This window comes from Haliotis rubra, unplaced genomic scaffold, assembly GCF_003918875.1.
Source record: "Haliotis rubra isolate DU_JTF1 unplaced genomic scaffold, ASM391887v1 Scf122, whole genome shotgun sequence".
Classification (NCBI taxonomy): Eukaryota; Metazoa; Mollusca; class Gastropoda; order Lepetellida; family Haliotidae; genus Haliotis; species Haliotis rubra.
In genome coordinates, this window is record NW_025765137.1 from 794,922 (window position 1) to 909,597 (window position 114,676).

The 114,676-nt window shown below is 40.7% G+C and overlaps 1 protein-coding gene and 1 long non-coding RNA gene across 5 annotated transcripts; one reads left to right on the plus strand and one right to left on the minus strand.

Annotated features, from left to right (window-relative positions):
* The first annotated feature begins 21,207 nt into the window (after positions 1–21,207).
* On the plus strand, positions 21,208–68,528 carry LOC124265872 (ER membrane protein complex subunit 1-like). 4 transcript variants are annotated; one of them, XR_006895568.1, is made up of 26 exons: positions 21,217–21,322; positions 28,523–28,647; positions 29,541–29,606; positions 30,382–30,484; positions 30,636–30,667; positions 31,926–32,016; positions 33,023–33,181; positions 33,603–33,711; positions 34,414–34,578; positions 35,413–35,484; positions 36,345–36,440; positions 36,985–37,078; positions 37,327–37,443; positions 38,541–38,596; positions 38,951–39,121; positions 39,571–39,735; positions 46,576–46,746; positions 47,986–48,111; positions 55,382–55,466; positions 55,975–56,100; positions 56,769–56,890; positions 57,766–57,976; positions 64,995–65,079; positions 65,205–65,353; positions 66,149–66,697; positions 66,795–68,528. XR_006895568.1 is itself a non-coding variant. In XM_046700724.1 (25 exons), the coding sequence occupies exons 1-25, from the start codon at positions 21,228–21,230 to the stop codon at positions 66,208–66,210; spliced, it is 2,853 nt and encodes a 950-aa protein (XP_046556680.1). In that variant the 5' UTR covers positions 21,208–21,227; the 3' UTR covers positions 66,211–68,528. The 4 variants fall into 4 exon arrangements, 2 of the variants coding, with proteins under 2 accessions (XP_046556680.1, XP_046556681.1); XR_006895569.1 differs by having other exon boundaries at positions 66,820–68,528; XM_046700724.1 differs by having other exon boundaries at positions 21,208–21,322; positions 66,149–68,528.
* An 8,481-nt stretch (positions 68,529–77,009) lies between these two features.
* On the minus strand, positions 77,010–92,770 carry LOC124265873. The gene is made up of 3 exons (XR_006895570.1): positions 92,760–92,770; positions 82,735–82,740; positions 77,010–77,093 (listed from the first exon to the last, which is right to left on the minus strand). It is a non-coding gene; the product is annotated as an uncharacterized LOC124265873 (long non-coding RNA).
* Between the last annotated feature and the right edge of the window lie 21,906 nt (positions 92,771–114,676).

The window sequence follows — 114,676 nt, forward strand, 5'->3', positions numbered from 1 at the left end:
AACATGACTGAGTTCTGTCTAGAAGAAACGTTTGCGCATCGCGCAGGGGAAGAGGTTTAGTTTTCTCGAAGCATACGGAAATTACCGAGGCCTTGCGAATGATCACTTTTGAAACAACGTCGCTGATTGCACAACTAAATCTGATTGCCTCCAATCACGAGTCTTGAACCTCACACCATGAAAGGGCCGTATTAGAACAGAGGTTACGTAGGAAGATATGACAGAGTAACCTCTGTGGGAAGAGAATGGTAAAATGGTTCCTTGCAGTGTCTCTGACAGTCGCAGCTGTATACTGTAAGTTGTAATGGGAAATTTGAAATGTTTGACAATACACTGTATATTATGAAATTTTCACCTGATGAAAGTTTATGAATATACTCAAAAACTTTGTTTAAATAATTAAAACAAACCTTTTATGTGTATCACTTCTAAATGCTATTCAAAGTGTTCTTTACATCCTTGTTAGCCATACAACCAGTATTTGAAGTTTAAATGTACTTATGTAGCCATTTGAAGCTCTGTAGAAAATTGAAGTTTTTTAGCCATTTGAAGCAATGAGGAAATCTGAAGGTTTATAGCCATCACACTTCAGTGGCTATATGAAATTCAAGCATTTTGAAAGTCTAGAGCCATTTGAATCGATGCATCCTCAATAATCTCCAGGGTATATGTTCCGATAAATCTCCACTATACCCTGGATGCATGTACGGTTCAAGTCGATGATTTTATTACCTCCCTTGGTTGGCTTTTTATCCAATCAGGTGTCTATGCTGGGAAGTTGAGCGTACCAATTACAACTCACTTTCACTTTTTAAATTATCTAACCGATTAAACTTGGCAACACAATAATATATTGTTGCAGAGGTACTCTGAAAGAGGTAGAGGAGTTCTTGCATATATTTTTTTAAGATTTCAGACCTGTCAAATTGTCTGTATGTTTTCCCCCAAAATCTGAGTCACACTGTAAACAAACTTTAGCGGCTGCGACCGCTATTTTTGTTGACACTGGCAAGCTTGGTTGTAACGGTGGCTTACCTGATTGGCTACTGTGAGAATGCGGAACCAGCAAAGGGAGGTAATAAAATCATCGACTCGAACCGTAGATGCATGATTATCGAGGATGGAATCGATGTAGCAATTATGAACCAACACTCACTTGCTGTTCTGTTTTTCAAGTCCTAGAGCCACTTGAAGCTCTGTAGCAAGTTGAAACTCTGTTGAAATGTCAAGCTCTCAGTAAGTCTTTAACGCTCTAGAGAAATTTGAAGCCCAAACTCCATTTGAAGCTATGTAGCCATTTGAAGCATTGTTGCATTTCGAAGGTCTATAGCTGGACATAACCTCAGCAGAAGGAACATTATGTGTCACAATCAAATTATCAGTAGGACCACATCAGAAAAGTGATTTCAGCTACAGTGGTAATAAATGTGAGGTACCATTTCATCATCATTTCAGCAACAGTCATTAACATCTAAAGCAATATTTCAACAACACTCAGAATATGAAAAACAACATTTCAACATGTTTGTCCATAGTGACAATCAACACCTTTAAAAAAACCCTTATAAAAAGAATTGGAAAGAATCGGTACAATACCTAAAGCAACATTCCAGAATATGGAAAACAACATTTCAGCATGTTTGTCCGTAGTAACAATCAACACCCTTTAAAAATCCTTCGGAAATTTGTTTGTGTGTAGATCGATGCCCAAGCCGTTGATCACTGGATTGTCTGGTCCAGACCGATTATTTACATACCGCTGCCATATAGCTGGAATATTGCTGAGTGTGGCATAAAACTAAATTAAACTCACTCACTCACTCATAATATCTGAAGCAACATTTCAGAATATGTAAAACAACATTTCAGCATGAGTGTCCATAGCAGCAATCAACACCCTTTACACACCCTTCTGATAGAATATCCACATGCCAATAACGTCACAGAGGCTGGACAGAAGTTCAAAGCTGAAAGTGGTTCTCTTAACACATCTGACCAGCAAACAATATTCAAACACAAGTGTCACAACAGCCTGGCCCTACCTTGCGACAGAGTGACTCCCTGGGTATAACTCCTGGCACAAGCTCCATCACACCAGACTGTATACAATACCAGCCCAAGTGGCTCAGTATGTAGTGTCCTGCAGGGGAAAGTGTTGCCAGTCTTCCGGAACACAATACACTATTGTGTCTATACAGTCATTTAATGACAGATTGTCTTAACTCTTGCGCTACCATGAATTCCCAGAGGAATAGGCGAGAAAAAAATCTATAAATGTATGACTTAAATCTGAAATTATACTTGATCTTAAGACTGATTGAAGGAAAACTTTATTGTCAGATCTTACATATGGATTATATTTTTGTGACTTATAAAACCAACATTGAGATTGTGACCCTAACAACATCATAAGTCAACCAATCTGATGTGATATCTGATATTGTTTTGACTATTTCACATCTTTAAAGGGGAGGGGCGGTGGGGTAGCCTAATGGTTAAAGCGTTGGCTCGTCACACAGAAGACTCGGGTTTGAATCGCCACATGGGCACAATGTGTGAAGCCCATTTATGGTGTCCCCCGCCGTGATCATTGTTGGAATATTGCTATAAGCTGCATAAAGCCCAACTCACTCACTCTTTTAAGGGTAGTATACTTTACTGAAATAGCATCTTGGAGGAGGATATGCATGCAGGATTTTATAACAATCATTTGTCCTGGCTAAAAAATCAGAAAATGTAAGTATTATCATCAGATTCCAGTGTTAATACCTGGGATTTGATATAGGAATGTTTTACAACAACAACAACAACAACAACAACAAAAACAACAAGGACAGTAAAAAAATGACTAATAATATCAACATCAACAATAATTACTACAATTAATAATCTCTTACAGTGAGTTGATGATTATTATCATGATTATCATTAACAAGTATCTCTGTCATATCCATGATAGTAATGTTTACATCCCATTCCCAGGGCACTGACATGTCACACTCTGTTTCAACCCACAAAGGGTTAATCTGGCTGAATGACACATGACGGTGTCTATTTCATTGGAGAAGATTGATGTTATGTTAAACACATTGTTACACTGACTGAGTTTGGTTTTACGCCGCTTTTAGCAATATTCCAGCAATATCACGGCGGGGGACACCAGAAATTGGATTCACTCATTATACCTATGTGGGGATTCGAACCCGGGTCTTCGGCGTGACGATCCAACGCTTTAACCACTAGACTACCCCACTGCCCCCACATTGTTACAAGGTGTGTCAAGTAATCATCTTTAGTGACAGTGTCAGCCTTATCTTATAAACATATCTACATGGCATGCAGATAACAATGCAGATTCCCTTTTTAATTCACACAAGTAGGAGGCAGTAGTTGCATATAAGCTGTTACTTGATGACAGCTATCAGCTACAAATTGTCTTGTAAACCTATGTGAAGATCCCAGTTAGAATTGGTCTTCAGCAACCGATGCCTGTCATCACAGGTAACAAATGGGGATCTGGTGGTCAGGCTTGGTTGACACGTCATATGACAATTACGTAAAGGAGGCTCATGACGTTGATCACTGGATTGTCTGGTCCAGACTTATTATTTACATACCGCCATATAGCTGGAATATTGCTGAGTGTGGCATAAAACTAAATTAAACTCACTCACTCACTCATAATATCTGAAGCAACATTTCAGAATATGTAAAACAACATTTCAGCATGAGTGTCCATAGCAGCAATCAACACCCTTTACACACCCTTCTGATAGAATATCCACATGCCAATAACGTCACAGAGGCTGGACAGAAGTTCAAAGCTGAAAGTGGTTCTCTTAACACATCTGACCAGCAAACAATATTCAAACACAAGTGTCACAACAGCCTGGCCCTACCTTGCGACAGAGTGACTCCCTGGGTATAACTCCTGGCACAAGCTCCATCACACCAGACTGTATACAATACCAGCCCAAGTGGCTCAGTATGTAGTGTCCTGCAGGGGAAAGTGTTGCCAGTCTTCCGGAACACAATACACTATTGTGTCTACACAGTCATTTAATGACAGATTGTCTTAACTCTTGCACTACCATGAATTCCCAGAGGAATAGGCGAGAAAAAAATCTATAAATGTATGACTTAAATCCGAAATTATACTTGATCTTAAGACTGATTGAAGGAAAACTTTATTGTCAGATCTTACATATGGATTATATTTTTGTGACTTATAAAACCAACATTGGGATTGTGACCCTAACAACATCATAAGTCAACCAATCTGATGTGATATCTGATATTGTTTTGACTATTTCACATCTTTAAAGGGAAGGGGCGGTGGGGTAGCCTAATGGTTAAAGCGTTGGCTCGTCACACAGAAGACCCGGGTTTGAATCGCCACATGGGCACAATGTGTGAAGCCCATTTATGGTGTCCCCCGCCGTGATCATTGTTGGAATATTGCTATAAGCTGCATAAAGCCCAACTCACTCACTCTTTTAAGGGTAGTATACTTTACTGAAATAGCATCTTGGAGGAGGATATGCATGCAGGATTTTATAACAATCATTTGTCCTGGCTAAAAAATCAGAAAATGTAAGTATTATCATCAGATTCCAGTGTTAATACCTGGGATTTGATATAGGAATGTTTTACAACAACAACAACAACAACAACAACAAAACAACAAGGACAGTAAAAATGACTAATAATATCAACATCAACAATAATTACTACAATTAATAATCTCTTACAGTGAGTTGATGATTATTATCATGATTATCATTAACAAGTATCTCTGTCATATCCATGATAGTAATGTTTACATCCCATTCCCAGGGCACTGACATGTCACACTCTGTTTCAACCCACAAAGGGTTAATCTGGCTGAATGACACATGACGGTGTCTATTTCATTGGAGAAGATTGATGTTATGTTAAACACATTGTTACACTGACTGAGTTTGGTTTTCACGCTTTAGCAATATTCCAGCAATATCACGGCAGGGGACACCAGAAATTGGATTCACTCATTATACCTATGTGGGGATTCGAACCCGGGTCTTCGGCGTGACGAGCCAACGCTTTAACCACTAGACTACCCCACTGCCCCCACATTGTTACAAGGTGTGTCAAGTAATCATCTTTAGTGACAGTGTCAGCCTTATCTTATAAACATATCTACATGGCATGCAGATAACAATGCAGATTCCCTTTTTAATTCACACAAGTAGGAGGCAGTGGTTGTATATAAGCTGTTACTTGATGACAGCTATCTGCTACAAATTGTCTTGTAAACCTATGTGAAGATCCCAGTTAGAATTGGTCTTCAGCAACCGATGCCTGTCATCACAGGTAACAAATGGGGATCTGGTGGTCAGGCTTGGTTGACACGTCATATGACAATTACGTAAAGGAGGCTCATGACGTTGATCACTGGATTGTCTGGTACAGATCTTATTATCTACAGACTGCTGTCCCATAGATGAGACACTGTTGGGTGCGGCATTATATGACAAACAAGGAAAGAAATGTGTTGTAAAATGACCGAATGAACATGAATATATACCATTTCACTGCCTCAACCTATAACAGCTTTCTGTTATTGTATCAAAACATTTGTTCAGTTTCTGTGGACCCGTGAAGGTCTGGGTTAGAATATTGGCCTTTAGTAACCCATGCTTGTCGTAAGAGGCGACTAACGGAATCGGGTGGTCAGGCTCGCTGACTTGGTTGACACGTCATCGGTTCCCAATTGCGCAGATCGATGCTCATGCTGTTGATCACGTCTGGTCCAGACTCGATTATTTACAGATCGCTGCCATATAGCTGGAATATTGCTGAGTGTGAAACTAAACTCACTCACTCACTCACTCAGTTTCATGGCTTGGCCCTGTCATGATTCAGGGTTATGGTGGTCATCTAATTGAAGCAAGTGGCAAAACCTTGTGACTGGTTCATGGCCAGTCAACAGTCCCCAACTGAACAGCTTTGCTTACAATATCAATCACTGGACCCAGGCTTGATGACTAACAGACCACCTTATTATAACCTGAAATACTGCTGTGTATGTGGCTATCAGCAGCAAACACAACTCTGTAAAGTTTAAGACATTGTTTGGTTTGTTACTTTTAATTCAAGGCTGACTGTAAATAATCATGACTCAGGGATTTACAGGAAGCGAATTCCTGCGTCCTCTACACATAAAAATTGACAATTGATGCAACAAAATTTATTAGCACGTCCACAGGGACTCAGAAAATGTCCAAATACTTTTTGTAAAAATTCCAATCAAGTAACAATAAGTTATCACTGAGTTTGCTACTAGCTGGGTTATGGTATCATTTGCAATTTAATTACTGTAACAATGTGATGATCATGATACACAATACAATAACAGTACTACTAATAATATTGAAGTGTCTGGGACCCCCATTTTGTTGTCCAGGACCCCTGAAAATTAAGAGTATGAGTCCCAGGGACCCTCAAATACAGAACTCAAGGTAAATCCCTGATGACTTGACCAGCAAAAATCGTGATTGATATTGTAAGCAAAGTTGTAATGCTGTTGGGTTCTAACACATAATTAACCAAGTCAACAAGCCTGACCACCCAAACCATCTAAGCTAACAGCTTAGTATCAGTTTCAATGAATCATATTCACAACCAGGAAGTATCACAATGTTTAGCGTGAGTTACTGGTAAACATGTGCTCTATTACAACCCCATGTTGGGACTCTGATTACTTCAACATGAATCAATGAATCATTTCAGGCCTCAGTTCTTTCACCCTTAGTTATTGCATGATCCATAGTGCTAACATCATTTCAATATTGCTGCACTGTTGATCATATGTGCTTAGTTCCCTGTAAACACAGTGTGTAATTTCACTCATGCTTGTATGAATTTTGCACAGTAATTATCAGAGCTGTTTATAGGCAAATAAATTGTATTGCAATATTCTGTGATTCAAGTACCCATATTGCGATAGGTATTGGGATTCTTTAGAGGCATTTAGAGGTTGGTGAATATGTAAGAAGGGGCAAGAAGTAGCCCAGAAACATTGTGTTATACAATAAAGAAGACGTTGCCATCCATATACTCGTCTTATAGGTACTGGGAGCTAATAAAAGTGTTTGACAGTGAATGACACAGATTGTTCATGCAGATCCTATTTTCAACTAAAACCCTAAAATTCTATGCTGTTGTTCTGATTACAGCAATCTCAAAATTAAGTTGGATACTTCTGAGTGCTATTTTCTTTTTTTATACAATTTACAGCATGTATATAGTAATTTTGTCAATTAAATATAAAAGGAAACATTATTTGTGAATGAAAGTCTGTGTAGATTATAATTTAACCATATAAATATCACACAACTTAACATACCATATGTTTTCCCCAATATACCGGTTCTCAGTAAAAAAACTGCAATACATATCATTAGAAAAACGAATTGCGGTTTACCGGTAATACAACTAATAGGTGTGCCTGGCACAGCATAATGACAGCAACCTTTCTGTATTTGTTAGTCCCAGTACCGGTAAATCATGATGGATATAAAAGTATGTACCTTTGAAATGCAAGGGAGATGCTGATTGGAAATTCTAGCACCAATTTATTGACTCAAAAGTATCACAATATCAATATATCAATCAATAATAAATTTATTCTCTGTGCATGTATTGAGTGAGTGAGTGAGTTGAGTTTTACGCCGCATAGCTGCAAAATATTCCAGCTATATGGCGGCGGTCTGCAAATAATCGAGTCTGGACCAAACAATCTAGCGATCAACAGCATGGGCATTAATCTGCGCAATTGGGATACAATGACGTGTCAACCAAGTCAGCGAGCCTCACTCAGACCACCCGATCCCGTTAGTCGCCTCTTATTACGACAAACAGGGTTACTACTGATATTGGACCTTCACAGGTTGTGCATGTATTGACTTAAACTACCCATAGACTTGAGGTTAATTAATTTACTGTAAATAAGAACAATCTTCTGATTCCTAAATATCTGCAATTGTGTTTTCATCAGGTTCAAGTTCATCATGTAAATATTAGTAAACATAAACAATTCATGGCAGCGGATTATTCATTTCCTAAATTTATTATCAATATTCAATAAAAAAGATAGTCAGATCAAAATCTTGATATACAATGACATCCACAAGAAAACATTAAATAAATCCAATGAAGTCCAGAAAAAATCCTAAAAATTGAATTTAGCATAAAGATTCTGTATTATATTTTTGAAAATATCTGCTTTTGTCTTTGTATATGATACCCACACAAAATGAAACTGACAACAGGAATCATCTCTTTCGGACATTGTGTATCACTTCACGTCACTGGCTTGGGCCAATCACTAGATACAAATCATACAAATACTTTACTTATTTACAAATTAATCTGGAACTGTGTTGCGTTAGTTCTATGTGATCAAAATGACTTGTTGAAGTACACATCTATTAAACAAACAATACAAGATTTTAATCAAGACATGAAAACAAACAGTGCAGTGGTAGACATACTTCCGTATCAATTAACTGAATATGGTTCTAGAGAAAGTAAAAAAGCAAGGAAATAGAAATAAACTTCTTACATCAGTTCACAGAAATCGGCAACCTCCATTTTGTATCAAGACTTTTAATCAAACTGTTGAGAGGAATCCATCAGTGTGAAGCAAAGGGCCTAAATCACAGCTTGACTGTGAAATACACAAGCTTAAGTGAAATGCACATCATCTGCAAGTAAATTGACACTTGCACTCAGCTGATGATCAAACTGGACAGGAACATGATTACATACCTTCCTCATTATAACACTTTAATTAATCTATATTCAAAAATCAATACAACCATTCACAATTATTTTTATATTAAATTATCCTTTACTTTAAAGTATCATGGTGAAATTAACAAGTTTGATATTGAAATATGACATATTTCCATAAGTGTTTCCCATTTTTATCTTATAACGAGGAGGCACCTGCTGACTGAACTGAGCTTGATGTATGTATCTATATAGAGGCATGCTGATTTCACTGACCCCTAGAGTGACCATTAATGGTCTCCTGTCATCTGATGACTGGCCACTTAATAAAAAGTTAATTAACATGCTTGCACACCAGGATGTCCGGTTGTGACATGTGTTTCACATTTCCAGTCATGGGTGGTCTCTTCATGAATTTCCTTATTTTTTAACTCCAGTGGTCATCATGGTCAGGCACTTTTAAAAACAAAAATACTGTACAGACTTTCAGTTTAAATGCAATTTTTCAATTTCACATCCAATGAAAAGATCAATTCTTTGCTAGAAATATTATATTCTTAATGTTCAGTAATGTTCATATTATTTACAAAGCTGAGACATGAAACACAAATGCGTATTTGCTATAATGTGAAACTTCAGTGTTCAAGAAATTGACAAAGTGATGTGCTAATTAAAACCACACAAGGAAATGAATCGTTCTTCTGGGTTTCATAGATAACACAGTGGACAAACTCTCTGTCAGACAGTTCAAAGGTCAATGAAACTAAGCCTTTTTGGAAATTAGTTTCCAGGCCATTATTTATTGCTTCTGTGCTGCTGTTTTGTGTTTGAAAGTTATCTGTCTTGATTGGGGATTTCATAAAGATTACTTACAGATTTGTTTTGAAGTTGCTTTATATAATGGGGCACTTATAGTAACAGGGTTATGTTAGACAAAGCGATCTTAGTGCTAAGGTGGTCAAAACTCCCATACTATAACATTGGTTCACAATAGTCGTAATCCTAAGATCACTTTGTTGAAAGGGGGCTAGGACATGGCAATATGGTAATTACAATACAGTAAACTACATCATAATGAACTCAAAAGGACCACTAAGCTTTCTTCAATGTGACAGTAGTTCATTACACAAATTTCAACTAAAATAATCAAGTTGTCCGGACCAAAGAAATAGTTAGCTAATATCCGTCACTTCATTATAAGTGTTTACTGTATTTGTGCTCTCTCAGTCACCAGATTTATATATTCAACAACTCACTTGCATTCCAGACACCTTTGTTCCATCAGGAACCCAGAACTAAGGGCATACTATTTTAGTTGTTTCAATGATTTTTTTCCCCAATAGAACTATTTTTAGGAAAAACAAACATTTAAAAAAAATAATCAGACATTACAAGGCAATGACAATGTGGCTGGAATTACTACCCTTTTCTCAACACTGCATTGTCATACAAAATTGCAGACACTGATTACTAAAGCGTGAGTGAGTGAGTGAGTGAGTGAGCTTGGTGTTACGCCGCTTTTAGCAATATTCCTACAACATCATGGCGGGGGACACCAGAAAAGGGCTTCAAACATTGTGGGGAATCGAACTCGGGTCTTCAGTGTGATGAGCGAACGCTTTATCCACTTAAAGGCTACCTCGCCGCCTCTCTAAACCATAGAAGTTGTGATCGTAAAGCTGTCTGATTACTGTGTTCTAAAATTCGATAATATCATTTTTTCATTACAGAACAAAGATTTTCAGGTAGGCAGTGAAAATATATACTCCATTTCCTCCATATTTTGAGCTGAGGATCTGTAAACATGTTAAAAAAAGGAAAAATATCACCAAAACAACATTAATGGTTTATCTACCTACTGAAATGGTCATTAGCGTAGCAATTGGAGTATTCCTGAAATATACCTTTTTCATAGACATTTACCCAGAATTGAATTGTAATACAGAAATTTGCACAATGCACAAAATCAGTTTTGTTTGTTACATAAAATACTCAATGATGTGGGAATAGATATATGTCAGACAAGTTCGAATGAAGAGACAAATTAGTGTCGTCAATCAAAGGCTCAGTAGAACATTCCGTTTATCCAGTTCCCAACAGTATATGGTCATGATTAATCCTACCACAGTCCATCACAACAGAATAGCTGGAATATTGTTGAGTGTGGCATAAAACTAAACTCACTCACTCACTCAATCATCACAACAGAAGTTTGAAAAAGAAACAGTTTCACTGGACAGACTACCAGCTTGGGTACATTTCTACATGTCCATTTCAGTCATGGTACATTTCTAAGACAATACCCTTCTGTTCGACTTACACATACAGCAGTTTACTGGGGCTGGGGGTTAGAGACTCAGGCTTGTTGTAGTTGGTGCTTACATAAATAACAGTTATGTGTTTCAAATACATCTGGATAGATAAGAGTCATATTTTGAGGGCTTGTATAAATTCCAAGGCCTGGTGACCTGTGTAAAGTCAATTCACATGTGAAAATACAGTTTAACAGAATCAGACTGTCAAAGTCCTCTACAAATACATGTACTGTGTGCATAACTTTTAAAGAACTTTGTCTGACCTATATCTTTGCAACTGTGACCACATATGCAACAATTTGTATGGACTTTCTTGATTCCTTAACTATACTGAACAGCAAAAGAAACGCAAGTTTCGAAACAGTGAATCTCATAAAAGTAAGCGTTTATGTTGATGGAACCTTCATGGTAAAGTGACAAAAAGCCAGACTTGCGTTTCTTTTGCTGTTCAGTATATAACTGTCTGAATGGGATTATTGATTATGAAAAATGTCTTTCGGACATCGGGCCAGTTTTTCCATCACAAGGTTTACAGCTTTTATTGTGAAACATCCTTGTCTGTAGGTGCAATTTCTTTCTGATTAGAACAAACAATCTTGATAAAGAGATTTGCTGGACACAACATTGTTTGACCATGATATCAGTTTGATTTATACCCCAAGACTTGCTTACTTCTCCAATGTTAAAAACAACAAGAAAAAATTGTGTCCAGGGACACGGATGCCCCCGCTGCTGTAGGAAGAGTTCACACATTCAGGGTCCCACTGAAGTACTTCAAAACACTAAAAACAATGTGTTGAGGGCTTAGATAACACAACCTATTATCATATAAAGATCAATAATTGAACAAAATTCACGAACAAGTTCAATAAACATCTATGCAACTATGAGATGCACACCTTTCGAGTCCCAATGAAACACACATATAAGCTTAATCAATTCTGTTGAGCAGTTTTTGTGGAGAAGTGGATAGACCTAATCCCCTATTTCACTATCATCAGAGAGAAATTCAACAAAATTTATCTAAGTTCAAATGTCTCTAAACATACAAAAAAATATAAAATACAAAAACGAAATATGAGATGCACACCTTTAGAGTCTCTATAAAAGACATATGTAAGCTTAATGAGTTTTGTGCAGTGGTTTTTGAGGAGAAGTGGATAAAGTACACCCCCTGTTGTATGGGACGAACAGGATGAATAGAACAAAATTCAACTAAGTTCAAACATCTGTAGAAGTGACAAAATTAAGAAATTGGATGAACAAGGTATGAGATGCACACCTTTAGAGTTCCAATGAAACACACGTAGAAGCTCAATCAATTCTGTTGAGCAGCTTTTGTGGAGAAGTGGATAGACTTCATCCCCTACAACACTATATTCAGAGAGAAATTCAACAAAATTTATCTAAGTTCAAACGGCATTAAAATTGGAAAAATAAATAAAATACAAAATCAAAATATGAGATGCACGCCTTTAGAGTCCCTATAAAGCACATGTGTAATCTAAATGAATTCCATAAAGTAGTTTTTGAGGAGAAGTGGATAACGTACACCCCCTGTTGGATGGAACGAACAGGCTGAATAGAACAAAATTCAACTAAGTTCAAACATCTGTAAAAGTGACAAAATTAAGAAATTGCATAAACAAGGTATGAGATGCACACCTTTAGAGTTCCAATGAAACACACGTGGAAGCTCAATCAATTCTGTTGAGCAGCTTTTGTGGAGAAGTGGATAGACTTCATCCCCTATAACACTATATTCAGAGAGAAATTCAACAAAATTTATCTAAGTTCAAACGGCATTAAAATTGGAAAAATAAATAAAATACAAAATCAAAATATGAGATGCACGCCTTTAGAGTCCCTATAAAGCACATGTGTAATCTAAATGAATTCCATAAAGTAGTTTTTGAGAAGAAGTGGATAACGTACACCCCCTGTTGGATGGAACGAACACTGGCTGAATAGAACAAAATTCAACTAAGTTCAAACATCTGTAAAAGTGACAAAATTAAGAAATTGCATAAAAAATAATGAAATGCACACCTTTAGAGTCCCTACAAAGGACATGTAGAAGTTTATTCAATTCTGTTGAGCAGTTTTTGTGGAGAAGTGGATAGACTTCATCCCCTATTACACTATCATCATAGAGAAATTCAGCAAAATGTACCTAAGTTCAAATGTCTCTAAACTTACAAAATAAACCAATAAAATAAAAAAAACAAAATATGAGATGCACACCATTAGAGTCCCAAGAAAGCCCATGTATAAGTTCCTTTAATTCCACAGAGCGGTTATGGTGGAGAAGTGGATAGAATACATTCCCTGTTTCGTACGGACGGACGGACGGACACCGAGGGTAACCCTATATGCCCCTGCCATATATGGCGGGGGCATAAAAATCTGATTCAGATTTGCCTTCTACTAAAACTGGTAGTCTACAAGGAAATGACATTAGTCCTTTACTTTCACTATTCTCAAACAAGCAGACTTAACTTCGAACCAGCACAAGAAAAGATATTTTCTGAAATATAAAAACAACAACCATGGCATAATTGCACAAGGATGTTTATCACATACGACTAACTTGACGAAATCAGATGCTCACGGACATCTGTTTCCTGACATTAGGACTACTGATCATTAACATGACTTTCAATTGTATCTATTCTCATACAGTGCATCATAGACTAAGGCTTAGTCTCTGAATATATATAATTTTGATAGTAACAAACAAGCCCATTTATATTGAAAAGGAACCCTAGGGAGACCAGAGATTCAGAACCTGAGGAAATCTAGACTTGCTTTATTTAGGGCTTTAGCACTGCAGAGAGGGCTTGGCAGTAGGGAAATTAATGTGGTTCAGGGACTGTGAGACAGACTAAGTGCATCACCTCATCCCATAACAGAAAAACGACCCATGAAGATCTGGGTTAGAATTGATCTTCAGTACCCATGCTTGTCGTAAGACTAAGAGGCGACAAACGGGATCGGGTGGTCAGGCTTGCTGACTTGGTTGGCACATGTCGTAGGTTCCCTATTACGTAGATCGATACTCATGCTGTTGATCACTGGATTGCCTGGTCCAGACTCGATTATTTACAGACCGCCGCCATATAGCCGGAATATTGCTGAGTGCAGTGTAAAACTAAACTCACTCACTCACTCATAACAGAAAAACACAATGTACAGGCAACAGTCATTAATTACTAAATAAATTCCAGATTTATGAATTCCTGTTTTCACAAAATGCTTGGGGATAAACAGAACTTAACGATTTAAACTGGCTCATTTGTTGTGAAAAAACCCATTGGTTTCCAGATTTGCTGAAGGTGTCGAAAACATTAAACACACTAATGTTAAGTATATGGGGAAATTAATTTCAAAACTAAATATCTAAGCATACATACACAAAGAATACATTATTCATTTTTCTCTACCCAGTCCTGTTTGGCTATTTCATATTTGAAACTTGAAAAAAGAAAGATGATCTTAATGTCCAATTCAATGTCCTTATTAACCATTTCAACAAAAAAGCAGTTGTCTTGAAAAAACAGAAGCCATAATTTTCTAATTGTTCCATAAGTACAAACGGACAATTTTAAATAAAAAGTCTGATTCAATCAAACCTACTTTTAGCTTCCTTCCTTGTTTAACATGTGTGTGAACCATGATTAAAGTTTGATGCTATCTCATCCAAGATATACAAATTTAGTGGTGGTAAAACGGTTGGAATCTCCACATGGCCCCCCAGAATCATCACTGTTAACACAACTGGCCATATGGTGGCTGACTAAGTCAAATAAACTCATCGACAGTAATGTGTCATGCTTTCTTCTAAAAAGTATGCTTTCTTCTAAAATGAGTTCCCACAAACAGGACCTTAAATGACCATTTGCTTATAATGTAGAGTGAATTCAATCTCTATTTTGTTTAACTCATGATATAAGGCTAACACTAATAAGAGATTGTTTTAAGTTTGTCTTCACAGTCCTCCTTGTTGTTTAAATCTGCGCTCAGCAATAATCCAGATATACGCGAGAGAGAGAGAGAGAGAGAGAGAGAGAGAGAGAGAGAGAGAGAGAGAGAGAGAGAGAGAGAGAGAGGGTGGGTGGTGGTTGGGTGGTAACAGGTTGAATGTACCTTAGCATTCTGCATAACAACTGAAACATTTAACCAATGATGTGTCACATGCCTAATTTGACATTTTATCCAGACTAGGCTGATAGTCCAAAATTGTTAAATAGATTAGATGAAAAAAGTAATAACATGTAAATACATGTAGGTGTTGGCAGATCAGTTACACAGATAACAAAGACAACAGAAACTATTATATCAAATGATGATGTGATGGCTCCTGTAAGTGTTCCACTCAATGCTTAACACACTGACCCAGTCTGTAATGAACACAACAAAATGTACAGGCTTCAAGTGGAAACATCTACACTGTAAAAAGGCCTGGACTTTGCAACCAATTACATGCTCCAAGAGGGTAAACTATTCTAAGCGGCCTCATTATATCCCAAGTGTTGACAATTCACTGCTAATTGTGCATCTGATAGGAACAAATGAGTCTCATGACAAATTTCTTTTTGCATGTCAGCAAAACTCTGTAAACACTGCTAATGACAAAATACATGTGTGCCCAAGCTGGTGGGGGCCATGGTTGTGTTTGTCATCCATCAAAGCTTCCTGTTCACAGTCAAACTTTGTTTTTCAGTTGCTGAGATCAGCTGGTCTCAGATTCAACTCACCATGATCCTTGATCCATCAGCAACATATCATACTTGTGGTGAATTCACCATTGTGGTTAACCACAAATTTATCAAGGACTTGAGTCAGACAACTGGAGAAAAAACACCATTATTCGCTAAAATTGGTCAGATATACAATGACCTAAGCCAAGTCATGACATCAGTTAAAACATTATAACATAACTTGGTAAAGAGCTCATAATTCCAATTCATAACTTATTTCTGTCCCATTTGCTGCAATCTTGGGTCCAACTTGAGTGTTGGGAATCGAAAAACCAAATCCACTATTGATTATCGGAGGATTGTGGTGAACGATTATCGTTTATAATCGAAATATATACATTTTTAATGTAATCACCAATTTTAAGGGTTTTTCCCCAGGTTTTTTCTAATTAATGTTTTTTTATAACTAATACTGTCATGCAATGAAATGCATGCATGCAAGAAAGACACTGGAATTAATTAAACAATAAAAGTGGTTGAAATTTTACAATGCGCATAGCTCTACGTTGTTGAGCAGGTTTGTTCGTGAATATTCATCTATGGTTCTGAGTTCACTTCATTCAAGTGTGTTATACTAAAACAACAAAATTCTGACTAATCGAAAATATGTTTTTTACAACTGATAATCATTTTTAATCTTTCTTTCAGTCGATTATCGGAAACCCACTAGTCCAAATATCAGCCTCAAAGCAGGTCTAGAAACATTTCTGTCAACAGCATGACCTGCAACACTTGACTTTACTCACATGTGAGGCCAACATGCTGTGATATGACTAAAACATTCTTCAAAGGTGCCTTTAGAAAACCTTTTCACTTCTGGAAAACAATGAAGTTAAAGTGATTATCTGGCCCTTCATCTCAAGTCAAAGAAGTAGTTTACACAATCAGTCATAATATTTTTTTATGTTTTTTCTCGATTCAAACCTATCTCCATATTAACTTAACAAGCAATTACTGCTGACTCAACAAGAAATAACTTGGCTTTCCTGTAGCATGGAAGTATTGCTGACACATGTCTGTGTCAGAACACAGGGTTTCCATGGAAACCTGTTTCTCATTATGACTCATTTGCTTTGTTTTAATATCAAATACCTTTAATAAAGGCCACACACTGCAGAATGCTGTAGTGTAAATGAGACAAAGAACTATTCTTTCACATTTACCCGCGAAAAATATATTTTTCATGTGTGCATTATCTGCTGTTATTTTAAACAACTTATAATTAAGTATGAAGAACTGTCACCACCTGTAGCAAGAAATATCTTATTTTATAATATGATTTAGATATTTCTGGACAGGATAAATGGCTGATGGATAAAGTTTTTGTTTTGTTTGTTTTTTAAAGTCGCACACAGCAATATTTCCAGCAATTGTCTGTAAATAATCAAGTCAGGACCACAGAATAAAGTAAAACAACATCATGAGCATCAATCTACGCAATTGGGATGCTATGACATGTGGTCAGTCAACCAAGTCAGCAAGCCTGACCATCCAATGGACAAAGAAAATATCCATCAAGGTTGGGCAAGAATTGACCATCAGGGACAATTGTTGCTATTGTCAAAATATTTGCCGAAGACAGCAAAAATCAGTGTTTATGAAAGGTGTAAAGAAGGCCTTAAAACAGGTGAAGGCAACCTTAGCAATGTTCTAAGTTGGACAAACATGAATACATGACACATATTTATGGGCAAAAACTTCATTTTATTCTTTATACAACATTTCAAACTTTTTACTATTTCTTGCTCATTCATCAGGTGAAAAACTTGCATTCAACTTTAGATACATTAATTGGAAAGCTATTTAGCCATGAATGCCAGATTCCATATATGTGCTGATAGAGGCAGCTTTCAGTAGTTTGGTGTATTTTCTCCAATATATAACAGTTTAGAGTGTCATTACATGTCTAAAAGCTTATTGTGTCTCATTCTCTCCTGTGAGGGACATCAGACTCCATTTTCAAAAATTACTTGACAGACGCTAAATGCATGTGACTTTTCACAGACTATTTCACTTTGGCCAAATGCAAGTACAAGGTGAACATTAAGGCATACTTAAAAACTATGTGTAGGCATTTGTCATTTTACCTGATAACTTTTATTCATCACACAAGCAGGTAATTTTGAATAAATGGACACAAAAATCTATTGGAAAAGACCTGAATATTCCGCTTACATTGCCTACATGTTGTACATGGGTACCAGACAGGACAAGTTGGTCATGTGACTGATGAGTGCTTCAACCATAACTAAGAACAGGACCAGCCATTTATATATCAACACTTAATAAAATACTTATACTTATTAATATATCTTAACATTTATGTTCAAAATTAAAACAGGGATCTGGCCTTGATCCAGTTTAAATGGATCTGTCTAGTGGACCAGCATATTTGCCAAATTTTGGATAAGGATGTCTGAATTGCCGCTCACTGCAATGGCACAGGGATGTCAAACTGACAATCACAGCCATAGCATCGGGCTAGATAATGACACCATTTACCTTACAAAATTCCTGAATTGGAAAATCAAACAGTGGCCGGGTAAGATTCGTGTCCAAATAAAAGAAATAAACAAATTGGGAGTGTAAACAAACAACTATCACAACAAAGTCAGGGTTCTCTCTCCACAACAAGCACTTGTACATAAACAAATAAACACCTAAATTCACACATTCTTTAACTGGTTTGCCTTGTGGGTCGATCAGTAGTTGTAGCACACATCAACGACATGATGAGTAAGGAAATACATTTTTCTGATTTTAAATTTTTGTCCAATTCATTTGGACAGGTTAAAATAAAACCAAAGGTACAGTAGTTCACCTTCATCAAATAACAACTTGAGTGATCATGAAGTGATGAACCATATCTCTTAAGACAATATTATCCAATACTATATCATACATTATGTTTTCACTGATTTTGAGATTTTGTTGGATATCTTGTGATAATTACAAAGAGGGGTTGGACAGTGCACGTATAACAGGTGAGGTCATTGTCTTTAGGTAATGTTAAAGTGTGACAGGTGAAATATTTCGCAATTTTTATACAATACAATATTATAGAAATAGAAGCACAACTGATGGAAAATGGATAGGTTTCTGATACTTCAACCTTATTAAATATCTATAATTCAAGAAAATTCCAATGTTCCTGCAGGTCTTGGCATATGATTGTATCATATAACCATAGCAATACAGACCTGGTACCTATAACATGCATGAGACAAACTAAGTTTGCATTACAAACATTAAGCATTCCCTGTATGATCCACGGTCTGATCAAAACTGACCTGCTGTCTAACTGACTGTAACCACAGTCTGTAAACAAAACAGAGGTGTGATGGGAGAGCTAATATAGAGAGTGTTATATTACTTATATTAATAGCTTTCTGCAAACAGTGGTGTATACTAAGCATTCTCCAGGTCTGTCTAACAGTCCCTGAACCACATCATTTTCCAACAAGCAGTTTCTGCAAATTGCAATGCAAAAGCCCTAAAATCATTAAATGAAGCAATTCTAAATTTTCCTCAACTTCAAGTAACTGGGGCTTCTTTTCAATTCAAATTGTGTTAGTTGTGTTTTTTTCAAAACTAGATATATTCATAGACTAATCATTGGTTTAACTAGTCATTAGGAGATCTTGAAAGAAAACAAGAACACATAGTCCCAGATTTTCACATCTCTTCAGACCAACCAAACTACTGCTCATAATCAAAACTTCACATTCTTCAAATTTGACATAGAGAGCAGTCTCCTATTACTTCTTTCATGCAGCTCTTAGAAATTTCTTTGTTTTCATATAAATGATGAAAGCAGCCTTTAACTAATAGAATCTGGACTACAGTCCGGTGATCAATATTATGAGCAATGATCCACACCATCGATATCGAGCTAAATAAGAAGACATGCTATCAACCAAGTTAACAAAATACATGTATATTAACTGGGCACAGATTCTAACCCAGAATCCCTATGAGAAAGTTTTTTATAAGCAGGAGTGAATGAATATGTTTATACAACAATAACCATAATGATACTTGAACTAAATGAAACATTGAATGCTCATACTATATTTCTGAGCTTGTGAAAGATGCCAGGAATGTTACAGGCAGTGACATCTCAACATCTAAATGTCAATCTGAATACCATGAAGTCACTTTGTAGTCTCTGAAGAGTTATCTCCCTTCAAAGTCCATAAACAAGGCTGACATAAGAGCTATGACCTGTCAGCAGACATGATTTATCTGCTCATTAGCCTAACCATCCCCCAGCAAAAGTGTATGAATAATATTCTTCAGAAATAAGGCAACAAGTTTCAGAGTTTGTATTTGATACATTGTAATCTTGCAACACAACAGCACAAAACGAAAAAGCCTTGAAAGAATAAACTCTTAATGAAAGGCTACTTTTTAATTAATATTCCAACTTTCCATGATTTATTCTTACATCAACAAACACAAATCAATATGATCAACTTACCCATCATGAGCATGACTTTATTCATGATGTTATGACCACCACCGTAATTCATTTTTGTGGTTATTAACAATAAATCATGATAATTCTCAGGATATGCAAACCTCCATGTAGATGGTTCAGAATAACCCATAAGATTATGTACTTGATGAAGGGACAAAATCAATTATAGTTAATGCAACATTTTTAATTCTCTGTGATTAAAAAGCCTAATTAAGTCTGAGAAGTGGTAGGGGAGGGTCAGAAAAGGATAAATATCTATTGGAAGTACTTTACTCTAGCTGTAGTCTGCTGTTGTTGATATACACTTCTGGCAAATACTTTCAAATATTAATTCAAAACTGAGAAACAGTGTGTGGAAGAATGTAACTGTTTCTCCAAAGAACTTAATAGACAGACACAATGAAACAAGCATGATAAACTTATACAGGATGAACGCTCAGCTAAATTGAGTCTTTTGACAGTAAAATCATCTGTAATTCAAACAGATTTTCCTCATTAAGTGTAGGAATCACGATTCAAATCGACGATATGTGGTGTCTTGTCATGGGTTTATTTGGGGGGCAAGAGACAGGTTATACATACCATTACAGGTGAACTGACATTTGCTTTTTAAATGTGAAGATGCAGTTTATTCAACTGTTGAATGTGAAAACTGAACCACAATCTCGACCGTTCGCAATCATTTCTCACACTTACCTTTCGGTGAACGGGTGCTTCAGTGATCTGATTTGGGAAGACTGTGATTACGAGGCATAGTGCATTCACGCGTGTTCATGTAACGTAAACTTTAGCCTATCCCAGATTACACATAACTGGGCACCGCCATATCAAATACACAGGAAGTCAACCTTTTTTTATAACATATGACAGAGTTGCCTCCCTTAGTTATTTGCTAACATGGCGGCTGCATGTGCTAAGAAGCTTTGCCAACTTCTGTTGCTGATTGCACCGGCATTTGGTCTCTATGAAGATCAAGTTGGAAAATTTGATTGGTATGAATGAGAGTGTTGTTATTTTACACAAATATTTCAACTGTGACCTAATTTAGCTGTGATCCAAAATGTTGCCGGTTGGATGATGATGCTGTTTTGCACGAATCTACCTGGGATAAATCTGATTAATGCAATGTCGTTAACAGTACTAGATGCAGTAGGAGTGCTGCGTGTTTTTAAAAATTGTAGTCGATGATGCAGAGGTTGGCTTCCCAGAGCTAGATCGTGAAGGATGATCGACACAGGTTGCTGATGTTACCTTTTCCGACATCCGCTGCTTGATTCGTGTTTCCATGCCTGTTCTGGGGGCTATTAATTTAATGTATTATAGTCAGATGGGAGAAGTTAAAAACCGTTCAGGGTAAGAGTTCCTCCCGTTCCCCCATCCCAAATGTTTATAAATTAACATATACTAAAATTATTAACAAAACTTAAGAGAACAATTACTAGAGAACTAACAAAAATACTAAAAGTCCAAACTTTAAGTTAGGGTTAGGTGTAGAGTTAGGTTTAGGGTTGGGGAATGGAAGGAACTCTTTCCACCATTCAGTTTACTGAGTGCAGCGTACTAAAGAATCCATTGGTGTTCCAACCTCTTGTCCTCACTTCAATCTTGCCTGCCTCTTCTTGCCTGAGAGAGTGTGTTAGGGTTATGTTAGGCTACCCCCAACTCTGTCCTTAGCCTTTGGATCTTCTTTCTGATCAGACACCCCAATACAATCATAAGGGTAGGGCACCACTTGTCGATAAACACACTGACACACTGTTTGGAGGATAAAAATCATTACTACGCATTCACAGAAAAGTAAAAATTAAGTGCTGATGACTTGGTAAACGATCACCAGTTATTTGTGATTGGGCCTGTGGTACCATGGAAAGGTGTTGGCTAATTAGATTATATCAGTAGGTTAGCTTCAAGCTGGCAAAGAGAGGTTGATTGTTGCTAATAGAAATCTAAGAAAAGTGCATGTTGCAAAGTGCACTATTCCTTATGAATCTTAACTTACTTGCGTTCGCTCGTCATGCCGAAGATCTGGGTTCGGTACTTCAAACTATATAATATGTGTTGAAACAATTATTTCATAAAATGTCTTAGGATGGATGCAGAACCTTCAATAACAAACAATTTGTTCCAATTGCTTACTAATCACCCATTTCAATATCATCACGTCTTACATTGTGTTAAACCCTTTAATATTCATTGTCAATATTTAATGGTTTGTATAAATGGCATTTCTCCATCATTGTTTAACAGCGACAATAACCCATCAGATAAGCAGTATTAGTACTTGTGCAATGTGCCATCTATTCTGTACACTGCTTCAGTATCAGGTATTCATGCACAGAGTAAGGTTCTCATGGCCACTTTGCTCATTTTATTAGCTTACTGAAAACATGTCTCACAATAACCACAAAATGTTCTACATATCAGTCATAGATCTTGGTGGTGGGAGATACAATGTTTACAACATGCCCATGAGTACTGGCCAATGTTTATATTTTGACTGAAACATTGATGCATTCATATTTTACAAGATTTAAACCCAGAATAAAAATTTAGGATGATGTTTTATTGTTTAGCATAATTAATATGGCTCATATTTCAGGGCTCGATTTAGTGCTGGTACAACCCAATATTACAAAGTGCAACCTAGTTATTAGTCTAACTTGCACCAGGTGCAAGTCAAGTTTTGAGAATTATATCAACAATAAATCTAACATTATAAGCATAACATGGTGGGAAGTTTAGCGTGCCCACGTGGTTGTCATATTGCGCTCTTAACCAAGTATTTCTTCCCCGTGGTCGCATTCACGTAATTTTCAATGTTTTGTGCGTGTATATTTATGCTGCTGGCTCCACTGTTAGCTACATGCTTGCGTGTTTGTTTTCAGGCGCTTACTGGATGTTCTGTCTGTGGGCAGAGCATCCCCGAGCTGACCAGCACGACAAGTGCTTATGTTGTCTTTAAAAAGTCGGCCACAATCCCGACGCTTGCGAAGCTGTGCTTGGCTTCTCCCCGACACCTCCTCCATCACACAGTGGGTTTGACATGTCGTTAATCACGCAACTTTTTCAGCAGCACATGGACTCGTGAAGTCCCTTGTTCATGAGTCGGTTGGAGGTCTCCGTCCAGGAGTTCCTCGCCCACTCTGAGCAGGGGATGGAGAGTCCGAGGGTGGGATCGCCGAGCCTGGCTCGATCCCTTAGCCTGGAGGCGCCTGTCGATCCGGTGCCTCTGGCTTCGGGTCCAGACGCTGCCGGCTATCCCGGGAGGGGAGGGTTCACTCCCAGTCCCCTCTCGGTGTTGGCGCAGGATCTGCTGAGGATTCCCGGGTTCCGCTCCCGCGCCTCGGCCTCGCCCCATGAGAGAGAAGGAACCAGTTCTGCCCGGTCTTCCTCCCGTGTCTCAGGACTGGGGTTTGAGTGTGGTGTCGGGTGCCGGAGCTGGGAGTTCCTTCGCCTCTTCCCTTCCCTCTGTGTCTAGTGCTAGGCCTCCCACCGGGTCGGGCTTCGGGTCCTCTTCGCGGAGACCCAGCTTCTGACTCGGGCTTGGGTGCCGAGTCTATGGACGCTGGGAAGGTCGAGGAGCCGGAGGGCACTTTCCGCTTCTCGGCGGCTCTCCTTGCGGGAGGTGGGGCAACGTATTGCGAAGTTTATTCCCCAAGCCGCTGTACCCACCAGTCACTCGGACTCATCTGAGTTCCGCCTGCCGGGCGCAGGCGCTTGCCCTAGGCAACCCCCGCGCAACACTGCTCCGCATCTTGCCATCCTTGGTGCAGGACGTGATGGATCCCCTCTGGTTGGGACATGCCTCCGGTTCGCCTTGCCCGAACTCGTCCAAGAGGTACCAGCTGGGGGCGATCCACTGTTCTTTGTACCGTGGTCGACGAGTGTCTATCGGAATGCCATGCAGCAGGTGCGGGTGGTGATCCACGAGGCCTACCTTTCCTCTATTCAGAGGTCGGCCCTGGAGGCTGAAGGGAACACTGGGGACGTGTCCCCGCATGTTGTTCTGCTTCGCCAGTTATCCGAAGTACAGGCCCACCTATCGTCGCGACTCCTTGCGGTCCGCGGCGCCTACGGTGATGTGCGCAGTCATGGGGATGCACAAGCTGTGGCTGTCGACGTCTCGCCACGACCTTGCTGGCCCTTCCATTCCGTCTGGAGTGCGACATTGTTTCCTGGGGCTCAGCAGGTCATTCCGTGAGGCTGCTGCTGCAGCTACCTCCTTCAAGGATTCTATGGCCTTGTTGGAGCACCCGCTGGGCTTCTCGCCCCGAGCTCCTGTCACGGCTTCCTCCTCTGGGGTGCAGCCTACACCTGAGTCTGCCGGCTGGCCGGCCGCTGAGCAGGGTGGGCGGATGAGCCGCCCTCGCCAAGGGTAAGGGCAAGGAACAGTCCTCTTACGCCTGGCTCCCAGCCTTTTCACTGCCCGACCTCCGTTAACCCAACAGGCTGTCGCCGTGGTCCGTCCCAGTCGGTTCGGCTCACCGGGACCACTCCAGCTCTTACCAGGCGATCCCAGTGGGGGGCCGGCTCTTTCTATTCCTACCGGTGGGAGAAGGCTACCAGCAACACTTGGGTGCTTTCCACCGTCAGTGTTGGCCATCTACCACTGTGGAAGCGGTGGCCCGCCAGAATTCACCGCATACATCGCACACCGGTGCCGCCATGTCAGGTCAGGGCGGGTATACTGGCGCGACGAGGTTCAGGCTCTGCTGGACAAGTCCGCAATAGAGCGCATACCACCGGGCGAGGAACAGGCGGGATTTTATTCCCGCGTACTTCCTCGTTCCGAAGAAAGATGACGGGTTCAGTCATTCTCAACCTCAAGGGGTTAAATTGCATGCTAGTGGTTCCATCCTTCAAGATGGAGACACTTCGCTTAGTGATCTCCTCTGTTCAGCCCGGCGATTGGCTAACGCCGATCGATCTAAAGGATGCGTGATCTACATGTGCCCATTCATCCATCGTTCAAGCAGTACACTCAGGTTCTCTTACGCACGGGATGAATTACCACCACGCAGCTCCCCGCCCGAGCATATCCACTGCCCCAGGGTGTTCCACCAAGCTCATGTAAGTGCCAGCTACCCCGCCGATTGCAAGGAAGGCGTTGTTACCCTTACTTCGACGACTGGTTGCTCAGCGCTAACTCAAGCCAGCGAGCCTAGATTCTACTCACCACGATGATAGACATTCTGGTTCGACTGGGAGTGCATCATAAACCTCAAAAATCCGACCTGGTACCCACCCAGGACTTGTTTTTCTCGGGCCGGTTCGAACTCACAAGGATCTTGTCTCCTTGTAAGCCCGAATCGGGTCACCAGAGTACGGAGATGGTGTCTTCCGTTCCTCTCTCCAGCCCCAGGCACCAGCGGACTTGGCTCCGTCTACTGGGCCATATGGCGTGCGACTATCTCTGTAGTGTGGTGGCAGGCGGCGGTTGAGGATCGCCCTATACAGCAAGCTTTGGCGAGTCTGTGGGCTCACTTCGAGGAGGATCTGGAGCAGAGTCTCACAGTCCCGGGTGGTTGTCTCCTCACTTTCAGTGGTGCCGAACCAATGTCAGGAATCTCTCCAAGGGGATCCCTTTGGAAAAACCTGGCGCCAGCTCTTACAGTTCAAACCCGATCTCGTCCCTCACGGGCTGGGGGTGTTCTGGAGCGGTCTGTCCGTGTCCAGACTCTGGTCCGAAGCCGGGCCCGCCTTCACATTAGCGTCTTGGAACTGAGAAGCTGTGCGGTTGGTTTCGAAGCGCTTCCGGGAGCATGTTCAGGGCCAGGTGGTTCGATCTTCAGTTGGACAACCCGTGGCCATGGCGTACATCCTGAAGCAAGCGTACACGGTGTCCTCAGCGCTCTTCGGGAGACGAGGGAGTTTCTCCTCTGGTGCGACCAGTGCGCCTGTCAGGTGCTTCCTGTTTATCTCCCGGGCTGGAGAACGTCGGCGAGCAGGCGTTCTCGCCCGATCTTGGCCCCACACGAGTGGATGCTCGACCGGCAGATATTCGGAGTTATATCCCAGTTGTAATGGAGCGTTCCAGGTGGATCTGTTTGTCGCCCGGGCGGGACGAATCAGATACGGCGTGTTCTGCTCTCGAATACGGACCAAAGGGCGCTTGGCTTCCGGACGCCTTCTGGCTGGATTTCGATGGGCAAAGTGTTTCATTCCTCGCTACCACTCATTCCCCGGTCCTCTCCCCAGCTGTCCACCCATCCGCTCGGCTACTTGTGCTACTGGCACCGCTGGCGGTCATTACAGAGCTGGTTTCGGTAATTCTCAGGTTTCTGGCTCAGCCTCCTGTTCTATTACCTTGGCGTAATCGGACATTCTTTCACTCAGAGGTAGCGCCATACCCCAATCCAAGGATTCAGTGGGTGGCTTGGCCTCTGCCAGGTCTAGCCTCGTGAGCACGCGGAATACCTGCAGCAGTTGCAGACACAATTCCTGGCTTCGAGGCGGGGATTCGACAAACGTTCAGTATGAGGATAGGTGGTCCCGCTTATGCGCCGCTTGGTGTTCAGATAAGGAGATTGCAGATCCCTTTTCTGCGGATTTAGTCCGTGGTATTGGAGTTTTGCAAGCTTCGTTTGGAAGAAGGGTTGGCGGCTTCGACCATCGCGTGGGCTACTCCACAGCTATTTCCTCTTTTCACACCCATGTCGATGGTGCTCTTCTGGGGCAGCACCCTCTCATGCAGCTTTTAGCTGGCGTGGATCGGGTTCGACCTGCTGTCAGACGAACCAGCCCACCTTGGGATTTGTCAATCGAGGCTAGATTGGCTGTCGGACCTATGTTCTCATGTCTATCGGCTATTTCCATTCAGTTGTTAACATGGAAGGCTGTATTTCTGGTGGCGTAACGTCTGGGCGAGGGTCGGCGACTTACATGCTATGTCGGCAGACCCGGGCGCCGCGACTGTTCCATCCAGATCGTGTCAGTACTTCGCCTCCTGGTTACTTGCATCGCCCGAGGTCGACCACGCTTTCCATATGACAGCTCCTTTCAACTTCCTACTCTTACCCAGCCTTCCACATGGGGACCTCTCCTCGACAGCACTCACCCGTTGATGTCCGCAAGACTCTCAAGGTCTATATCAAAGCGAACACAAGGGATCCGTGCGGGTACCCATCTGTTCTGTTTATTCACGGTGGCGGGAAGGCTGGGGTGCCGGGCGAGCAAACAGACCCTGTCTCAAGCTGGCTTGTTTCGGTCATTTGTGCTGAAGTCTCCCCTGAGGGGTTGAAGGCTCACTCGGTCAGGGCAGTAGCCACGCCAAAAGCTTTTGCATCAGCACTACCCATTGAAGAGATATGCTCTGCCGCTATTTGGAGCAGCCTACCACTTTTATCAGGCACTATCAGCTCGATACATTCACGTGATCGATGCGCGTTTTAGCCATTCTGTTCTCTCCAGTGGACAGTGTCCTGCCACCCTGACCGAGTGAGTCTTGGTTATCTGGTTAGTTGGCGCTGCTTTCAATTGTGTTTATTGATATGTCCGCTGTTGTGTGATCTAACTCCTTTCGATTCTCTCCGGAGATTATGGTCGGTTATGAGTTGGTTTTTCCCCTACTCTGCTCTCTAATAGACCATGATGTGGGTGGGTTTGTCTATTTTCGCGACTGTGTGCAAACTTGCTATGCTTAACCTCATGAGGTTGGTTCTAAGTACCTATCCTCCTGTCGGTTACCCTCCCATAATGCCTCTCATGAAGATTTTATTTATTGTACAATATTATTATTAAAACATTGATACAACTGTAACAGGACATTTTCAGCTGCAGAAAATGCATATATATACCCCAAGGACTGACTCTCTTCAAAGAATTGAAAACCTCTACAGGTTTGTTTAAATATGTCAGCTCATATTTCTTCTAAACTTTGAATAGCTATGGCATCAAAACATTGCTATTTATAGACACCTCTTGGCTATGACAGCTTGAGTAAACAGGAACCAGCTGTGTCTCTGTGTTGCTATGGATTCGTGGGTATAACATCCCGGATATATGTTTATGTGCACTGAAACCTCTGACGTTTTAGCACACTACGTTGCAACTGGACTTTAGCTGGTGCAACTAGGTTTTTATCTTAGGTTGCACCTGGTGCAAGTAGGTTAACATCTCTTAAATCGAGCCCTGCATTATTTGCTCTTAGTGTTATCTCACTTTCATAAATAAGAGCTCATTGTTTCTTTCAGGAAGCAGTCGTATGTGGGGAAGCCAGTGTACATGTTCTGGGACCAGTCATCTAGTGGGAAGAAGCTCCTTGTTTCTACAGAGAAGAATGTACTCGCCTCCATACATGCCAACAATGGAAGCATAGGTGACTGATTTATGCTCAGCATGCTTGAGTGGTCATTGGTGCTTTAATACAGGAACTTTGATGCCTGTTATGATATTATGAAACAGCTCTGCACTACTGCAAATTTAATCACCAGATTACTGTAACCAAGTTAATTTTGAGCTGCTTGCGTACCAGTTCATATGAAGTAATGTCATAACCCAACAGTATACTAACACTATGTAATTATGCACTCTATCATTTTCAGCTTGTGTACATGTATGCAGTTACAGGTATTTCCTTATTGACGGAATACAATAATCATGCATATATTAAAATTCAGTGAAAAATGCACAAATTATATGGAGGATACTAAACGATCTTCTGTATAATACCATTTTTATAAAATGAGTTAATGAATTGGTATCAAACGAGTGAAAGCGAGTTTGATACTAAATCATTCGCAAGTTTAATAAAACTGGTACTTCACGGAAGGGAGTTTAGTATTCTGTTTATTACACTCCAACATAAATTGATCAAAACTGCTTTCCTTGTGATGACTCGAGACCATTATTACAGAGGTATTAGCATTATGACGTCATAACTCTAAATTTTTATGATGTCATACGTCCGACATCACGCAATATTATTACACAATGTGTAATAACATTGTCGATATATTAAACAGTGATATCTTCAACGGGTGAGTAATTAATAGACATACAACATCCCGCTTGTAACTTATACACGTATCACTATTTATGATGTTATGTGTGTCACCTGGAGCATCATTACACATGCTGATATTGGAAGTTGTGTGAAACAACACATAAGTAGAATTAGTTTCAAATGTTCAAAACCCAATAGTGTAAAAGTATATTTAATACCCTCAAAATAACGAAACAGCAGTTAGTATCCTCTTTGTGACGTTTCAGTGTGGCGACGTATGTTTGAAGAGGACGAGAGAGGTCAAATGGACACTGTGCTTCACCAGGGGAGCTGTGAGTTTACTGTCAATGTTTACTTTGTTGTGAATTCCTAATATTGTGACACCATATCACAGTGAAACTACCACTGTCTGTAATTTATATCTATAACTCACTTGTCTATGGCGCTACAATTCACTGTTCAGAGTTGTGTCCCTTAGATGTGTTGGGATATGCTGAGCTCGAATCATAGTTTCAGTCATAGTGTATTGTCGATAGAATACCTTCAAACTTGTGCTTGTGTGTTTTATGAAAGACTTATTAATATTAGTATAAACGCCCAGATGCCATTCTATGAATAAACATACTGGAAGATCCTAAACTCAAACCATTCAATTTCTTGTTATAGAAGAAGACATGGCCAAATCTGGTTGCTTCGTTATTTCAGATTATCTCAACCAAGGGCCTGATTATTTATAGCCTGCAATGATATATAACAAACATTCTATTAGGGATAACACATATTAAAGCACAAATTCCAGTACTATTTTTAGGTGATGTCCCATCTGGGATTGGAATTTACAATCACAGACTTAGGCATCTATAATTGCCAGCACACAAATTCAGCAGCATAATCTATTCAGCCTCAAGGCTTCCTCTAAACTTGAAATCCAACAACTGTTAGTCTGGATCCCATACTTTTTTAGGCCATATGATATGAGTAAATTGCCCAATGGCTGATAGCTATACACACTGACTGGCTTTTAGGAAGGTATGAAAATCCTGGAATGTTGCTGAGTGTGTCTTTAAGAAAGACACAAGAAGCTAGTGATGTGTGCCTCTGTTGCAGCCCTAGTAACGGTGTCTGGAGGGGGCAAGATGGTGCGGGGTTGGCACCCATCTACTGGCTCTCTCTCATGGGAGTCAGTGCTGAAGGCTGAACCAAACATGAGGTATGTTATGTCATTACTTAGTAATTACGCCTTCAACTGTGTGTATGTGTGTTTACTTGTTTGCTGGTGGTTATGTTTCACCTTGCTTGATATAACTGATATATTGTATCTCTCACATTCACTTGAACTCTTCCTGAAATGTCTATTACAGGGCTTCTGGTGTTTTCACAGGACGTTCTAAAGGTGAGTAATCTTTGTGGGATCTAATTTTTAGCTCTTCTGTTTCTGTTAACGTGGAACGGGTGACTATGTATTCACCAGCGTCAGTAAGTCCTTATGTACATAAGTCGCGATTCTTGTTAACACGATATGTCCTGAACTGTTCTACCCAATGTCTTCAAATGTGGCGACAGCCTACATTGGGGGATTACGCAGACACCAGTCCATTTGGGTGACCTTGACCTTATTTTCAAGTTCACCACGACACTTTGATCACTTTTCAAATTCGTCTTAAGACAATATCTCATGCATTGTTGTACCCAATGTCTTCAAATTTGGTGACAGCCTACATTGGGGGATTACGCAGACACCAGTGGATTTGGGTGACCTTGACCTTATCTTTAAGGTCACCATGACACTTTGCCACTTTTCAACCTTATGTAAATGTGACATTGCACCCAATGTCTTCAATTATGTGGACAGCCTACATTGGGTGATTATGCAGACACCAGTCATTTCAGGCACCTTGTATGTGACCAAAAAATAAAAAGTAGTAAATATGTTATAAATATTTCATTCTTCTTTAGCGGCAGGGAACATTGGCATATTAGTGGCAAACACTTGTTCTTCTTTAGCGACGGGGGACATTGCCATGTTAGTGACACTTGTTGTTTCTTTTTGTTGATTGGTTGGGGAGGGGTGAGGGTGGGGCACGAGAAGGATGAGATGGAGTGTGTGTGTGTGTGCTTTCATGCTTAAAATAAATCAATTTGTTCTTATCCTGGAAGAACATGGTTTGATGCACGAAGGGTATTGGGGGTGAGGATCCTGCAAACACTGCATGATTTCATGAAATGTAAACAAGTTACATAACAATGAAAATATGACACAAATGCAAATAATTTGTACACATTTTTTACATATCATTATAATACAAAGTAATTATAGCCAAATCCATACACAGCGTAATTTTGAAGAATACGATCTAAATAAAAAGGATATTATGCCGTATACGGGACTCCAGTGCTCACCCAACCATCCGCTTGGGCGAAAAGGGAGAGAGTGACAAGTAAGGTTGGTCACATGACTGTTTACGCGGGAAAGGGAGGTAACTCGTGGGTGAGTGTATTTTTACGTCCGCTTAATGAACTTAAAGGGATTCAAGTGTTCCACTGACATTCGCATAGGAAAGGGAGATAAGCATGAGTCAGGATAAGTATAAAATATCAATTTTACTTGAAAAATTACATTTTCATTGACACCATTACCCTGCATGTTTCAGCTGAGAATGTAGTGGTGGCAACAGCCCATGGTCTGTATGCTCTGCGTGTTTCGGACGGTGTCAAGGACTGGGAACTGGATCTCCCCAACAGGTAACACCCTTGAGATAGTTGACACCATTGGGAAAAATCAAGGTCACCACAACCGTTTTCTGACTAGGAGATATTATCATGTGTCATCCCACCCCGATGACATGGGACCGATTTGATGATTTACAAGCTTTTGTCATACGCTGTGATATTGCAGTGTGTATCAACAAGCTCAAGCATTAATTAATTAATAATGCAGAGTTTTACGCCATAATCATGAGCATATCAAGTCCATGGCAAGTCTGACTATTTACTATATTGAATCAGGTTACTAACAATAAGGAAGGATAAAAATATATTGATGAACAACTTCTTTATTGCCGTGAGAGCGACGTTTCGGTGTAGGTTCTAACACTGTTATCAAGCAAGTGATCATCACTTTCACCAGAACGTGGAACAGGGGACTATGTACTCAGCATACGTACATCCCGATTATTGTTAATGTGGTATCTCATGAACTGTTCTACCCAATGTCTTCAAATCTGGTGACAGCCTACACTGGGTATCACTCAGACACCGGTTGATTTGGGTGACCTTGACTTGCATGCACAATATCTCAAAAACCATTGCACCCAATTTTAGCCTCCGAGCTGAAGAATATATTGCAATTTCTTACAAATTTGATGTCAGGAATTAACGTAGCTGGTATCATGGCAGGGTAGGGTAATAGGGGAAGGGGTACCTGGGTAGAAAATCTGTATCTATACATTCAAATCTACTATATTCCTGTAATATCTTCAGAGTTAGGAGAAGATTCTGAAGAGTGACCATGTTAGTGGCAAACACTTGTTTTTTGTTGAAACATCCCAGATTCTGTTGTCAAAACTGTTACACAGATCATTATCTAGTCCCCTACAGCACAAACTTCCAGACATTTCAGAAAGGCAGGTTACATCATGGATGCCATCATAATCTAATAAAGAAGTTGTCATCCATATAGTATCCTGCTTTTGTTATTTCTCATCAACTTCTACAATGCCAGTCAAACAGATCATTCCTGATATTTCAGTGAAACCGTAGACTACTGGTACATGGCCAGTCGAGATCACGACATTATCCTGGTGGGCGTGACCCCTAAAGCTAAGGTTACCATAGTAACAGTGGGACAGGGAGGGAAGCTGAAATCTCACCGAGCTGTTCCTTCTCTGTGGATCACAGTCGAGACAAGGTATGTGAAGATGTAGCATATGATTGATGGGGGTGAATAGATACATCAGTTCATTGACGCAGTTTTCATGTGATGATGTGATACACATTATGTCTTTTTTCTTTGTCTATGATCATGTTTCTGCACCTGCTTGAGCGTTGCAGTAGCTTAGTGGTTAAAGCATTCTCTTGTCATGCTGAAGACCTGGGTTAGATTCCTCACATGGGTACAATGCGTGAATCCCATTTCTGGTGTCCCCCGCTGTTATATTACTGCAATATTGAGGTGTAAAACCAAACTCACTCAGTCATTCTACACCTGCTACAGCTAGCTTGAACATTTTCTGCTTTGAAATATTTACAGTCAAAGCATTTTCACATGATTTCAACGTATGCTTATTATGTGTCATATGACAATGTTAATTTGTTATGTTTCCTTCCAGCTGCACTATATCAGGAGAAGAGTACTTTGTGTGTTACCGACCAGAAACCCAGTCTCTCCAGACCCTACCTCTGACAGTCGGCCAGGCATTCACCCCCCATTCTCTACAGGTAGGTGTCACTACTGGTGTGTGGACTGTTGTTCACAGAAGTTTTCCTTGAGTTAGAGCAGCATGATGTGCCATTTCACTTTGCATTGTTGTCTCTGGGGCAGTGGGGTAGCCTAATGGTTAAAGGGTTTGCTCATTATGCTGAAGACCCGGGTTAGATCCCCACATGGCCCATTTCTTGTGCCCCCCGCCGTGATTTTGCTGGAATATTGCTAAAAGTGGCATAAAACCATCCTCATTCACTCACTCACTCACAGTTGTCTCCCTTGGAGAGTGAGATCATCTGCTGACAGATTTGACTACCAGTTCACCCTGACTGTGATCCATGGTTTGTACCGCACCCATGCTCCTGGGTTTCACCAAAGTGGTTCATGTGTACATGTGTGAATTGGGTCTTGCTTTTTATGTAAGCCTGCCTTGACATAACTGAAATATTGTTGAAGGCGACACTATTAAACCCACTTTAGACACATATTGCAGTATTATTTCAGCTTGACATATTATAAGTCCAATCTGGGACGTTTTGCTGACTTTTGTTTTGGACTTAGGGAACAATATCTACCTGTGAGCAGATCCAGACAAATTGCTTCATTTCTCCCACCACTTCTGTTAAAGTAAGTGATGTCATGGCATGTATTTGATATGACATCAGTCACTTGATGTGAAAGATATTCTTAGTCATCTGCACTCCTCAACTTTTCAGGATCTGAATCTTCAAGCCAGCATCTTCACCCAAGTCCAATCAAGTCCGGTCAACCCTAGTGCAGATGACCCGAGGTCAGAGGTCATTCTACGAGTGTCTAAAGACCACATGGCAGTACTCACAGTTTCCAAGTCTGGAGTTAAAGTTGTGAAAGATTTACCAAAGGTTGGTCTGGTATTTCAAGATTAGGGAAAAGTAGCTTTTTTTATTTGTTGAGTTGTTTTCACTGTCAGCTTGATAACAGTGTAAGAATCTACATCAAAATGTTGCTCTATACGATCAATAAAAATTTGTTATCCTTCAAGTTGAATGCTTCATGATTATGTTGTTGAGGTTACCATGATGGCAGTAAAGGTTATCATGTTGATATAGATATGATGTTAAATACGAGTAAGAAAATGGAGAAGTTGATGTCAGATGTTGTTACAGGATGATGATGATGATGAGTTCTGTGGTTCAATCTGTGAATGATGATGATGATGATGAGTTCTGTGGTTCAATCTGTGAATGATGATGATGATGAAGAGTTCTGTGGTTCAATCTGTGAATGATGATGATGATGAGTTCTGTGGTTCAATCTGTGAATGATGATGATGATGATGATGAGTTCTGTGGTTCAATCTGTGAATGATGATGATGATGATGAGTTCTGTGGTTCAATCTGTGAATGATGATGATGATGAAGAGTTCTGTGGTTCAATCTTCTGTGAATGATGATGATGATGTGATGATGATGATGATGATGATGAGTTCTGTGGTTCAATCAATCTGTGGTTCAATGAATGATGATGATGATGAGATGATGATGATGATGATGATGTGGTTCAATCTGTGAATGATGATGATGATGAGTTCTGTGGTTCAATCTGTGAATGATGAATGATGATGATGATGATGATGAGTTCTGTGGTTCAATCTTCTGTGAATGATGATGATGATGAGTTCTGTGGTTCAATCTGTGAATGATGGTGATGATGATGATGATGATATCTATTCCAGACGTCATCAGCCCAGATTACATACCACGGAGACCGAGACTTCCTCCTTACTCTGCATAGGTCAGGCCTGGAGGTAAAATGCTGCTACTTTGGGGAGCCAACATGGCACACCATGCCAACTCCTATCCATGGTCAGCAAGATAACACTTTTATCTTGATACTTGCCCTGTATATGCTGTGTCATTTAGAATCACTTGAAACTTATGATAGGTCCCTTAAAAATTCTTGTCGCTGGGAAATGAAGCCTATATGGTTTCTGTATCATAAAAATGGATTCAGTAGGGATAGAATATTTTGTGTACTGCATGTCTTCTTGTGACTGAAATTTCAAAGACAGGAGAATGGTGATGAAGAAATTAAAAAAGTAATCCTGAACTGACATGTGGTGTGGGCAAGATAAAGATGTAGTGAGCTGAATCAGGATAGAACAGGCATCTGATTGGTTCCATCTGTCAATTGGCTGAATGGTTGATATTTTCTCACCTTGTGTAACCTGTGGTGGGTTTGTCAGATCAAGACAAATATGTAGAGAATCACAAACAGATGTAGGCGGTGGGGTAGCCTAGTGGTTAAAGCGTTCACTCGTCACGCCGAAGACCTGGGTTCGATTCCCCACATGGGTACAATGTGTGAAGCCTATTTCTGGCGTCCCCCGCTGTGACATTGCTGGAATGTTGCTAAAAGCAGCGTAAAACTATACTCACTCACTCACAATCAGATGTGGACTCTGTGTCACAAAGCCATTGTAAGGCTGTGGTTATCTTGACTCCCATACTTCAACATGCACTTATGGCAGTAACCTCATATACAGGCTGATCTGATTTGAAAGTGATTCCAGCAGTGCTATCTACTGCATACTGTGGAATAAACAAGAAACGTTCTGAAACATTGGTTCAGTTGTAGCTTGAACATGTTTTGTTGTGTTTGTTGCAGTTGTCCCTGAGTGCGTACGACATGAAAAGCTGGGGAGAGATTGCCGACCTTGCCCAGACCATGGCCTTCACCAACACTCATGGACATCCAAATATGGTGAGATAGTGCCAGACTTTTCAGGCTTAAATTTTGTCAACCTAATGTTTCTGTACCATGGATTATGTTTCTGTAACATGGTCTATGTTCTGTTGTTCAACCAGTCATCAAATATGAACAACTGAGGCATAAATAATCAGACTTGTACACTTTTTCACAAAATGCTTCTAACAGAACTGGTCAAAATTATCAAACTATATTTGAAAAAATCTTCCAATAATTATCCACTAATTCTATCAAAGTAGAAGATTGTACAATTTTTTTGTGACGTGAATAAGTATGACCGGTCATGCATAAAACATTATTGTGTTACCCCCAAAGTAAAAGTTGTTTGAAATGATCGTTTTTATGTTCCTTGTTTGGTCATAAGCCCCGAGCAAAATATACTTGTCGAAAGATGTTACTCGATGGATTCGGTCAACCTTACATCTGGAATATTACTGAGCGCAGCATTGCACACCAATCAATTGGTCAATGAGAACTCTCTGTATGTAAAACACGGAATTATCCCGCACAAGTCCTGATTTCAGCTCTTGTTCCACAGTTACATGGGCTGCTGTTTACCCGCAAGAAGGATGGGAGAATGTCCTGTAAAGTAGCCTTCACGTCGGAAGATTACACCATTCATTTCAGATCAGGTAGGTGATTGACTGTGCATGCTGCATTGATGTGTTCAATGTGTGAAGCCCATTACTAGTGTCCCCCTCCATGAAATCGCTGGAGAATCACAAAAAGCGGTGTAAAATGTCACTCATTACATCAGCTTATCACTGTGAAAGGAGTGACCAAAATATGTCCCCTTCTGTCAATTTTCTGTTTTATTACGTCATATATGTAAGTTAACATCTCCTCAACACAGTCTGAATTGTTGTGTATGTTTGTCCAGGGAAAACCACATGGCGAAGAGAAGAATCGCTGGCTTATATTCTCAGTGTGGAAATGGTAGATCTACCATTGTCTGAGAACCAGGCCAAGTTTGAGGATGAATTTGGTTCCATTGAAGGTAAGTATTAGAGAATGAACAAAGGAAAAGTATCTGACGGGTTCTCTGTCATTACCCGGACATATTATGTTCCTGTTTCCCTGACAGCAGCATCCATTCTTCACACTTGTTAGCTGCAGGATATGATGCCTCAAGTCTCTGAAAATGCAAGACACATTAATACAGTTACCATACTTTCTTGTGTACAGTGCACACAAATATAATGCTTATCACCCATTCTTAAGTTCAAAACTTTGGGGAATATCCTTCTTCTAATATTGTGTTTATTCAAAATCTACATTGTATTGTCACATTTGAACAAAAAGATAACAAACTTGGTCAATGATTTTGTGACTGTTTGTAATGTAACACTACTCATTATAATGTTTTATGGTTTCAGTTGAATTTCATGTGAGTGATTATTTTAGATGCACAGGAAAAGATTACCAAGTGTAATTGTCTCAAAACAGCAATCAGTTGTTTACAATATACAGCAACAATCCTTGTGTTGGGAAATATACTCTAAGCTCATTGTATGTGTACATTTTGAGCATAACTCTTAGAATAAAATGCAGCAAGCACAGGAATCTATCATTCATAGGATATAGGATATTTTCATTCCATAACAAGACTGGAAGCTTACAGGCAGATCCCCATCTGTGTAGGTATTAGTCAGTCAGTTAAAATAGTAATGTTATCCAGGTTCTATTTCCCATCAATACATGACCGCCTCCGTGGTGTAGTGGTTAGAGCGTCCGCCCGGAGAGCAGAAGGTCGCGGGTTTGATCTCCGACCGCGTCATACCAAAAGACGTTAAAATGTGGTACTTTTTGGTCCCTGCCTGGTATAATGTGTCTGAGTGGGGTATTCATGCTTCACTGCGGCATGGTATCTCAGTGGGCTAGCACTATAAAACCAGCTTAAGTCTGGGCTAGTGCAAGCAGCCGCACATACACATACACACGCATGCACGTCGTCATATGAGCGAAATATTCTCAAGCACGACGTTAAACCCAATTTCACCTCACCTCACCTCCCATCAATACATGACATCAAGATACGATCATACTGCATTGAAACGTGTGTGTGGAAGTAGTAATGATCGGTGGTTGTTTCAGATGATATTGCTGCCATGTTTGTGAAGCGGTTGCTGGCACAGCTGTCACAGATACAGGTACTGCATTTCAGTCAGTCTGGTTGGAAGAGATAATAGTCTCAGAGTTCCAATAAATTTCATCACCAATTTAGGGTAACATGAACTGGGGTAGTGTTGAATTCCAGAAAACTTTACCAACAACTGAGAGAGTGATAGTTAAGATTGTTTTAATATTTTGTTGTCTTGATGAAACTAGATGGAACTGGCATATTGTAAGGAGAGGGCACTTGATATGTTGTTTACATGAGCTGATTATACTGATCTGACAAAATTTAATATTCGAATTGGACAGGCAAGTCTGTCTTTGGATTATTGTTTGAAGTTTACCTGTATACTCTGCTAGTCTCAGGTAGATGTGTGTGTTTTCAACAGTCTTTTGCTGAAGGCCTGATCAGCAAGCTTCAGGGCCACAGACATCACTCCCCGATGGTTGCCCATGACAACGAGGACCTGGAGGAAGAGGAGGATGACATGGAGGAAGACCTGACCCGTGATGAGTTTAACCTGAAGAAGATCATCATCGCTGTAACAGCATCAGGGAAGGTGAGGAGAACAACATGAAACATGGATTGAAATGGAATTTCCTGCATGGTGGATTGTTTTAAACCTCTGTCCGGAGAGACCCATGAAGAACCGCCAACCTATGCTTGTCGTAAGAGGTGACTGACGGCATTGGGTGGTCAGGTTCGCTGACTTGGTTGACTCATGTTATCTTATCCCAGTTGTGGAGATCGATGCTCATGATGTTGATCACTGGATTGTCTGGTCCAGTTTCAATTATTTACAGACGACTGCTGTTGGAATATTGCTGAGTGCTGCGTTAAACACATATTTAGGACCTTTGGTGTGAGACATTTAGACATGATGCAAAATACATGAACTATATGGCTGTCTCCATCATGTTTCTATTTACTGGCTAAGTTAAACATGTCCTAGTACTTTGTTTCTTCAAGGAAAGAGTAAATGTATGAAATCATTCATTTCTGTTGCAGATATTTGGTTTGCGAAGTCACACAGGCAAGTTAGTGTGGCAGCAGTTCCTGCCAGAGTTGTCTCCCTTTGACCGCTACTCCAAACAGAGGCTGGTGTTGTACACACAGAGGACCACAGCACACTTCCCTCTGCTGCCCCAGTGTGTCGTGGTCGGCAAGAGTCGGGTCAGTCTCAGACAATTGTTAGAAACAGACAGAGACATAAGATATTGTTGCTTCTTATTCCTTGTCATCCGAATCTGGACATTAAACATCTTGCATGTTGATACATGACGAAAAGGAGACATTCTCACTTTAATTTACAAATGGCATGTCTGAAGATCAATACTACATATTTTTCCTTATCCTGACTCATGCTCTTTTGCTTGTCTTCTTCTTCTTGCGAACATAGTGGAACACTTGTATCTCCTTATTTGAAGCTCCCTTCAAAATAAAATCACTAATTGGTACTCACCACGAGTTGCTCCCCTTTGCTTCCCCTGGCGGGAAAGGTGTCGCCACCCTCTGGCCATGTGCTTCACTCTCTCCTTCTTCGCCCAGTGAGCAGGATGTGAGAGCGCCTTGTGTCTCCTTACACACCATATCCTTTGATAATCTCTTAGTTTTTACCTCTCATAGGTTACTATAGAGGTATAGCTAGTATCCTTTACTATTTGTATTGATTAATTATCATTATTTCTACTGTTTATTCACGTGTATTCGTGATTGTTCAGCTAACTTTACGTTGATGAAAATCTGTACGATTTGTAGATTACGTTTTCTGCCTCCGATCCACATGTAATATGCCCTAGTTGTTCTCACGCGTGTAGCGTTTAATTCACGTTGCAGTTACTGCATTAATTTATCTCATTCTGCATTTAATAAATATCATCTTTGCGTCTTAAGGCGTGCTGCAGATAGATCGCGCAAACAAGGGCAAAACATGGCAGAGAGTCCAGATATTCCATCCAGTCAGCTGCTAGCGATCGACCCTCTCCGTCTGGTGTTCTGCTAGAGACCCCTGCGGCAGAGGAACGTGGACGCATGATCCGTTACCTCGAAGAAAGCGACCGGCCTCCCCAGACATCCCGTCATTGCAGACCAAGTCTAAGAGGGCCTCATCGCCGTCTCAGCAGATTGAGGACACCCAGGGCAGCGCCAGACTTCCAAAGGGAAATCTACGAAGACAGCAAGAACTTTCTCAGCGAGATGGTTCCAGCAGCAGAATTGGGCCTCTACGATGATCAGCCGATAATCATCCCGACTTACGGCAGAAGAAGCTTACCCGGTGTCAGCGACTGTGACTTCTGCAGAGATCACCATGCAGCCTGATGCCTCTACACACCGGCGTCAGGGCGTCATTGATGTGAACCCCCATCGCAGAAAAGGCGCCCGGCGACTTCGCCACAGATCATCCCAGAAGACATGATCGCGGCAGATTATGAACATCATGGAGGACCACTACAAACTGCGCAAAGCAGGGTCGAACAACCGGCGAAGGCTCCAACGTAGACAGCACCCCAGAGGCACCCCGTCAAGCGTAGCAGCCAAGGCGATGTCACCTTCGCGAAGGAAGTCCCGCACCACCTTGACGAAGGACCTAGATGTACAGCCAGCGAAGGCTCTTGGCGGCGGGAGAGATCATCACCATCTTCGATTTCATCTCTAGATATGGACTCAGACCATCAGACATCACGGAGGCCTTCGCGAAGGTCATATCATCGATCCCCCGGACCGGACGCAAATGAAGCTTCGCGAAGGCATTCGCGAAGGACATATGATTCCAGATCCTCATCATCTAGAAGAACATCGAGGGACTGCCGAAGAGCTTCGCGAAGCTATCAACATTCACCTCACAAGTCTCCGAGAAGATCATCCCATAGACGATCTCCACTTCGTTCATCACCAGGTCGATCACCCGTCAGATCTCCACATAGAGCGGCGCACAAGTCAACTAGATCGCCACAAACCTCATCAGATATACAGACAGCTACGCGCAGTCGAAGAGCATCTACAATTTGTTAATGATGATGGTTTTGAGGATGATGGAGGAATCATATTTTCTGATGCAGAGATCACGGTATTGGATGGTCAATAACCTAGATCTCACATCACCATCTAAAAGTGGCAATACAAGCGCAGGCGTATTTGATGAAGGAAGATGATCCAGATGCAATCACTCTACCCCGATCGACCCGATTGCGGCAGTGCCACAGAATCTAGATGCAGCTTTCCAGAAAGCTCACGAGAAAGTTCAGATACCACATCTGCCCAACTTTCAAGCCAAGAAGTTCTCCACGCATAACATGGACTCCTTCTACAAGGCCCAGGACATCGATGAGAACTATAAGATCATCAGCGATGTAAAGAACAAGATTTACAAGATGGATGATCGCAAGTTGGCTCATATAGAAACCATGACGTGAGGCGTATGTTCTTTGGGTTAAATAGATCTAGGACCGATCAATGAGACTAGATTCGGGATTCCACGACGGAAGATGATAGAATGATTTATTCTGCCTTACTTATGCAAAGAAAGATCAGCAGTTTTTAACGGATCATCTTACATCTGTTTCAGCAGCACTGACCTTAGCTCGCGTCGTCAAGGCCTCCTCGCCTCCTGTAATTGGGGAGAACTTTACAGCCCACTTTTTATACAGCCCGTGGTCGACAACATCCATCTTTGGCGGAGAAATCGACAAAGTCGCCAAGGAAGTCTCTAAGGATTCCAGGAAGTCCTTATGATTAGATCGATGGACACACTAGCCAGCGTCATTCGTCAGACTTCACAAAGATACTCAGGCAGATCTAAGTTCACGGGCCTACAAAGAGCAAGAGACAGGAAGATAGCCAGCTCTAGAGGTAAAGATTCTTTAGAGTAAGCCCATATGGCAACTATAGAGGAGGATCAGGAAGAGGCAGGACACCCAGAGGTTCCCGCAATTATAGACGCTGAAACACAGGTTGGGCGACTGGAGTCTTCCACCCCAGCCGTTCCAGTACAGCCAGCTCAAGTGGGTGGGCGCCTCCAACTACACTGGGAAAACTGGGGAATATTGCAAGACCCTTACGTCTCCAACATTCTTCAACACGGATTTCGTATCCCTCTACAGGCCAAGCCTCGCTGACAATCAAACCCCCAAGTTCGATTTACAAAGCAACAACTACCAAAGATAAGAGAGGCTGTTTCATCACTCCTATCCAAACAGGCCATAGAAGTAATAGATCAAGCAAGCGTCGAACCAGGTTTCTACTCCCCAGTTTTCCTAGTTCCCAAGAAAAACTCCACGGAGAAATACAGACTCATCTACAACATGAGCTTTTCAACAAGAACTATCTCACATTAAAACCACCGAAGTTTTCGCATGATACATTTACCTCAGTTACGCCAGATGATTCGTCCTATGGACTACATGGGCAGCATAGATCTACAGGATGCCTACCTGCACATCCCCATTCATCCCGATTCCAGGAAATACCTACGATTTACTCTAGAAGGGCTACATTACCAGTGGAAAGTACTCCCCATTGAATATCATCAGCCCCTGGCTATTCACGAGGATAACGAAACCGATTATCAAATTTCTACATCGTCAAAGGGCTACGAGCAGTCGTTTTACCTCGACGACGGGATACAAGTAGATCAAGATCCACCGCGTCTCAAACTACAGTTAAATTACATCATAAAGCTACTAACACAACTAGGTTGGTTAGTAAACTTACGCTAAGTCGGACCTAGTACCATCGCCAAGACCTGCAGTTCCTAGGTATTCGATTCATCACAAATCGCAACCGTATTTTGGTACCAGAAGACCGTTGGCTCAAGATACAGCAGACCATTCCACCAGCTCTACTCTCTCCGTTACCACTCGCGACAATGGCAGAGCCTACTAGGTCTTCTCACATCAGCCCAAGACATGACTGTCACAGGCAGATTACGATTACGTCCCCTACAGGTCCTCATCAACGCACATCTCAACGATGTACAACCATTCAGTCTACCGAAACATCTCAGACCGCATCTACTATGGTGGACCAAGAAATCGAATGTCTGCGAAGGGATTTGTTTAGCAGAGCAGGAAACAAAACCCATCTGTATGTAGACGCGTCACTCCAAGGTTGGGGAGCTCATCTCACCAACCACACGATATCAGGGTTATGGAATCAGCAAGTATGCAAACTCCATATAAACAGTCTAGAAATGAAAGCTGTAATCAACGCCATTCTACATTGGAGCACATTTCTACAAAATGCGCCCTAATGATCCATACAGACAATTCGACAGTGGCGTTCTACATAAACAAGCAAGGCTCAACGAGATCGATGAACCTTTTGAACCTAAGCTTTCAACTGTTCGATTTAATACAAGATCTAAATCTACATGTCAGAACAGTGCACATTCCCGAGCCAGAAATATACTAGCAGGCAGCTCTCTCTCGGCCTCATCTACCATCACCGACAGAGTGGATGATCAACAGGAAAATTTTGCACAGATAATCAAGCAATTAGGGCGCCGCTAATAGACCTATTAAGCCCGCGATTCAACAATCAGCTACCGACATTCGTGTCACCAGTCCCAGACCCCAAGCTTGGGCAACGGACGCTCTAAGTCTATCATGGGAAGGCCTCAATGCGTGCGGCGTTTCCGCCGCCAGCAATAATACCTCAAGTATTACAGAAAATCAGACAAACACAGAGCCTACAACTCACTTTGGTGCAGCCCTACTGGCCGGCCAGAGCGTGGTTTCCCATACTAATTCAAGAAATCGGTCAACCAACACTGGAGCTACCCAGCGGCAAACCTGTTAATTCATCCTCACACCAAACAAGTGCGGAAACCCAGCAATGTTCCAACTACTGCGTATGGACTGTATACAAATGTGTTTAAACAAGAGAGGATATTCTGCCAGGCGGCAAAAGCAGTCACGCTTACGTTACTCAACTCGTGGCAATGCGACGACAAGTGGCACAGTTTCGAAAATTATGCAACAAAGAAAGGGTTTACAGCAAGAGAGGCTTCACAACCTCAAGTGGCAGACTATTTGTGTTACCTACGCCAAAACAAACATTTAAAAGGTTCAACGATATCAACATATCTTGCCGCGCTTAGTTCTGTAATCACCATGAGAGCGGGTGTCAAATTGACAAGATCTCCAGAGTTACTGGCCTTACTACGAGCTTTTCGATTGGAGGACCAAAAGCGGAAGTTCCACGCCAACTTGGGATCTGAATGTAGTGTTACAACACCTCACGAAGTGAGGTCTATGAACCTTTGGAATCGACAAACTTTGAATTTCTCTCACAGAAAACACTGTTTCTGCTATCGCTAGCCACAGCAGCAAGAATGTCTGAAATTCACGCTCTGGATTACGAGAGGATACAGTTTGATGACAATCATAACACAGCACACCTCGGATTAAGATGGGATTTCATCGCCAAAAATCAACTGCCAGGTCAACCAGACAGATTATTCCACATCCGGCTATCCTCTATTCTCGGATCAGAAGATACACAAGACCTATCACTGTGTCGGTAAGAGCTCAAAGTTTATTCTGACGATCCAAAACAAGGAGAAGATTTCTCAAAGCGTTTATTCATCCCCTTATCGCCTCTGAATCAAACAGAAGTGTCACGGACCACAATATCTATTTGGATAAGGACTGTCATTCTCCGTGCCTACAAGGCAGCAGGCTTGGACCCACCAACAGCATCAAATCCACATGAGATCAGGGCACTGGCCTCTACCCTCGCCTACTACGGTAACTGTTCCTTGAACACGATTATGGAAGGATGCTATTGGAAATCTAACATGGTATTTGCTAATCACTACCTGAGAGACATCACTACAGAAGATGTCTCTGGCATTCACCATTCGGACCACTGGTCCTCGCTCAGCAACTGACAGTCCCTCGTGGCGTTAAAATATTATCCTCACAAGATTAATATGTATTTTATACATACTCATCTAGCTTATAACTCTCACGGAGTTTTAGGGCTATGTATATATGTTCAGCTTAAAAGTATTCAACCTTAAGCATATACTTTAGTATAGTCAATTTCAGTGCCTCTATCAGAGTCACCTATATATATATATATAATTTATATGTATTGTTCAATATATTCATAATGTAATTCCCCTTTAATGGCTTTATATAACCTATGGTTTTCTTTATACAGGAAACATCCTAAATCTAAGCCTTCATGAAAGTTCCCGTAGGGGATATTACAGTATATCTATACAAAATCACTAATTATAAATCCAAAGTATTCTGTTACCCACCTCCGTTCCGTAGGATGCTACAAAACAAAGAGCATGAGTCAGGATAAGGAAAATATGTAATTTTTAGAGTAAAATTGATATTTTATACTTATCCTGACTCATGAGGTTAGTCCCTCCCATCCTCCCCACATAACACTTTGGATTTCCCTGTAAATTCAAGTGTTGGGCTCAAACTAAATCAGGAGAGAGTGGAGCACATGGCCAGAGGGTGGCGACACCTTTCCCGCCAGGGGAAGCAAAGGGGAGCAACTCGTGGTGAGTACCAATTAGTGATTTTATTTTGAAGGGAGCTTCAAATAAGGAGATACAAGTGTTCCACTATGTTCGCAAGAAGAAGAAGACAAGCAAAAGAGCATGAGTCAGGATAAGTATAAAATATCAATTTTACTCTAAAAATTACATTTTCTTTTGAGATTAGCTGATTTTTTTTTTTAATATTTTACTAAAGTTAAATACAGTGTTTAACTGAACAGGATTGCTTTGAACATTTGTTTTTATTTCTGATTCACATTTATGTTTCAATATATAAATATATGAATCATGATAACTTGTGAAAATGTATCTCTGAGGTTATTAACAGTTTCACACAAATATTATAATAGGAATGTTCTTTTTTAATTCCAAGATGTGTCTAACCCTAACTCAATGGCAGTTTATTTTTGAATTAGTGAACACAATGTGAAATCAATTCCTGGTTCAGAATATATAAATGCTGACTTCAGAAGATGAATGTTTGTCTTTTATAGAAAACTGGAAACGGCTTCCTTTATGCCTTTGACCCAGTTACTGGGTCTCCTGTGGAAGGATTGCCCACTCAAGGCCTTGACCTTGGCTATGATGTCATCCAGGCTGCACTTCTGTCCGAGATGAGTGAGGACTTTGTGAGAGGCCTGGTTCTACTCGGCTCCGACTACAGGGTGAGTGATATCAAACAACGTTCACACATGGTATCAGGTTAGAATACAGGGATTTACATGGAGTCCTGTATTTGAGCGTCCCTGGGACTCATACTCTTAATTTTCAGGGGTCATGGACAACAAAATGTTACACATTGTTACACATTGTTACAGTAATTTAATTGCAAATAATACCACAAACCAGCTAGTAGCAAACTCAGTGATAACTTATTGTCACTTGATTGGAAATTTTACGAAAAGTATTTAGACTTTTTCTGCGTCCCTGTGGATGCGCTAATAAATTTTGTTGCACCCATTATCAATTTTTATGAGTATAGGACGCAGGAATGTGCATCCTGTAAATCCCTGGAATAGATCCCTAGCAACCTATTATGGTAATGAGAGACTGCCAAACGGATTTGGTGGTCAGGCTGGGCTACTTGTTTCATAATCTGGGACAGTGCTCACAACTTCGATCATTGGCAATCTTCTTAGAGGCAGTTATTTACAGACCATCATGGTCATTTAGCTAGAATCTTGTACAGTTAGGCATTAAACAACAAACAAGGACACAAGGCCTTGACATTGGTCATCCAGCCAATCTGGATCTGGATCTGTCTTGAAAACGATTTAAAATTTGATAAAATGTATTGAAAAGGATTTGAATTTGGCACTTTTAAGTTTACTTACTCGAATATATTATGTGATGGCATGAAGCAAAAGATTCATCTTTGCCCATTTAGTCAGATTGAAGGAAGATCCTGATATGGCCGGAACAATGTTTATGAATATTGACTTTTGCATTACAGTATCACATGGCTGACAGTACATTAAACAGTGAAACTAAATACTGAAATAGTACATGGAAAAATTACTGTCCAATCCAATCTAAACAAATTCTGTGTATTATTTATGATATTTGCATCAATTGTAACTGGTTCACCCATGAAGCTCTGGGTTAAAATTGGTCTTCAGCAGCCTTGTCGTAAAAGGCAGCTAACGGGATCGGGTGGTAAGATTTGATGACTTAGTTGACACATGTCATCATATCCCAGTTGCGTAGATCGATGCTCATGCCTTTGATCACTGGATTGTCTGGTCCAGACTGTTATTTATATTCTGCCACCATAGCTGGAATATTGCTGAGTTCGGCGTAAACAACAAACAAATATGAATTCTTCACAGGCCACTTTAGTAGGGCTGCAAACTTGCCCCCTCATGTGAGAATGTCACTGAGTTCTCTGTCCTTGTCCTACAAAGGCCCGCTTCTACCCCGAGGCTGTGAAGTCAGTTGCTGAAGAACGTCTGTCGTCTATGTTCATGTATGTGTCGGAGATCGACACAGGCTACATGAATGGTTACCGGGTCCTGGCAAGAAGCAATGGGGTAAGTGTCATCACTGTCACCGTCATTGTTTGGACCATTTCTGTGTGTCTTGTTTTCATTTATTGTTACTTAGGTGTAAGCATTACTCTATGGTAGGTCTGACTTTAGCCTGTACAAATCATTGTTTTGATGAAAGTAGTGGCCTTTACTGGACGCAATTTTTCGCATTTCATTTAGCGTTGCATGGAGATTCTAAGTTCAAGTTAAACCTGATGCTTAGCTTGGGTATGGCTGGTGGCTATGACATAGGTGGCAAGTTTAAGTTCAAATCATTGTTTTGAAAATTTCTGGCATTACTCATTATTAAATATTACTTAGTGAACATGCTTTGGGTCTCATTGTCAGGATAAGTATAAAATATCAATTTTACTCTAAAAATTACATATTTTTCTTTATCCTGACTCATGCTCTTTTGCTTGTCTTCTTCTTGCGAACATAGTGGAAACACTTGTATCTCCTTAATTGAAGCTCCCTTCAATGTAAAATCACTAATTAGTACTCACCACGAGTTGCTCCCCTTTAATCCCTTTTGGCGGGAAAGGTGTCGCCACCTTACACCTCGTGCTTCACTCTCTCCTTCTTCGCCCAGTGAGCAGGATGTGAGAGCGCCTGTGTCTCCTTACACAACATATCCTTTGATTTTTCTTAGTTTATTACCTCTTATAGTGTACTATAGAGGTATAGCTAGTATCCTTCAGTAATTTGTATTGATTATTAATCATTATTTCTACTGTTTATTCAACGTGAGTTCGTGATTGTTCAGCTAGTATTACGTTGATGAAAATCTGTACTATTTGTAGATTACGTTTTTCTGCCTCAGATCCGCATGTAATATGCCCTAGTTGTTCTACGCCATGCGTTTGATTCCGTTGCAGTTATTGCATTGATTTATCTAATTCTGCATTTAATAAATACTATCTTTGCGTCTTAAGGCGTGCTGCAGATAGGTCACGCAAACAAAGGGCTAAATATGGCTGATACTCCAGATACTCCATCTAGTCAGCTGCTGGCGATTGATCCCCTACCGTCTGGTGTTCTGCTAGAGACCCCATCGGAAGAGGCGTGGGGCGCGAGTCCGTCACCTCTAAGAAGCGACCGGCCTCCCCAGACATCCCGTCATCGCTAGACAAAGTCCAAGAGGGCCTCGGCGTCTTCTCAACGCCAGACTTCGTACCCCAGGGCAGCGTCACATCCAAAGGAAAGTCACGAAGACAGCGAGAACTTTCTCAGCGAGATCGTTCCAGCCGAAGAAATGGGCCTCTACGATGACCAGCCGATTATCATCCCCGACATACGGCACAAGAAGACTTCAGCAGAGATCTTCATGCAGCCTGATGCCTCTACACTGATGTCAGACGTTATTGCTGTGGACCCCATCATTAACTCCGCAGAGAAGGCACAGACAACATCATGCGCAGACCATCCCCTGATGACCTGATGCAGCAAATTATGACGATGATGGAAGACCGATATAGACTGCAGAAGCAGGACCCGAGCCTTGCGAAGGCTCCAACGTGAGACAGCACCCCAGAGGCACCCCCCGTCAACGTAGCAGCCAAGACGATGTCACCTTCGCGAAGGAAGGCACGGACCACCTCCACGAAGGACCTAGATGTACAGCCTTCGCGAAGGCGGGATAGATCATCACCCTCGTCACCTTCATCCCAAGATGTGGACTTGGACCATCAGACATCACGAAAAGCCTTCGCGAAGGTCTTATCGTAATTCCCCCGGACCGGACGCAGACGAAGCTTTGCGAAGGCATTCGGCGAAGGGCAGCTGAATCCAGATCTTCATCATCTAGAAGGACATCGAGGGACTACACAAGAGCTTCAGCGAAGCTATCAACGTTCTCCTCACAGGTCACCAAGAAGATCAACCCATAGATATAGATCACCTAGACGATCTCCTCCTCGTTCATCACCACGATCACCTTACAGGTCATCACCACAGAGCTGCACAAGCATCCACAGACTCAAGAGACAGAAGCACGCAGTCCAGAACAGCACCAACCTCTCATCAATGATGATGGTATAGAGGATGATGGAGGAGTTATTTTCTCCGATGCTGAGATACAGATATTGGATGGTCAATAACCTAGATCTCTCATCACCATCTAAAAATGGCAATGTGAGCGCAGACATATCTGATGAAAGAAGACGATGCAGATGCTATCACACTACCACCGATCGACCCGATTGCAGCAGTTCCACAGAATCTAGATGCAGCATTCCACAAAGCCACGAAAGTTCAGACACCACATCTACCAACTTTCATGCCAAGAAGTTCTCCACGCATAACATGGACCCTTCTTCAAAGCTCAAGACATCGATGAGAACTATAAGTTGATCAACGATGTCAAGAACAAGAATTACAAGATTGATGATCGAAGTTGGTCCAGATAGAAACCATGACGAGGCGTATGTTTTTGGTTTAAATAGATCTAGAACGATCAATGAGACTCTTATCACCAGATTTCGTGAACACGACTTCTGAGGATGATAGAATGATTTATTCTGCCTTACTTATGCAAAAGAAAGACCAGCAGTTCCTAACAGATCATCTTACATCTATTTCAGGAGCACTGACCTTAGCTCGTCGTCAAGGCCTCCTCGCTTCCTGCAACTGGGGTGAGAACTTTACAGCCCCACTATATACAGCCCCGTGGTCTTCAACATCCATCTTTAATGGAGAAATAGACAAAGTTTCCAAGGAAGTCACTAAGGATTCCAGAGAAGTCCTGATGATTAAATTGATGGACACACTAGCCAGCGTCATCCGACAGACCTCTCAAAGATACTCAGGAAGATCTAAATTCACGGGCCTACAGAGAGCACGAGACAGGAAGATAGCCAGCTCTAGAGGAAAAGATTCTTTTAAATTAAGCCCATATGGCAACTATAGAGGAGGATCAGGAAGAGGCAGGACACCCAGAGGTTCCCGCAACTATAAACGCTGAAAGACAGGTTCGAACGACTGGAGTCTTCCACCCCAGCCGTTCCAGTACAACCATCTCAAGTGGGTGGACGCCTCCAACTACACTGGGAAAACTGGGGAATGTTACAAGACCCTTATGTCTCCAACATTCTTCAACGCGGATTTCGTATCCCACTAAAGGCCAAGCCTCCACTGACAGTCAACCCTCACAAGTTAGAACTTACAGGCACAACAACTACCTAAAGTTAAGAGAGGCTGTTACATCACTCTTAATAAAAGCAGGCCATAGAAGTACTAGACCAAGACAACATAGAACCAGGTTTCTACTCCCCAGTTTTCCTAGTTCCCAAGAAAAACTCCAAGGAGAAATACAGACTCATTTACAACATGAGCTTTTCAACAAGAACTATCTCAGCAAACCCCAAGTTCAAGCATGATACATTTACCTCAGTTCACGACAGTTGATTAAGCCCCATGGACTACATGGGCAGTATCGATCTACAGGGATGCTTACCTGCACATCCCGATACACTCCAAAGCCAGGAAATACCTCACGGTTTACTTTAGGCGGGCAACATTACCAGTGGAAAGTGCTCCCATTTGAATATCATCAGCCCCCTGGCTTTTCACGAGGATAACGAAACCGATTATCACCTATCTTCATCATCAAGGGCTACGCAGTGCGTTTTACCTCGACGACGGGATACAAGTAGATCAAGATCCACAGCATCTCAAACTACAGTTAAACTACATCATAAAGCTACTAACACAGCTAGGATGGTTAGTAAACTTACTCAAGTCGGACCTAGTACTGTCACAAGACCTACAGTTCCTAGGCATTCGATTTATCACAAATCTCAACCGTATCGTCGTACCAGAAGACCGTTGGATCAAGATCCAACAGACCATTCCACCAGCTCTACGCTCTCCGTTACCACTTCGACAATGGCAGAGCCTCCTAGGTCTCCTCACATCAGCCCAAGACATGACAGTCAGAGGCAGGTTACAGTTACGTCCCTTACAGGTCTTCATCAATGCACATCTCGACGATTTACAGCCATTCAGTCTACCGAAACATCTCAGACCTCATCTACTATGGTGGACAAAGAAATTGAATGTCTGCGAAGGGATTTGTTTAGCAGAGCAGGAATTCAAAACCCATCTATATGTGGACGCGTCACTTCAAGGTTGGGGAGCTCATCTCGCCAACCAGACGACATCGGGATTATGGAACCAACAAGAAAGCAAACTGCATATAAACATCCTAGAGATGAAAGCTGTAATCAACGCCATTCTACATTGGAGCACATTTCTACAAAATGCGCACCTTATGATTCATACCGACAATTCCACAGTGGCGTTCTACGTAAACAAGCAAGGCTGAACGAGATCACTGAACCTTTTGAACTTAAGCTTTCAACTATTCGATCTAACCCATGATCTAAATCTACAGATCAGAGCAGTTCACATTCCCGAGCCAAAATGTACTAGCAGGCGGCTCTCTCGGCCTCATCTACCATCACCCGACAGAGTGGATGCTCAATACGGAAATATTTGCACAGATAATCAAGCAAATAGCAGCGCGCTAATAGATCTATTCGCCACAAGATTCAACAATCAGCTACCGACATTCGTGTCACAAATCCCAGATCCACAAGCTTGGGAAACGGACGCTCTAAGTATATCATGGGAAGGCCTCAACGCGTACGCGTTTCCGCCGCCAGCAATAATACCTCAAGTATTACAGAAAATCAAACAAACACAGAATCTACAACTCACTTTGGTCGCGCCCTACTGGCCAGCCAGAGTATGGTTCCCATGCTAATTCAAGAAATCGGTCAACCAGTATTAGAGCTACCCAAGCGCGCAAACCTGTTAATACATCCACACACAAAACAAGTGCACGGAAACCCAGAAGTTTACCAACTTCACGTATGGACTGTATACAAATGTGTTTAAACAAGAGAGGATATTCTGCCAGGGCGGCAAAAGCGGTCACGCTTGCCTTACGACACTCGCAGCGTGGCTTATGCGATGACAAGTGGCACAGTTTGAAAATTATGCAGCTAATAAAGGATTTACAGCGAGAGATGCTTCGCATCCTCAAGTGGCAGACTATTTGTGTTACCTGCGGCCAAAACAAACATTTAAGAGGTTCGACGATATCAACATATCTTGCCGCTTAGCTCTGTGATCACTATGAGAGCGGGTGTCAAGCTGACAAAATCTCCAGAGTTACTGGCCTTACTACGTGCTTTCGATTGGAGGATCAAAGCGGAAGTTCCACGCCCAGCTTGGGATCTGAATGTAGTGTTACAACACCTCACTAGTGAGGCCTATGAACCTTTGGAATCGACAAACTTTGAATTTCTCTCACAGAAAACACTATTTCTGCTATCTCTAGCCACGGCAGCAAGAATATCTGAAATTCACGCTCTGGATTATGAGAGGATACAGTTTGATGACAATCAAAACACAGCGCACCTGGGATTAAGATGGGATTTCATTGCAAAAATCAACTACCAGGTCAACCAGACAGGTTATTCCATGTACCAGCTATCTTCGATTCTCGGATCACAAGATACACAAGACTTATCACTGTGTCCAGTCAGAGCTCTCAAAGTTTACTTACGACGATCCAAAACAAGGCGAAGATTTCTCAAAAGATTATTCATCCCCTTATCGCCAACAAATCAAACAGAAGTCTCGCGTACTACCATATCTATTTGGATAAGGACTGTCATGCCCAGCCTACAAGGCAGCAGGCTTGGACCCACCAACAGCATCAAATCCGCATGAGATTAGGGCACTGGCTTCCACCCTCGCCCTGCACGGTAACTGTTCATTGAACACAATTATGGAAGGATGCTTTTGGAAATCGAACATGGTGTTTGCGAATCACTACCTGAGAGACATCACCACAGAAGATGTCTCTGGCATTCACCATTTCGGCCCTTTGGTCCTCGCTCAACAGCTGACAGTCCTGTGAGGCGTTAAAATATTACCATCACAAGTTTAATATGTATTATATACATAATTTAGCTAGCTTATAACTCCTAAGGAGTTCTAGAGCTATGTATATATATATTTAGCTTAGGTCATTCACCCCTAAGTATATATGGATATTATCTTTAGTTGTACAGCGACTCTATCAGAGTCACTTATATATATATATAATATATGTAATGGTTTTTCAATATATATCAATGTAATACCCAATTATGGCATTATATAACCTATGGTTTATATACAGGAAATATCCTAAGTCAATGCCTTCATGAAGTTCCCATACCAGTTATTACAGTTATATTTATACAAAATCACTAATTATAAATCCAAAGTATTCTATTACTCCCTCCCTCTGTTCAGTAGGATTCTACAAGCAAAAGCATGAGTCAGGATAAGGAAAATATGTAATTTTTTAGAGTAAAATTGATATTTTATACTTATCCTGACTCATGAGGTCAGCCCTCCCATCCTCCCACATAACACTTTGGATTTCCTGTAAATTCAAGTGTTGGGCTCATAAAATCAGGAGAGAGTGAAGCATGAGGTGAGGTGGTGACACCTTTTCCGCCAAAAGGGATTAAAGGGAGCAACTGCGTGGTGAGTACTAATTAGTGATTTTACATTGAAGGGAGCTTCAATTAAGGAGATACAAGTGTTTCCACTATGTTGTAGAAGAAGAAAGACAAGCAAAAGAGCATGAGTCAGGATAAGTATAAAATATCAATTTTTTCCTTATCCTGACTCATGCTCTTTTGCTTGTCTTCTTCTTGCAACATAGTGGAACACTTGTATCTCCCTTATTTGAAGCTCCCTTCAAAATAAAATCACTAATTGGTACTCACCACGAGTTGCTCCCCTTTGTCTCCCCTGGCGGGAAAGGTGTCGCCACCCTCTGGCCATGTGCTTCACTCTCTCCTTCTTCGACCAGTGAGCAGGATGTGAGAGCGCCTTGTGTCTCCTTACACACCATATCCTTTGATAATCTCTTAGTTATACTCTAAAAATTACATATTTGTAAAGGACTGAACATAATGACTGGCTGATCTGAGCCTGTTTAATTTCATGTCATTTTCACAATTTCTGGCAGTATTGGATGTCTTTTGGCTAACATTTCCAATATGCTGCAATGTTTTTGTAAGTACCAACTTATAAGCCCACTTGATGTACACTATGGCTATATTTGCATACCTTTACTTGAATTTGACTTGATACCTTGAAACCAAAGCCTGACACCTTGTGAAGCATTGTAAGCAAGTTGGTCTTCCCAGATGACTGTAGAGTGAATGTTCATATTGTAATAGATGCACCTGGTTTGTGTGTACAGGAGGTTGAGGCTGACCCAGTGTGGAACATTGACCTGCAGAAAAAACAGCAGAGGATTGTTGATGTTATCTCCAAAAGGGTTAATGGTGAGTTGAGTGTGTTATAGTTGAACAACGAAACCAGTGACATCCAAATACCACTCAAACAAGTGTGTTATAATTGGAAATGCTGATAGGACTTTTGGGGAATAACATGGTGTTTTCTGTTACCCTGCCTGGCTATTGACATAATGGGCTGAAACAAGTAGTGGCTTGTGTCTGTGTAAGGGTCCTGTGTGGAGTGTCCATGTTAGACTGTGGAGGGGTATCTCTGTGGGGTGGCACTATAAATCTGTGATTAGACTGGACTAGCAGAAGCAGACAGACACGCACGAACACACGAACACACACACACACAGATAAAATTACCTGTTTCATTAATCAGCATAATGACTGAATTCCTTGTGTCTGAACATATTCTGTAGGCATGGATCATTACTGATAATATAAATCTCTGGTTCAAACTTAGGGCCCCGTCACATGAATATTGATGAAGGGACTGTTAATTAATAAACACTCCATGTATCCATGGTAATATCCTGTTGTTCCTTTGTAGAACATGTGCACTCACAAGGTCGAGTGTTGGGAGACAGAAGTGTGTTGTACAAGTACCTTAACCCCAACTTGGTTGCCGTGGTAACTGAGGGAGAGGAACCAGCTGTTACATCAGCAACTCATAAAGGTGAGTTCGTCAACTCGTTTTCATATATTTTACTTTTATTTGTATTTAGAAGAAGTTCAAGCATGACATTACTGATCATAGGACATGGCAATACTGAATCAGATGACCTGGTTTTGTGACTAAGCTGATTAAATGTCATTGTGACCTGTAAATGTCATTGTGACCTGATGGTTTGGGATGTTGCTCATGGCTTTAGTCACTGGTGTACCAGGACCAGATTAGCATATTACCTTGCATTGTAAAGTGGAAGTAATGCTGAAAGGGGCATTGAAAATTCTTTGTCTCACTTCATATGGTCAGGGTAACTGATCAGTCAGTGAGAGTGTCATCATATTATTTTACTTACTATCTGGTCTGGTCCAGACTTGATTATTTACAGACTGCCACCATATAGTTGGAATATTGCTGCATGTGAGGCATAAACTATACTCACTCACTACTAAACAAACTGATGATGTCTAGTAGGGCCGGGTAGCCTTGTGGTGAAAGTGTTCACCTGTCCCGCCAAAGACCTATAGGTTCGATTCCCCACATGGTCAGTGTGCTCCATTTCTGGTGTCCCCTACCATGATACAGCTGCAATATTGCTATTAGCACCATAAAACCTGATCCACTCACTATCTTCAGCTATTTTTGTTGTTTATATCAGATGTTGTCATGTTTTAAAGGTCCATCCAGTTTCTTCAACATTTACCTCATCGATGGAGTGACAGGTCACATAGTGTTCCATGTGAACCACAAGAGAGCAAAGGGTCCGGTCAACATTGTCCACTCTGAGAACTGGGTGGTGGTGAGTTAACTTAAACACAGTGTCCACCTTACATTCCAACATTGCAAACATATAGCTTAAAACCCCTCCAACAGTAAAAGTCTAGAGTTCGAGGGGCAGAGGGCCTGCCTAATGGTTGAAGCGTTTGCTTGTCATGCCAAAGATCCAGGTTCAATTCCCCACATGAGTACAATGTCTGAAGCCCATTTCTGGTGTCCCCTGCCATGATTTTGCTGAAATACTGCTAAAACTGTGTAAAAACTAAACTCACTCACTCTAGAGTCTGACAGATTTCCTGCAGTAACTCTCTCAGATTACTTAGTTTCCAGTGACGATCCGGGTTAGAATTGGTCTTCAGCAACCCATGCAGGTGGTCAGGTTCACTGACATGATTGACACTTGTCAACGTATCCCAATAGCGTAAATCGATGTTCATTATGTTGATCATTTTTATACTGTCTGTTTTTTTTGTGTTCGTAATAATAACACTTGCAGCCTCATGAAACCTGACCTTTTCATGTTTGAATGTTCATAAATTTCACTGAATATTTAAGTGAAATATTTGGTGTACATGTAGGTATGTAAACTTCATTATCAGTATTGAGCTCTTTGGTGGAGCTTGTGAATACCCGTACAAAATCAGTGTCTGACTAAGAAGGTTACTGTAGGATGGATTTGTATCTTCATATTTGAACCATTTCTGGTGTCCCCCGCCGTGATGTTGCTGGAATATTGCTAAAAGCGGCGTAAAACCAAACTCAGTCAGTCATATTTGAACCAGTACGATCAGCCTTTTCATACCTCTTTTGCCCATATATATAGAATTGTGGATGTTTCCAATATACTACTCTCTTATTCTCTGTCTCTATCGTTCATGTGTGTTTTTTGTTCTGCAGTACTCCTATTTCAACGAGCGTCACCGCCGACCCGAGATGTCGGTGATGGAGATGTTTGAGGGGAAGGAGCAGAGTAACTCCACAGCCTTCTCCTCCTTCAACCCCCCTCCCCAGCCCCTGGTGCTGCGCCAGTCCTACATCTTCCCACTCTCCATCAGCACCATGGCAACCACCGTCACCGAGAAAGGCATCACCAGCAAGAACCTCATCAGTGAGTAGACATTCACCTCAAGGATATAAGTGAAATACCTTTCAGAGCAGTGTTAAATCGGAGAGTCATCCGCATGCCTGTGCTAAACGGGACTCACTTTGATCATTTTACTCTCATCAAGATACACATACTCATGTGTTAACCTCTTTGTCATTGTGGGGCGGTGGGGTAGTCTAATGGTTAAAGCGTCCAGGGATTTATGGTACGCAAATTCCTGCGCCCTATACGCATAAAAATTGACAGTGGATGCAGCAAGTTCAATTGCGCCCCCATAGTGAAGCAGAAAAACTCCATATATACTGCATTTTTCCTTATCCTGACTCATGCTAATTATGCTTGTCTCCTTCCTCTTGTGAATGATAGTGGAACACTTGTAATCGAAGTTCCCTTTAAAAAAGCAGACGTAAAATCACTCACCCAGAGTAGCGTCCCTTCCTCCATTTGGCGACATCGACATTTGTATTAGCGCAGACATCGGGCACCAGAGATAGCAGCAGCATCAACTCTTCACGAGTGCAGCGAGCCTTAGATGATGTCTCTTTAGTATCAGATGCATCATCCCTGCAGCAGTCTCTTCAACCATGACCGCCTCCGTGGTGTAGTAGTTAGAGCGTCCGCCCGGAGAGCGGAAGGTCGCGGGGTTCGATCCCCGACCGCGTCATACCAAAAGACGTTAAAATATGGTACTTGTTGGTCCCTGCCTGGCGCTCGGCATTAATGGGTACAACAAGGACTGGTCGGCTCGGAGTCAGTATAATGTGTCTGAGTGGGGTATTCATGCTTCACTGCGGTATGGTATCTCAGTGGGCTAGCACTATAAAACCAGCTTAAGTCTGGGCTAGTACAAGCAGCCGCACATACACATACACACGCATGCACGTCGTCATATGAGCGAAATATTCTCAGGTACGACGTTAAACCCAATTTCCCTCACCTCACCTCTTCAACCATGGACTGTTCATGCAACAGTTTACAGACCAGATGATGTCGATGATGGAACGTCACTTCGCTCAAGAGAAGGCTGCTATGAAGACCACTACAATGTCTACTAGCCTACGTGAAGGCTCTACAGTCTCCCCACCTCATCTGGATGAAGAGGGAAGCCTGTGCGAAGGCTCGAGGACACGACGATCTTCCCCATCTGAAGTAGACGCCCCAGAGAGTGTGGCTAAGAAGTCTTCACGCAGGAAGGAATCAAGGCGTTCTCCCGAACCCTACAGACGTCGCAGATATGAATCGTCATCTCCATCGGACTCCGATGCCCATCAAGAGCCCAAGGGGAAGCTACGTCCAGGAATCCACCTTCGCAAAGGTCTAGAGAATTATCTCAAACCTCCAGGAAGGATTCAAGATCACATCGGGATCGATCGCCTGCACGAAACTCATCTTCTAGATCATCTTATAGAGACTCAAGTCGTCGTGCATCCTTAGAGCGAGAGACGTCTAAATCAGAGGAGGAAGGTGAAGGCGTCTTCTCCGATACGGAAATTAACTCCTGGATCGCCCATGGCGTCGACTTATCATCACCTTCTAAGGACACAGATGAGGTGTTTACCTACAAGATGTCCAAAGATGATTTCGACACGCTCACTTTTCCACCGACCAACCCGATCTCTCAAGTACCAGACAACTTCAATGCAGCTTTTGATAAAGCCACCAAGTCGCAGAGTCAACGCATCCCGACATTCAACGCCAGGAAATTTCCTCTACATAGGATGGAACCCTTCCTGAAGGCTCCAGAGGTTGATGATGACTATAAGATTATCACCGATTCCCCGTCAAGGAACTTACAAGATTGAGGATAAGAAGTTAGCGCAGCTGGATACAACCACCAGACGTACTTTCTTCGGATTAGCCAGATCGAGGGCTATCAACAAAGGGTTATTGTCAGCAGGGTTATTGTCAGCATGCACTTTGAGTGAACGCTTCACCAAGTCTCTATACAGAGCCCCATGGTCATCATCTTACATCTTCGGAGGAGGAATTGAAGAGTCTCTCACGACTCTAGGGAAGTTATGATGATTACTAAGTTTGCAGGAGTCCAGAGAGCCAGAGAAAAGAAGTATTCCAGGAAGAGGAAGCTCGTTTCGTCGCCCAACCGGAGCACCTAGAAGTAACCCCGGAAGAGGCCGAGCACCCAGGGGTGCAAAAGGAAGCAAGCATTGAAGGCCAGGTTCGGAACGACTGGAGTCTTCCACCCCCAGCCGTTCCCGTACAACCTTCAACAGTGGGTGGACGTCTTCAATGGTACTGGGAGAATTGGGGGATACTACAGGACGACTACGTATCCCAGATACTGCGCAAAGGGTACAAGATACAGTTGGAAGCCACTCCGCCGCTTCACAAGCAACCCGATGGCCTTCAACTATGCAGCCGACCAGATAGGAAGACTGGACGTTGCTATCAAGACCCTACTCAACAAAGAGGCAGTAGAAGAGATAGATCAAGATCTCATCACGGCCGGGATCTACTCCGCAATTTTCCTGGTACCAAAGAAGAATTCCAAGGAGAAATTTCGGCTCATCTACAACATGAGAAAGTTCAATTGGGAGTATCTACGCAGACCAGCAAAATTCAAGATGATACATCTTCCTCAGCTCCGACATCTCGTTCGTCCACAAGACTACCTCGCCGGCATAGATCTGTAAGATGCGTACCTCCACATCCAGATACATCCAGACTCAAGGAAATACCTACGTTTCCTGTTCAACGGACAGCACTTCCAGTGGAAGGTGCTACTGTTTGGAATATCGTCGGCCCCCTGGTTGTTTACTCGAGTGACCAAGCCCATCGTCACGTATCTACATCGTCGAGGTCTATGCAGTGCTTTCTACCTGGATGACGGGATTCAAGCTCATCAAGATCCCAGTCAACTCAGACTGCAACTAGACTTCACCATCAGGCTACTCACTCAACTAGGATGGCTAGTAAATCTCCTCAAGTCAGAACTAGAACCCACACAGGATCTTCAATTCCTAGGAATACGGTTCATCACATCGCTCACTCAAGTAGGATGGCTAGTGAATCTGGAGCCGAAACAAGATCTGCAATTCCTAGGAATTCGACTCATCACACCAGTGAATTGATAGTCGTTCCAGAGGATCGTTGGGTCAAAATACAACAAATGATATCTCAAGCATTGCGCTCTCCGTTGACACTACGTGCTTGGCAAAGCATGCTCGGTCTACTCACCTCAGCTCAAGACATCACTTGCAGAGGGAGATTACAGTTGCGCCCACTACAAGTATGTGTGAACGCCCACCTAGACAGCCTAGATCCGTTAATTCTACCGGACAGCCTGAAACCATATCTCCTATGGTGGACTCGGAGGGACCTTTTTGTCAGAGCCGGTTTGCAACAGGCATCTCTACATGGATGCCTCCCTACAAGGATGGGGTGCGCACTTCAACAACGAAGTGGCAGCAGGGAAGTGGTCGAGTCATGATCAGAAGTCACATATCAATCTGTTGGAGATGAAAGCAGTAATCAACGCTTTACAACATTGGTCCAGTGTACTAAAGAACGCCCTATCTCGTCCACTACAACCATCCCCGACGGAATGGATGTTGCATCCAGAAGCATTCCAGTTCATCATACAGGCTATAGGATCCCCACTAATAGACCTGTTTGCAACAAAGTTCAACAAACAGCTACCAACATTCGTCTCACCGACTCCAGATCCTCAGGCATGGGCAACAGATGCTCTAAGCATCTCATGGGAAGGACTAAACGCTTACGCGTTTCCACCTCCTGCACTGCTACCACAAGTACTACAGAAAATCAAGCAGACAACTACGTTGCAACTGATTTTGGTCGCGCCCTATAGGCCATCCAGGGTATGGTTTCCCATCTTCATACAAGAACTACTCGTCCATCCACACACCAAGCAAGCTCAAGGGAACCCGACACTGTTCAAGCTACACTCTTGGAGCGTATTAAAGCTTGCCTGAAGACCAGAGGGTACTCCGCCAGAGTAACTAAAGCAGTTACACTAGCTCTACGCAGATCAACTCGCAACTTGTACGACGACAAGTGGCAGAAATTTGAACAGTATGCAAAGAGGAAAGTCTTTACAGTGGTGAAAGCAACACATCTTCAAGTGGCGGAATACTTATGTCATCTTCGACAGACGAGACACTTAAAAGGTTCAACACTCTCAACTTACTTGGCGGCCGGTCTCATTACAGTTATCACCATGAAAATGGGTATCAAGCTGACCAAAGTACCAGAGATTCTGGCACTACTACGCTCATTCAAGTTGGAAAACCAACAAAAGAAATTTAAGGTTCCTGCCTGGGATCTCAACATAGTTCTACAACATCTCACCAGTGATGCCTACGAGCCTCTAGAACGGACATCCTTTGAGCTACTAACTCAGAAAACGCTGTTCCTGATCGCCCAAGCAACAGCTGCACGGATGTCAGAAATACATGCTCTGGATTTTGAACGACGCGATTTGAAACAAGACACCGTGACATCTTACATCTTGGACTGAGATGTGATTTTATCGCCAAGAACCAACTGCCTGGTCAGCCTGACAGACAGTTCCACATCCCAGCACTATCTACAGTCCTTGGGTCACAGGATACGCAGGATCTATCCTTATGCCCAGTCAGAGCACTTAAAGTCTACCTACAGACAACTAAAACAAGGAGACGAAAATTCAAGCACCTATTCATCCCCTTATCCACTGAGACGCCAACGGAAGTCTCACGGACAATGATATCGATCTGGATGAGAGCCATTATACTAAGGGCCTAATAAGCAGCAGGAATTGAGCCTCCACTAGCCTCCAACCCACAGGAAGTCAGAGCCCTGCTGTCAACACTTGCTCTGCATGGAAACTGCTTGATTACAACTATAATGGAGGGCTGCTTTTGGAGATCGAACACGGTGTTTGCAAACCACTACCTCAGAGACATTGCCACAGAAGATGTCTCAGGCATTCACCAGTTTGGGCCACTTGTTGTAACACAACAACTAATGGTTCCACAAAGGCGTTGAGTAAATCTCACCCCTTTTATCATGTGACTTGTGAAAACCAACGCTCTGGAGAGCAATGGCTATAAGTCCATGCACACGTCTAGAACAGACTAGCATGAGTGATAGACCCTGTACTTGTATAGGACATACTGGTACATGAAGAAGGGTCGCATCTCCACTTGTATTAGTACATCTATATCAACATGAAAATGTCAGAAGTTTCGGAAGAAATCTGACAAGTTGTGGTTCCCCCCAGGCACATCAGAGAGAAGTTGAATAACAGAATCTTCAACAGTGCCGTGATAAGCACCCATGGGGGGTAATACAGGATGTAAATCTACAACTAGTGAATCCAGAACGTGGCCTGACCCACCACCGTTTCCTACGGATTCTGCAAGCATAATTAGCATGAGTCAGGATAAGGAAAAATATGTAATTTTCTGACTAAAATTGATATTTTATACTTATCCTGACTCATGAGGTTAGCTTTCCCAACCTTCCCTCTTATGGCACTCTGGATTTCCCTGTAAATCCGGGTGTCGGGCATTCATATGACGAGAGTGACAAGGCATGGTCGGTCAGGTGACCAAAAGGGCGCTAATGGGAAGAAGGGACGCTAAGCTGGGTGAGTGATTTTACGTCCGCTTTTTTAAAGGGAACTTCAAGGGATTTGTGTTGCACTATCATTTGCAAGCATAATTAGCATGAGTCAGGATAAGTATAAAATAAAATATCAATTTTAGTCAGAAAATTACATAAGTGTCTGGGACCCCATTTTGTAGTCCAGGACCCCAGAAAATTAAGAGTATGAGTCCCAGGGACCCTCAAATACAGGACTCAAGGAAAATCTCTGGTGTCCGTTTGTCACACTGAAGACACGGGTTCGAGTCCTGACATGGGTACACATGTCATCGTATCCCAATTGCATGGATCGATGCTCATGCTGTTGATCACTGGATTGTGTGGTCCAGACTTGATTATTTACAGACTGCTGTCATATAGCAGGAATATTGCTGAGTGCAGCGTGTAACTAAACTCACTCACTCAATCACTCACTCATCACACCTGTGCTTGTAGGTGATAAATGTCACCATACTGTGTCAGGGCTTGCCCCCACATCAAGCTGGTTTGCCATGATACAACTGAAATACTGTTTAACATTGTGCTAATCCATTTTACTCAGTTGATAGATCTTTAAATAAATAGTGACACTAGGAAATTCAGGAAATATTTTCCATCAAATTAATGGAAAATAAAGAAATTGTATGTGGTAGTGAGGCTTGACGGCATGCAACATAGCAAAAATGTCACATACAGTCAAATCCCGATGAGTCGAATGCCGGTGTCTCGAATATTATGCATAACTCGAAGTACCTGTCGGTCCCGACCATTCCCTGTTATAGTTGTCATCATTTGATTTCCGGTTACACGAATTCGACTCATAAATACACACGATGACTCGAGAAGAAAAGGTGGTCCCATCAGCAATCTTGTATACATAAGCCGAAGTCAGTCAATGAGAAGTTGATTGGTGCAGCAAACTGATCCAATTAACAAACTAGTGCGGCTCACACCTTTCCGCCATTGAAGGGTGAGTTCAAAAGGCAGATTAGTGATTTTACGGAAATCACTGTCTGTGCTAATCAGACTGGAACTGATAAGGTGCCCCTATTAGTGATATGGAAATCATTAGATAAACAAATGCTTAGGCGGAGCAATTAGGACTGGATCATCCTTTTCTCCACCCTCATAGACATACCTATGTCTCGAATACATGGATAAGTCGAATTTATTACTTGGTCCCCAGCGATTCGACTCATCGGGATTTGACTGTATTTGAATCAGATAGTCAGAGTTTGAATCCTCATTCAAGCCTCCAGCCATTTTGCTACTCAAGAGTGAAAATCCATTGTGCGATTTTCAACGTGTTATAATATTCAAAATTTTAAAAACAGTTATGTCAGGTAGGCTGTTAAGTGGACATCAGGTCTGGACAACACAACATGTTTAATCCATGCATATATTGTTGTTTCAGTTGCTCTCAGGAATGGAGGACTTCTTTCAATTCCAAAGGCCTTGCTGGATCCAAGACGACCCATCATCCCATCACAAGAAACTATGTGAGTCTCAGATTATTGTATCCTGCAGCCAACAGATTACAGATGGAAGGAGATGTAATATATCTGACTTCAAAAAATAAATATTTTAATCATTTTCCTAATGTTGAGTGACATTTGTATTTCAGGGAAGAGGGCACTATTCCTTACATTCCCGAGATCCAGGTGTTCACAGAGGCCACCCTCAACTACAACCAGAGTGTGGTGAAAATCAGGGGAATTCACACCACACCAGCAGGACTGGAGTCTACATCGCTTGTCCTAGCCTATGGTCTCGGTAGGTAATACCCTGCATGTCACATGTTCAACAAACCATGGTTTTCATAAGAGGTGACTAACGGGATCAGGTTGTCGGGCTTGCTGACTTGGTTGACATATGTCATCATATCCCAATTGTGTAGATCAGGACTCATGCTGTTGATCATTGAATTGATCACTGTATACACACCAGCCAGAACTCTTTGATCTCAGAACCAGCTCCTACTTACTGTACCAACTTTGCAGACTTTTCTCATTTGGTAAACGGTCGTTCTTTCATGCAGCCCCAACACTATGGCTGACTGACTGAGTATGGTTTTACGCCGTTTTTAGCAATATTCCAGCAATATCATGGCAGGGGACACCAGAAATGGGCTCCACACATTGTACCCATGTGGGGAATCGAACCCGGGCCTTCGACGTGAGGAGCAGACGCTTTGACGAAAAGGCTACCCCACCGCACCCCAAGACTATGGAATTCACTGCCAGTCCACATCAAAGACTCTTTACTCTCTGACAGCTTCAAATCACAACTGAAGACTTATCTTTTCTCCTCTGTATATAACTGACTCTCTCCCTCTTTCCCCTGTGTTTTGAGCATGCACTAGTGTGTGGATTGTAGCGCATAACAAATGGCCATTGTTATTATTATGAATTGTCTGGTCCAGACTTGATTACTATGTACAGTTAGAATATTACTGAGTGCAGCGTTAAACAGTAAACGAACCAACAAAAATGCAAGAATTGTATGAGGACATGGAAATGGGTCAATATATAGATGTCAACTTCTTAATGAGAACTTATTCTGTTTCAGATCTTTTTTTACACACGTGTAAATCCATCCAAGATGTTCGATGTTCTGAAAGAAGATTTTGATTATCTTTTCATCGGTACCGTGTTGCTGATAATGATTGCCGTGTCCGTTATATCACAGAAACTGGCGTCAAGAAAAGCTTTAAACAGAGCCTGGAAGTGATGCAGACAACTGTTTTAGAATAATTTTGTTTATTTATTCAGAATCGTATGTCATAATGATGTGCTCAATCACATTTTGTAGCATTTATAAGTTTTTCTGACATTTAGACTATCGTTACATTAAAAAAAGCCCCTATATTTCTAATAGGCCAGTATAGTGAAGATCACTTTTAGGAGGGTGATTTCATATAAGTTTTAGTGTAATCTTTGTAAAGTGAAAGGTAGATACCATGGGGGAAAATCTAAGAAAAATTAATAAGTAAAAGTCAGTGGCCAATTTTCAAAATTTAAATCAGCCATAACTCTTTTTGTTATGGCTGGTTCCACCCTCAAGATTACTTTGTCCAAGTGTTTCATATGTCCTTCTTAATCCAGAATGTGGATATAAGTCTTACTCCAAAATGTAGATGTAGGTCTTAATCCAGGATGTGGATGTGAAGTTATTCCAGGATCTGAATGTGGGTCAATCCAGGATGTGGATGTAGGTCTTACTCCAGGATGTGGATGTAGGTCTTACTCCAGGATGTGGATGTAGGTCTTACTCCAGGATGTGGATGTAGGTCTTACTCCAGGATCTGGAGGTGGGTCTTATTCCCATCCTGGATGTGGGTCTTAATCCAGCATGTGGATGTGGATCAAAATCTACCAAACTAAAATGTAAGGTATTTACTTGAGTAGATATCGGTAAGAACAGTACAAGCATGATAAAACGTTTTCTTGGGTCACAGACTTACACTTTGATGTTGATTAATCAAGAAGTTAGAAACATCATCATTTTCTTTCTTTTGTACTTCATCATATTTGATTGTGTGATAGAAATAAGAAGAAATACAAGTTGTCATTAGACTGCATGTTAATATCATTTCAGTGTCATTTTTCCTTTGCTTTTTTCATTTCCTGTACTTGAATTATCAGAAATAGACCTTTTGGATTCAAAACTCAGCGCTAATGTTTATATTAAATAACTTTCAGAAATATGTTTGTGTTGCTATATATAAAGATAACTTAGTGTAACTGATGTATTATTTCTTCAGGTTTTGATACTTTTTCATACATTTAATTTCGTAGATTGTAAGATATTTATAAGGGTGTTGAAAGCGATGCATTGTTTGTGACCATGCATCAATCTGTGAACTTAATGATAATCCATGTATAATGCTGTCTGTGTTTCTAGATGAATGCCATAATCAGATTTCATTGCAACAATTATCATTAATTTTTGTATTTCTTTAACCACATGTTCACCTTGGGTCATTTTGAGTTTGCGTTTAGAAGCTGTACATATTGGGAATTTAAGAATGAGTGATCTAGCCTTATTTGGAATATTCATTTGTCTTATATAATCTGTTTTGTCTGACACCGACCCTACCATTACCAAGTGTAGTGATGGTAGTAATGATCTTCAATACAAACAAGATCATGCAGGAAGATCGCTGTACTTTTGTTTTCATTTTACCAAACTGCCGCACTGGTATATTTCCTTTGTTTCATAAGAAAGAATAGTTTCAGAACAATTTAGAGTTAAATGTCATTTTATGAAAGAAATTAACATAACGAACATTAAGGTTGAAAGCCATAAAAAAATATTAGGTCAACCGTGCATGATTTTTTCACCACCTGGGGGCAGTGTGGTAGGCTAGTGGTTAAAGCGTTCGCTTAGACAAAGACCCGGGTTTGATTCCCCACTTGGGTACAATGTGTGAATCCCATGTCTGGTGTCCCTAGCCGTTGTGTTGCTGGAATATTGCTAAAAGCGACGTAAAACCAAACTCACTCACTCACTCTCCCCCTGCCCCCTCTCCCCTCATATGATGTATTCTTTTTCCATGACTCCCTCTCCCTAAACATTTACAGTAACTTGAACCAATGGAACTGGCATTTCTAATGAAATGCAGTGCTGAAGTTACTAATGGATAGATGAAGAACGGTAAACATACTTTCTTTGACAATATGATCCAGGGTTTTCAGAATGCTGATGCGCTAGAACCTAATGCATTGTGTTTCCTACTGAACCCCTTTAGTGAGTGACTTCAAATCCTTTGTTGATCCATTCCATTTCTGTATTGTATTGTCTGGCTGTGTGTGACTGATTGCAAGAAACTGAAGTTTGGATCATACGTGAATATGCTGCAAAATGCTTCAAGTGATGCAGATGTGAACAGATCGTGAAACTGAGAGTGTGTGAATTGTATCACCTGAAAATAAATCTCATGAATGTTGAATTTTTTATGTGTTATTTGAGATATGGAGACACTTGTACAGAGCTGCTTCACTTGGCTGCCAGGGTCTGCTTGTAAGATGAGCTTTTGTCAATGCGTTCACCCAAGTGTAAAGGATAGACCTATCACCACACCTGTTTCCTGAAGAGCCAAGCCAGCATCGAAACCAACTTCACCAGCTCTACACCACTGAAACCAACTTCACCATTGAAACCAACTTCTCCAGCTTTACATCACTGCACAAACCTTTTTGCGCCACAGGTTGAGATCTGTAAAAGAGTATGATACCCAGAGGAAAGCATAAATAAGCCATCGTATTAAATGTCTCGAAATAAATAGGTTGCATGACCACTCGAAGATAGACAGGACTGGATATTATTTGTAAATTGTTATGACATGCTGTTTACTTCCTTTACTTGCTTTCAACCACATTTTTGTACAGCAAGAAGCCACCCTTTCAACCACATCTGCTCAACAGTTGGACACTGCCTTTATGTTATACAGTATCGTGAGATGGACGTAGATTCTGGTGTGTTAGATCTGACCTATGGTCAAGCTCTGGTCTGGCTGGGGTCCACTTCTGTCCATTCCTGGCACTTCTTACCCTCTTAGAACTACTTCCAATATGTCATTGCCCACATGTGGTGTGTGGTGCCAAGAAAGATGTTCCGAGTCTCAACATGTTTATTCTACTTTTCAACCTCTACTTATCTCTTTTCCCCCTGGGATACCTTATAGAGTACGTTTAGAAACTTACCATTTAGTGTTCTTGAGTGAGTGAGTATTTAGCAATATTCCAGCAATATCGGGCGGGGGACACCAGAAATGGGCTTCACACATTGTACCCATTTGGGGAATCAAACCCGGTCTTCAGTGTGACGAGCTGAATGCCTTAAGACAACATTTATGGACCTACCATTTAATGACTTTGTGTCCTTTGAAGTCATTGAGTACTTTAGGGATCATGTAATATACTTTTAAGCTCTAGGATTATCAGCCAAAAGCCTCACCGACTTGGAACACATTCAAACCTTGAATCACATTTAGGGGCAAATCAGGATTCGAACCCATGATTACTGGCTACTGGCTCACCTGAAGGGATTCAAACAGTGGGAAATTTCGTCTGAGATGACTGGGAAAGGTTTATGCTGGATGAAAACGAAAACATAATGTACCTGCAAATATACATTGTGCATTTTCTGGTGTTCAGAAATAGATTGGATCGACTCGATATTCTGTTCAGAAGCGGAGGACATTGAATTAGACAGATGCAAACACAACTCACCAGTTGAATTAGAAATACATACCTTTATCCATAATAATTTGAATAATTGCAAACATGACATACTACCTCTACATTTGCAACCATCGCTTGGCGAAATGGTAAGTGCAAGCAGATATATATGATGGCTTTTTCACGTGGTGGACTAGTTGGACACCAAGTATAGAGAAATATTTCAAGTCACAATGTTTGAAGTGTGAATATTACCAGAGTAAGCGCGAATACATATTTTCAAAATAGATGACGTCATAGCATTTTTTTTTCCTCACCAAAAAATCACAGGCCGTGTATTAGCATTTTGCTTTAAACCACGTTCTCTGAACCTTGAACTTCTGAAATGGGCAACACAACTGCCCTTAAGATCGGATCCATCGGTCAGACAGGCGCGGATTCAACATCAATCGGATCCAGCTTCTTTCAGGATGTCAAAACCTTTACCTTCGGATCCGAGCTATTGGTGTTGGGAACGCTTGCTCAATATTTCGGAAATTTCGAATATCACTGGAAATCCGAAATTAACCTGATCTGTGGCATTGAAAGACAACCATATTGAACGAAGCCCACGTTAACGCGGATCCGAAGTTATTGTCAACTTTTGCCACGCATAATAGAGATAACACGCGTGCATGAATTTTCACATAATGTAAGAACTCAACGTTTGAACTTAATGATACGTAAAAAATGTTGCGGGGAATTGTGTATGCACTTCAAATCCAGTTCGCCACAAGTTGCGCGACCTCTTGGTTTCTAAAAGCGGTAAACGTCTTAGACCTGCCAACTTCGGGGCTTCCCTTTCACACAAAGCACACACACCGTGAAATTATTTGAAAACTGTTCAAGGCGGCGTCAAACCAAAAACCTCACTCACTCACTTTTCAGATTTCAAATGACTGCGGTCCGTTTCAGCTGGTGCGGCATGTTCTTGACGTCATTGCCTCACGTGTGGGAAACCTCCCTGATTGGCTACAAGGCGCTCTGGATTACATTGCAACACCTCTGTCATTATCGCCGTCATTATACTCCTGCTGTGAGTTATATTCTCATACTATTGATTATGATAACAGCCAAACCATAATCCGAATTAGAACTGGTTGACGTTGTTTAAAGCATTTTCAACTCTAACTTTGAATTACGATACTCGTCGCGCTAAGGTTGCTTTTACGACTGACGGCACCCAGGTCTTTCAGCATCCCATGCTTGACTAAAGATGTGATCAGAGGACATTTTTTCCAAGGCAAATTTAGGACTTTTTTCCGGTACTGTTTTAACGTGGACATTTGTTCCGCACACCATATGGCTCACTGACTTTGTTGATACATGTAATCGTATTTTTGTTGCGTGGATCGATCCTGATCAATCACTGGATTTTTGTGGTCCAGACCTGGTTATTTACAGACCGCCATCACTACTGGAATATCATGGCGTGTGAGGCAAAGCAACAACAAAAAAAAAAAAAAAAACCTTGGCGAATTTAATTTGAAATGTATGGCTTTTCACCCCCGTGTGTGCATGCGATATATGCTTGAAGCTTCACGTCTAGTATTGTTTTTTTATGATCATATAGAAGTCTGGATATAAAGATGACTCTATAAAGCTATAGTGACGTCATCCTAGTGTTGGGCGATGGGGTAGCCAAGGGGTTAAAGCGTTCGCCCGTCACTCTGAAGTCCCGGGTTGGATTCCCCACATGATGTGTACAATGTGTGAAGCCATTTTCTGGCGTTACCCAGCAGTGATGTTGCTGGAATACTGCTAAAAGCGGCGTAACGTTAAATTCACTCATTCACCAAAGTAAACTTAAGGATCAGGGCGGTGGTTTCTGAAAGCGTTCGTTTGTCACGTCGATGACCCAAAGACACCGGTTCGTTTCCCCACACGAGTACAATGTTCAATGCCCATGTTTGGTATCCCTTGCCGTAACATTGCGAAAAAAGCGGCGTAAAACCACAGTCATTCGTATGCTTCCTTAAATGGTAGAAAGCTCGCTAACACAGTTTCTGGTATAAAGGATCAAGTCTTTCCAGGCATTCCTTAAGTGAAATCAGTTGCAGGTATTGAATCTCCGAAAAACATAACTAGTGTCACGTGTTCGATGTTCATGATGTCAGTCATTCGATTGTCTGATCTGATTCACATATCACTGACTTCCGTTGTCTCCATGCAGTCCGTGGTCCTTGTCTCACCCCATCATCGATTTTGTTATCACTGGAAGGTAAACCGACGTAGTCTCTTATTCATTCTGATATTTCTTGCACGTGGGACCCGTGAAGATCCGCATTAGACTTGATCTTCAGCAACCCATGCTTGTCGTAAGCGGCGACTATAACGGGATCGGGTGGTCAGGCTCGCTGGCTTGGTTCACACATGTCATCGCATCCCGACTGCGTAGATCGATGTTCATGCTGTTGATCACTGGATTGTCTGGTCCAGACTCGATTATTTACACACCGCATCTAGTTGGAACATAGCTGAGTGCGGCGTAAAACTATTCTCACTCGCTCACTCACTTACTCTTGCACGTGGACGGCTGACAATTTACAGGACAATCAGCCCTTTTGAGAAAAAAAGACAACATATACATCACTGTTCCCGAACGTTTAATACTCAACATGTAAACATAAATAAAATATATACACAACCAACAGAATTATCCGATCAGACAACGCTGAGTGGAATCCCCGGCTCGGACATGACGCGAGCACCGAGTAGTGCCGAGGAGGACATCCTGCTCGCGTGATGGGCGTGATTACCGACGCAGCCCAGGGCATAATCGATCATGGTCATATATGCCATTATATGAATAACAGTAATTAATGAGATTAAGAATGAGAATTTCACATAATGGAGAATACTCAGCTGTTGGTCGAGAAATATTCATGTGATAGATGGATCTTTTTTATTTCCTTCAAAAATATAAAGATTATTACATATTACAACAATATCACAAGTTGAATATACATTGAATTAGTCCACAATTAATTTGAGAATAATTTAGAGCGACAGACAGTCATAAAATCAGACACTAGTAATATAACTTTCTCCTATTCTGTCATATTTAAAATGCTAAATGTTGTACAAGATCCACCAAGCAAATCAGCAATTATGACATCGTCATCATTTCCCCAGAATTCAACAAAATCAGAAAAATCACATATCCTTTCAAACATTTCATTTCTCAGATCATTGAGAACTTTCCAAGACATAATAAGATATTTGACAATGTCAGAAGCTACTATTCCACATATGCATTCTCTGGATTCAATCTTTTTATAGCCAACGTGAATAATATGAGAGATTTTGTAATATGCTTATGCTTATCAATCAAAGCTAGTTCCCACAGTCTGCTTGGTTAAACGGCTCTCGAATAAGTCAATATCTAGAGAGTTCCTCTCTCACTGCTTTCTGATGGCACAATAAACTATCAAAGAATCAGAGATTTTGGATTTAACAATATAATTCCATTTTGCTTTAGAGCACATAGCACCTGTTGATATATATGCATTAACAACATCAAGCAATCTAGCAATCCTAACCTGGATCTTCACCCAGGCTGATATGGTTAACACGTCATTGTATCTCAACTGCGTAGGTCGATGCTCATGCTGTTGGTCACTCATGGATTGCCTGGTCCAGACTTGATCATTTACACACAGAATGCCATATAGCTGGGATATTGCCTAGTGTGGCGTTATACAACAACCAAGCCAAGTTATTTGTGCCTGGCTACGACGCTGAGATGTGTCGTGATTCAAATGAAGACTGTTCAAGGCGTAAAACGCATTCTGTTCTCTCAATGCCAGATTGACGCTTATTATATAGCAAACTACACATCTACCACACAAAAGCGGATCCTTCTTTCACGTAAAATCAAGCCAGCAGCAACGCCAATGGTAGACACACACACCATACTGAATTTGTAAAGTTCTCTTAAAGGGCGTGTTATAAAACTTACACAGAAATGTGAAATGGGTTAGTCCCACCTACCCAGTAGACTGAGGATTGGCTTGATCAACGCCCAAACCAACAAAATCTTTGACTTTTGAAATTACCCCATTTGTATATAAAGAACTTAACAAAACAAACAAAGCAACTGTAATTGTTGTATACCATCTCCTAGCACTCTAGAAGAGTGAGTGAGTGAGTTTGGTTTTACGCCGCACTCAGCAATATTCCAGCTATATGACGGCGGTCTGTAAATAATCGAGTCTGGACCAGACAGTTTGAGCATGGATCTACGCAATTGGGGTACGATGACGTATCAACCCAGTCAGCAAGCCTGACTACCCGACCACGTTAGTAGCCTACTCATGAAGAACGAAATTGAAAAGGCACAGCATCTCGGAATTAAATATACTGAGTCAAAAAAGAAACTTCACAAAATGTAATTTGAAAAAAAAGAATAATTTTTCTCTGATGATACAGCTATGTATCGGAAATGGGATCCCTATCTTTCGACTATAGACAAACATTAGCAAACCCCACTCTTACCCATCCATTCGTCGTGCAAATGACTTTAGTGCCAAATCAGGTTTCGCACGTGCAGTCGATCACGTGATCTTCGAGTCGAAGTTTTCTTCATATGCACGTGTTTGCATTGGCCCCAAGAATTGAAAAAAAACCCTTTTAAACCAGTTCTAACGGTACTTGAAATGCCACGATTGTCAAATGTGCAACGTGAACGTGCCGTTGGCATGTTGCAAGCGGGAAGATCAGTTATTGACGTCGCGAGAGCAATGGGATGCAGCCGTTGCACTGTGTATGACTTGCGAGGTCGTTTACAACAAACTGGCACCACTTCTGATCGCCCAAGGTCGGGTCGTCCACGTGTGACGTCACGAGCAGAAGACCGTCAAATCGTCTTACGTCACCTACGTGACAGATTTCTGCCGGCTATACGAACCAGGGCTGAGATGTTTAGGGGTCGACTGTCCTCACAGACCATTCGAAATCGGTTGCGGGCTGCCAATCTCCATTCTCGACATCCATATCGTGGGCCAGTATTGACGCCGTTTCATCAACGTCAACGTCACCTCCGATGGACCCAGAGAGACTGTAATCGAGTCGTCTTTAGCGATGAATCCAGGTTTACCCTCCATTTCGCGGACGGCAGGCAAAGAGTCTGGAGACGACGTCGTGAACGGTATGCCTAATGTTGTGTACAGGAAGTCGACAGATTCGGGGGCGGAAGTTGCATGGTGTTGGTTGCTTTCTGTGGGAACAACCGTTTCCGGCTTTGGTCATCCGTGGAAACCTCACAGCTGCTGCTTACCGCGACCAGATGCTCACCCCTGAACTCGTTCCTTTTATGGCGGCTCATGGCCCAGGTCTACAGTTCCAGCATGATAACGCTCGGCCGCATACCGCGATGTTGACACGAAATTTCCTTCAAAACGCTGGAATCAACGTCATGGACTGGCCATCGAGGTCCCCTGACCTTAATCCAATAGAGCACGTTTGGGATGCACTTGGGAGAAAGCTTCGTGGTCTTAGGAACCAACCTCAGAAATTGCAGGAACTTGGCGCTGCCTTGCAGGAGCAATGGCGCAGAATCCCCAACCACGTGTTCACAAGTATCAGGCAGTCGATGAGGAGACGGTGTTTGGCAGTGGTGAATGCGCGGGACCGCCATACACGATATTGAACTGAGAAATTTCGCATTTTTATTCTGGTGACTTGACATTCTGTATACCCATGTTTTGGAACGGCGGTGTAGCCTATTGAAACTGATTATGGCACTGTCAGTGTATCGAGTACATCACACAGATCTCAGCAATGAAATAATAACAATTTACCCATCTTACCATCTCTTGTTCTTTTATAGTGCCCTGAAGAAAGAATGTGAAGTTTCTTTTTTGACTCAGTATATGTTTACCTTCGAAATTTTGATTAAGGCATGCAATGTGAAATCTGGTGAGGTTGATCTAGTTTCTAGAAATACCGAGAACATCTTCAATCATAAGACAGATGCTGGTGTTTTCACTTCCATTGAACTGAATTAATTATATTCTTAATTAATATGTTTGATAATTAAAAATAAGCTTGTGTTTGTTTCGTACAAAATACACCTGTATCCAATTAGACTACTGTATATATTCAGACTGAGCTGTTCCCTGGCTGCTTAGTTTTGACCGTAACAGGATTCAGAAATAAAATTTAAATTGCAAGAAAGGAGTTTATCAATATCCTCTTCACATATTATACAAATTCACATATTAAACAAAAGGAAATTTTTGAATTTGGAGACAAGTTCAAACTCCTTCATAATTTTGTTGTTGTTCCAGATAGATCCTTGGCCATATAGTCTCCAAGTGACTGTGGGCTGCAAGTTTCCAAACTGTAAACTGTTATAGGAAGTCTGGTGCTTGACTGGCCCACATGAGGTTATGTCAACATGGAGATAGGAGAAGGGCCAATATATATGCCTGTAACTTATACTGTTTTCTGATGGTTGTACGATGTCATTTCTAATTGGTGATGCCCTAAGCACGTGTAGCCCCAATGCAGATGTTCTCAGTGTCTGAATCTCCGGTCTCCATGGGGCTCCTTTTCAATTTAAATGGGTGTGTTTGTTAGATTCAAAATAATATATTCAGAGACTAAGCGTTAGTCTAAGCCAACCCCTACTCCAAAGATTTGGATGTCCCCGTGGATCGGCGACGTGTAAATTCAAACATCAAAGACAGGCAAAACGTATATCATTTTTTTTTATATACGCACGTGCATCGGCACAATATCACGATATCAAACATTTGGATGTGCCCGTTTGGATCGGCTACGTCTAACCCCAAACATCAAAGACAGGCACACAGTCATTCAAACAATGATGTATTTCGGTCTCACCGTATGTACAACATTTTGAAGAAACATTTTGATAAAACCAATAATATGTGTACACAAGCCATTCCACAGGGGATTACAAGAGACCATAATAACAACACAAACATGAATCTATTTTTAAGTTATATTGCTAGAAATATAGATAAATAAGTACATGGGTAAAAACCTAATCAACGGTGTTTTAATTGGATACGTCCGTTTACAGTGTAAAAACAGCGAGGGTACTTTTTCAACGAGGGTATGTTTTCAATACGTGACCCGGGTTAATTTTCCATGGCAGCAGGGTGATTATTCAATGTTGAAGAAAGACCCCTGGCGTTGAAAAGTGAGTCCGGATAATAATTCAACGTTGAAAAAGTACCCGCCTTCGCACATCAATCCTTAGTTTGGCATCCACCGTAAAAAGGTGGTCAAGGGTTCATGTGAGTGAGTTATTCGTATTTAGCCTGCTGCTTCCTACGATACCGCTCAGCGAGCTTAGAAGGAAGCAACCCAATAGACCGATCCAGTCTGTCAATCAAAACTGACGCATGCGTCAGTTTTGGCCAATCAGCAGGCCGGGCGCGCTTTGTGGATTTGTCAGACTTATTTCCGGGGTCAAACGATGCCTCCAAAGCCATGTGCTTCGAATTATGCCATTCACACTTGCTATATCTATTACATATTGCTGCGATTTCATGTGTACCTTTAACACAACCATTACGATCAAGATAAAAAATTTGAGGCGGATCAAGTAGTGCGATAGGTCTCGCGATCTGTTAAATGTCGGCATATATCGTTCACGAAACCTACGTCTGCTCGAAGGTGAGAATTTGCACGAATTTCCACACTTTCGCACACGTGCAGAATCATTACCAATGAATGACAACAAATAGCAGTTTAAGTCTTTGCAAGTGTTATAAACACGGACAATTTTGGTAACTACAAAAATGTTTTTGCTTAACGTTTTTAGTCAATACGGGCATTGAGTTGGTACGCCATAAAGCTGAAATGAGACAGGCGAGAAAGCCGTGACACAATGTAAACAAATCTGACAGCGATCTGATTTCGGTTAGGGTCGACCGAAATAGCAAAATTTGTTACATTAAAGGACAATGTGGTGGATATTGTTGTCTTAGCTCTTAGATATTCTTAAATTTGTCACACATTTTGGGATGTTTTATAGTTTCACAAGCACAATTTGAAGGCCTACTGACAATATCTGTTAATAGTGCAAAATATTCGAGGAGTAATATTTTTTTATTCAAACGGAAATATAGTCAGTGTCAGCAGTTGCCTATCCAAATATCAAAATTAATTCAAATGAGCGTCTATAAAACCATGCCTTAAATATTTTAGAATTTCTTTAAAGAGATGGGACCTTGAATTGAATTATTACCTTACTCCGTGTGGATCGGAGACGAAAACTATGTGAGAAGAATAGTGACTTTCTGGAATATTAAACGGAGTGAAATAAAAGTATATTTCTTAACCATGAGAACATTATTTGTTTTGAATTTTTGTTACAACATAATTTTTTTACATGTAGGGGAGGTATATTGGTACATTTTAGGAGTAATAACAGAACTGTCAATTTAATTAATTCACTGGACATGATAGCAGATATGTTTTAAGAATCTTGCGTCCTTTAGTAAACGTGGAAAGGTAATAAAATAAATAATAATCTAATCAATTATAAATAATTACTTAATTGACTGACATATCAGATTCATGTGATTTTAAGGCAGAACTAGGCAAACAAATTAAACACTATATACATATCATGGCAGAACAATCACTTGGTACTAACTAACTTGTTGACTCTTGCTTTAAGATATCTTTGGTTTTTTTTAATAATATATTTACTAATAAAATTATTCTGAAAGTGATTACTAGTATCATAACTCGTAATAAAGTTATTTCAACATCCTACGTTTTGGTCACACCCTGATCAGGCATTATTCAGTCTTGAAACAGAATAAGTTACAAAATTCTCAGTTGACTATTCATGTAAGTGGAATGATTATTGAAACATATATTTAACCCAGATTTGATGTAATACTTCTTAGAAATCATCAGATTTTGAGGAGGTTATCAATATTTGAAGACTGAGCCAAAGTAGTGTTTATTAAGATGTTGATTTTGGACAAATTGTTCAAGGTTTGTTGATGGTTATTTGGAAAATGAGCTTCATATTAAATTGCACACTGGTTTGAAGGAGGTGAAAGCTTCTGGACATTTTCATGTCTGTTTTCCTAAACATTTCTTATGACTTTTATCAAATTTTGAAACAACTTTAATATATTTTTTTGACACTGTTAAGTATCCCAGAAAAGGAAATAGATCAAAATCAGTGTTATGTCCCTTAGGGATATGGTCTCAGATGTATTAAAACAAATATTATCATTGTTTAAGAAACAATAATGTCAATATGTAATTTTATTGACAAAAAGCTTTGAACATAGGATATATTCTTTGTGCCTTATTTACATTAGTAGTTAGCAGTTAAATATCTCTGAAGAAAAGGCAGTATATTTGTATTTTGTGTAACATTCTATTTCAATCCTAGTTAATTGTTTGGATAACTGTGGATCCTCTGTTCAAAGATTTTGCATCACAGGTTTCCTATTTCTGGAAGATGGGTCAGTGTACAGGTGAAAGACTGTATCCTGGATCTTCTTTGTGTTCTGGTGCTGTAACGTACCTGTACATAAATTTTATGCTGGCAGTTCATGAAGTCCAGTATTATGGAAGTTTGTAAATTAAGTTTCTACAACAAAGTACACATAGAAAAAACATTGGAAAGGATTTCCTTATATTCAGTGTCATTCCAGGATGGTGTACAGATTTTGAAGAGGGAAATTTTACTGAGAATTGCTGCAGATTAGCTGCTGAATATTTGCGTCTTGGTACGTCAGATACATCCATGGAAACATAATGTTTACAAGCCCAATCACCTTTCCAGATTCCCGAAAAGATCAAATACCGGTATAGGTTATGCTGTGATTGATTTGTTTACATTAATATATACAGACAAATAAGGTGCACGAAGTAGTAGACGGGAAATATTTTCTGCTTTGTTCTTTAAAAGGTAGAAACCCATGTTTTCACATTATTGATATAACTAAATTTGAACAACGGATAAATGAATACACGCGCACTGTTGACACCCATTTATAGATACCGAAACAATCTGCAACTTGAACATGTGGCGCTGTGTTCAAGAATTTTCTAAAATAACGATGGGAATGTTTGAGAAAAACAAACAAATAACATAATTCAGTTACTCCTCCCTTGCTAATATCTTATATTTAGACGGACGTGAATTGCCAGATAGAGTATTTGGTTCGAAAGAAAATACGCTTCGGGGCAGGAGCAGCAGCTGGCCGAGACGATTTTTCATCGGGAATGTAACTCATTTTCACTCGCCAATTGCAATCTGTCAACTAAAATCTATTAAAAATAAAATACGTATAACTTTCCTCTTTAAATATCATACCACAAGAGAATTCATCAACAACGTTCGCAGTCACGTACGTTTCGCCGGCGGTGACGCCATTGTGATTAGTCAGTGGTTGTCCCCCCTAACGTCAAAAACGAAGTGGGCGGGGCTTATCGGCCGGGACTGGATCGGTCTATACACAGTCATCGGACAGTATAGGCGCAACCCCTAAGCTTGGCACTTCAAGAGACGGCAGCCACCACGTACTTCGCGCGAAGGCAACCTAACCGCACGTCACACGTTCGGACCACCCGTTACATTGTAACAGTGTTGCGATGAAATACCCCAGTACAAATGGTACTAACAGACAGTGGGTGTGACATAACAAATTATTATAATAAAATCAACAGAATCAAACTTGTAAACAGTTTCTCATGAAACACACTTGTTTAAACTGGAATTATAATGTGGTGATATTTGTATGTCGCATGTGGTCGATGTTTTCTCTGAAATGTATTTTAAGTCCACGCTATCGTAACAATAAGAACATGTGGCCACGTGATCTGCGGAAAGGATTCGTAATACGTCTTGAAAACACAAACCCGGAAGTAAGGCATGTACCGAAGAAGCGCGAGTCATATCCATGCTTCACAATTACCGATAGCATATAAAAATCATTCTTTGAAGTAACGATTGGTCAAATAGAAGTGCTGAATTGTGTTGTGATATATCAGCCTGGTTCCCGGGGTCGCACCTGCGCTAACGCTCCGAGTGGGTCAATATTGAATAATCACCCGGCTGCCATTGACAAATAACCCAGGTCACGTATTGAAAACATACCCTCGTTGAATAAGTACCCTCGCTGTACACTGTAAACGGACGTAGCCAATTAAAACACCATTGATTAGGTTTTTACCTATGTACTTATTTATCATTATTTATGTTTCTATATTGTGCCTATGTTCATAGTAATATAACACTTTATGTAATGAGGCACATTATGTTTTCATAGGCTGATTTGCACGTATAATCAGTGATGAACGTATGTCATAAAACCACAGGCTGAAATTACTATATCGCGTAAATGTATGGAAGATGTAATATCAACTACATTTCATTGCTAGTACTTCATCTTTAATATAGCATCTTCCTCGGTGAATGGATTAAACTGCCGATGGTATCGCTGATAAAACAATTATATTGGCAACTACGAAGTGGGTTATTTGTCTAGTTGCACTAAGACTCACATTATGTATGTGTTTAGATTTTGTCAAACATCAATCAATAGAAGTTTTGTTTACATTGTACCAATTGCTTTTATTTACGTTATGACTATCTACGTTTGCACGTGTAACACACGTCAGTGTTATTGTTTTGCTGTTTTACCCAACTGACATAAACAAACAAAGCAACCGTTCTTGTCCTTGTATAATTGGTTATAATAACATGACTATTTACCCCCTCGTGTGTTAAAGGTCACATGCAACCAAAAAATCAAACATAATTAAAACACAATTATCATTGACCGATACACCGACGATGTGGAAATGCTACGGTACGTATCGGCAATCACTGAATCAGGGAACAAAACCCACCGGTCGAACAGAATGATAATTGTGTTTTAATTAGGGACTTTTGCGGAGCTTTGGTTCCCCTGGCACAGCGCTACATTAAGATGCCCGTGGACACGGACTCATGCAAGTCCATGTTTTACAAGATTGCAGGTAAACATCTTTCTTTTTCTTAGCCAGTAATTATCAAAACCACGGTTAAGAATCCTTACCGGATGTTATGTAAAGGGAGATCAATCCAAATGCTGTTTCAAAATATAAAAGTTGAACTGCGAAGCGGAATAAAAAAAATCACCTCTTAAATATATAAACATTGCAAAGATATTGCCTATGGTATTGTTATCATTTTACGGAAGCGTCCTTGTGCCACAGTCAGAATTTTTTTTATCTCCTAATTTGGTGATACTATCTCCTAATTAGGACTTAATATCTCCTAATTAGGACATAGCTATCTCCTAATTAGGTGATACTATCTCCTAATTAGGACTTAGTATCTCCTAATTTGGACTTAATATCTCCTAATTAGGACTTAATATCTCGCAATTAGGACTTAAGGATCTTATAAATATGTTTGAAAAAGTCAACCAGTAGTTATTCATTTCTTCTAGTAACTTTCTTTTCTTGCTCAATTTTGTTGTTGTTGTTGTTGTTGTTGTGGAGGGGACGTGCAGGATACCCTGATTGTCAATGAGGACATCAACAGGCAAGGTGCATCTGGAACAAAGATGACAAATTTGGAATTTATTTTTTGATGATTGACAGGTATACTATCTACAAGTACTGTAGACCAGACATTGCCTATTTATCTAAGGAAGTGTACACATTTTGACAATATATCCTCAATCTCTAAGCATGCAGAGCCCGTTGATCTATTTAGACTTCCAAACTTAAAAGATGTCAAAGAATGTAAACAGTTTGGATGTCTACAGGTATTATTGGAAAATCTCTTTTTTTAATGATATTAAATAGAGGGCTTTTTGTGCACAGATATATTAAGATGTTTATGCTCACTGGGAATACATTCCTGAATGACAGGTAGGTGAGCTTCACCTTCAGGCAGACTCCTCTCCATCGCCATGGAGTTGATCACACTACTGAAATCTGTAACAGATACATCACAGAGATATATATGACAGACCTAGAAGAGAGAGCCCTGTGACATCACAGATATATATATGACAGACCTAGAAGAGAGAGCCCTACAGACATCGCCAATCTCCCCTATCTGCTGGTTTAGAAAAGTAGATGACACATTTGTCATCCTCAACCCTGATGATGACCCTAATACCCTCCTCAGCCATCTCAATGCCCAGCACCCTCGCATGAAGTTTACCATGGAGGAAGAAACAGACAACCAGCTAGCTTTCCTCGATGTCAGAATAGAGAAAGACAACAACAAGCTCCACACCAGTGTATACCGTAAATCCACCCATACTGATCAGTACCTTCACCACTCATCTAACCATCCCCCACAAGTCAAGAGAGGAATAATAGCTACACTAACCCGACGTGCCGAAAACATCAGCTCCACATCACAACAACTCGAAGCTGAACTTCAACATCTGCGCCATGTCTTTAAGACCTACAACGACTACCCTGCCAGCCTTGTAGACCGCACCATCAACGCCACCCTCAAGCCGACAAACAAGCCCCCACGCCATCAAACAGCTCCGTTCATCATAATCTTGCCCTATATAGGTTCAGCCAGCCACCAGATCAGCCGACTCTTAAAACACCAAGCCAGCATTGATGTTGTGTTCCAGAGAGGTACTACCATACAGAACCTCCTAAAAGCCAATGGCAGACCAACCCCCACAACTAAAGAAGACCCCTCAGGCACAGTTTACCACATAAAGTGTGACTGTGGAGACTCGTACATCGGCGAAACCTCAAGACCCCTTTCTGTAAGAATCAAAGAACATCAAGCCTCTGTGAAGAAGAAAGACTCTAAATCCGCCATCTCTGACCACACCCAAGCTCACCCAGACCACAACATCCTATGGAACAGCATCAAAGTACTCACCAGCAATCACACCCACTACAAGATCAGAAAGCTACTAGAAGCCATTCACATCAAGAGACTACAACCGGCCATGAACAGAGACCAAGGATATTACATCCCCACTGCCTACAACCAACTCATCACCAAGCAATCTTAATCCTATTATTCTCCTGTCTGTCATATCACTGGCTTCCTCCCTTAATCCCCTATAGCTTAATATGTTTGTGTAACTATTGGCCTCTTGTGTAAACATCCACCACCTTGTACATCTACCTCATTAAATGTGTAAACATCATCACTTACTGTTCAACTTTACCATGTATATAAATATACCTTGCATCTAGTATTGTACATCATTTGCTTGATAACGGTGTTAGTAGCTACACCGAAACGTCGCTCATATCATATTAAAGAAGGTGTATATCCATAGAACTCTCCTTGTTGTTCATCACACCACCTTCTAAATGCCACTTAAAAAAGTTATCCATAGAGTCCATAGAATAGGACCCCGAGGGAAAGCTAGTGGCGGTTCTACCAGACCTAGGCCCATTATAGCTAAGTTCAATATAACTGCAGAAAGGGATAGAGTGAAAAGGGCAGGCAGGGAACTCCAGGGTAAACCATACCGAATGGTGGACCAGTTCCCTGATGAAGTGAGTAGATATAGGAGAGATGTCTTATTCCCACTTATGAGGGAAGCCAGGAAAAACAACAAGAAAGCTCATGTTGTCGTGGACAAATTATACGTGGACAACGCCCTGTACCCTGTGCCCACCCCTCCTCCATACAGGCCTGCCCCAGGACAATCCCCCAGAGAAGCCGCGACACCAAGACTTACCTAGGGGGAAGACGGTGGAACTGAGCACGTCCCTCATCAAACAACAGCTAATTTCTACAATCCTGCACCAAGATGTAGAACTGGAGTTGTGATCCAACCTGATGACCTGAAATGTGTCAGCTTGAATGTGTGTGGCCTGAGAAACAGGCTGGATTACCCTGATTTTGTTGATTTTATAGGCAAATATGATATGGTAGGACTACAGGAAACTAAGACTGACTCTTTAGATGACATTGCTATAAGTGGTTATAAAGCGTACCTGAAAAATAGAAAATCATTCGCTAGAAGATCCGGTGGGATGGGTGCGGCTGTCAAAGAAGAATATAGTGACAATGTGTCCATTGTTGATTATGATACTGATACTGTGTTGTGGCTGAGAGTATCTGGTAAACTGATTCATTTACCCTAGGACTTGTTTATAGGTGTAGCATACATTCCGCCTGAAAGCTCAAGATATGTTCCAAGATATTGAAAATAGTTTATGTCAGTTTGAGTCAGAGTCTGACTTTGTTATACTCACTGGAGATTTTAAAGCAAGGACCAAACACCTACAGGATTATTGTTCATTTAATAAGCACATAATAGATGATTTAGAAGTGTCAAAAACTTGAAATGTCGAGTATTTACTCGTTGCTTTGAGTATTTTCTCGTTTCTTCAATTATTTTTTCGTTGCTTCGATTAATTTCTCGTTGCTTCGAATATTTTCTCGTCGCTTCAAGTTTCTCTCAAAAACTTGAAATTTCAAAAATATTTACTCGTTGCTTCGAATATTTTCTCGTTATTTCAATTATTTTTTCGTTGCTTCGATTAATTTCTCGTTACTTCAAGTTTCTATCAAAAACTTGAAATTTCAAATATTTTCTCGTTACTTCAATTATTTTTTCGTTGCTTCGATTAATTTCTCGTTGCTTCGAATATTTTCTCGTCGCTTCAAGTTTCTCTCAAAAACTTGAAATTTCAAAAATATTTACTCGTTCCTTCGAATATTTTCTCGTTATTTCAATTATTTTTTCGTTGCTTCGATTAATTTCTCGTTACTTTAAGTTTCTTTCAAAAACTTGAAATTTCGAGTATTTACTCGTTACTTCATGTTTCTGAAAGAAAGTTGAAGGAACGAGAAAAATACTCGAAACAACGAGAAGGGGACGTCCTAAAACTCGGGCCAGGCCGAGCCGGGTCAAGGAGGGCCAAGTATGTAATTGGCTACAACATTGATTATCGAAAACCATGTCTACAATTAATTAATCCAGCTTACACCCATGCCAATATGGGCAGCAGGAAACCACACGCGTGTGTCATAATAACCTTATTACGAGTAAATCGCTTAAAACTCAGGAAGACGAGTGGCCTGTGAAAGTGACTAAGCAAGGTTACGTCTAAAAGAGAAGTCGTTAAATGAAACAGGATTCAAAACGTATAAATACTTCAGTCAATCCCTATATACATTTCTGTAGGCCCGGAAAGGATTTTACAAATACTACCTGAGTTCACTGTTCATCGTATTTAAAGCATGCCCACAGGTACATGATACGATCTTTTCCCCACACTTTGACAATTGTTCGGTTTTGTTTGGCTCGAGCCGTCAAAAGCAGCATAGATCTCACACACATGTGTCTTGAATTTTGTTTAGATCCACAGATCAGTATTATATCTTCCTTAATATCATTTTCAATGTTACAAAATGCCACATGTAAAGATAACTGGTCCGTTAAAGTGAAGCCCGTTTCCCCCTCCATTCCAAACATATCCAGCCTCTATCAAAAGTGTTAAGTCTTTGACTTGTCCCGGGCCATAATAAGAAACTTAAACATCACACATGGATCCTGAATTGTACATACATCTAGTTAGTAGTATATCTACCTAAAACCTCGTTATGAAGTCTCACATTGAAGTAATTTGAACGATCACGTTGCTCAAGCGGGGCCCTTAGCCTCATTCTCAACATGTCACAAGTCATATGAATCCCTGTTCTCATATTTGTTTGGTCTGTAGCGTTCCATGGCAAATATCAAACTGATACCCATCGAATATTACCATTTAAAAAGTATGCCAGAAACACAGGCGAACAACCTGCCCTATATAAGGTAGTATTGTTGTGTTGTTGTTGTTTTTTAACCCCTTTCACGTACGAATCATAATACTATCTATCATTCACACTCAGTTTTTAAAAGTAAAGAAAGAAAAGACATTGCCCACGCAAACGAACCACATGAAATAATAGCGCCAAAGCCCCTTCCATATCCATAAGAAATTTCTCAGAAAAGCAGAGTCGATAGTAAACGTTCGGACTATATTATGAGCATTTGTAAATATCGTGTCTAGACCAGACAATCCATTGGTGGACATAATGACAGAGCATATGTTTATGAATCACTAGATACCAGGTGTTCTCGAAAAGGTGTGCGTATCCTGTCCCACTATATGGACATCCTAGGGAATTGTTCGCCTAGGAACGATTAGGGAACGTATGGTACAAGTCTAAATAGGGAAGTGCAACATGTACCATTTGTCACTGATGCAACACATTTTGAGAATGTTGCTACCTTCTGTGATGCAAGTATCTTACCTTCACCGACTGCTTAGTGGTAGCAGATAAAGCAGCTGTCAGTTGGGACAGGAAAGAAGAAGATATGGTTTTAAGAACAAATCAACATCTCGCAGGGGGAAATGGGGGTATTTCAGAGACTAGCCACTTTTGATTGACTCTGTGTTGGGAATGGAGAGGGAATAGGGCTTCATTTTAACGGACCAATCATCTTTACATTTGGCATTTTGTAACAATACAAATTGATATTTAGGCAGATGCAATACCATTCTATAGATATAAATACAATGCTGGATACATGTGTGAGGTTTAAGGTGCTTTTGGGACCCCGGCCAAGACGGAACACATATAATATAGCAACTATTTTGAGGATATAGAAAAGAGGGCATCACTTTACGCAACGTGCTGGCTTCAAACACTACGCAGGAACTCTAGAAAATTAACATAGCTGTAAGAGCTTTAACCTGTATTTAAACATGTCACATTTACCCGCTGACATTAGCCAATATCCGCTTCGCATTAACATAAACGGCCTGTGCTGATTCAGCACGAGGTAATAAAGGTTAATTAGGGAACTTCAATATTTTAATTAAGTAAAGAAATGAAGTCAAAACACTGTCCCTACCTGCCCAGGGCGTCACACGCTAAGAGAAGTAAGTAACCTTCTCACATAGACATATCAAGGAAAACACATAACAACAAGACGGTGTCTTTTCTACGTGACTCTCAGTATGTAGTCATAGTTTTCTTTTCATTTCATCGTTCAACATACATTTTCAATCAAACTATACATTTGTGATGGCAGGAAGTGTTTCTCCCCAAATGTGTAGATTTCGTTTTAATTTTCTGCAATCCATTTTTAGTAGTACCCGGTGGCCCGACCCGGCCCGACTTTTCTTGGCCCGAGCTTTAGGTACTCCCAACGAGAAGCAACGAAAAAATAATTGAAGTAACGAGTAAATACTCGAAATTTCAAGTTTTTGAGAGAAACTTGAAGCAACGAGAAAATATTCGAAGCAACGAGAAAATATTCGAAGCAACAAGAAAATAATTGAAACAACGAGTAAATACTCGAAATTTCAAGTTTTTGAAAGAAACTTGAATCAACGAGAAGATATTTGAAATTTCAAGTTTTTAAAAGAAATTTGAAGTAACGAGAAATTAATCGAAGCAACGAAAACATAATTGAAGAAACGAGAAAATACTCGAAGTAACGAGTAAATACTCGAAATTTCATGCAACGAGAAATTTTCGAAGCAACGAAAAGATATTTGAAGTAGCGAAGAGAAAATACTCGAAGCAACGAGAAAAAACTTGAAGTAACGAGAAAATTATAGAAAATACGAGAAAATACTCGAAGTAACGAGTACATAATCGAAGCAACAAGAATTGTAGCAGAAAAAAAATATTTGTGCCACAAAAGTGGCAGCATTAGGCTTTCGTATCTATATAGGAAAGCAAGATATTGCTTTATTTTAACAATATTTTCATTTTTAGAACGTGGGTAATAAATAGGATACAAAACTCGTTCCCCTTTCATATCAAGTTTATGTCCCTCGTGAAATAATTTTGCTTTGTCACTCGCTAAAGCTCGTGATAAAGCAAAATTATTTCACTCGGTTTATTATTTCACTCGGGACATAAACTTGATATGAAAGGGGAAGCTCGTTTGATATCCTATAATTACTACATTTCATTGCTAGTACTTCATCTTTAATATAGCATCTTCCTCGGTGAATGGATTAAACTGCCGATGGTAATGCTGATAAAACAATTATATTGGCAACTACGAAGTGGGTTATTTGTCTAGTTGCACTAAGACTCACATTATGTATGTGTTTAGATTTTGTCAAACATCAATCAATAGAAGTTTTGTTTACATTGTACCAATTGCTTTTATTTACGTTATGACTATCTACGTTTGCACGTGTAAAACACGTTAGTGTTATTGTTTTGCTGTTTTGCCCAATGCGAAAGCATTGACATAAACAATCAAAGCAACCGTTCTTGACCTTGAATAATTGGTTCTTAATTTCTGATGCTTTTTTGAGACTCCCTTTGTCGTTGGTAAATTAATATCAGCAGAATTTCATTGCTATTATTTCATGTTTTAAAATAGCAACTTTCTCGGCAAGTGGATTATATTCCTGATGGTATCGTTCACAAAGTAATTATATTGGCAATAACTGTGGATTATTTGTCTTGTTGCACAGACTCGACATTATGTATGTGCTTAAATTTGGTTTAACATCAGGCAATAGAAGCTTTGTCTACACTGACCCCTTTGCGTTTGTTTGTGTTATGATTATTTTTGGTTTCACGTGCAAAACATGCAACCCGCCGGTGTTATTGTTTTGACGCAGATCACTATGTTATTTATGTTCAGAATATTGAACAATGTAGCACGTGTGATTTACTCACTCGATACGAAGTCATTCATCATGGTAGGCATACCCTGTTACCTGTTCATCCATAGCTATTTGCGCTCACAGCCGGCAGGTATCCATGACCTCGCAATCACCAGAGTTATGTAACGCCTTCTTTGTTGTAGAACATGTTACTGCTGTTCAAGTTCGTGTTGACTGACTTGCTTTGAGTGTGTGAGTGAGAGAGTGAGTTGCGTTTTAAGCCGCTTTTAGCAATATTCCAGCAATATCACGGCGGGGGGACACCAGAAATGGGTTTCACACATTGTACCCATGTTAGCAAGATGACAGGGTAGGTTGTGTTTTAAAAGCCCCGAAGCTTACTTGTTTCTTTTCACCCAGAAATCAACCTCTGTTCCAATTAACACAAGAAAGTGAGTTCCGCAAATACACCCCCAACCCAGGAGCCCATATCAAAGAAGAAAAGTCCCGCTAATACTCACAGATACTTACTTCACTCAGTAATATAGAGAGTAAACTGTCTAAGCTTGACAGTATCGACAAATCTGTCTCTGATATCCAAAGTAAAGTTTCTCGCCTTGAGATCAAAGTGACTGAGTTTGGTTTAACGCCGCTTTTAGCAATATTCCAGCAACATCACGGCGGGGGACACCAGAAATAGGCTTCACACAATGTACCAAAGTGGGGATTCGAAACCGGGTCTTTGGCGTGACGAGCCAACGCTTTAACCACTAAGCTACCCCCACCGCCCCTTGAGATCAAAGTAGCAGAGCTAGACGATCTAAAGTCTAAAGTAGATACTGTTGAAAGGAGTGTAGAATTCGTCAGTTCTAAGTTGGGTGACTGGATAGCAAGTCTCAGAGGAACCCAACTAGATTGCTGATCTACAAGCACAAAATCTTCGAACCAAGGAATATACGATAGATCTACGTTGTAGATCAATGAGACATTATCTTATATTCACTGGAATCGAAGAACAAGACACACCACAAGTCCCTGAAGATACTGAACAGATACTGAGAACATGTATTAAGGATGAACTTAAGGTTGATGCTGATCTGATAAACATCCATAGAGAGAGGGAAAGCTAGTGGCGGTTCTACCAGACCTAGGCCCATTATAGCTAAGTTCAATATAACTGCAGAAAGGGATAGAGTGCAAAGGGCAGGCAGGGAACTCCAGGGTAAACCATACCGAATGGTGGACCAGTTCCCTGATGAAGTGAGTAGATATAGGAGAGATGTCTTATTCCCACTTATGAGGGAAGCCAGGAAAAACAACAAGAAAGCTCATGTTGTCGTGGACAAACTATACGTGGACAACGCCCTGTACCCTGTGCCCACCCTTCCGCCATACAGGCCTGCCCCAGGACAATTCCCCAGACAAGCCGCGACACCAAGACTTACCTAGGGGGAAGACGGTGGTACTGAGCACGTCCCTCATCAAACAACAGCTAATTTCTACAATCCTGCACCAAGATGTAGAACTGGAGTTGTGATCCAACCTGATGACCTGAAATGTGTCAGCTTGAATGTGTGTGGCCTGAGAAACAGGCTGGATTACCCTGATTTTGTTGATTTTATAGGCAAATATGATATGGTAGGACTACAGGAAACTAAGACTGACTCTTTAAATGACATTGCTATAAGTGGTTATAAAGCGTACCTGAAAAATAGAAAATCATTCGCTAGAAGATCCGGTGGGATGGGTGCGGCTGTCAAAGAAGAATATAGTGACAATGTGTCCATTGTTGATTATGATATTGATACTGTGTTGTGGCTGAGAGTATCTAGTAAACTGCTTCATTTACCCTAGGACTTGTTTATAGGTGTAGTGTGCATTCCGCCTGAAAGCTCAAGATATTAAAGTGAAGACATGTTCCAAGATATTGAAAATAGTTTAGTCAGTTTGAGTCAGAGTCTGACTTTGTTATACTCACTGGAGATTTTAATGCAAGGACCAAACACCTACAGGATTATTGTTCATTTAGTAAGCACATAATAGATGATTTAGAACTGGACATAGATGAGATAAGGCAAGAGCTAGATCCTGAATCTGTACTATTCGATCTCAATTTACCAAGGCAAAGAGCTACAAAGCACAGAGGTAACCCAAACAATTATGGGCATAAACTTTTCGATTTATGCAAAGTCATACTTTATGTGTAAAGGCCGACATGGCTGAGATAGACCTTATGACAGACTTTCAGAAAGCCATATGGAACTTGTAAAGATACAAGTATTGTTGAATATGTTTTGTCCTCTGCAAGATCTTTGCGATTATTTTTACATTTTAGTGTTAATGATTTTTGTCCCATACTCTCTTAGCTTCAGTTTTGGTATTAATCAGTTTCAAAATCAAGTTGATTGGGATAGTGTACAGTGTATAAACATTAACAACGAAGCTACTATTCAAAAACCAGGCAAGTTTGACAATAGCAAAGTGCCAATATATAATGAAGAATTGCAGCAGCATAGTGTAAACAAAGTCATTGATAAAATAAGGTCAACACAGCCAGGTCAAAGTGATCTGGCTGAGGTCATAAACACATTAGCCAACAAAATTGCGCACGTGCTTCTTGACTCAGCACGGACTTTTTTTGGGCATGCTCCTAATAAGGAAAACGCTACTATCAAACGTGAGGCAAAGCGCGTCAACAAATCGTGGTTTGGTAAAGATTGTAAACAAAAGCGACGTCAGTTCTTTCGGGCAAACAATGAATATTCAAGAAACAAAAGTGACAGCAATACGTCTGTTACTTTAAGCATGTTACGTCTTAAAAGTAGGGAATCTAAGCTGTGTATGAATATTATGTAAAGCAGAACGTGCATTTTCTCAGAAAAAGTTTTTGAGACAATATTAAAACGCCACCTAGACATTTTTGGAAAATGTTAAACCCTAAACATTGGACAGCACTGATCAAATATCTCTTGAAGAATTTCATGATTACTTTCAGTAAATAAATGAAACGGAAATTAGTGGAAATATACTCTCCCAAAGAAGAAACGCATATAGGAATTTCAACTGTATTTTTATGTTTATTTTTGAAACATCTTGTAGGCTTTATGAGTCAATGAAATATAGCGAAATTGCATACTGGGAATGCCGACTTATCCGTCTTTGGCACCAACTCGAGGAAAGTCATTTTGAGTGTCACATGGAGACGTGTGGTGGCGCTGAAGTCAATACCTCGTGTGACCACCGTGGGCATCAAGAACTGCACGGCATCGCCTCGGCATCGAACGAATAAGTCTCAGAATCTCGTGTTGCCCAATCGCAGCCCACTCTGCCTGTAGTGCCTGTGCGAGTTGCTGAAGTGTCTGGGGCTGAGGGTTACGGCGTCGCACCCGTCTGTCCAGGGCATCCCACAGATGTTCGATCGGGTTTAAGTCCGGTGATCTTGAGGGCCAGGGGAGCACATTGATGTTGTGGTTCTGGAGGAAGTCTCTAGTGTGACGTGCTCTGTGGGGCCTGGCATTGTCCTGTTGAAACAACTCCCTCTGACGATCAATGATTGGAAGGAGGTGTGGGCGTAGGATTTCGTCACAGTACCGTTGAGCTGTCAGGTTGCCCTGGATCATCACCAAATCACTTCTCCTACGGCAGGTGATTGCTCCCAACATAATAACACTGCCCCAGCCGAATCTGTCCACCTGGGGAGCGCAAGCGTCGGCGAAACATTCACGCCGACGTCTGTACACCCGCATTCTTCCATCGCGTTGTTCCTATAGAAATCGTGATTCATCACTGAACCAGATTCTACGTCAATTCGGTAGGTTCCAGGCCTGAACGTTGGTGTACCATTGAACTCGATGTCGACGATGTTGTTGTCGAAGCACAGGGCCAAAATAAGGTCTTCTGGCACGTAAACCAGCCTCTCTCAACCTGTTCCTGACGGTCTGTGCAGAAAGCCTCTTCAATCCGGGTATTTGTCGAGCGGTACTGTTCGATGACGCAGGTGATGTACCCGGATGTAGCGATCCTGCGCCGCAGTGGTCGCACGAGGTCGCCCACTACAAGGGGCATCTGCTGCCGGCGATATCTCTCCCAGAGCCGTGAAATGGTGCTTTGGTGAACATTCATGCGTCGGGCAACTGCACGTTGAGACTTGCCAGCTTCAAGCAAACCAATGGCGATATGACGGTTAGCTTCACATAGACGTGGCATTTTGCGTTCGTCGACAATATTCCAAATACAGTGAATATTCGACAGACAGCGATCAACCTTTTATACCCATCATTGAGACTATCTGATCCCCAACTTTCACGTGCATTGCATGTGAATTGTGTGTTCTGTGACACTACACGCCGAAATTGAAAGTCATGCTGTTAAATACGGGTATTTTACGGATGGTGCGTTTTGTTGTGATGTTTCAAAACATAAACATCATAGGACTCATAAACAGAGCAAAACATTTTGTAAACTGAATCACGTTTTAATTCATTGCTACCTGAAATTGCTATTTTCATGATACATTTCTTTTTTGGGAGAGTATATGAATGGTGAATTTGATATTGATGATACCCCAGAATATGATGATTTGTCCTTGTATAATTGGTTCTTAATTTCTGATGTTTTATTGAGACTCCATTTGTCGTGGGTAAATTAATATCAACTGAAATTCATTGCTATTACTTTATCTCGTTTTTTTAAAAATGGAGTTATTACAGAGAATGAACTACTGTCGGCTTTAAACAAACTCAAGAAAAACAAAACACCTGGCTTAGATGTGATACGAATGAATACCTGATTGCATCATCGCCTACATTATTAGCTGTATATACTGACTATTTCAATTTGATACTAAATACTGGTATTTTACCCGAGGCATGGCTTACAGGTATTATTAAGTCAATTTATAAGAAAAAGGGAAACGCCGTTGATCCTAATCATACTGTCCAATTTCAATACTTAGCTGTTTCGGCAAACTATTTACTTCCATTCTCAATGAACGACTGACCAAATTCTGTGAAAACTTTGAAATCATTTCCCATTCGCAATCGGTCTTTCGCAAAGGATTTTCAACAGCAGATAATGTTTTTATTATACAGAGTCTTATTACTTCGTTGCAAAATAGACACAAGACGTTATATTGTGCTTTCATCGATTTCTCTAAAGCTTCTGACAAGGTGCGGCGGGCTGGACTTTGGACAAAACTATTACGTTGTGAGGTAAAAGGTAAAAAAAAAATCTTACCCAAAATATGTACAATGACATTAAATCCTGTGTTATTATGAAATCAAGCTTCTTTCCATGTCTGTCGGGGGTCCGTCAAGGAGAAAACCTATCTCCTCTTCTTTTCTCATTGTATGTTTACGATCTTGAAGAATGTCTAACTTGTAATCGGTGTGATGGTCTGAAGCAAGAATACAATAATGATCACTTGACCATCTACCTTAAACGTCCTGACGTTTAGTGTTGCTAGTATGCTGATGACACTGTACTTTTAGCCGAAAGTAACTACCATCTGCAGACGGCACTTGATTGGTTTTCACGTTATTGTGATTTCTGGAAACTTGAAATTAACTCAGATAAAACTAAAATACTTATATTTGGATCGGGTTTAACGGGCAAAAATAAAAACAGATTCTTCGATAATCATTGCCACCTGGAAATTGTTGATACCTTTAAGTACCTCTGAATAACATTTCATAGAAACGGAAGAATGATTACCGCTATCAAACATGCTGCAGATATTGGTAATATAGCCTCAATGTCTTTATCAAAAATAGCGAGAAATTTACATTTACCTTTGGATTGTCTTATCTCTTTTTTCGATAAAGCTGTTCATGAGGTCTTACTTTACGCTGTGAAATCTTGGGTTTTGAGAACACTAATTTAATTGAACGTGAACACATGAAATTTCTAAAGCTTGCAGCAGGTCTGAGGATGTCAACACCCAACTATATGGTTTACGGTGATTTTGAGAGAGAACCGTTACGCATACAAATAGATAAACGTGCTATAGCATACTGGTGCGAGTTATCATGTCCTAATCCTACCAATACACTTGCCTCATTTATGCTAAATTATATGATCAGTAAACGTACACATAGCTATTCATATCCTTAGTTAAATTACATCAAAGATATTTAAGAACTTGTGGTATCCCGCATTGTTTTGAACGTCCACATCTATTGTCAACAGAATGGTTTACTGCAACAGTGGTTCTAATTTTAAAGGACCAGTTTTTGCAGCCCCGGGCTTCGATTTTCGAAGCTCTCTTAGTGCTAAGATAGTCGTAGGTTAATGTTAATGTATGGCACTTACAACTATCTTAGCGCTAAGAGAGCTTCGAAAATCTAGGCCAGAAGTGCCATTCGGGATTCCCCTAAAGGTTTCTATTATTCCATTAATAAAGATTCACCATGTTTTGAAAAGTATTTATTAATCACAGATAACATTTATAAACCTTCACTATATTTTAGAACAAGTAATCACAAATTGCCTATAGAACAGGGTCATTGGTCGAACAAACCTCGTGTAGAGAGATTTTGTGTAACTCTCAACAAATTGACGACAAATTCCACTATTTACTTAGATGTAAAGCATTGGCGAATGAACGTTCTTCTTTTATCAGTGATTATTATTATAAATGGCCTAACATGTCAAAATATAAGCAACTTGTTGGGAATAATAAGATACATGTCCTGAAAAAATTTGTCAAGATTTCTGAATGTTGTGTATGCCATCTTGCTGTAATTTCTATATAACTATGTGTGAAATGTAACTCATGTACCACCGTTGGTGGTTCCTTTGAGTAATAACGTGTATAGCCTTCTTACTGAAGTTGATACTAAGGGTGCTGCTGTGCTGGTCCTGCTGGACCTATCAGCAGATTTTGATACCATTGGCCATGTAATTCTCCTTGCCCTTCTTGAAAACGTCATTGGAATCAAAGGTAACGCTCTGTCATGGTTCAAGGCGTACTTAACTGACCAGTGCCAAGCAATGGCTCAGTATCAAGTAAGCATCACCTTAAATATGGAGTTCCTCAGGGATCAGTCCTAGGGCCCGTATTGTTCACAATCTATACTCTTCCTCTTGAAGAAATAGCCAGAAGACATGACCTATCCTTTCACTTTTATGCCGATGATACACAGTTGTATCTCGGCTTTAGGCCACTGGTGTAAACATCAGCAACTACCAACGGCATTATCCTGCTGGCGGTCGTCCCTACACAGACAGTCGGAATACCGGACTGGTGACAATATAGATATGAACATATTTATAATTATAGACAACAATGAACAGACGAAGAGTTGATGGACAGGTAAACAATCAAAAGCACTTACTTGGACCAGTTGATGTAATGGCAGACACAGCAAGGGGTTGACCAATTAAGGCTATAAATGTCATATGCAGTAATTAATGAAAGTGACAGAGAGGTACAGGTTGGCTGACAAGTCAATGTACAATGCTGCATATTCTGCCTGAAGCCCTGCACTCTGGACCCGGTGGTAAAAACATCCCTTTACCTCGATTCCTGGAAATTCAGAGGCAGCGACACAACATATGACTTTCTGAAGTCTAGCATCAGTATCAGTCTGGGGCACAGTCTTCCCTGTATGTCGTCTCTCCTCTTTGTTGGACGTGAGAGCATAAACGCAAGGAAACACAACATTGCTGGTCAAACAATGGAAGGTGAAAAGCTGGTAATAGAGTTTAGGGACCGTTTTGAATGTTCCATCAGCAAACCAGTGATGGGAACGTGCGAGGAGGTCGAGATTCCTTGTCGTCGAAAAGATGAGGATTCGGTTGGGGTTGTCTACGCCGCCATCGTACTAAAGAAACTGCTTACCAGCTCCTGTTGTCTTATACTATTCAGGTATCGGCATTGCTGCTGGGATCTCTGGCTCGGGTAGCGCACCGTCAACCCTTCATCTCTGGCGTCGCACGTTCCGGGGTATATCTGGGACAGGCGCCATCCTGGCACTGGCTCCCTCTGAGATGGTGATAGCAGCTACTGTCAGGCTGGGCCGGTTCCTCCCATGTCTCTGCCCTCTCTCTGATAGTGGCTCTTACCCTGTGAACCCTACGAATATATTGGAAATAGTTAAATATAGTAAAATGATAAAAATATACTAAAAAGTAAAGTATAGATGTTATAGATATATAAGTCAGCCTTTTTTTTCAGCAAAATTTAACACTTTATGAAATTTAAATAAACAATTTCATTGATGTCAATATGGGTGGTAATTGTCCTCTATATTGTGGTAAAACTAGGTGTCTAGGTTTTGTCCGGGTTGCATTCCTATATTAGGCTTGTGTTCAGGTGGCTTTTTTCCGGGTGGATTTTGTACGGGTAGCATTTCTCCTAGGTGGCTTGTGTCCGGGTGGCTTGTGTCCTAGGTAGCATTTGTCCGGGTGGCATTTCTCCTAGGTGGCTGTGTCAGGGTGGCATTTGTCCGGGTGGCTTGTGTCCGGGTGGCTTTTGTCCTAGGTGCCTTTTGTCCGGGTGGCTTGTGTCCGGGTGACTTTTGTGCTAGGTGCCTTTTGTCCGGCTGGCTTGTGTCCGGGTGGCTTTTGTCCTATGATGTAACGCATTTTGATTGTTGGCATAAACCATATACCACTGAAAGTGTTAACTCAATCTATTGTTTTAAGCACCAGTAAATTACGTTAATAACCACAATCCGGACAACAACTGTAAACACAAACTGTAATAAATCAGATCTAATTGACGCCTGTTACCATTGTGTCACGGTCGTGTGACATCAGCTATAGAAACTAATCTGACATCCAGACTAGAGATGTAAATCAAACCGCAATTAAGCTGATGGAATTATCACAGGTACGTGACTACCCCACCAAAAACTCATTTCAGATTGTTACCCGTGAAGGTTCGGGTTAGAATTGATCTTCAGTAACCCATGCTTGTCGTAAGAGTCGACTTACGGGATCGGGTAATCAGGCTTGCTGACGTGGTTGACACATGTCATCGGTTCCCAATTGGGCAGATCGATGCTCATGCTGTTGATTACTGGATTGTCTGGTCCAGTCTCGATATTTACAGACGGCCACCATATAGTTGGAATATTGCTTAGTGTGGCGTTATACAACAAACCAAGCCAAGTTATTTTGGACCTGGCTATGACGTTGAGATGTGTCGTGATTCAAATGAAATACTGTTCAAGGCGTAAAACGCATTCTGTTCTCTCAATGCCAGACTGACGCTTATTATATAGCAAACTACACATCTACCACACAAAAACGGATCCTTCTTTCACGTAAAATCAAGCCAGCAGCAACTCCAATGGTAGACACACACACCATACTGAATTTGTAAAGTTCTCTTAAAGGGCGTGTTATAAAACTTACACAGAAATGTGAAATGGGTTAGTCCCACCTACCCAGTAGACTGAGGATTGGCTTGATCAACGCCCAAACCAACGAGTGGTACACAATCTTTGACTTTTGAAATTACACCATTTGTATATAAAGAACTTAAGAAAACAAACAAAGCAACTGTTATCGTTGTATACCATCTCGTAGCACTCTCGAAGAGTGAGTGAGTGAGTTTGGTTTTACGCCGCACTAAGCAATATTCCAGCTATATGACGGCGGTCTGTAAATAATCGAGTCTGGACCAGACAGCTTGAGCATGGATCTACGCAATTGGAGTACGATGATGTGTCAACCCAGTCAGCAAGCCTGACTACCCGACCACGTTAGTAGCCTACTCATGAAGAACGAAACTGAAAAGGCACAGCATCTCGGAATTAAATATGTTTACCTTCGAAATGTGATTAAGGCATGCAATGTGAAATCTGGTGAGGTTGATCTAGTTTCTAGAAATACCGAGAACATCTTCAATCATGAGACAGATGCTGGTGTTTTTACTTCCATTGAACTGAATTAATTATATTCTTAATTAATATGTTTGATAATTAAAAATAAGCTTGTTTGTTTCGTAAAAAATTACACATGTATCCAATTACTAGTAGATTACTGCATATATTCTGACTGAGCGGTTCCCTGGCTGCTTAGTTTTGACCGTAACAGGGATTCAGAAATAAAATGTAAGTTACAGAAAAGGAGTTTATCAATATCCTCTTCGCATATTATACAAATGGAAACTTTTGAATTTGGAGACAAGTTCAAACTCCTTCATAATTTTGTTGGTGTTCCAGATAGATCCTTGGTCATATAGTCTCCAAGTGACATTGTGGGCTGCAAGTTTCCAAACTGTAAACTGTTATAAGCAGCTGGGTGCTTAACTTATACTGTTTTCTGATGGTTGTACGATGTCACTTCTAATTGGTGATGTCCCCAGCACGTGTAGCCCCAATGCACATGTTCTTAATGTCTGAATCTCCGGTCTCCATGGGGTTCCTTTTCAATTTAAATGGGTGTGTTTGTTAGAACCAAAATTATACTACTCCAAAGATTTGGATGTCCCCGTCTGGATCGGCGACGTGTAACTTCAAACATCAAAGACAGGCAAAATGTGTATCATGTTTGTTTATATACGTTCGTGCATCGGCACAATATCACGATATCAAAGATTTGGATGTCCCTGTTTGGATCGGCGGCATCTAACTTCAAACATCAAAGACAGGCACACAGTCATTCAAACAATGATTTATTTCGGTCTCACTGTATGTACAGGGGCGGTGGGGTAGCCTAGTGGTTAAGGCGTTCGCTCGTCACGCCGAAAACCCGGGTTCGATTCCCCACATGGGCACAATGTGTTAAGTCCATTTCTGGCGTCCCCCGCCGTGATATTGCTGGAATATTGCTAAAAGCGGCGTAAAACTAAACTCACTCACTTACTGTATGTACAACATTTTGAAGAAACATTAAAACCATAAATATGTGTATACAAGCCATTCCACAGGGGATTACGAGAGAAAATAATAACAACACAAACACGAATCTATATTTAATTTATGTTGCTAGAAATATACATAAATAAGTACATGGGTAAAAACCTAATCAACCATTTCACAGGGGATTACGAGAGACAATAATAACAACACAAACACGAATCTATATTTAAGTTATATTGCTAGAAATATACATAAATAAGTACATGGGTAAAAACCTAATCAACCATTTCACAGGGGATTACGAGAGACAATAATAACAACACAAACACGAATCTATATTTAAGTTATATTGCTAGAAATATACTTAAATAAGTACATGGGTAAAAACCTAATCAACCATTCCACAGGGGATTACGAGAGACAATAATAACAACATAAACACGAATCTATATTTAAGCTATATTGCTAGAAATATACATAAATAAGTACATGGGTAAAAACCTAATCAACCATTCCACAGGGGATTACGAGAGACAATAATAACAACACAAACACGAATGTATATTTAAGTTATATTGCTAGAAATATACATAAATAAGTACATGGGTAAAAACCTAATCAACCATTTCACAGGGGATTACGAGAGACAATAATAACAACACAAACACGAATCTATATTTAAGTTATATTGCTAGAAATATACATAAATAAGTACATGGGTAAAAACCTAATCAACCATTCCACAGGGGATTACGAGAGACAATAATAACAACACAAACACGAATCTATATTTAAGTTATATTGCTAGAAATATACATAAATAAGTACATGGGTAAAACCTATTCAACCATTCCACAGGGGATTACGAGAGACAATAATAACAACACAAACACGAATCTATATTTAAGTTATATTGCTAGAAATATACATAAATAAGTACATGGGTAAAAACCTAATCAACCATTCCACAGGGGATTACGAGAGACAATAATAACAACACAAACACGAATCTATATTTAAGTTATATTGCTAGAAATATACATAAATAAGTACATGGGTAAAAATCTAATCAACCATTCCACAGGGGATTACGAGAGACAATAATAACAACACAAACACGAATCTATATTTAAGTTATATTGCTAGAAATATACATAAATAAGTACATGGGTATAAACCTAATCAACCATTCCACAGGGGATTACGAGAGACAATAATAACAACACAAACACGAATCTATATTTAAGTTATATTGCTAGAAATATACATAAATAAGTACATGGGTAAAAACCTAATCAACCATTCCACAGGGGATTACGAGAGACAATAATAACAACACAAACACGAATCTATATTTAAGTTATATTGCTAGAAATATACATAAATAAGTACATGGGTAAAAACCTATTCAACCATTCCACAGGGGATTACGAGAGACAATAATAACAACACAAACACGAATCTATATTTAAGTTATATTGCTAGAAATATACATAAATAAGTACATGGGTAAAAACCTATTCAACCTAATCAATTGTGTTTTTATTGGCTACGTCCGTTTACAGTGTAGAAACAGCGAGGGTACTTTATTCAACGAGGGTATGTATTCAATACGTGTCCCGGGTTATTTTTCAATGTTGAAAAAAGACCCCTGGCGTTGAAAAGTGAGTCCGGGTAATAATTCAATTTTGAAAAAGTACCCGCCGGGTACCTTTTCAACGCGGGTATGTTTTCAATCTTACACCGGCTCACATCGGAATATTTTTAGATTCTCTCAGAGGCATTTAAGAAGTTGTAGAGATGAAGGAAAACCAAGTTCTTTGGAAAGTAAACTTCTTTATTGAAATGAGTGCGACGTTTTGCATGCTTTGGTGTTAGTAAATACGAACATATATTGGCGAGATCTAAACATATATGAATGTCGAAATATATGCACACATTTTTGAATTAGCAAGAAATTTGAGCAATAAATTCAAGCTATCAAATGAGCAGCTTTAAGCCTTCGCACATCAATCCTAAGTTTGCTATCCACCGTAACATGATGGTCAAATGAGGAGCTTTAATTTAAGCCTTCGCACATCAATCCTAAGTTTGCCATCCACCGCAAAAAAGGTGGTCAAAGGATCATGTGAGTGAGTTATTCGTAGTCAGGGGGACCGCACTGTCCCGTAAATCCCTACGATGCCACTCACGGCTAACTGCAGATGCTACCTTCCCACATTTACTGCGGCAGGCACCATCCTGAGTAAACTAAGTAAACTACTAGTAACTACACGTCACACGTTCGGACCACCCGTCACATTACGCCAGTGTTGCGATCAAATACCCAGTACAAATGGCACTCACAGACAGTGGGTGTGACATAACAAATTATCATAATAAAATCAACAGAATCAAACTTGTAAACAGTATCTCATCAAACACACTTGTTTAAACTGGAATTATAATGTGGTGATATTTGTATGTCGCATGTGGTCGATGTTTTCTCTGAAATGTATTTTCAGTCCACGCTATTGTAACAATACGAAATGTGACCACGTGATCTGCGGAAAGGATTCATGAAAACACAAACCCGGAAGTGTGGCATGTACCTAAGAAGCGCGGGTCATATCCATGCTTCACAATTACCGATAACATAATAAAAATCATTCTTTGAAGTAAGGATTGGTCAAATAGAAGTGCTGAATTGTGTTGTGACAATATCAGCCTAGTTCCCTGGGTCTGTTGCACCTGCGCTAACGCTCCGACACTCCGAGTGGGTCAACATTGAATAATCACCCGGCTGCCATTGAAAAATAACCCGGGTCACTTATTGAAAACATACCCTCGTTGTACACTGAAAACGGACGTAGCCAGTAAAAACACCATTGATTAGGTTTTTACCCATGTACTTATTCATTATTATTTATGTTTCTATATTGTGCCTATGCTCATAATAATATATAACACTTCATGTAATGATGCACATTATGTTTTCATCGGCTGATTTGCAAGTATAATCAGTGATGAACGTATGTCATAAAACCAGGGGCTGAAATTACTATATCGCGTAAATGTATGGAAGATGTAATATCAAATACATTTAATTGCTAGTACTTCATCTTTAATATAGTATCTTTCTTCGGTAAATGGATTACACTGCCGATGGTAATGCTGATAAAACAATTATATTGGCAACTACGAAGTGGGTTATTTGTCTAGTTGCACTAAGACTCACATTATGTATGTGTTTAGATTTTGTCAAACATCAATCAATAGAAGTTTTGTTTACATTGTACCAATTGCTTTTATTTACGTTATGACTATCTACGTTTGCACGTGTAAAACACGTCAGTGTTATTGTTTTGCTGTTTTGCCAAATGCGAAAGCATTGACATAAACAATCGTTCTTGTCCTTGTATAATTGGTTCTTAATTTCTGATGCTTTTTTGGCACTCCCTTTGTCGTGGGTAAATAAATATCAACTTGATTTCATTGCTATTATTTCATGTTTTAAAATAGCAACTTTCTCGGCAAGTGGATTATATTCCTGATGGTATCGTTCACAAAATAATTATATTGGCAATAACTGTGGATTATTTGTCTTGTTGCACAGACTCGACATTATGTATGTGCTTAAATTTGGTTTAACATCAGGCAATAGAAGCTTTGTGTACACTGACCCCTTTGCGTTTGTTTGTGTTATGATTATTTACGGTTTCACGTGCAAAACATGCAAGCCGCCGATGTTATTGTTTTGACGCAGATCATTATCTTATTTATGTTCAGAATATTGAACAATGTAGCACGTGGGTTTTACTCACTCGATACAAAGTCATTCATCATGGTAGGCATACCCTGTTACCTGTTTATCCATAGCTATTTGCACTCACAGCCAGCACGTATCCATGAGCCATGCGGCTTAGATCCCGTGACCTCGCAATCACCAGCGCACGAGTTATGTAACGCCTTCTTTGTTGTAGAACATGTTACTGCTGTTCAAGTTCGTGTTGACTGACTTGCTTTGAGTGTGTGAGTGAGAGAGTGAGTTGCGTTTTAAGCCGCTTTTAGCAATATTCCAGCAATATCACGGCGGGGGACACCAGAAATGGGTTTCACACATTGTACCCATGTTAGCAAGATGACAGGGTAGGTTGTGTTTTAAAAGCCCCGAAGCTTACTTGTTTCTTTTCACCCAGAAATCAACCTCTGTTCCAATTAACACAAGAAAGTGAGTTCCGCAAATAAACCCCCAACCCAGGAGCCCAAATCAAAGAAGAAAAGTCCCGCTAATACTCCCGAAACGGATGGAAGTGTGGATATACACTAGACCGGCGCGGCAGTGAGAGAGGCAATGTTGTCACTCTACATGACACCACAATCACTCCTCTACTTCCAGTCACCGCCTGCCCAAACTAATCCTGGACATAATCTCCATCCACTTTCTGTAAGTCCTCTGTCTGCTGATTTGTCACAGATACTTACTTCACTCAGTAATATAGAGAGTAAACTGTCTTAGCTTGACAGTATCGACAAATCTGTCTCTGATATCCAAAGTAAAGTTTCTCGCCTTGAGATCAAAGTGACCGAGTTTGGTTTAACGCCGCTTTTAGCAATATTCCAGCAACATCACGGCGGGGGACACCAGAAATAGGCTTCACACAATGTACCAAAGTGGGGATTCGAAACCGGGTCTTTGGCGTGACGAGCCAACGCTTTAACCACTAGGCTACCCCACCGCCCCTTGAGATCAAAGTAGCAGAGCTAGACGATCTAAAGTCTAAAGTAGATACTGCTGAAAGGAGTGTAGAATTCGTCAGTTCTAAGTTGGGTGACTGGGTAGGCATTTACAGGTGCTTCAGAAGCAAGTCTCAGAGGAACCCAGCTAGATTGCTGATCTACAAGCATAAAATCTTCGAACCAAGAATATACGATAGATCTACGTTGTAGATCAATGAGACATTATCTTATATTCACTGGAATCGAAGAACAAGACACACCACAAGTCCCTGAAGATACTGAACAGATACTGAGAACATGTATTAAGGATGAACTTAAGGTTGATGCTGATCTGATAAACATCCATAGAGTCCATAGAATAGGACCCCGAGGGAAAGCTAGTGGCGGTTCTATCAGACCTAGGCCCATTATAGCTAAGTTCAATATAACTGCAGAAAGGGATAGAGTGCAAAGGGCAGGCAGGGAACTCCAGGGTAAACCATACCGAATGGTGGACCAGTTCCCTGATGTAGTGAGGGAAGCCAGGAAAAACAACAAGAAAGCTCATGTTGTCGTGACCAACTATACGTGGACAACGCCCTGTACCCTGTGCCCACCTTTCCGCCATACAGGCCTGCCCCAGGACAATCCCCCAGACAAGCCGCGACCAAGACTTACCTAGGGGGAAGACGGTGGTACTGAGCACGTCCCTCATCAAACAACAGTAACAATAATAACAACACAAACACGAATCTATATTTAAGTTATATTGCTAGAAATATACATAAATAAGTACATGGGTAAAAAACCTAATCAACCCAATCAATGGTCTTTTTATTGGCTACGTCCGTTTACAGTGTAGAAACAGCGGGGGTACTTTATTCAACGAGGTGTCCCGGGTTATTTTTCAATGTTGAAAAAAGACCCCTGGCGTTGAAAAGTGAGTCCGGGTAATAATTCAATTTTGAAAAAAGTACCCGCCGGGTACCTTTTCAACGCGGGTATGTTTTCAATCTTACACCGGCTCACATCGGAATATTTTTAGATTCTCTCAGAGGCATTTAAGAAGTTGTAGAGATGAAGGAAAACCAAGTTCTTTGGAAAGTAAACTTCTTTATTGAAATGAGTGCGACGTTTTGCATGCTTTGGTGTTAGTAAATACGAACATGTATTGGCGAGATCTAAACATATATGAATGTCGAAATATATGCACAATCTTTTTAATTAGCAAGAAATTTCAGCAATAAATTCAAGCTATCAAATGAGCAGCTTTAAGCCTTCGCACATCAATCCTAAGTTTGCCATCCACCGTAAAAATGGTGGTCAATTGATCATGTGAGCGAGTTATTCGTAGTCAGTAGAACCACGCTGATCCGTATCTTCCTACGATGCCGCTCAGAGCACATCAGCAGTCTGCCATGCCACATTTTATTGTGAGATCCCAGCAACCAATGTATGCAACCTAACTACACGTCACACGTTCGGACCACCCGTCATAGTACACCAGAGTTGCGATCAAATACCCCAGTACAATTGACACCAACAGACAGTGGGTGTGACATAAAAAAATTATCATAATAAAATCAACAGAATCAAACTTGTAAACAGTATCTCATCAGACACACTTGTTTAAACTGGAATTATAATGTGGTGATATTTGTATGTCGCATGTGGTCGATATTTTCTCTGAAATGTATTTTCAGTCCACGCTATTGTAACAATACGAAATGTGACCACGTGATCTGCGGAAAGGAATCGTAATACGCCATGAAAACACAAACCCGGAAGTGTGGCATGTACCGAAGAAGCGCGAGTCATATCCATGCTTTACAACTACCGATAACATAATAAAAATCATTCTTTGAAGTAACGATTGGTCAAATAGAAGTGCTGAATTGTGTTGTGATAATATCAGCCTGGTTCCTGGGGTCTGTTGCACCTGCGCTAACGCTCTGACACTAGGCTTCCTAATGACGTCACGGGATTCCCCGTCTCGCTATGAGCGGGCTTTACAAGTTGGAAAACGGCATAAAATAAAAGCTGCAATGCGTTGTAAACGTGCACTTATTCCACAAATAAACAATCTTCATAAACAATAATAGCAATACTTAACAGAATTATTACGAAATCAGTTCTGCCAAGCGTCACAATACATGTTAGTAGGATCCAAATGCACAGCGACCATCCCACGCCTCTCCCGACTCGGCTGTGATGGCTGCCGTTTGTGCTGATCGGTCATTCACATCGGCTCCAATTATTATTGCAGGCGGAATTATTCTTATTGACTACATTCATTTTAATTGCACGAAAAAAAGTAATAATTTTTGTAACTTCCGAAAAAGTCACTTTATCATCATGTAGCTTAACTTAAGTGTATTTTTAGATTATTTTCTCGATGTTGGGTCGAGTCAAAACTTGCATGGAGACAATCTTGAAGATAAAGGCATTTGAGAAATACAGCGGTAATAAAATATGAAGATCGCACGTAACACTGAATTTTTGGGATGTGTAAATAATAACGGCTTTAATTAATTAACAGAATTCGACGAACCGGAAATGATATGCCCGGTATTACTTTGCACGGGTATAAATAAAGTGTCACCACGAGTCGCACGAGACGAAAACACGTTCAACATGTGCTTAAATACCGATGTAGAGCGCCTCATATCCGATCAATCGCTTTCTCGTCTCGTGATATCGCTTTCTCGCCTCCGAGAAAGCGATGGCCCTAATCAGCCACCATACAATTGCATGTATGTATTGCATTGACTTTCAACAATTTATTCATATTTAGTAGTCCAATAAAAACCAGTTCAGATGCATTTTCATACATTATGAAAGTACCGTTATCTTATTTTGGGGGGTAGATACGTTCATGTAAACATTGCGCTTCAAAGCAGTTTGCATCGAGTCCTAGTAACAGACAAGTTGTCAAGTTGAAATCGAAAGAGGTGTACGGAAATATTGGGGCTATTATTGTATATGAAATGGAAATTGTTTGTTGCGTTTTGAGGCTTCTATGACCATCCCTATACTATCTTGAAAACGATACACTTTGTGGCCCTTTACTGAAGTTTCTATTAATATATTTTCTGGAAATTCCCCTTTTGAACGTTGTCAATAATACTGCTGTTACAAATACTAATATAGGTACACATAAAATTGTTAATACGAAAATAGAAAAAAATAATATTTTGTATTGTATTTACATATCACATTAAATTGACACAAATCTTTGAGAGATGATCCTGACACAATTGAATGCTTCACTGAACCTCAAGATCCCGACATCGCCAGAAACGTCTTGAAAAATGATGATATATCACATTTGACATGAATGTTTAGTTATGATAAAAAAATGAAGTGTACTAAGTATTGAAAATACATGTGTTCATGATATATGTTTGTGAAGATAAGAATGTGTACTTACCTTGCTTCCCACTGCGTTAAAAATCAGACAGCTATGGCAAACTGGATGCACAACGACAGGTTTGTATGGTATTGTGCTACTTAAAGCAACTCTATGTTTACAGGGTGTATACGTATATATTTCATGCTTTGAATGTGATTGTATAAATGATTGCTTCTATGCATAAATACGTCAGACCTTAGTATGGGTGTGAAATGACATGTAGAGAGAGAGAGTGAGAGTGTGTGTGTGAGAGAGAGAGAGAGAGAGTGTGTGTGTGTGTGTGAGAGAGAGAGAGAAAGAGAGAGAGAGAGAGGGAGAAAGAAAGAGAGAGAGAGAGGACGAGCACTATTTTGTGATTACCCAATATATAACTTGAGGTTTGGTCTTCAGCAACACATGGGTGTTTGTCGTAAGATGTAACTAACATGATAAAGTAGTCAGGTTCGCTCAGTTGGTTGTTACATGTCATCAAATCCACATTGCGTAGTACTTACGATGTCAGTCACTGGTTTGACTGATCCCAACAAAAGTATTTGTAGCCCCTTTCATATGGCTTTAATATTGCTTGGTGTTGTGTGAAACGACAAACATATTTAATGGGTTGGAAGGATTCGATGAAACACGGGCATGTGTATAGCTGAATGTATGATAACTCCTCTTCAAATTCATCTTCTTTCTCTTGTAAAATATGTTGTAATGTTATGTAGCAGGTTACATACAATGCATGTATGGTATACTGCCATAAAATATGTAGCAACAGAAAACTGAACACAAAACATTTAACCTTAACATTGTAGATGCATTTTCTGTTATTACTTTTCCAAAGTTGAAAAACTACAAATTAATGAAAACTTTTATTTTATGATAATTAAGGAAATTAGTACATAAACATACTGGTAACTGGTTTAGATAGAGAATTCACAAATATATGGGGCCATGGTAACATCATGTTATCTGTATGGTAAATACCTATTTATACTATACTGAGATGGCATGATTTAAACTCTTACATTATCTGTTTTTGTTGTTGTAAACAATGAGTTCATATTCCATTCTTTTGAGGTGGATAAGGAATGATTGCAATAACATAAGTTGTCGAGAAAGTAAGGGGATGTAACTCTAAATACTATTCTTCTGAGGTCACTGTGTAATGATGACCAAGTCATTTATTAATAGTTGTAAAGAAATATCTTGTGTTAGTGAAGCAGACGACCCTCAGCTCCATGCAGTGGTGGACCATGGACTTGTTTGGGCAGAGTTTGGTGGTTTTTATTCTCCCTTAAACAGTACTTTAACATTCTACAAACACATTCTCATTGTGTATTGAGGTGACAATACATTTCAAGTAAACATAGGTTGTATTATTTTGGAACTTAGATCTCGTTTTGTCTAATTTTATGTGAGTGAATAAACCAACTATAACAGGCAGATACAAGAGTTACCTCCCTTCACGCAGATAACAGTTAATTCTCAACACCTTTCAAAGTCATTTTTAACGCAATGCATGTGTATTTTGATACATTTTTTTACATGAAACATTTTTATAATGTTAGATCTACTACAGGTTCTCAGATTATTAATCAGCAAGCAACATTACACATTCGTCTAGGATCCCTACCGACACCCCGAGTGGGTCAACACTGAATAAGCACCCGGCTGCCATTGAAAAATAACCCGGGTCACGTATTGAAAACATACCCTCGTTGAATAAGTACCCTCGCTGTACACTGAAAACGGACGTAGCCAGTAAAAACACCATTGATTAGGTTGTTACCAATGTACTTATTTATTATTATTTATGTTTCTATATTGTGCCTATGCTCATAATAATATATAACACATTATGTAATGACGCACATTATGTTTTCATCGGCTGATTTGCAAGTATAATCAGTGATGAACGTATGTCATAAAACCACAGGCTGAAATTACTATATCGCTTAATGTATGGAAGATGTAATATCAACTACATTTCATTGCTAGTACTTCATCTTTAATATAGCATCTTCCTCGGTGAATGGATTAAACTGCCGATGGTATCGCTGATAAAACAATTATATTGGCAACTACGAAGTGTGTTATTTGTCTAGTTGCACTAAGACTCACATTATGTATGTGTTTAGATTTTGTCAAACATCAATTAATAGAAGTTTTGTTTACATTGTACCAATTGCTTTTATTTACGTTATGACTATCTACGTTTGCACGTGTAAAACACGTCAGTGTTATTGTTTTGCTGTTTTGCCCAATGCGAAAGCATTGACATAAACAAACAAAGCAACCGTTCTTGTCCTTGTATAATTGGTTCTTAATTTCTGATGCTTTTTTGACACTCCCTTTGTCGTGGGTAAATTAATATCAACTGAATTTCATTGCTATTACTTCATGTTTTAAAATAGCAACTTTCTCGGCAAGTGAATTATATTCCTGATGGTATCGTTGACAAAATAATTATATTGGCAATAACGAAGTGGATTATTTGTCTTGTTGCACAGACTCGACATTATGTATGTGCTTAAATTTGGTTTAACATCAGGCAATAGAAGCTTTTTCTACACTGACCCCATTGCGTTTGTTTGTGTTATGATTATTTACGGTTTCACGTGCAAAACATGCAAGCCGCCGATGTTATTGTTTTGACGCAGATCATTATCTTATTTATGTTCAGAATATTGAACAATGTAGCACGTGGGATTTACTCACTCTAAACAAAGTCATTCATCATGGTAGGCATACCCTGTTACCTGTTTATCCATAGCTATTTGCACTCACAGCCGGCAGGTATCCATGAGCCATGCGGCTTAGATCTCGTGACCTCGCAGTCACCAGCGCACGAGTTATGTAACGCCTTCTTTGTTACTGCTGTTCAAGTTCGTGTTGACTGACTTGCTTTGAGTGTGTGAGTGAGAGAGTGAGTTGCGTTTTAAGCCGCTTTTAGCAATATTCCAGCAATATCACGGCGGGGGACACCAGAAATGGGCTTCACACATTGTACCCATGTTAGCAAGAATACAGGGTAGGTTGTGTTTTGAAAGGCCCGAAGCTTACTTGTTTCTTTTCACCCAGAAATCAACCTCTGTTCCAATTAACACAAGAAAGTCAGTTCCGCAAATAAATCCCCAACCCAGGAGCCCAAATCAAAGGAGAAAAGGCCCGCTAATACTCCCGAAACGGATGGAAGTGTGGATAACACTAGACCGGCGCGGCAGTGAGAGAGGCAATGTTGTCACTCTACATGACACCACAATCACCCCTCTACTTCCAATCACCGCCTGCCCAAACTAATCCTGGACATAATCTCCGTCCACTTTCTGTAAGTCCTCTATCTGCTGATTTGTCACAGATACTTACTTCACTCAGTAATATAGAGAGTAAACTGTCTAAGCTTGACAGTATCGAAAAATCTGTCTCTGATATCCAAAGTAAAGTTTCTCGCCTTGAGATCAAAGTGACTGACTTTGGTTTAACGCCGCTTTTAGCAATATTCCAGCAACATCACGGGGGACACCAGAAATGGGCTTCACACAATGTACCCATGTGGGGATTCGAACCCGGGTCTTTGACGTGACGATCCAACGCTTTAACCACTAGGCTACCCCACCGCCCATTGAGATCAAAGTAGCTGAGCTAGACGATCTAAAGTCTAAAGTAGATACTGTTGAAAGGAGTGTAGAATTCGTCAGTTGTAAATTGGATGACTGGTCTGTTGATAAACAAAAGCTGGATAGGGATTTACAGGTGCTTCAGAAGCAAGTCTCAGAGGAACCCAGCTAGATTGCTGATCTACAAGCACAAAATCTTCGAACCAAGGAATATACGATAGATCTACGTTGTAGATCAATGAGACATAATCTTATATTCACTGGAGTCGAAGAACAAGACACACCACAAGTCCCCACACAAGTCCACACCACAGATACTGAGAACATGTATTAAGGATGAACTTAAGGTTGATGCTGATCTGATAAACATCCATAGAGTCAATAGAATAGGACCCCGAGTGAAAGCTAGTGGCGGTTCTACCAGACCTAGGTCCATTATAGCTAAGTTCAATATAACTGCAAAAAGGTGAGGTGAGGTGAGGTGAAAAGTGGTTTAACGTCGTGCTTGAGAATATTTCGCTCATATGACGACGTGCATGCGTGTGTATGTGTATGTGCGGCTGCTTGTACTAGCCCAGACTGAAGCTGGTTTTATAGTGCTAGCCCACTGAGATACCATGTCGCAGTGAAGCATGAATACCCCACTCAGACACATTATACTGACTCCGAGCCGACCAGTCCTTGTTGTACCCATTAATGCCGAGCGCCAGACAGGGACCAAGAAGTACCAGAAGTATTTTTAACGTGTTTTGGTATGACGCGGCCGGGGATCGAACCCGCGACCTTCCGCTCTCAGGGCGGACGCTCTAACTACTACACCACGGAGGCTGTCAACTGCAGAAAGAGATAGAGTGAAACGAGGGGCAGGGAACTCCAGGGTAAACCATACCGAATGGTGCAGCAGTTCCCTGATGAAGTGAGTGGATATAGGAGAGATGTCTTATTCCCACTTATGAGGGAAGCCAGGAAAAACAACAAGAAAGCTCATGTTGTCGTGGACAAACTATACGTGGACAACGCCCTGCTCCCTGTGCCCACCCCTCCTCCATACAGGCCTGCCCCAGGACAATCCCCCAGACAAGCCGCGACACCAAGACTTACCTAGGGGGAAGACGGTGGTACTGAGCACGTCCCTCATCAAACAACAGCTAATTTCTACAATCCTGCACCAAGATGTAGACCTGGATTTGTGATCCAACCTGATGACGTGAAATGTGTCAGCTTAAATGTGTGTGGCCTGAGAAACAGGCTGGATTACCCTGATTTTGTTGATTTTATAGGCAGATATGATATGGTAGGACTACAGGAAACTAAGACTGACTCTTTAGATGACATTGCTATAAGTGGTTATAAAACGTACCTGAAAAATAGAAAATCATTCGCTAGAAGATCCGGTGGTATGGGTGCGGCTGTCCAAGAAGAATATAGTGACAATGTGTCCATTGTTGATTATGATATTGATACTGTGTTGTGGCTGAGAGTATCTGGTAAACTGCTTCATTTACCCTAGGACTTGTTTATAGGTGTAGTGTACATTCCGCCTGAAAGCTCAAGATATTATAGAGAAGACATGTTCCAAGATATTGAAAATAGTTTATGTCAGTTTGAGTCAGAGTCTGACTTTGTTATACTCACTGGGGATTTTAATGCAAGGACCAAACACCTACAGGATTATTGTTCATTTAGTAAACACATAATAGATGATTTAGAACTGGACATAGATGAGATAAGACAAGAGCTAGATCCTGAATCTGTATTATTTGATCTCAATTTACCAAGGCAAAGAGCTACAAAGGACAGAGTTAACCCAAACAATTATGGGCATAATTTTTTTTCGATTTATGCAAAGTCATACTTTATGTGTAAACTGTGATAGACTTTAAGACAATACAACTTGTAAAGATACATGTATTGTTGAATATGTTTTGTCCTCTGAAAGATCTTTGCCATTATTTTCACATTTTAGTGTGAATGATTTTTTTCACATACTCTCTGAGGTACATTGCCCTCTTAGCTTCAGTTTTGGTATTAATCAGTTTCAAGATCAAGTTGATTGTGATAGTGTACAGTGTATAAACATTAACAACGAAGCTACTATACAAGAACCAGGCAAGTTTGACAATAGCAAAGTGCCAATATATAATGAAGAACTGCAGCAGCATAGTGTAAACAAAGTCATTGATAAAATAAGGTCAACACAGCCAGGTCAAGGTGATCTGGCTGTGGTCATAAACTCATTAGCCAACGAAATTACGCACGTGCTTCTTGACTCAGCACGGACTTCTTTTGGGCATGCTCCTAATAAGGAAAACGCTACTATCAAACGTAAGGCAAAGCGCGTCAACAAATCGTGGTTTGGTAAAGATTGTAAACAAAAGCGACGTCAGTTCTTTCGGGCAAACAATGAATATTCAAGAAACAAAAGTGACAGCAATACGTCTGTTACGTTAAGCATGTTACGTCTTAAAAGTAGGGAATATAAGCTGTGTATGAATATTATGTAAAAGCAGAACGTGCATTTTTCTCGGAAAAGGTTTTTGAGACAATATTAAAACGCCACCTAGACATTTTTGGAAAATGTTAAACCCTAAACATTGGACAGCACTGATCAAATATCTCTTGAAGAATTTCATGATTACTTTCAGAAAATAAATGAAACGGAATTAAGTGGAAATATACTCTCCCAAAGAAGAAACGGATATATGAATTTCAACTGTATTTTTATGTTTATTTTGAAACATCTTGTAGGCTTTATGCGTCTATGAATATAGCGAAATTGC

What these genes read in the sequence shown, in the direction of transcription:
- LOC124265872 (XM_046700725.1), top strand. Translation starts at nt 21,228, where the DNA reads ATGGCGGCTGCATGTGCTAAGAAGCTTTGCCAACTTCTGTTGCTGATT. An exon ending in CACCATTCATTTCAGATCAG is followed by an intron (nt 37,079 to 37,326) that starts GTAGGTGATTGA and finishes ATGTTTGTCCAG; the next exon opens with GGAAAACCACATGGCGAAGA. An exon ending in ATCCCATCACAAGAAACTAT is followed by an intron (nt 65,080 to 65,204) that starts GTGAGTCTCAGA and finishes TTTGTATTTCAG; the next exon opens with GGAAGAGGGCACTATTCCTT.